The sequence below is a fragment of the Bombina bombina genome, chromosome 1 (genome assembly GCF_027579735.1).
Source record: "Bombina bombina isolate aBomBom1 chromosome 1, aBomBom1.pri, whole genome shotgun sequence".
Lineage (NCBI taxonomy): Eukaryota > Metazoa > Chordata > Amphibia > Anura > Bombinatoridae > Bombina > Bombina bombina.
The window spans coordinates 977,347,241-977,491,419 of NC_069499.1; the positions used below are offsets into that span (position 1 = coordinate 977,347,241).

At 38.6% G+C, this 144,179-nt stretch overlaps 2 long non-coding RNA genes across 2 annotated transcripts; one reads left to right on the top strand and one right to left on the bottom strand.

Moving 5' to 3' along the window:
• Window positions 1–37,534: 37,534 nt before the first annotated feature.
• On the bottom strand, window positions 37,535–118,025 carry LOC128653943 (uncharacterized). Its single transcript, XR_008401411.1, has 3 exons — window positions 118,010–118,025; window positions 72,427–72,567; window positions 37,535–37,580 (listed from the first exon to the last, which is right to left on the bottom strand). It is a non-coding gene; the product is annotated as an uncharacterized LOC128653943 (long non-coding RNA).
• On the top strand, window positions 104,595–118,423 carry LOC128653890 (uncharacterized). Its single transcript, XR_008401404.1, has 4 exons — window positions 104,595–105,003; window positions 105,600–105,783; window positions 109,576–109,726; window positions 110,141–118,423. It is a non-coding gene; the product is annotated as an uncharacterized LOC128653890 (long non-coding RNA).
• The last annotated feature ends 25,756 nt before the right edge of the window (window positions 118,424–144,179 follow it).

The window sequence follows — 144,179 nt, forward strand, 5'->3', positions numbered from 1 at the left end:
TCTCTTTGTGAGGTCACAACGTGCGTACTGGCACTCCCATAAAGCCTAAGGGGGGCCCCCTCTAGGACATCAAGGTCCCCGGCCTGTAGTGAGGGGGACCGGCGAAAACAGTTAGCGATGTGCATGACGATAACGCCTTATCATGCGCATCAATGGGGTTAATAGCATACTCATAATAAGGTTAGGTAACATACATAACAAGGGTAAAGGGACCCACATGTTAAATCCCTTTAAAGTGATGCAGTATATCTGTGAAAAAGTTGACTAGAAAGTATCTAATGGACATATGTAAAAAATGAAAGATATTTTACCATAACATTTCTTCAACTCACCAGAGCAAGTTTTCTGTGAACAGCAGGACCAGCTCAAGCTGCCTGGGTCCGAGAATGCAATGACCCCCCCCCCCCGGGTAGTAACATTACTGACTACTATATAAACCTACTAGCCTGGCCGCTGATCTTACTAAACCCACCTGATTGCAACCAATGCTTATGAACAATAAGTGGGAAGGCATTTTGTTAAGAGATGTACTTGTCCAACCTTGAATGTCACACCTGACTGGTTCTGTATCTTTGTGTATCTATCTATCTATATATTGGGTACTTATAGAGCGTGAACTAATCACCCGTGAGGGTCTCAAGGCACTAAATGATGAGGTTATGCTGCTGGGAGCCTGTGGCTTCCCCCACGGAGACAGAGGACATGAATGTTCTGTGTCTGACAGTGTCTGACTTAGTCACTGAAGTGCTGTTCCTTGTCAAGTGCTGCCTGGGTCCATAGGATCCACTTGGATCCATGGTTGAGCCAGCCCTGATGAACAGTTATATTTTAAGGGGCAGTAGTACACTGTAAAATTGTTTTTCCCTTAATGTATTTTCAATGACTTGTTATACCAGTTGCAGAGTATAGAATGTATGAGAAATTGCATTTTCAGGTTTATTTGTTTATATGAAATTGCTGGTTTTGTGCTTTGAAACCAAAGCCTATTGAAATGGGTTGAGCTTGCAGGTAAAATTCTCATTAGTACACACACTTGCTTCCTTATTTTATATCTTTATGTAAACCAAAGCCCAATACTTAGAGATAATAATGGAAACATACGGTATAATTTCATTAGTTATCTCTTCTACACCCCACTGGGAGTGTAATTTCTTCTGCTGGCCGTGTTTACTTTGCCTGTCAATAGCCTGGACTTAAAGGGACATTAAACCCTTTGAGATGGTAACATAAAATAATAAATTGTATATAAAAAACCTCTGCAATATACTTTCATTATTTATTTTGTCCCCTTTTCCTGTAATCCCATTCTAAAATTGTGAGCTTTTCAGTTCATGTTAGAAATGGAATTGCAGGACACTATTATATTCCACACAGCCATTGGCTGCACATTCTAGTTACCTACTTATAGCTGTCTCTAATTGGCCACAGAAGAGAAGGTAACCTAAGTTACAACATGGCAGCTCCCATTGTTTTATAGACACAAAAAGTTTCCACTTATTGTGTCACTATTTAAACAGCTAATTAAACTTTAAAAAATACATCTTCATATTATTCTCAGACTAATCGTTTCTTTGTATCATTCTATCTAGTATTTGTTTAGTGTTTAATGTCCCTTTAAGACCAGAAACTTTTAGTATAGGTGGGGATACCACAGGCTAAATCATCTATTTCAAATGACGAAATAAGTGTAAAGGAGCTATTTTTACATTTGACTACACCCCAGCAGGTAAAATGGATCATTGGGATCAAATTAATGGAGATAACATTTTTGGGTAAACTGTCCCTTTCAGTTGCACAGTGAAAAAAAAAAAACAGCCAATCAACATCACAATTGCTTTACTGTGATATTGTGGGATTTTACCATAATCTTGCAAGATTTCATAATAACCATGGAAGGAAGGAAATACAGTGACTGTGCTTGCACATTGCCTGTTTAAAGTCCCTTTACAGTTGGGTGTGGCTACTGAATACATTTTGATGTAAAATATTTCCTTTTTTTTTTTTTAATATAGAGATGTTCAAGTGATATTTTCTAGTCAGCTTTTTACAGCTATTCTGGTCACTTTCAAGTGATTCAGCCAAAGACGTATTAACGCCTAAGCAAACAGGGCACGTACCTAGGGTGGCAGTTGGAAGTGGGCGGCACATTTTTACATCACCACCTGATCAGTGAGATAGTCATTTCCTGCTCTGCTCATTGCCTGCCTCACTCCCGCACTATGTCATGCCTAGCGTATGTGCATTGGGGACCCTGAGAAAGGAGGTAAATAGTCTGTCTCCAGTACCAGGATGTAAAAGCTATTGGGTTTTACGGTGAAGGTTCCATAAAGGGCAATACAGACACTGGTCCCTACTGTTGCAGGCACAATAGCTGCCCAGATACTCAGCACTCATTTTTTGCTCGCAGGAAGTTGCCCCACACCTCCCCTAAGCCACAGGATGAGACCCAGGACACCTGCTTGTCCTCTGTCTTCAGACCCCCGGAAATTCTGGCAGAATTGGCCGGGACCTTTTGGAGGTAGGGAAGAAGCACATTTTAATTCAGCTGCACGTGAGGAACCGACCCAACATCACCCATGCTGTGCCCAAAGCAGCTATGGTCACGGCACTCCGGGAGCTGAACACTGGCAATGTACGGGAGGATGGGAGGGTGGAGATACCCAACCTAGAGCTCGTTTCCATTGAGCCATTTAAGTACCAGGTTTCCATTGGAATAGTTTGCGCTTTGCGTGCAGTTGCTCTTTTTCTGTAGTTGTAAGTTAGTGTTGTGTTTACTCTTCCCCCTGATGCCAAATTTCTAAAACATGAATAGGTTACTATGGTAACCCGACCATACACTACACTCGATCGCATATATGGCGCTGCATACAAGTGCGGCACGTATATTTTCCCCGTCGCTCGCTGTTAAAATCAAACACCTAACGCATGCGCAATATCTACCTCTCAACCGCCACCCCCCCACACCACAATAACTAATAAATGTATTAACCCCTAATCCGCTAACCCCATATCGCAAAGTATCTATTAACATTAACATCTAAACCGCCATTCCCCTACATCGCAAAGTACCTATTTAAACTATTAACCCCTAATCCACCATGCCCCCACATTGCAACAATAAAATGTATTAACCTCTAAACCGCCATTCCCCCACATTGCAATCTAGCTATTAAAATTATTAACCCCTAATCCGCCATCCCCCCACAACGCAAATAACTAATCACTAAGCCCCCTAACCTAATACCCCCTAAATTAACCACATTACATAAATTAAAAAAATCTTAAATTACAATTAAAATAACAAATCCTAACATTAATTTTAAAATAAAACCTAAGATTAAATTACAATAATTAAATCTAAAATTACAAAAAATAAAAAAGTCTAAAATTACAGAAAAAAAATAAACCAAATAATCCAAAATAAAAAAATTAAAACAAATCTAATACCCCTATAAAAAAAGCCCTCCCAAAATAAAAACAACCCCTAATCTAAGACTAAACTACCAATAGTCCTTAAAAGGCACTGCCCTAAAGCGATCAGCTCTTTTACCTAAAAATAAAAATTAACCCCTAACAGTAAACCCCCCAACCCACCAAACCCCCACAAAATAAAAAATCCTAACACTAAAAAAAAAAGCTAAGCTACCCATTGCCCCTAAAGGGGCATTTGTATGGGCATTGCCCTTAAAAGGACAATCAGCTCTTTTGTAGCCCATTAAAATAAAGTCTGAATCTAAAACACCCCAAAAAATAAAAATAAAACCTAAGTCTAACCCCCAAATAGGTACTCACCATTCCTGAAGTCCGGCGGAGAAGGTCTTCTTCCAGATGGCGATATCTTCATTCAGCGCAGGGACCTCTTTTATCTTCATCCAGGACCAAGGCGACGTGGAGCAGAGGTGACCGTGGAACAGGACTGGCGACCACTGAGCCATCCAGCATGGAGTATCCTCTTCGTAGGATCACGGCCACACACTGAAGATTGAATGCAAGGTACCCCTTTGTTCAGAATTAGCAGACGTATATGGGTTTGCCATTGCTTTTTGGTAATTAGAAGACCGCTAATTGCAGCTGTGTGCCACACATCTATTATTCCCGGCAGTAAAGGGGTTAATCAGGTAATTTTAGCTTTAGTTTAGAGATTAGACTCCCACCTGACACTTCCCACCCCCTGATCCCTACCTGATCCACTCAAACAGCTCTCTTCCCTCCCCCACCCCACCCCACTGATCACCCCATCTTCTAACTATTGTCTTCATCTTAGGTACTGGCAGCTGTCTGCCAGTACCAATAAAACCCAATTTTGTATGTATTTTTTTAATCTACTTTTAGCGAGATTGCGGCAGGGAGAAGCCCAGGACTGCAGCGCCATACAGGGTATGACACTGGTCCTTAATGGGACACTCATGATTCAGATAGAGCATGCAATTTTAAACAATTTTCCAATTTACTTTCATAAAAAAAAGTGCAATCATTTATATTTACACTTTTTGAGTAACCAGCTCCAACTGAGCATGTGCAAGAATTCACAGAATATACATATATGCATTTGTGATTGGCTGATCGCTGTCACATGGTACAGGGGGAGTGGAAATAGAAATAACTTTGAAATTTGTTAGAAAAAATCTACTACTCATTTGAAGTTCAGAGTAAGCACTATTGCATTGTCTTTTTATCATGCATTTGTTAATTATGCAAATCTACTGTATTTACTGGTCCTTTAAAGGCTTAACGACCATCATCATATGGGGTACGGCACTGGTCGTTATGGGGTTAATACAGGCATACTAATAATTACACTACTTTCCACTCATACACATTTATCAATTACTTTGGGGTGTTTATACACAGCACCATGCTTCCTTCATTCTTTATAAATATAAATATATATATATATATATATATATAAACAGGAATGGACCGCACTGACAGACTGGACTGGGTACACATTCTAAGCCACAGCAAACTCCACAGCCCTGAACACTGACAGACAGCTGCAAAGTTCCCATCAACCCAGGCAGTTAACCCCAGAGCAGCCTGGGTGACAGGCCCGCAGGGAAGCATTATAAAAATTATCAACACAACACACAGAAAACCTGGCACTCGCCAGCAGATTCACAGTAATGTTTAAAAGCAAAACTGGGGGAAGTCAGTTACATTTGGCGCCAAAGGATCAAGCCCAGGATCAAGACAAGGTCTCCCCCTTTCTGGGACCCTAAACCAGCACCCACACAATGCATACTTCCAAACAAACCAACTGGGAACCTCCCAGGGTGACACAGTCTTTTGTAACCTCCCCTATGTAAATACAAAACACAGGAATGGACCGCACTCACAGACTGGACTGGGTACACATCCTAAGCCTGTCTTTTGTATTTACATAGGGGATGTTACAAAAGCCTGTGTCACCCTGGGAGGTTCCCAGTTGGTTTGTTTGGAAGTATCCATTGTGTGAGTGCTGGTTTAGGGGGAGACCTTGTCATGGTCCTGGGCTTGATCCTTTGGCGCCAAACGTAACTGACTTTCCCCAGTGAATCTGCTGGCGAGTGCCAGGTTTTCTGTGTGTTGTGTTGATAATGTTTGTAATGCTTCCCTGTGGGCCTGTCACCCAGGCTGCTCTGGGGTTAACTGCCTGGGTTGCTGGGAACTTTGCAGCTGTCTGTCAGTGTTCAGGGCTGTGGAGTTTGCTGTGCCTTAGGATGTGTACCCATTCCAGTCTGTGAGTGCGGTCCATTCCTGTGTTTTGTATTTACATAGGAGAGGTTACAAAAGCCTGTGTCACCCTGGGAGGTTCCCAGTTGGTTTGCTTGGAAGTATGCATTGGGTGGGTGCTGATTTAGGATTTTGCTTTTTAAACATTACTGTGAATCTGCTGGCGAGTGCCAGGTTTTCTATGTGTATATATGAGAGAGAGAAAGAAAAGAAAAGAAAAGAGAGAAAAGAGAAAGAGAGAGATATTCTGGGCCAGATTGCAAGTGTAGCGCTAAATATTGCAAGTTTTCAGAGGTTGCTGGGAAGCATTGCGCTCACAAGAACACGCTTCCATAGGCTCCTATCGGTGTCTTGTTCTGATGCCGTCAGAGGCGGTATCAGAACTTCAGTGCCAGCAAAGGGGGTAAGTCATGCAGCAATGGCAGCAAATATAAATAACATAATTTAGGTAAGAACTTACCTGATAAATTCATTTATCTCATAGTGGCAAGAGTCCATGAGCTAGTGACGTATGGGATATACTTTCCTACCAGGAGGGGGCAAAGTTTCCCAAACCTCAAATGCCTATAAAAACACCTCCCACCTCACTCATACCTCAGTTTAATGTATAGCCAAATAGTGAGGTGTAAAAAAACGAGAAATAAAAAGCATTAAAAAGAGAAACTGGAAAAATAATGTGCTTTATACAAAAAAAATCATAACCACAAAAAATAGGGTGGGTCTCATGGACTGTTGCCACTATGAAAGAAATGAATTTATCAGTTAAGTTCTTACATAAATTATGTTTTCTTTCATGTAAGTGGCAAGAGTCCATGAGCTAGTGACATATGGAATATAATCCCCAAGATGTGGAAGTCCACGAGTCACTAGAGAGGGAAGGGATAACATAAAAACAGCTATTTCCACTGAGAAATTAAATCCTCAAAAATAATAGTTTTTTTTTTAAAAAATAAAAATTAAAAAAACTCAAATCATAGGCACTAGAATCAAACTGAGACAGATGCCTGAAGAAACCTTTCTATCAAAGGCTGCTTCCAAAGAAGCAAACGCATCAAAATGGTAAAATTAAGTAAATGAGTGCAAAGAAGACTAAGCTACTGCTTTGCAAATTTTATCAACTGAAGCTTCATTCTTGAAAACCTTAGATATGGCGACATATGAGATGTAATACGCTGAAGCAGAGACTGCCCCGCCTTTAAATAAGCCTTGTGAATCTAAAACTTCAACCAAGATGCCAAAGAAATGGCAAAGGCTTTCTGACCTTTTCTGGAGCCAGAAAAAATAACAAATAGACTAGAAGTCTTTCGGAAATCTATAGTAGCCTCAACATAATATTTCAAAGCTCTTACCACATCCAAAGAATGAAAAGACCTTTCAGAAGTATTCTTAGGATTAGGGCACAAGGAAGAAACAATAATCTCCCTATAGATATTGTTAGAATTCACAACTTAAATAAAAAAAAGTAAATCAAAGTCCGCAAAAAACAGCTTATCTTGATGGAAAATCAGATAAGGAGACTAACAATGGAGAGCAGACAATTCAGAATTTTTTTCTAGCAGAAGAGATAGCCAAAAGAAAAAACACTTTCTAAGTAAGTAGATAAAAATCCAAAGAATCCATATGCTGAAAAGAAGAGCCTACAAAATCTTAAAAACCAAATTGAGACTCCAAAAGGAGAAATTGATTTAAAAACAGGCTTGATACGAATCAAAACCTGAACAAAACAGTGAATATCAGGAAGCTTAGCAATCTTTCTATGGAATAAGACAGAAAGAGCAGAGATTTGTCCTTCAAAGTATTTGCAGACAAAACCATTTATCGAAACTATCCTGAAGAAACTGTAAAATTCTAGGAATTCAAAACAAAGCCAAGAATAATCATGAGTGGAACACCATGAAATATAGGTTTTCCAAACCCTATGATAAATCTTCCTTGAAACAGACGTATGAGCCTGTATCATAGAATTAATTACTGAATCAGAGAAACCTCTATGACTTAAGAACTAAGCGTTTAATTTCCATTCCTTCAAATTCAGAGATTTGAAATCCTGATGGAAATATGGGCCTTGTGACAGAAGGTCTGGTCTTATATAAAATGACCAAGGCTGGCAACTGGACATTCGGACAAGGCCCACATACCAAAACCTGAGAGGCCATGCTGGTGCTAACAGAAACACGTAAAATTGTTCCAATATGATCTTGGAGATCACCCTTGGAGGAAGAACCAGAGGCGGAAAAATGTAAGCAGACTGGTAAAACCAAGGAGCTGCTAGAGCATCCATCATTTCTGCCTGAGGATCATCTGAAGTCTCTTGTTCAGACGAGAGGCCAACAGATCTATTTCTAGAAGACCCCACATCTATACAAGTTGAAAAAACACATCTGGAAAAGGAGACCACTCCCCTGGATGTACAGAATGATGGCTGAAATAATCCACTTCCCAAATGTCTACACCTGAGATATGAATCGTAGAGTCTTGACAAGAGTTGGATTCTGCCCAAGAAAATATCAGAGATACTTCTTCCATTACTAAAGGACTGCGGTCCCCCATTGATAATTGACATATGCCACTGTTGTGATATTGTCTGATTGAAAATGAATGTAAAGTTCTCTCTTCAATAAAGGCCAAACCTGAAGAGCTCTAAAAATAGCACAGAGTTCTAAAATAATGATTGGTAACCTCGCCTCTTGAGGATTCCAAACCCCTTTGTGCTGTCAGAGATCCCCAGACAGCTCCCCAACCTGTAAGACTTGCATCTGTTGAGATCACAGTCCAGGAAAGACGAATAAAGGAGATCCCTTGAACAATAAGGTGATGGTTTAAACACCAAAAACAGAGAGAGTTAAGTGTTGGGATTTAAGTATATCAACTGTGATATCTGAGTATAATCCCTGCACCACAGGTGCAATATGCAAAGCTGTAGAGGTCTCATATGAATATGAGCAAAGGAGATTGCGTCCGATGCTGCAACCATGAGACCTAAAACTTCCATGCACATAGCCACTGAAGAGAATGATAGAGACTGAAGGTTTAGACAAGCTAAGACCAACTTCATTCGTCTCTTGTTTGTAAGAGAAAAAATCATGAATACTGAATCTATATGGAAGCCTAAGAAGGTAACCTATGTCTAAAGAATAAAGAAACTCTTCTGTAAATTGATCCTCCAACCATGACTAGATAACATTTAGTTGTTTTGTGTAAGATTCTGCTAAATGAAAAGATTGAGCTAGTACCAAGATATCGTCCATATCCATTATAGAAAGAAGAGTACCGAGATCCTTTGAGAAAATTCTTGGTGCAGTTGCTAGACCAAAAGGAAGAGCGACAAAATGGTAATGTTTGCCTAAAAAGAGAATCTCAGAAAATGATAGTGGTCTGGATTAATCAAAATGTGAAGATAAGCATCCTGTAAGTCTATTGAGGACATAAAATGACCTTACTGAACAAAAAGCAGAATAGTCCTTATAGTCACCATCTTAAAAGTTGAGGACTCTTACAAAACGATTAAAAAATTTTTAGATCCAGGATTGGTCTGAAAAAAATCATCATTCTTTGGGACAATAAATACATTTGAATAGAAACTCAATCCCTGTTCTTGCTGAGGAACTGGTACAAACACCCCTGAAAACTCTAGGTCTAAAACACACGAGAAAAGCCTGAGTCTTCACAGGGTTTGTTGAAACATGAGTAAAAAAGAATCTTCCGGGGGGCGGAGTCGACTGCCGAAGCAGCTAGACATGTTTCTGTGTAGCTCCTGGCTCATAGATCCAGCTTCAAGGGTAAAAGTCCTAAAAAACACTTCTACAGCCTAACTGAAAGACCCAAGAGCTAACATCATTACAGCTACTGCAGGAGACAGAAAGACGGCATTCGAGTTGGGAAGGCTCTCAGTCTATAAGCTTCATACTCAAAACCAACATGGCGACAAAGGACTATATTATAAAAGAGCTCTGTCGCATATTTGACACCTGCCAGATCGCCATTGAAGAGACACTAAGGACAGCATTTGGCTGCCAAAACCTCTTGGAATCTTCTCCAAAGAACTTGTCAACTTCCAGTATGGTGACGGCGATGCCTTGGGGCCCTGGCAATCGCTACTCACCTTAACAATGAGTGGCCAGACATCTGAACTCAGAGTCATGGTCGATCATGTGAAGGCCCTAGATGAGACTAGGGTGGATAATGGCGATGGAGGATATTTTAGATCTGCCATTAAAATGGGATCTTTGAAATGTGCGGTTAAATTGGCGGGCTTTCCTACTGCGAATGAAGAGCCGGACTGCCGCTTTAACTTACAAGCACAAGATCTTCTCTGGGTCACTAAATGCATCAGAGCAACATCTGAGGACTGTTCCTTCAATGCAAAGCTCCCCCACACTGGACAGTTTTCTCTCTAGATCAGGCTACCAAAGTCAAGAGTGATTTGCCCAGTAAGACGTCAAGCTGGCAGGATTTTACAAGACCAATTGTTAACGTTTGTGGACTTTCTTACCTGACCGATAGAAACGGAGTTGGATGACTTTTTTTAAGAGCGTGGACACCGGTAGTATGAACTGTATGGCAGGCTGCATGCTGACACACAAGGCTCATTAACTGCTACCTGTTAGGAAACTTTTTCAGCTGACGTGATGGTCATAATGCTCCCAGAAGACAGTAAGCCGGTTCATAATATATCCTTTACATAGCCTAATATGCTCTAATGAAGGCAATTGAGCCTGAAGTTTGGCCACCCTTTAGATGTTATTACATATACAGACTTATTGTTAAAAGAACAGCTACTTGTTACTGTGAGACTTAAAGTTACTCCTTATAACACCTACAACAATATTAATATTTCACATAGAGTTTAAGATATGGTGTACATAAATGTTTGACTATAAACTAGTATACTTGTACATGAGATGGGTTGATAGATTCCTGTATTCTCTCTTTCTTGTCTGCAGCTATGTTTGATCCTCAAGGTAAACCCCCAAAATGATTAAGGTTTCATGTGTTGCTATCAGAAACAGAGACAGATTAAGTTTACCTGTTCTTTTATTTCAATACTCAAAGCAGGAAATTTATTAGCCGTGTTGGGAGTCTCTGCTGGAGGGGGAAAAGGACTAAGCCTGGTAGATCACTGTTTATCCACCCTTAATATAAATAGTAAATGTATTTACACCTTACAGACGATCTTTCCAATACGGCTGACCCATTTGGGTATACCTTATCTGCTCATAGCTGTAGCTGTTTACCATTCTATCCCCACATAATGAGTAGCCTAGGCTCATTGGAATACTTTTGATGTACATACTTGTTGAAATATACACTATAGACCTATGATAGCCTTAGTAATTATTACCCATAGTACTTATTTATGCCTGCTCCCACGCTCTATCTAATTTTAGACTAGACCTTAATTGCCTGTATAAAATTACGCTTTCTTGAAGGGTCCAAAAGTGGCCCTATGTGGTATGATATTCTCCTATATTCATCAAATATCTACAAGGTTGAAGACACAAGAGTGACCCTAGTTAGTTAAACAAGGTGAAAGCATTATAGAAGTTCAATTTAAACAGAAAAAGGAGGTTTTCATTCATAGTGTGTCCATGACTCTGTTCCCCCACATCTGGCTTACACTGTAAGCATGGGGAAATGCATCCCTCGAAACCATTATTATATTCCTGTTCCCCCTGAAACCCCCCAAACTAAAGTAATGTTTCCATGAGTGCATGATAGACCCCTACCTATTATTTGGGGATCACATATTGCTAGTGGTTTGAATGTTTTGAAAGGGGATATAAAGTTATATATACTATTGAAAAAATAAAAAAATAAGGTATTATATAATGCGGTCATTATCTTCCAGAAGAGCACCGTATTGTGAAACATTTTCATATTAACAACTGTTTCATTGTCATGCAATAACTTTAATTGAATATTATACCTGTCAATATTTTAACTGCTTTGTGACATATGTAGACTATGACACATATGAAGTTGGAAAACTTATTGTTTGTATTCCTTAAAAACCTTAATAAAAATTATTATTTAAAAAAAAAAAAAAAAAAAAGAATCTTCCCATGGAAGGTCTTATTCTAAAAAACCTATTCAATACCCTTGAGAAACAGTATTCTATTAATTTTGGACTGAATCTGTCCAAATGTCTTGAAATAACTTATGGCTAGATTACGAGTTTTTGGCGGCTTGCGGGGCTAACAAGCCTTTTTTTTTCCCAGCGCTCCCTTAAGACAATGCTGGTATTACAGGTTTTTTTAAACCTGGCGTTAGCCGCAAAAAGGTGAGCGTAGAGCAAAATTTAGCTCCACATCTCACCTCAATACCAGCGTTGCTTAAGTCAGCGGTGAGCTGGCTGAACGTGCTCGTGCACGATTTCCCCATAGGAAACAATGGGACTGAGCTGGCTGAAAAAAAACCTAACACCTGCAAAAAAGCAGCGTTCAGCTCCTAACGCAGCCCCATTGATTCCTATGGGGAAAGGAATTTTATGTCTGCACCTAACACCCTAACATGAACCCTGAGTCTAAACACCCCTAATCTTACACTTATTAACCCCTAATCTGCCGCCCCCACTATCCCTGACACCTGCATTATATTATTAACCCCCTAATCTGCCGCTCTGGACACTGCCGCCACCTACATTATCCCTATGAACCCCTAATCTAATGCCCCCAACATCGCTGACACCTACATTATATTTATTAACCCCTAATCTGCCCCCCCCAACGTTGCCGCAACTATATTAAATTTATTAACCCCTAATCTGCCGCCGCCAACGTCGCCGCCACTATTATAAATTTATTAACCCATAAACCTAAGTCTAACCCTAACCCTAACACCAATAGGTCAGCCAATAGGATTGAGCTCGCATTCTATAGGCTGATTGGAACAGCCAATAGAATGCAAGTTCAATCCTATTGGCTGATCCAATCAGCCAATAGGATTTTTCCTACCTTAATTCTGATTGGCTGATAGAATCCTATCAGCCAATCGGAATTCAAGGGACGCCATCTTGGATGACATCATTTAAAGGAACCTTCATTCTTCGTTAGGAAGTCGAAGGAAGAGGATGGCTCCGCATCGGCTGGATTGAAGATGGATCCGCTCTGCTCCGGATGGATGAAGATGCCGCCTGGATGAAGACTTCGGCCGCTTGGAGGACCTCTTCTGCCCGGATCGGATGAAGACTTCTGCCCCTCTGGAGGTCCACTTGTGCCCGGCTGGGTGAAGATGGCTCAAGAAAGGGAGATCTTCAGGGGGGTAGTGTTAGGTTTTTTTAAGGGGGTATTGGGTGGGTTTTAGAGTAGGGTTGGGTGTGTGGTGGTGGGTTTTAATTTTGGGGGGGTATTGTATTTTTTTTACAGGTGAAAGAGCTGATTACTTTGGGCAAATGCGCCGCAAAAGGCCCTTTTAAGGGCTATTTGTAATTTAGTGTAGGGTAGGGAATTTTATTATTTTGGCGGGATTTTTTTAATTTATTAGGGGGATTAGAATAGGTGTAATTGGTTTAAAATTCTTGTAATTCTTTTTTTTTTCTGTAATTTAGTGTTTTTTTTTCATAATTTAGTTTATTTAATTTAATTGTAATTAATTGTAGGTAGTTTAGGTAATTCATTTAATTATAGTGTAGTGTTAGGTGAAGACTTCTGCCCCTCTAGAGGTCCACTTGTGCCCGGCTGGGTGAAGATGGCTCAAGATAGGGAGATCTTCAGGGGGGTAGTGTTAGGTTTTTTAAGGGGGTATTGGGTGGGTTTTAGAGTAGGGTTTGGTGTGTGGGTGGTGGGTTTTAATTTTGGGGGTATTGTATTTTTTTTTACAGGTGAAAGAGCTGATTACTTTGGGGAAATGCCCCGCAAAAGGCCCTTTTAAGGGCTATTTGTAATTTAGTGTAGGGTAGGGAATTTTATTATTTTGGGGGGATTTTTTTATTTATTCGGGGGATTAGAAAAGGTGTAATTAGTTTAAAATTCTTGTAATTCTTTTTTTTCCTTCTGTAATTTAGTGTTTTTTTTCTTCGTAATTTAGTTTATTTAATTTAATTCTAATTAATTGTAGGTAGTTTAGGTAATTAATTTAATTATAGTGTAGTGTTAGGTGTAATTGTAACTTAGGTTAGGATTTATTTTACAGGTATATTTGTCTTTATTTTAACTAGGAAGTTATTAAATAGTTAATAACTATTTAATAACTATTCTACCTAGTTAAAATAAATACAAAGTTGCCTGTAAAATAAATATAAATCCTAAAATAGCTACAATGTAATTATTAGTTATATTGTAGCTAGCTTAGGGTTTATTTTACAGGTAAGTATTTAGTTTTAAATAGGATTAATTTATTTAATTGTAGTAATTTTATTTAGATTATTTTAAATTATATTTAAGTTAGGGGGGGTTAGGGTTAGGTTTAGCCTTAGGTTTAGGGGTTAATACCTTTAATATTGTAGCGGCGACGTTGGGGGTGGCAGATTAGGGGTTAACAAATGTAATTAGGTGTCGGCGATGTTAGGGACGGCAGATTAGGGGTTAATAAAAATTTAACTAGTGTTTGCAAGGCGGGAGTGCGCGGTTTAGGGGTTAATATATTTATTAAAGTGGCGGCGATGTCCAATCGGCAGATTAGGGGGTAATATATTTATTAAAGTGTTTCCGATGTGGGGGGGGGCGCCTCGGTTTAGGGGTTAATAGGTAGTTTATGGGTGTTAGTGTACTTTTAGCACTTTAGTTAAGAGTTTTATGTTCCGGCGTTAGCCCATAAAACTCTTAAATACTGACTTTTAAATGCGGTAGAAGTCTTGCCAGGAGAGGGTCTACCGCTCACTTCTTCCAAGACTCGTAATAACAGCGTTAGGCAAATCCCATTAAAAAGATATGATACACAATTGACGTAAGGGGATTTGCGGTAAGCTCGAGTCGCGGAAGAAAAGTGAGCGGTACACCTGTACCTGTCAGACTCGTAATACCAGTGGGCGTTAAAAAGCAGCATTGGGACCTCTCAACGCTGCTTTTTAAGGCTTACGCAAGACTCGTAATCTAGGCGTTAATCTGCCCCTCACCAGAAGAACTGGACTGAGGGCCGCACCTTCATGCACTGATTTAGGAGCCGTATTTGGTTCCTTATAAGGCTCAGATTTATTCCAATTCAGAGATGGTCTCCAAATAGAGCCAGAGGCCTTAGAGGAATGAGAGGTTTTCAGTTCTCTATACAGACGAAAGGAACGAAAACAATTGAGATCTTTACATTTATCCTTATATCTCTTGTCTAGGGCCAAAAAACTCCCTTACCCCCAGTTGTAGAGGAACCATACAAAATATTTCCCTGAAAATATAGAAATAATAATTTAGATTAGGACACTATCGCCTAGATTTAGAGTTCTGCGGCCAAAGGGGTGCGTTAGCTACGCGTGCTTTTTTCTGGCCGCACCTTTTAAATACCGCTGGTATTTAGAGTTCAAAGAATGGCTGCGTTAGGCTCCAAAAAAGGAGCGTATAGCATATTTATCGCAACTTCAACTCTCGATACCAGCGTTGCTTACGGACGCGGCCAGCTTCAAAAACGTGCTTGTGCACGATTCCCCCATAGAAAACAATGGGGCTCCTGACGCAGCCCCATTGTTTTCTACGGGGAAACACTTCCTACGTCTGCACCTAACACTCTAACATGTACCCCGAGTCTAAACACCCCTAACCTTACACTTATTAACCCCTAATCTGCTGCCCCCTCTATCGCTGACCCCTGCATATTATTTTTAACCCCTAATCTGCCGCTCCATACACCCCCGCCACCTACATTATCCCTATGTACCCCTAATCTGCTGCCCTAACATCGCCGACCCCTATATTATATTTATTAACCCCTAATCTGCCGCCCCCAACGTCGCCTCCACCTAACTACACTTATTAACCCCTAATCTGCCGACCAGACCTGAGCGCTACTATAATAAAGTTATTAACCCCTAATCCGCCTCACTCCCGCCTCAATAACCCTATAATAAATAGTATTAACCCCTAATCTGCCGACAGGAGCTCACCGCTACTCTAATAAATTTATTAACCCCTAAAGCTAAGTCTAACTTTAACCCTAACACCCCCCTAAATTAAATATAATTTAAATCTAACAAAATAAATTAACTCTTATTAAATAAATTATTCCTATTTAAAGCTAAATACTTACCTGTAAAATAAACCCTAATATAGCTACAATATAAATTATAATTATATTATAGCTATTTTAGGATTTATATTTATTTTACAGGTAACTTTGTATTTATTTTAACCAGGTACAATAGCTATTAAATAGTTAAGAACTATTTAATAGCTAAAAAAGTTAAAATAATTACAAAATTACCTGTAAAATAAATCCTAACCTAAGTTACAATTAAACCTAACACTACACGATCAATAAATAAATTAAATAAACTACCTACAATTATCTACAATTAAACCTAACACTACACTATCAATACATTAATTAAATACAATACCTACAAATAACTACAATTAAATAAACTAACTAAAGTACAAAAAAGAAAAAAGAACTAAGTTACAAAAAATAATAAAATATTTACAAACATTAGAAAAATATTACAACAATTTTAAACTAATTACACCTATTCTAAGCCCCCTAATAAAATAACAAAGACCCCCAAAATAAAAAAAATGCCCTACCCTATTCTAAATTTAAAAAGTTCAAAGCTCTTTTACCTTACCAGCCCTGAAAAGGGCCCTTTGCGGGGCATGCCCCAAAGAATTCAGCTCTTTTGCCTGTAAAAAAAACACATACAATACCCCCCCCAACATTACAACCCACCACCCACATACCCCTAATCTAACCCAAACCCCCCTTAAATAAACCTAACACTAAGCCCCTGAAGATCTTCCTACCTTATCTTCACCTCGCCGGGTATCACCGATCGGTCCTGGCTCCAAAATCTTCATCCAACCCAAGCGGGGGCTGGCGATCCATAATCCTGCGGCTGAAGAGGTCCAGAAGAGGCTCCAAAGTCTTCATCCTATCCGGGAAGAAGAGGCGATCCAGACCGGCAACCATCTTGATCCAAGCGGCATCTTCTATCTTCATCCGATGAGGAACGGCTCCATCGTGAAGACCTCCAGCGCGGATCAATCTTCTTCCGACGACGTCCAACTGAAGAATGACGGTTCCTTTAAGGGACGTCATCCAAGATGGCGTCCCTCGAATTCCGATTGGCTGATAGGATTCTATCAGCCAATCGGAATTAAGGTAGGAAAATTCTGATTGGCTGATGGAATCAGCCAATCAGAATCAAGTTCATCTGATTGGCTGATCGGATCAGCCAATCAGATTCAGCTCGCATTCTATTGGCTGATCGGAACAGCCAATAGAATGCGAGCTCAATCTGATTGGCTGATTGGATCAGCCAATCGGATTGAACTTGATTCTGATTGGCTGATTCCATCAGCCAATCAGAATATTCCTACCTTAATTCCGATTGGCTGATAGAATCCTATCAGCCAATCGGAATTCGAGGGACGCCATCTTCTTGGATGACGTCATTTAAAGGAACCTTCATTCTTCAGTTGGACGTCGAACGAAGAGGATGGATCAGCGCCGGAGGTCTTCAAGATCAGCCGCTCGTCATCCGATGGAACAACATAGAAGATGCGGCTTGGATGAAGATGTTTGCCGGTCCGGATGTCCTCTTCTGCCCGGATAGGATGAAGATTTCTTCCCGAAGATGGACTTCTTCATTTGCCGCTTGGATCCAGACTTCAGCCGGAGGATGGACGTCACTCTTCAGCCCCTGCTTGGGCTTGGATGAAGATTTCGGAGGCTCTTCTGGACAGATCGGGACCCGGTGTGGTGAAGACAAGGTAGGGAGATCTTCAGGGGCTTAGTGTTAGGTTTATTTAAGGGGGGTTTGGGTTAGATTAGGGGTATGTGGGTGGTGGGTTGTAATGTTGGGGGGGGTATTGTATGTGGTTTTTTTACAGGCAAAAGAGCTGAATTCTTTGGGGCATGCCCCGCAAAGGGCCCTGTTCAGGGCTGGTAAGGTAAAAGAGCTTTGAACTTTTTTAATTTAGAATAGGGTAGGGCATTTTTTTATTTTGGGGGGCTTTGTTATTTTATTAGGGGGCTTAGAGTAGGTGTAATTAGTTTAAAATTGTTGTAATATTTTTCTAATGTTTGTAAATATTTTTTTATTTTTGTAACTTAGTTCTTTTTTATTTTTTGTACTTTAGTTAGTTTATTTCATTGTATTTATTTGTAGAAATTGTATTTAATTAATTTATTGATAGTGTAGTGTTAGGTTTAATTGTAGATAATTGTAGGTATTTTATTTAATTAATTTATTGATCGTGTAGTGTTAGGTTTAATTGTAACTTAGGTTAGGATTTATTTTACAGGTAATTTTGTAATTATTTTAACTTTTTTAGCTATTAAATAGTTCTTAACTATTTAATAGCTATTGTACCTGGTTAAAATAAATACAAAGTTACCTGTAAAATAAATATAAATCCTAAAATAGCTATAATATAATTATAATTTATATTGTAGCTATATTAGGGTTTATTTTACAGGTAAGTATTTAGCTTTAAATAGGAATAATTTATTTAATAAGAGTTAATTTATTTCGTTAGATTTAAATTATATTTAATTTAGGGGGGTGTTAGTGTTAGGGTTAGACTTAGCTTTAGGGGTTAATCCATTTATTACAGTAGCGGCGAGATTCGGTCGGCAGATTAGGGGTTAATAATTGAAATTAGGTGTCGGCGATGTTAGGGAGGGCAGATTAGGGGTTAATACTATTTATTATAGGGTTATTGAGGCGGGAGTGAGGCGGATTAGGGGTTAATAACTTTATTATAGTAGCGGTGCGGTCCGCTCGGCAGATTAGGGGTTAATAAGTGTAGGCAGGTGGAGGCGACGTTGAGGGGGGCAGATTAGGGGTTAATAAATATAATATAGGGGTCGGCGGTGTTAGGGGCAGCAGATTAGGGGTACATAAGGATAACGTAGGTAGCGGCGCTTTGCGGTCAGCAGATTAGGGGTTAATTATTGTAGGTAGCTGGCGGCGACGTTGTGGGGGGCAGATTAGGGGTTAATAAATATAATATAGGGGTCGGCGGTGTTAGGGGCAGCAGATTAGGGGTACATAAGTATAACGTAGGTGGCGGTCGGCAGATTAGGGGTTAAAACATTTTTATCGAGAGGCGGCGATGTGGGGGGACCTCGGTTTTGGGGTACATAGGTAGTTTATGGGTGTTAGTGTACTTTAGAGCACAGTAGTTAAGAGCTTTATAAACCGGCGTTAGCCCAGAAAGCTCTTAACTACTGACTTTTTTCTGCGGCTGGAGTTTTGTCGTTAGATTTCTAACGCTCACTTCAGCCACGACTCTAAATACCGGCGTTAGAAAGATCCCATTGAAAAGATAGGATACGCAATTGACGTAAGGGGATCTGCGGTATGGAAAAGTCGCGGCTGGAAAGTGAGCGTTAGACCCTTTAATGACTGGCTCCAAATACCAGAGGGCGGTAAAAACCAGCGTTAGGAGCCTCTAACGCTTGTTTTGACGGCTACCGCCCAACTCTAAATCTAGGCCCAAGTCAATATTTCTAGATTTAAGCCATAAAGCTATTCAAGACAGAATAGCTAAAAACATAGATTTGGCATTAAATTTAAATGACATCAAATTTAGCAACATAAATAAAAAGATTGTATGTTGAAATAAAAGAACAACGTTATATACTTCAGGATCTAATAACTGCAGTGCTAAACTGTCCAACTAGAAAATTGAAGCAGCAGCAACCTCAGCCATAGAATTAGCCGGTAAGAATATAACCAGTATGAAAATATGCTTTTTTAAGGAAAGATTCAGGCTTCCTTAAAGGATTCTGAAAAGAAGTACTATCTTCCATTGAAATAATAGTATGTTCCCAAAGCCATAAGTAAAAGATACAACTTCTTTTACCAATAGCACCTGGCAGGGCTACCACTAGAAATTTTGGGGCCCCTGACTTAAAGGGACAGTCTAGTATAAATTAAACTTTCATTATTCAGATAGGACTTTTAATTTTAGTCAACTTTCCAATTTACTTTTATCATCAAATTTGTTTTTTTCTCTTGGTATTCTTAGTTTAAACTAAACATAGGTAGGCTCATATGCTAATTTCAAAGCCTTTAAGGGCTGCCTCTTATCACATGCTTTTTAAATCTCTTTTCAACACAAAGAGACAGAAAGTACACGTGGGCCATATAGATAACACTGTGTTCAGGCACAACGGGTTATTTAAGATTTAGCACAAAACAATGCTAAATTTAAGACTATAGATAATAAACAGTCACAGTCATGTGATCAGGGGGCTGGAAGAAGGTTCCTAGATACAAGGTAATCACAGAGGTAAAAAGTATATTAATATAACTGTGTTGGTTATGCAAAACCTGGGAATGTGTAATAAAGGGATTATCTATCTTTTAAAACAATAACAATTCTATGGTAGACTGTCCCTTTAACCATTGATCAACCCCCCCCCCCTTGACATGTGCAATTTTTGACCAAGTGACTAAAACGTATATGAACTTTATTCTTAAGTGTAGTCAAACTTGGAAATGTTGTAAAGTAGGTAGTAACACACAAACACAGAAACACACAGACACACTCATACACTGAAACACACACACACTCACACATAAGGATTCAAATATAGACACTCTAGCAGACAAGCAAAGAAACACACTCAGACACAGACACCCAAACAGACACTCAGCACTTGTTTACATTGACCTGACAAGTAATGAAGTAGACTATAGTTTTGTCAAAAAAGGAGATTTACAAAACAAAATATGGAGTTCTGATTATCTTTTTGTCAAGGAAGATGCCAAGTAAATGATGACAACAGCATGCAGTGGCTGAAAGGAAGGACCCTGAACTGCCTAAACAATAATTTAAAGGTTAAATGGTGGATTGGTGACTTCCGGAAAGGTCTCATTAGTCTCAAAGTCTGTAGAAAGATGTGAATAATCAGTAGTAAGGTCAAAATGTCCTAAAAAGGAACAGACAATGGACACACACACACACAAACTCAAACTTGCACATACACCCAAGGAAACACAGACAGCGACAGTCTCAGAAAACACACAAAGACACACACACACACACAGAGACACCCACAGAAAACACACAGACATACACACACAGAGAGACAACCACATAAAACAAAGAAACACATACATACACACAAACCCTCACTGAGTCATCCACAGAAAACACACAAAGACATACACTCACTCTCACAGAGACACCCACAGAAAATGCACAGACATACACACCCTCACAGAGACACCCACAGAAAACACACACCCTCACAGAGACACCCACAGAAACCACACACCCTCACAGAGACATCCACAGAAAACACAGACATACATACATACACACACACACACCCTCACAGAGACAACCACAGAAAACACAGACATACACACCCACCCTCACAGAGGCATCCAGAGAAAATACACAAAGACATACATACACACACCGTCAAAGAGACACCCATAGAAAAGCACAAAGACATACACACACACCCTCACAGAGAGACCCACATAAAAAAATACATACACACTCATAGAGACACAAACAAAAGCACAAAGACATAAACACAGACACCCACAGAAACACTCACAGGAGGTAACATTTCTGCACATTGCATCCCCTAAATCAACAGTGTGTGACATGCATGATAAAAAAAATGCAGAAATTAAGAGATCACTTTTTAAAGATTCATATTTGTAAATGTGCAAACAAAAATAATTCAGTGAATTCAAAATTGTACATTAATGATCTGGGTAGATGGCTAGATGAAGAAAAGTACTTTTAAAAGGTTAACACATGTTTGTTTGTTTTTTCCCCAATTTCCCCAACCAAGAGCACCACTTCAAATATAGTGTACAAATGTTCCCATCTGTCAGCTGTACTTATTGATTTTAAAAATACTGTACTCTATATGGTCTTGGTGGAACCATAAGCTGTGGTACTCATACCATTAGATCTGGTTAAATGCAGGATTTAGGCTTGTTTGTATGTATTTCAAAATTAAGTCAGCTGTAGTGTAAACTGAACAGTTTTAAGTTAACCTGTTTCAAACACTGAGCAATCTTAGTCTGAGAGTATAACATTTTATGCAGATGTAAAAAGCTTAGATAAAATGCCTCCTTGCATCTGGAAAGTCCTTGCATAAAGGGGCAGTAAACTGGAATGTAATTAATACATACATACATATATATATATATATATATATATATATATATATATATATATATATATATATATATATATATATTAATAAAAAATGCATATCTGCCAAAAGGGCACCTACCATTTGTGTATTGAGGAGGAAAGATTTCTGCATGGCTTTAAATATATAATTTATACAGCATTGTCAAATAATCATAAATACACTGCTGCTAAAAAAAATGTGTTTTTATGGACCCCTGGCCCCACCATACAACTACTACCACACTGAAGTTGCAATCCGAAATTGAACAAAGAAATAAAAAAACATTTACTAAGTAAGTCCTACCTCCTATGCAATGCTGTCTTACTCAGGCACACACTGTACAAACAAACGGCTAGATTACGAGTTGTGCGTTAAGGTAAAAAAGCAGTGTTAAGAGGTCCTAACGCTGCTTTTTTACGTCCGCTGGTATTCCGAGTCTTGCAGGTTTAGGGGCACCACACATTTCTTTGGCCTTGCCGCAAAACGACTTACGTAAACTTTGTAAAGTCTTTTTACTATGGGACTTCCATAGCGCCGGTATTATGAGTCTGTCCTGGGAGGCCAAAAAGTGAGTGGTACACCCATCCCCGTCAAGAGTCCTAACGCATTTAAAAGTCAGTAGTTAAGAGTTTTATGGTACAACGCCGTAACATAAAACTCATAACTAAAGTGCTAAAAAGTACACTAACACCCATAAACTACCTATTAACCCCTAAACCGAGGCCCTCCCGCATCGTAACCACTAAAATAAAATTGTTAACCACTAAACTGCCACACTCCCGCCTCGCAAACACTAGTTAAATATTATTAACCCCTAATCCGCCATCCCTAACATCGCCGCCACCTACCTACCTAGAATAGTTATTAAATAGTTATTAACTATTTAATAACTACCTAGCTAAAGTAAATACAAAAGTACCTGTAAAATAAAACCAAACCTAAGTTACAATAACACCTAACACTACACTATAATTAAATAAATTAACTAAATTAACAACAATTAAATACATTAAATTAAATTAGCTAAAGGACAAAACCCCCCCACTAAATTACAGAAAACAATAAACAAATTACAAGATATTTAAACTAATTACACCTAATCTAATAGCCCTATCAAAATACAAAAGCCCCCCAAAATAAAAAAAAAACCTAGCCTAAACTAAACTATCAATAGCCCTTAAAAGGGCCTTTTCCGGGGCATTGCCCCAAAGTAATCAGCTCTTTTACCTGTAAAAAAAATACAAACACCCCCCCAACAGTAAAACCCACCACCCACACAACCAGCCCCCCAAATGAAACCCGTAATACCAGCGCTGCAGGTAAGTGAGCGGTTAGAGAACACTGCTCGTTAGCACCGCACAGCCTCTAACGCAAAACTCATAATCTGGACGATAGTGTCAAGTCTGTCTCACTCTGTGCATAGTGGTTTAGTGCACACTCAGAAATCCTCTCAAATGCTAATACTTTACTCCTTGTAATAATATTTCCCATGCTCAATTAGCACTCTGCTGTAGTTCCCACTGGTGGCTGCCAAAATTTAAAAAAAAATTTACAAGGAGGCAAGTTGTTCTTGCCTCATGGGCCCCTGACAGGAGTCACCCCTGTCACCCCCTGATGGCGGCCCTGGCACCTGGAATAGGAAAAACAAACTTCAGGAGCAACCTCAGACGGCTTAAACACAGAATTTAAATGATTATTAGCATAGCTATTAGGAGGACTAGAATCCTTAATACCAAAAGTAAACAATACTTCTTTAATAGAGAACAAATATGTTCAATTGTAAAATAAAAAGATTTGTAAATTTCTGTCTCTGATGCTGGATCCTCTGAGTCAGAGGAACCTTCATCAGTAGAGAATACTTTAGTATACTTTCAGACAGTACAAAATTCATTAAATCTATGACAAGTTTGGAAAGACCTTTTACGATTATTTGAAGACAAAATAGCAGTCATAGCCTACTTATGGCTGCAGAAATAACATTTTACATATCTGCAGGAATATCAGGTACATTAAACTGAGAAAGAATAACAGTAGATGTATTTGTAGTCATAGAAACATTATCAACATGTAATAAACAAGTGCCACATAATTGAGCTGAAGAAATCAAATCAACTTATTTACAATAACACACTTAGCTTTGGTAGAATTGTGTTAAGGGAGATTAGTTCCTATAGTAACATCAGAGGCAGGATCTGTTTGAGATATCTTGCAAAGTGTAACAAAAAATAAAAAATAACATTAAAACAAAATATCCAATATCCTCAAAATAACAGTTTCATAAATGGGAAAAAAATGCTTATTATAAAATTCTATACATAAGAAAAAATCAAAAGCAAACATCATAGCCCTCTAAAAACAAATGAGAGCAGCGAGTAAAAGAGGGAGAGACTTAAAATGACAAATTTTTGGCGCCAAAAATTACGTAAACAAAGATGACACAAATGAAGAAGAAAAAAAACTTTTGGCGCCAAAGCTAACACAATGCAATGAAGCAACTCACATCAGAACAGGCGCGACTTTGCGCCAAAAATGACGCCAAAAAAAGTAGCATTTTGTGTCATCGCTAGCCTAATATGCCCATGAAATTTTTTGAAAAACAGACTCCAAGTTACAACTAACTGGAACCCCAGGTAAGAAAAAATATTAAAATCTCCCATAAACATAATTTCCATGCTGAAACTGTTAGACTGCAAAGGGAAATATACACAGACCTGACTCATGGCAAATATATGCAATATATATTAAAAACTTTATAATATAAAGTGCCAAACATAGCTAAAACTGTCTTAAAAATGATATATACTTACCAGAAGACACCCATCCACATATAGCAGACAGCCAAACCAGTACTGAAACATATCAGTAGTGGTAATGGTAGAGGAGTATAATGTCAATCTGTAAAGGGATGCAGCAGATGAATCCCTGCGACCGATATACAGAGAGCCCTAGAATAGATTTTTCCATAGGCGAAAACATGGAGTCATCAGGCAATACTCCCTTCACATCCCTCAGACAAACACTGTACTTTGAGAGGAACTGGGCTTCAAAATGCTTAGAAGCACCTTTCACTGAAGAAATCAAGCACATCATGCTTCACCACCTTCCAAGGAGGCCAAGTTTGGTGGGAGGTGTATTTATAGGCATTTGAGGTTTGGGAAACTTTGCCCCCTCCTGGTAGGCATGTATATCCCATACGTCACTAGCTCATGGACTCTTTCCATTTACATAAAATAATTATATGTATATGCAGAAATCAGTGGCATATTTAGGTTTTGTGCTGCCCTAGACACTCAAAATTCTGCCCCCCCCCCCCCAAGGTTTTAGGCCTTTTTTCACCTTTAATATTTTTGTTGGGTCAGGGAGTAAAATGTGTTTGGGTTTTTTTCATAACAATTCAAAAGAAAATGGGCTAGCAAAACACTTGCATACAGGTGGGTTGAATTGCTTGCATATCATACCATTTTCTCCCTGAGAGAAGGGAGAGAAAAGAAGGGGAGGGGAGAAAGGGGGGGAAGGAAAGAAGGGAGGGAGAGAGAGAAGAGAAAAGTGGGAAGGGAGAGGAGAAAAGGGGGGAGGGAAAGAAAGGAGTGAAAGAAGGAAGCAAGGGAGGGAGTTGAGAGAAAGAAGGGAGGGAGGGAAAGAAATAAGGGAGGAAGTTGAGGGAGGGAGAGAGTTGAGGAAGGGAGAGAGAAAGGGAAAGAAGGGAAAGAGGAAGGGAGGGAAAGAAGAATACACTTTGAAACAATTACTGACCTTCACATGCAACAATATACAGATTACCATCATTCAAGTATTGAAACTTTTTAAGTGTCCATTTACTATTTACTCTGGGGGTTCATGAATGCAGAGAAAGCTAGCTATTGGTAGCTAACATACATTAGCGCTGAGAGTTTGTGATTAGACATCACAAGCTGATCTAAGCAGTGCACAGACGCATCCAGTCTGTTACTAAGACCTGCAATAAGCACTGCGCTCCCAGACCCACCACAGCTGACAAGGGGAGGCAGCATATCGGTACAAGGTCTTCTCCTCCAGCCTCACCTGTAAGCAAGTTTCTCACCAAGAACACTTTCACAGCAAAAATCCTGGCGGCTCTAAATGAAGCAAAAGTTTAAAGGAGAACTGCCTGTGAAGAGCGACCTTAATCAGCGCACTTGCCTTGTCTTCTCTGTAAAAGTCTGCACTTTATCGCTCACTGTACTGTGTGCTGGCTTTTAGAGAGAGAAAAGGGCAGCTGTGCTGCCCCCGCCAAATCTGCCGCCCTAGGCATCGGCCTTGTTGGCCTAGGCCATAATACGCCCCTGGCTGAAATATAGGCACTAGTTCAGTGATGGGTTTTTTTCTAACAACAGACTCCCACCAACTTTAACCTCAAAATACTGCCTAATGCAGTAAATTTCTTAAAAAATAAAGATGTTTCTATCTTTATTTTTAAATAAACTACACTAGACAGTATTTTGGGGACATTTTGGGCAGATTTATAAAATTAACCAGAGATTTGATCTCTGGGTAATTTTAAAAGCACTAATTGCTACCTCGAGCTTTAGGTAGCAATAACCAGCCACTTGTAATAGCTGATTAATTATCACTAGCCCGCAAACGTGTGTGCAATAACTTAGTGCTCCACTTGTAATCTAGCCCACTCTGTGCAAGGATTTGCACTCTCACCTCTCTTATAACAGCTTCCAGGGTGTCAAGAACAAAATATTCAGCAACAATGTAACAGATAGGCACTCATTGGGCTTTAATCAAATTTCAGTGAGTGACCCACTCAAATTATACGCTTTTTTTCGCAGTTCCAGCAGATTCACAATATGCCATTACTTTAATTATAATTCATGGCATGTGAGATAACGGCGGCAAAAGCCCCCCCCCCCCCCCCCCAACATAATAGTGTTAAAGGGACAGTTCACCCAAAAATATTCTCCCCTTTAAATTGTTCCCAATGATTCATTTTACCTGCTGAAGTGTATTAAATTGTTTACAAGTAGCTCCTTTACCCCTATTTTGTCAGTTGAAATAGCTGATTTAGCCTGTGGTTTCCCAACCTACACTGAAAGTTTTGATACTGGAGTCTCAGCTATTGAATAGTCTAAGTAAACACAGCCAACAGAAGCGATTACACTCACAGTTGTGTGCAGGATAGTAAAGTAATAAAATTATAATTTTCCATTGTTCTCGCTATGTATTAAAGCTTTAGTTTTCCAGACAAATATAAAGATAAGGAAGCAAGTGTGTGTACACAAAGTGATAACATAATGAAATCTTATATTACCTGAAGTTCAACCCATTGTAATAGGCTGTGGTTTAAAAGAACAAAACCAGCTACTTCATATAGACAAATAAACCTGAGAATGCAATTTCTCATACATTTACTACTCTGCAGCTGGTATAACAAGTCATTGAAAGTACATTAAAATGAAAACAATTTTACAGTGTACTGTCCCTTTAAGTTTCAGTTGACAAATGTAAATTGAATTGTCTATATATATATATATATATATATATATATATATATATATATATATATAAAGACAAAAGATGAATGAACCAGTAGAAATATATATATATATATATATATATATATATATATATATATATAGTGATAAAATAAAGATACCTGATTTCCCTGTATGCTCAACCCATTTTAATGGATTTTGGTGGCAAAGTACAAAACTAGCTATTTCATATACAACGATAAACCTAATGATTTTTTTCCCTGCTACTGGTAAAACAAGTCGTTGGAAACCCATTAAAGGGAAACCAATTTTACAGTATAGTCAGTGTGTGGTTCTATGGAGGTGCTGAGGGGGTTCTGGCCCTTTAAACGCTAAGTTTCCAGAAGCTCAATGAAAAGAAGAATGTTTGGGGTAGAATAGATTTGCACAATGAGCTAAGTATGAGAAGGGAGGTATTGATTATTTTTCTCTTTCCAATAAAGTATAGTAGGAAAGTTGTCCAAATATGAATGATAGTTCACCTGGCAATAATAATTTATAATTATCTACGTATTTCTAATAGTATACAGAAATGACCAAATCAGTAATATTCTTATATATCTGTAAAACTAATCTGAAACGTTATTATTCTAACAATGAGACCTTCATCTGCTTGAAAACATTAAGATTACAACAACCAGCAAGAATCAGTCTTTATGTAGAAAATCATGATTAAATAAAATCCACCCTGATTGGAATACTGTTGGTCAGGGATTTCAAAGCAATCATATAAGGAAAAAGAAAAAAAAGAAAAATGATAAAACCGTGTGAAAACTTGGCCGGTCCCAACGCTGCTTTTTAAGGCCCGCTGGTATTACGAGTCTTGAAGGTACAGGTTTACCGCTCACTTTTTTGGCTAGACTTGGAAATACCGCAAATCCACTTATGTAAATTGCGTATCCTATTTTTTCAATGGGACTTGCATAGCGCCGGTATTATGAGTCTGCCAAAAAGTGAGCGGTAGACCCTCTCCTGTCAAGACTGGTACCGCATTTTAAAGTCAGTGGGGCTGCGTTACTGAGTTTTACGCTGCTTTTTTGCAGGTGTTAGACTTTTTTTCAGCCGGCTCTCCCCGTTGATTCCTATGGGGAAATCGTGCATGAGCACGTTACACCAGCTAACCGCTAACGTAAGCAGCACTGGTATTGGAGTGCGGTAAGGAGCAAAATTTTGCTCAACGCTCCCTTCTTGTCTGGGTTGTAAAAACCCGTAATACCAGCGCTGTCTGTAAGTGAGTGGTGAGCATAAATTGTTCGTTAGCACTGCATAGCCTCTAACGCAAAACTCGTAATCTAGGTGTTAGTTTTCTAATGCATTTTAATTGCCTAGAAATTATTCTTCATGGTTTAAAGTAAATTAGGAAGTGAATTAATTTGTTCACATGTGTATACACAAAAAACGCTTTCAGATTGACTCAGATGTCAAAAGATTAATCAATTAAAGATGCCTTCAAAAGATTAATCAATTAAAACTAAAATCAATTAAAAGGGACATGAAACACACTACGCAATATATTTTATTATTTATTTTGCCCCCTTTTCCTGTAATCTAATACTAAAGCTTGTTCGTTTTCCATTTATAACTGGAAGTGCAGACTGCAGATTCAAGCCTAATCCTGTCCCTAATTGGCGCTAGCAGGGATCATGAGATAAGGAACAACAGCTTTTGATAAGAAATGAGAGTGGCTGTGTCTTCTCTACTCAGTAACAAAATAAGATTGGCTATTTCAAACAATGCAAGTGGGGGGTGGAGTTTGGCTATTGAAAAACAAATGCAGAAAACAAGGTATTAATTCACTGAAAAATATAACACTCTTCTAGTATGTTAACTTAAAATCTCATAATTACAAGGTCTTTTAATCATATTTAACATATATTGGTCCTGAGAAAGATGACTGAAAACACTGAAATGCATTTAGCAACTTTACAGTGAAGCTGTTTTAACCCTGAATAAACCATTTGCAACATCTTATTTGCTGTTAGTACTTTCCATTTAGTGCATCATTCTGCGTTATATGGTTTACACTAGGTTGGTTATCCATTTCCTGTGGGGTTTGTCCATGAACTGGAGAGTCATCTGCTGCCTGAGAGTGTTGACAGCGCACAATGTTTACTAAACCCAATAGGCCAGTTATGTCTCCTGAGAAAAGTACACACCAATACCAAGAATGTCTAAATGGGTGTGGCTGCAACACTCATATAGGAGAGTAGTTTATGATTTATTTGATTTGTAATAAAATATATTTTGTATATTGCTGTCTGAAACTTACAACAACTAAAAAAACATAATTTATGCTTACCTGATAAATTCCTTTCTTCTGTAGTGTGATCAGTCCACGGGTCATCATTACTTCTGGGATATTACTCCTCCCCAACAGGAAGTGCAAGAGGATTCACCCAGCAGAGCTGCATATAGCTCCTCCCCTCTACGTCACTCCCAGTCATTCGACCAAGGACCAACGAGAAAGGAAAAGCCAAGGGTGAAGTGGTGACTGGAGTATAAATTAAAAAATATTTACCTGCCTTAAAAACAGGGCGGGCCGTGGACTGATCACACTACAGAAGAAAGGAATTTATCAGGTAAGCATAAATTATGTTTTCTTCTGTTAAAGGGCCACTAAACCCAAAATCTTTCTTTCATGATTCAGATAGAACATACAAATTTAAACAACATTACAATTTACTTCTATTATTTATTTTGCTTCATTTTTTAGATATCCTTATTTGAAGAAAAAGCAATGCACATGGGTGAGCCAATCACACGAGTCTTCTATGTGCAGCAACCAATCAGCAGCTACTGAGCATATCTAGATATGCTTTTCAGCAAAGAATATCAAGAGAATAAAACAAATTAGATAATAGAAGTAAATTAGAAAGATGTTTAAAATTGCATTCTCTTTCTAAATCATGAAAGAAAAAATATGGGTATCATGGCCCTTTAAGTGTGATCAGTCCACGGGTCATCATTACTTCTGGGATACCAATACCAAAGCAAAAGTACACGGATGACGGGAGGGATAGGCAGGCTCTTTATACAGAAGGAACCACTGCCTGAAGAACCTTTCTCCCAAAAATAGCCTCCGATGAAGCAAAAGTGTCAAATTTGTAAAATTTGGAAAAAGTATGAAGCGAAGACCAAGTTGCAGCCTTGCAAATCTGTTCAACAGAGGCCTCATTCTTGAAGGCCCAAGTGGAAGCCACAGCTCTAGTAGAATGAGCTGTAATTCTTTCAGGAGGCTGCTGTCCAGCAGTCTCATAAGCTAAACGAATTATGCTACGAAGCCAAAAAGAAAGAGAGGTAGCGGAAGCTTTTTGACCTCTCCTCTGCCCAGAGTAAATGACAAACAGAGAAGACGTTTGTCGAAATTCCTTAGTTGCCTGTAAGTAAAATTTTAGAGCACGGACTACATCCAGGTTGTGCAGTAGACGTTCCTTCTTTGAAGAAGGATTTGGGCATAAAGAAGGAACAACAATCTCTTGATTGATATTCCTGTTAGTAACTACCTTAGGTAAGAACCCAGGTTTAGTACGCAGGACTACCTTATCCGAATGAAAAATCAAATAAGGAGAATCACAATGTAAGGCTGATAATTCAGAGACTCTTCGAGCTGAGGAAATAGCCATTAAAAATAGAACTTTCCAAGATAAAAACTTTATATCAATGGAATGAAGGGGTTCAAACGGAACGCCCTGTAAAACATTAAGAACAAGGTTTAAACTCCATGGTGGAGCAACAGTTTTAAACACAGGCTTAATCCTGGCCAAAGCCTGACAAAAAGCCTGGACGTCAGGAACTTCTGACAGACGTTTGTGTAACAGAATGGACAGAGCTGAGATCTGTCCCTTTAATGAACTAGCAGATAAACCCTTTTCTAAACCTTCTTGTAGAAAAGACAATATCCTGGGAATCCTAACCTTACTCCAAGAGTAACCTTTGGATTCACACCAATATAGGTATTTACGCCATATCTTATGGTAAATCTTTCTGGTAACAGGTTTCCTAGCCTGTATTAAGGTATCAATAACTGACTCAGAAAACCCACGTCTTGATAAAATCAAGCGTTCAATTTCCAAGCAGTCAGCTTCAGAGAAGTTAGATTTTGATGTTTGAAGGGACCCTGTATCAGAAGGTCCTGTTTCAGAGGTAGAGACCAAGGTGGACAGGATGACATGTCCACCAGGTCTGCATACCAAGTCCTGCGTGGCCACGCAGGTGCTATTAGAATCACTGATGCTCTCTCTTGTTTGATTCTGGCAATCAATCGAGGAAGCAACGGGAAGGGTGGAAACACGTAAGCCATCCTGAAGTCCCAAGGTGCTGTCAGAGCATCTATCAGGACTGCTCCTGGATCCCTGGATCTGGACCCGTAACGAGGAAGCTTGGCGTTCTGTCGAGACGCCATGAGATCTATCTCTGGTTTGCCCCAACGTCGAAGTATTTGGGCAAAGACCTCCGGATGAAGTTCCCACTCCCCCGGATGAAAAGTCTGACGACTTAAGAAATCCGCCTCCCAGTTCTCCACTCCCGGGATGTGGATTGCTGACAGGTGGCAAGAGTGAGACTCTGCCCAGCGAATTATCTTTGATACTTCCATCATAGCTAGGGAGCTTCTTGTCCCTCCCTGATGGTTGATGTAAGCTACAGTCATGATGTTGTCTGACTGAAACCTGATGAACCCCCGAGTTGTCAACTGGGGCCAAGCCAAGAGGGCATTGAGAACTGCTCTCAATTCCAGAATGTTTATTGGCAGGAGACTCTCCTCCTGACTCCATTGTCCCTGAGCCTTCAGAGAATTCCAGACGGCACCCCAACCTAGAAGGCTGGCGTCTGTTGTTACAATTGTCCAGTCTGGTCTGCTGAATGACATCCCCCTGGACAGATGTGGCCGAGAAAGCCACCATAGAAGAGAATTTCTGGTCTCTTGATCCAGATTCAGAGAAGGGGATAAGTCTGAGTAATCCCCATTCCACTGACTTAGCATGCACAGTTGCAGTGGTCTGAGGTGTAAGCGTGCAAAGGGTACTATGTCCATTGCCGCTACCATTAAGCCGATTACCTCCATGCATTGAGCCACTGACGGGTGTTGAATGGAATGAAGGGTGCGGCAAGCACTTTGAAGTCTTGTTAGCCTGTCCTCTGTCAGGTAAATCTTCATTTCTACAGAATCTATAAGAGTCCCCAGGAAGGGAACTCTTGTGAGTGGAACGAGTGAACTTTTCTTTTCGTTCACCTTCCATCCATGTGACCTTAGAAATGCCAGCACTAACTCTGTATGAGACTTGGCAGTTTGAAAGCTTGAAGCTTGTATCAGAATGTCGTCTAGGTATGGAGCTACCGAGATTCCCCGCGGTCTTAGTACCGCCAGAAGAGCACCCAGAACCTTTGTGAAGATTCTTGGAGCTGTAGCCAATCCGAATGGAAGAGCCACAAACTGGTAATGCCTGTCTAGGAAGGCAAACCTTAGGTACCGATAATGATCTTTGTGAATCGGTATGTGAAGGTAAGCATCTTTTAAATCTACAGTGGTCATGTACTGACCCTCTTGGATCATAGGTAAAATTGTCCGAATAGTCTCCATCTTGAACGATGGAACTCTTAGGAATTTGTTTAGGATCTTTAAGTCCAGGATTGGTCTGAAAGTTCCCTCTTTTTTGGGAACCACAAACAGATTTGAGTAAAACCCCTGTCCCTGTTCCGATCGTGGAACTGGATGGATTACTCCCATTAACAAGAGCTCTTGTACGCAGCGTAGAAACGCCTCTTTCTTTGTCTGGATTGTTGACAATCTTGACAGATGAAATCTCTCTCTTGGAGGAGAGTATTTGAAGTCCAGAAGGTATCCCTGAGATATTATCTCTAGCGCCCAGGGATCCTGAACATCTCCTTGCCCAAGCCTGGGCGAAGAGAGAAAGTCTGCCCCCCACTAGATCCGATCCCGGATCGGGGGCCCTCAATTCATGCTGTTTTAGGGGCAGCAGCAGGTTTCCTAGTCTGCTTGCCCTTGTTCCAGGACTGGTTAGGTTTCCAGCCTTGTCTGTAGCGAGCAACAGCTCCTTCCTGTTTTGGTGCAGAGGAAGTTGATGCTGCTCCTGCTTTGAAATTACGAAAGGAACGAAAATTAGACTGTCTAGTCTTGGCTTTGGCTTTGTCCTGAGGCAGGGCATGGCCTTTACCTCCTGTAATGTCAGCGATAATCTCTTTCAACCCGGGGCCCGAATAAGGTCTGCCCTTTGAAAGGTATATTAAGCAATTTAGACTTAGAAGTAACATCAGCTGACCAGGATTTTAGCAACAGCGCCCTGCGTGCCTGAATGGCGAATCCTGAATTCTTCGCCGTAAGTTTAGTAAGATGTACTACGGCCTCCGAAATGAATGAATTAGCTAGTTTAAGGACTCTAAGCCTGTTCGTAATGTCGTCCAGAATAGCTGAACCAATGTTCTCTTCCAGAGACTCAATCCAGAATGCCGCTGCAGCCGTGATCGGCGCAATGCATGCAAGGGGTTGCAATATAAAACCTTGTTGAACAAACATTTTCTTAAGGTAACCCTCTAATTTTTTATCCATTGGATCTGAAAAAGCACAGCTATCCTCCACCGGGATAGTGGTACGCTTAGCTAAGGTAGAAACTGCTCCCTCCACCTTAGGGACCGTTTGCCATAAGTCCCTTGTGGTGGCGTCTATTGGAAACATTTTTCTAAATATCGGAGGGGGTGAGAACGGCACACCGGGTCTATCCCACTCCTTAGTAACAATTTCAGTAAGTCTCTTAGGTATAGGAAAAACCTCAGTACTCGTCGGTACCGCAAAATATTTATCCAACCTACACATTTTCTCTGGTATTGCAACTGTGTTACAATCATTCAGAGCTGCTAACACCTCCCCTAGTAATACACGGAGGTTTTCCAGTTTAAATTTAAAATTTGAAATATCTGAATCCAGTCTGTTTGGATCAGAACCGTCACCCACAGAATGAAGCTCTCCGTCCTCATGTTCTGCCACCTGTGACGCAGTGTCTGACATGGCCCTAATATTATCAGCGCACTCTGTTCTCACCCCAGAGTGATCACGCTTACCTCTTAGCTCTGGTAATTTAGCCAAAACCTCAGTCATAACAGTAGCCATATCCTGTAATGTGATTTGTAATGGCCGCCCAGATGTACTCGGCGCTACAATATCACGCACCTCCCTCTGAGCGGGAGATGTAGGTACTGACACGTGAGGCGAGTTAGTCGGCATAACTCTCCCCTCGTTGTTTGGTGAAATTTGTTCAATTTGTACAGATTGACTTTTATTTAAAGTAGCATCAATACAGTTAGTACATAAATTTCTATTGGGCTCCACTTTGGCATTGCAACAAATGACACAGGTATCATCCTCTGAATCAGACATGTTTAACACACTAGCAAATAAACTTGTAACTTGGAAATACAATTCAATTAGAATAATATTAAAACGTACTGTGCCTTTAAGAAGCACAGAAGATCTATGACAGTTGAAAATTAATAAATTGAAACAGTTATAGCCTCAATCCTTGTAAATAACACAACTTTAGCAAAGGTTTAATCCCATTAGCAAAGATAACAAATTCTGAAAGCAGGAAACAAATTACAGAATAAACGTTTTTTATCTCAGTCAAACTATAATTCTCACAGCTCTGCTGAGAGAAATTACCTCCCTCAAAATAAGTTTTGAAGACCCCTGAGCTCTGTAGAGATGAACCGGATCATGCAGGGAATACAATGAGTTGCTGACTGAAATATTTGATGTGTAGTAAAAGCGCCAAAAAACGGCCCCTCCCCCTCACACACAGCAGTGAGGGAGAACAGAAACTGTCAGAAAACAGATTAAGCAACTGCCAAGTGGAAAAATAGTGCCCAAACATTTATTCACTCAGTACCTCAGTAAATGAAAACGATTTTACATTCCAGCAAAAACGTTAAACATAATCTCTAGTTATTAAACAGCTTTATGTATTTCTTACAGTGTAATTCTAGTGAAGTACCATTCCCCAGAATACTGAAGTGTAAAGTATACATACATGACATTATATCGGTATGGCAGGATTTTCTCATCAATTCCATTGTCAGAAAATAAAAACTGCTACATACCTCTATGCAGATTCATCTGCCCGCTGTCCCCTGATCTGAAGTTTACCTCTCCTCAGATGGCCGAGAAACAGCAATATGATCTTAACTACTCCGGCTAAAATCATAACAAAAACTCTGGTAGATTCTTCTTCAAACTCTGCCAGAGAGATAATAACACACTCCGGTGCTATTTTAAAATAACAAACTTTTGATTGAAGATATAAAACTAAGTATAATCACCATAGTCCTCTCACACATCCTATCTAGTCGTTGGGTGCAAGAGAATGACTGGGAGTGACGTAGAGGGGAGGAGCTATATGCAGCTCTGCTGGGTGAATCCTCTTGCACTTCCTGTTGGGGAGGAGTAATATCCCAGAAGTAATGATGACCCGTGGACTGATCACACTTAACAGAAGAAATATACATATGTTTTATCCGTTTGGGGTAATTCACCTGTGTAAAAAAAACCTTTTAATTCCTTGGTATGTTTGTGCCATCTCCTTATCATTCCTTAGCATTTTTTTTTCACAAGGGATAATGGTGGGCAGACCTCCTTCTTTATTCTGCCTTTTGTAGCCGGAGTGATGATGTCATACTTAACAAAGGAATCCTCAGACCACCAGAGCTTGTTGGCTGATGAGTCTCCCTTAAGCTCAAAAATAATGTTTGATCTCTCTCTTCTTCCATTCACAGTGGCACAAGTACTCTCAGCTGAAGAAAGGAAACCGTTATTTCATATTGAACTAGCAAGAAATAAAAATAAAAACCTCTGGCAATATAAGGCTATGGTGCTTATAACATGATGAATCACCCATAGGAGTGAATACAAACTACTTTGGCATATGTATGGCAGAGAAATAACATCCACTAAGATAACATTACATTAAACTGTTATTTGCCAAGCCAAAAGTATTTATAGTAAGGCTAGTTACTGAGATAGCAAGGAGTTGTACTTTAACAAAAGAAGTATTGAGCAGATTGGAAAATTTTAGACTTATACCTAGTCTATAGAACAAAACGAGCAAAAAACTGCTAAAAAATATGAAAAACTTTTATTTAATTATGTTTAAAAATATTTGGCACACATGTAGTAAAAATATAATACAGACTGTCAGGCTAGTCTGACGTGTTTCGGCTGACAGCCTTAATCATACACTCAATTACTCTATTCTCCTGTGGAGCTTAAATATGCTCCCTCACAATCTTATTGGTAGCTATTGCCAATCAGCCTGTGTTAATCTCTTGGCCTGAATTTAAAGGAACAGTAACCTCTACCTAGTTGTCATCAATATCTGAAAAATGACATTACTTTAAGTATTACTTGCTTCGTACACAAGTTTTGAACATAATGTACTGAATGATACAGCTATAACTAAATTTAAAGATGCACTTATTTCCTTTTATGCTTTTACTCTAAATGAACTGACTGATTTGGATAAGATTATGCGCTTCTCATTTCAGCATCAGTTATTCAAATAACTAATCATGTCTCCTGTCATATATTTCTAAGGGTATGGTAAAAACCTTTTTATATTGAACATTATCTTTTTATGCCATTCCATAATTATTAGTAATCTATATATTTATATATATGGGTTGAAAATCTAAGCTGTATCGTGCACCAATCCAATTTAACATAAGCTAAAAGAATATGTAATTGGATCTTAGTATATCAAGTAAACCACTTCTTAGGGCCTATTGCCAGAAATTGATAATGTCACCATCTATATTCATGCCTTCTGGCCTACGTGTCTTTAACGTGAAGATCCAGAAGGCTTCTTTCTTAAAAAGATCTTGTAATCTATTACCACCTCCAGGTTTCCTTTTCATCAGATCTATTATCATTCAATTAAGTGAACTGGTGTTTCCCTGGTGTTCAAATACAAAATGTTTAGCTGCTCCTGTAGTAGTTCTGCCATTTTCAATGTCATTAAGGTGTTCCCTAATCCTGGATTGTGAATAAAAGATTAAGGTAATGCGCTGGAGTCAAAGATATCAAACACCTTACAAACGAACAGGTCCTTCTATCTGTTAAAAAAAAAAGAAGGTAAATGCATTATGACAGGTAGTAAGGGCACTAGATAGATATTAAGAATTTGTACGTATAAATCTATTAATTGGCAAACTTGCAAAGGTAAAATTAATCAAGATTCATAAATAAAAATGCTTTATTACAAATTCTTGTATTGGTATGTAGTAGTATTACAAATATTGCAGATCATAGTATTAGTATATCAATCTAAAAAAGCTACGGGTGCCACATCTATAATGTCCCTTACATGTGATCCAACTGCTCTTTTTTTAAGTTTTCTGAGAGCACTTGGGGAAATCATGTTTCCTATGGTCATGTTTCTTTTGGGAACAAAACAACATCCTTTGTTTACTACCTTTTTCAAGCGATCATCTGCTTTCAGGATCAGTAGATTCCTCCTAATTATGTCACAAATCTTGTTATACTGATTGTTATAAGTAGTTATAAAGGTTATCTCACTTTCAGATCTGTTTTTATGCATTTCCTTTCTTTGGTTTAAGTAGTTCTTCCCTGGGTATAGCTGTTACTTCTTTGTATGCTCTTATGATAGGTTCCTCCGGATAGCCTTGTATTCTGAGTTTATTTAGTTATGCCCGTCTCTATACCTAGTCTAGTATAGTGAATGTAAATTTCACTGAGGTTATTCATATAGTGGAGAATATGACAGGTATTCTAAGGCAATTAAACCTATCTCACCTGTGAGTACTAGACTCACCTGGAAGTCAAAGTCTCAGTCCCATTTGTAGAAAGCTCCTAAAGAAACCATCTTACAAGGGAATAGGTCTGGCATTCTGTGATGTGACTGGTATAGCGTGGCATTTTTCTGTTCAAACAGAAGAGGCACCAATCCCCATACCTCATATTATCCAGGCACTGCATTGCCATCGGAGTGTCCAAAATAAAATGACATATAGATACATGAAACCAGTGATCAATGATCACAAAAATGAGCATGATTTTGGAATAAACAAAGCAATTGGCATAATTCTTCCAAAGGAAAGGAGATGAGGCTTCTTAGCAACTATGGTGGGTGCAATAGGATACAATGGAATATTCAATATATAAAAACAACTGAATGGCATTGTAATAGATCAACAGCTTTATAAAAATGTGTTTGACTTACAAATTTGTATTAGTGGTCTCAACATCATCATAAATTCACTTAGCAGGAATGTCCAAGGGGGGACTGAGCTGTGAACGAAACTCTGTGATTTATTCAACATTTACATATATAGGTCAATTTATCAAATGCCGGGCGGACATGATTCGCTGTCTGCATTAACATTGCACAAGCATTTCTTGTGAAATGCTTGTGCAATGCTGCCCCCTGCACATTTGCGGCCAATCGGCCGCTAGCAGGGGGTGTCAATCATCTAAAATCATCTAAAAGATGTCAGACAAGTTAAAGTATCAGTCTTACAACTGCTGCTTCTTAACTTAAGTTTCCGGTTAGCTGGAAACTTTGTGCGGAGATAGCAGCATCCGCTGCTTATTAAATCTCCCCCATAGTATATACTACTCACCCTCCCCATGATGGTTGTATCAATAGACTATACAACTCAGACATGCAACCTTCATAGCCTCCTTCATAGACTTCTCTCCATAAAGTTAAGGGTATGAATGGAAAAGGGAAGACCAGCGGTTTAAGTGGTTGAGGGATTACATACAGAAGAAGAAATGAGTTGCTTTTCAGTTTTACATGAGTTCATAAGCAGTATAAACCAGACCAAATATCTGTAGGAAATCTGGTAGACGTAATCTCTGTGCAAGATGGCTCTATAGGTGGGAGATCCTATATGTAAGAAAGACGTAGTAAAATAATACATAGACCCTCTGACTGCAGGGAGCAGCAGAAGTAGAGGATAATCTTTATTACAGTGGCTGACATAGTAAAGTTAAGTGGTGCAGAAGACACTAAACCACAGGAGTAAATCATAAACAAAATGGATTAAACCAGGTGTGTCCATACTTTTGTTTCTTAGAGGGATAGATGACTAATTGTAAGATGGGTCGCATAGCCCATTACAGGATATTCACGTGTGCTAAAGATAACCACAATACACTTCCACATACACAAACTGCTGCTGATCAAATCAGCAGCCCTAGTTGTACAGCTAAATTGTGTGATTAGCGCTGCTGATTAGATCAGCAGCATTTTCCGCTCAGGACTAGCAGCTCTCTGCGGGTCTCGAGTGGGATTTTAACTATGTGATTAACTCATTTGCGGGGGTTAAACACAGAGCATTACAGCTTCTAAAGTGATAAAATGGCATGCTCTAACAGATTAGAGCATGTTATTTTAACACTATAATTGTTCTTTAATTCCCTAGTATATGCTTAAATAGTAAAAATTCCATAAATTAAGATTAGAAATCCCATTGACACACTAATCTGATAAAATAAAGATATTCGGCCTTAGCTGTCAATGTAAAATCTTTATAATGAAATAGATTTATTAATTGTATAATTAAATTTGGTTTCTTAAATCATGTTGAAAGCTCAATTAGTTATGTCATTTATTCTACTTCCTTGGTAGGGAAAATGAAATTCTCTCTGTTCCCTTAAAATAAAAGCCTCTGACTTCATCCAACTTCTGAAAATTAACTTCAAACATAATTCTGCTACATTTCATTAAAGTGTATAAACCGAGGTTCAAGACTTTTTTTTGCAATGCTGACAAACACAGGTCCACATTAATCCCAATATTGACATATAAGCATTTCTTTCAAAACCGTTAAAGGGAGAAGAATTTCAAAATCAAACTTTTATGATATAGATAGAGCATGCAATTTATTTTTAATATCAAATTTACTTTTTTCTCTTGAACACCATTTTTCAAGACCACATACTGAGGTACATTCAGGAGCAAGCATGTGTGTTTAAAACTGTTAGGCTGCAATCATTGTAACAATGTTATTTAAAGTGTGCTCAAGACTCTAAACCTATCTAGTTAAGTTTAAATAAAGGAAACCAAGAGAAAGAGGCCAATTTAAAGGGATACTAAACCCATTTTTTTTCTTTCTTGATTCAGGTAGAGCATGCAATTTTAAGCAACTTTCTAATTTACTCCTACTATAATTTTTTTTTCTTTTCTCTTGCTATCTTTATTTAAAAAGCAGGGATTTAAAGCTTAGGAGCCAGCCCATTTTAGGTTCAGCACCCTGGATAGCGCTTAATTATTGGTGGCTACATTTAGCAAACCAATAAGCAAGCATAACCCAGGTTCCCAACCAAAAATGGACCAGCTCTTAAGCTTTACAATCCTACTCTTGAAATAAAGATAGCAAGAGAACAAGGAAAAAACTTAAATTATGCTTACCTGATAATTTTCTTTTCTTCAGATGGAAAGAGTCCACAGCTGCATTCATTACTTTTGGGAAATAAGAACCTGGCCACCAGGAGGAGGAAAAGACACCCCACCCAAAGGCTTAAATACTCCTCCCACTTCCCTCATGCCCCAGTCATCATGCTGAGGAACAAGGAACAGTAGAAGAAATACCAGGATGAAAAGGTGCCAGAATAATAAAAAATAAAGACACCCCACAGAAAAAATACGGGTGGGGAGCTGTGGACTCTTTCAATCTGAAGAAAAGAAAATTATCAGGTAAGCATAATTTAAGTTTTTCTTCATAAATGGAAAGAGTCCACAGCTCCATTCATTACTTTTGGGAAACCAATACCCAAGCTTTAGAGGACACTGAATGCAAAAAAGGGAGGGTACAATAGGTGGCCCATTCTGAGGGCACCAGGCCTGAAAAAAAAACACAACTCAACCAAACCCCGCTTCATCGGAGCCGGGCAAAAAACTAGAAGGAAAAGGCCCCAAGGACACTAACCCGCAGATAGTCCGAAAGCCTAACTAGAGACCGCAAGCAGACTCACTGAGCCAACACTCCTTCAGGAGAACCGTCGCCCAGCAGTGGGTCCCCACACAACTCTTCCTAGTACAGTACCAAAATCCCCAAAATGGAGAGAACAAGGGTAAGCCAAAGGGATACCAATGGTACAGCAAAATCCATAAAGGAAAACCCCCCTTCAAAGGAAGGCCAAGTCCACAGCGACCCGAATGGATCCCGAGAACAAGGGGAGACGACGCCCAACCCACAAGGAACAACCGGGCATCATCAAGGAGAAGAAACATCTCCTAAACATCGTGCAACAGCATCGAAAAAGACAGCTGAATACAAAGTCCTCAAAACGTCAGAACTTAGAGACTGAGCAAACAGCAAAGTACAAGTAGCAAACCCAGAAAATAAACATCTGAGTCCAGGACACGCTGCCATCTGTAGGAAGACACAGAGAAAACACTATCTGTAAGGAAGAAGCGGCCAAGTAAAATAGCTGATTGTCCAAACTCCAAGACAGAGGACACTCTCCAGGCAATCCAGGCCGCCAAGCCTACTCACATATCACAAAGGGGGAGAGGCACAGAACCTCTAAAAACAAGGTGTACTGTCACCCCCAAGACCTGAGGATGAACAACAGATCTCAGATCCTACACCTAGCCAGCCCAGCCCAAGCAGCAGCAGAACTGAAAGCAAGGGAAACGAAAGGAACCCCAAGACCAACCCCAAAAGGGCGGAAGAATGGACACAGCCACTTCAACCTAAAGACAATCAAGCAGGTGATAGACCCAAGGGATCTAGCAAAGCCACTCGACTTAGTCTCAATGCAGAGCCAGCAGCTCCCCAGATGGAAAGGAACAACTCAAAGAGCACACCAGTCCCCGAACCAGATAAAACATCTGCTCCAACCTCCCGAACACAGGAGAGGCCCCTAAAAAAGGAACCACACCTCCGTAAGGAAGACATCGAGCCCCTTGTAGAGGAGAGCGTCAATAAACACCTGCCCATAAGACAGGAAGTTGTAGGAAGAACCAAGAGAACAAAAGGCCATGCCCCTGACGAACACGGAAGAACCCCTTAAAACACCATTGTGTTAGCACACATACCAGGCGCAAACGTGACAGCTGAGCAACCGCAAACCTTCTGTTTGCTAGGCAGGAAAGCCCACCATCAGGTCACATTAGTTGGCTGTCCCAAGGGATCCTTATCGTCCAGCACAAGTCAAGCTCCAAGGAGCCCCGGCTCTCAGTAAATCTGGCCAAGTTGTAAAACATAACAGCCAGAAGAAGGGCTAAGCCCAAGTACCCCAGAAACTGGAACCCCAAGGCCAGTCCTAGGATCATAAGGTCCGGTAACATCACACAGCAGGATCCACAAAGAGAAAACGCAGAGTAAGACCCTCGACCACCGGAAGATCAGGACAAGAAGCCTGAGCCCCACAAATGTTTAGATTAAACAATCTTCCAGGAACATAAATCCCTCGTCTGCTATAAAAAAAACAGACATCTCAGGGAAAAATCCAGAATAACCCGGATAACAAAAGCAAGAAGCCCTTGCAAGTCCCGACCCAAAGGGAAGAGACCACCCGTTGCAGGAGCCCAACACTCCAAAGAGCCAGGGCCATAAAAAGGACACTAGAGCTAACAGGCGTCCAAGCAACATTAGCATGATTGTTCTTTAAAAGTGCAGTTAATCCCCCTTAAGGGACACAAGGTGCTGCTCATGTTATCAACATCGGAAGGAGGAAAGGTTGAGCAGACCTCGCCGGGGATCGAACTAGCATCCCTCAGTTTGCTACAGTACAGAAGCCACAGGGCATTAGTATGCTGAGCTAGCTGTCCAGCTATCCACAAGCTCCAGACACAAGGGGAACAGTGAGGACATGTCACCCAAACAGAGCAATATCAAGCCTCGACATCAACTCAGATTCAAAGTCAGAGGACAGTAAAACATGGGTTTGGATGCCACCTGGATGGCAATACCTGAACCCTATGAGTGGAAAACCACTAGGACCCCTGCTATCCCAAGAAGGAGATGCAGAGCATTACCAACACCGGGGAAAGGACCCCTAAGCAGAGCCCAAAAAACCTCAATGTCTAATGTCCTGAAAAAGGAACAACCAATTCCTTATGGGAATTCAAGTCCCCTCCACAAGGAGAAACGGACCAATCCAAGAGGTCTCAATGAATAAGAACCACTAAAGGAACAAGTCCAAAAAGGACAATTTCCTAAAGCAACACCAACCGACCAGCGGAAAAGAGGCACTAAACCCTCTAATTTTACCACCACGTGGGAAGGAATACTCTAGGTTCCGAGGGTATCGGAAGCAACAGAGAGTGACGCAGCAAAATTCACTGACCCAGTCACCAGAGAGACGGCTATTTAGGACTGAAACAATCCTGAGAGCCGCACAGATCCGCAAGTCCTCTTAAGAATACTTAGCTGAAACTTGTAAAACAAATAACAAGAAACATAAATAATGCTAAGAGCACTCGGCACCCCAACCTGACCAGCAAGATATAATGTGCGCCACTTGTCTGACTAAGCCGCGAGACAGAAGATCTGAACACAAGCAGGACCAGGTGCAACCAGGGTCATATCAAATATTTAAACTAATTACACCTAATTTAATAGCCCTATCAAAATAAGAAAGCCCCCCCAAAATAAAAAAAAAACCCTAGCCTAAACTAAACTGCCAATAGCCCTTAAAAGGGTCTTTTGTGGGTCATTGCCCCAAAGAAATCAGCTTTTACCTGTAAAAAAAAATACAAACACCCCCCAACAGTAAAACCCACCACCCACACAACCAAACCCCCTAAATAAAATCCTAACTAAAAAAACCTAAGCTCCCCATTGCCCTGAAAAGGGCATTTGTATGGGCATTGCCCTTAAAAGGGCATTTAGCTCTTTTTCCGCCCAAACCCTAAGCTAAAAATAAAACCCACCCAATAAACCCTTAAAAAAACCTAACACTAACCCCGAAGATCCACTTACAGTTTTTGAAGACCCAACATCCATCTTCAACGAAGCCGGGAGAAGTCTTCATCCAAGTGGCAAGAAGTCCTCAACAAAGCCGGGAGAAGTCTTCATCCAAGCGGCAAGAAGTGGTCCTCCAGACGGGCAGAAGTCTTCATCCAGACTGCATCTTCTATCTTCATCCTTCTGGCGTGGAGTGGCTCCATCTTCAAGACATCCGGCGCAGAGCTTCCTCTTCTTTTGATGGTCGCTGAAGAATGAAGGTTCCTTTAAATGACGTCATCCAAGATGGCATCCCTTGAATTCCGATTGGCTGAATTCTATCAGCCAGTCGGAATTAAAGGTGAAAAACGAAGTGAGGGCCAGTAAGGCAAAGGTGAGCGTATATAATGTTACAATTTTATTATACACAATGAAGTATATTGCTAACAGGAAAAACAAAATTTAGAACATATTAAAAATCATGGATCCATAAATATAAATAATAAATAGAAGTGGCATATATAAATACATAAAAAGTAAAAGATAAAAATATATCTACAAATGTTTAAAACCACGACATTGTTGCAAGAAGAATTGCTAATAAATGATACTTCTTGAGGTAAGTGTCCCAGATAAGAATGTTTGCAAACAGTCCAATTTAGAGAATCCCAGTGAATAAGATGGTTTAAGTATGATTTATGTGTCCAGAATAGTGAATACGTTGAAGTGTCCAAAGTATGGTAAAAGTAATACTCCTTAGTTATTTTGTGTTAAAAAAATCAAAAAATGTGATATCCAATAATCCAAAATCTCAAATGGCATTAATACAAAAATACAAAATGTGTACGAAAAAAATAAAAAAATAAATAAATAAAAAGATATAAAAATATATAATAAGATAAGATAAAATGCTCCCAAAAAAAGAGGGAGCTAAATGTGATCAAATGTGTAGAGTGATAAAATAGTGGAAGTATTTTAATAGTGATATCTTTTGTTTTGAAATCCAATTTGTTGTTGTAGTGTATCTAGAAATTCCTGTGAAAAAAAGGGAAAAAAACAATACTGTAGAATATTTGAAAAACACCTTATTAAGGTAATCAGTAATAATCTCACCAGTTAGATGACAACGCGTTTCAGCCTGGGTTGTTCTTGCTGATTGGTGGATAATTTCACCCACCAATAAACAAGTGCTGTCCAGGTCCTGAACCAAAAATTGGCTGGCTCTCCTTAGCTTAGATGCCTTTTTCAAATAAAGATAGCAAGAGAACAAAGAAAAATTGATAATAGGAGTAAATTAGAAAGTTGCTTAAAACTGAATGCTCTATCTGAATCACGAAAGAATAAAATTGGATTCAGTGTCCCTTTAAGCCCTTAAAGGGACAGTATACACTCATTTTCATATAACTGCATGTAATAGACACTACTATAAAGAATAAGATGCACAGATACTGATGTAAAAATCCAGTATAAATCTGTTTAAAAACTTACTTAGAAGCTCACAGTTTAGCTCTGTTGAAAAAGGAAATGGAAAGTCCACTGCAAGTGGGAAAAAAGACACTCCCCCCTCCCCCTTCTTTTGCATATGAAAAGACCATTTACACAAACAGGAGCAAGCTGTAGAAGGTAGCTGACGGTATTCTCATAAAACTTTGGGGCTTGGTTAGGAGTCTGAAAATCAGAGCAATGTTATTTAAAAATAAGCAAAACTATACATTTTTTAAAAAAACAAAAAAACTTTATGGGCTATATAAATAGATCATCTACAAAACATTTATTCAAAGAAAAAATGAGTGTATATTGTCCCTTTAAGGACCACAGCACTTTTCCATTTTCTGTCCGTTTGGGACCAAGGCTATTTTTACATTTCTGTAGTGTTTGTGTTTAGCTGTAATTTTCCTCTTACTTATTTACTGTACCCACACATATTATATATTGTATTTCTCACCATTAAATGGACTTTCTAAGCATACTATTATTTTCATCATATCTTATAATTTACTATAAATTTTTTTATAAAATATGAGGAAAAAATGGAAAAAAAATCACACTTTTTCTAACTTTGACCCCCAAAATCTGTTACACATTTACAACCACCAAAAACACCCATGCTAAATAGTTTCTAAATTTTGTCCTGAGTTTAGAAATACCCAATGTTTACATGTTCTTTGCTTTTTTTGCAAGTTTTAGGGCAATAAATACAAGTAGCACTTTGCTATTTCCAAACCACTTTTTTTCAAAATTAGCGCTAGTTACATTGGGACACTGATATCTTTCAGGAATCCCCGAATATCCCTTGACATGTATATATTTTTTTTAGAAGACATCCCAAAGTATTGATCTAGGCCCATTTTGGTATATTTCATGCCACCATTTTACCGCCAAATGCGATCAAATAAAAAAATCATTCACTTTTTCACAAATTTTTTCACAAACTTTAGGTTTCTCACTGAAATTATTTACAAACAGCTTGTGCAATGATGGCACAAATGGTTGTAAATGCTTCTCTGGGATCCCCTTTGTTCAGAAATAGCAGACATATATGGCTTTGGCGTTGCTTTTTGGTAATTAGAAGGCAGCTAAATGCCACTGCGCACCACACGTGTATTATGCCCAGCAGTGAAGGGGTTAATTAGGGAGCATGTAGGGAGCTTGTAGGGTTAATTTTAGATTTAGATTTAGTGCAGTGTAGTAGACAATCCCAAGTATTGCTCTAGGCCCATTTTGGTATAGTTCATGCCACCATTTCACCACCAAATGCGATCAAATTTAAAAAAAAAAACGTAAATTTTTTCACAATTTTAGGTTTATCACTGAAATTATTTACAAACAGATTGTGCAATTATGGCACAAATGGTTGTAATTGTATTTTGGTATATTTCATGCCACCATTTCACCTTCCAAATGCGATCAAATAAAAAAAATCGTTCACTTTTTCACAAACTTTTTCACAAATTTTCGGGTAGATTTAGAGTTCTGCGTTAGGGTTAAAAAGCAGCATTAAGGGGTCCTAACGCTGCTTTTTAACGCCCGCTGGTATTTAGAGTCAGGCAGGAAAGGGTCTACCGCTCACTTTTTTTCCGCGACTCAAGGCTACGCAAATCCCCTTACGTCAATTGCGTATCCTATCTTTTCTATAGGATTTGCCTAACGCTGGTATTACGAGTCTTGGAAGAAGTCTCTACCGCCAAGACTCCAACCGCAAAAAAAAGTCAGTAGTTAAGAGCTTTATGGGCTAACGCCGGAACATAAAGCTCTTAACTAATGTGCTATAAAGTACACTAACACCCATAAACTACCTATGAACCCCTAAACCGAGGCCCCCCCCCCACATCGCAAACCCTATAATTAAATTTTTTAACCCCTAATCTTCCGACCGGACATCGCCACCACCTACATTATCCCTATGAACCCCTAATCTGGAAAAAAAAGGCTCGTTAGCACCGCGGGTCTTTACCCGACAAAACTCTAAGGGGCCCATTTATCAAAGGGCTTGCTGACCTGATCCGACACTGCGGATCAGGTCCGCAAGACCTCGCTAAATGCGGAGAGCAATACGCTCTCCACATTTAACATTGCACCAGCAGCTCACAAGAGCTGCTGGTGCAACGCCGCCCCCTGCTGACTCGCGGCCAATCGGCCGCCAGCAGGGAGCTGTCAATCAACCCGATCGTATTCGATCGGGGTTGATTTCCGGCGGTTCCTGTCCGCCTGCTCAGAGCAGGCGGACAGGGTTATGAAGCAGCGGTCTTTAGACCGTGCTTCATAACTTGTGTTTCTGGCGAGTCTGAAGACTCGCCAGAAACACGGCCCTTCAAGCTCCATACGGAGCTTGATAAATGGGCCTGTTTATCTAGGCGTTTAGGTTTCTCACTGAAATTATTTGCAAACAGCTTGTGCAATTATGGCACAAATGGTTGTAAATGCTTTACTGGGATCCCAGTTGTTCAGAAACAGCAGACATATATGGCTTTGGCGTTGCTTTTTGGTAATTAGAAGGCCGCTAAATGCCGCTGCGCACCACACGTGAATAATGCCCAGCAGTGAAGGGGATAATTAGGTAGCTTGTAGGGAGCTTGCAGGGTTAATTTTAGCTTTAGTGTAGAGATCAGCCTCCCACCTGACACATCCCACCCCCTGATCCCTCCCAAACAGCTTTCTTCCCTCCCCCACCCCACAATTGTCCCTGCTATTTTATAGCGGCATGAAGCCCAACATTTTTCTTTCATGATTCAGACAGAGAATACAATTTTAAACAACTTTCTAATTTACTTCTATTATCTAATCTGTTTCATTCTCTTGGTATAATTTGTTGAAGGAGCAGCAATGCACTAATGGTTTCTAACTGAACGCATGGGTAAGCCAACCACAATCAATATATATATATATATATATATATATATATATATATGCAGCCACAAATCAACAGCTAGAACCTAGGTTCTCTGCTGCTCCTGAGCTTGCCTAGATAAACTTTGAGCAAAGGATAACAAGAGAAGCAAGCAAATTAAATATAGAAGTAAATTGGAAAGTTGTTTAAAATTGTATTCTGTATCTGAATCATGAAATAAAAATGTTGGGTTTCATGTCTCTTTAAGTACTGGCAGAAAGTCTGCCTGGACTAAAATAAAAGTTTTTTTGTTTTGTTTTTTTTTTAAAAAAACTTATTTTGCTGTGTAGAATCCCCCCTTAGCCCCAACCTTCCTGATCCACCCATACAGCTCTCTAACCCTCCCCCTTTACCTATTTGCCGCTATCTTGGGTACTGGCAGCTGTCTGCCAATACCCAATTTGCCCCCAAAAATGTGTTTTTTTATTTTTAAAATTAAAAAATTATATTTTCTGTAGTGTAGCTGCCCCCCCTCAATACCCTACCCACCCTCCCCCTCCCCGATCCATTCCCAAGAACGTTTGATCCCACCCTCCCTCTCCCTCCTTTCCATTGATTTTAACTATTGCCGGGTAAATGCGGAGCGCACACGCTCCCCCGCCGTAACCACGTCACTAGCCGACCGGGTCCAAGACATCTCAGATGGATGTCGGCATCGAGGGACCGCCCACCCGCCTCCCTACTGCAGCTCCCACCCACCAACGATCGGCCCCATCAATGGACGATGCAGAGAGGGCCACAGAGTGGCTCTCTCTTCACTGGTGGGGTAAAAAGGGTATTGCAGTGATGCCTGAATATCGACGCATCATAGCAATACCTTGGAAGCAGCTGGAAGCAATCAGGATCGCTTCCAGAGCTTCAAACCCCAGAGGACGTGCCAGGAACATCCTTGGTCGTTAAGGGTGTTTTTTTTGTTGGACGTTTCCTGGCACGTCTTTGGACGTTAAGGGGGTTAACCACCAAAAAGGTGTTAGACACATTATTAGCATTATGCATTCAGGTAGGTAGGGTTCTCCTGGCATCCACCACACCCAGTTTCTTCCATCAGGCTACTAGATAGAGAAGTGTGATTCATCACTCTAGAATACGTTTTCCACTGCTTCAGAGTCCAGTAATGACGCGCTTTACACCACTCCAGCCGACGCTTGGCATTGTGCATGTTAAAATGAGGCTTGTGTACAGCTTTTTGGCCAAGGAAACCCATTTCATGAAGCTCCCAATGCACAGTTCTTGTGCTAATGTTTTTTCCAGAGGCAGTTTGGATCTCTTTAGTGAGTGATACAAGAGATGATTCATGCTTCACTACTCGGCAGCTCCATTCTGTAAGTTTGCCTGGTCTACCCATTTGTGGCTGGGCTGTAGATTCTTCTAGGCACTTCCAATTCACAATAATAGCACTTACAATTGACTGGGTCAGATCTAGTAGAGCAGACATTTTGACTTGTGGTAAAGGTGGCATTCTATGATAGAGCCAAGTTTAAAGTCACTGAGCTCTTCCATACAACCCATTGAACTGCTAATGCTTGTCTAGGGAGATTTCATGGCTATGTGCTGGATTTTATGCACCTGTTAGCAAAGGGTGTGGCCATATAGGGCCAGATTATCATGCTAACTCCGCTACAAGTAAATTTTTTGAACGTGCCAGGTAGCGCTAGTATTACAAGTCGAAATTAACCATTTTCGCTTGCGTGCTAACCTTATGCGCACAAAAAGACAAAGTTAGAATACTGTGTCCCTCCCATAGAAGTCAATGGAGCAAGAAAAGTGTAAAAAAACACCCTACTTGCATGCAAAACCGAACGGAATATTCTCAAGTGTGTAACCCGACATAAAAAATATGAATATTTCACATTCCAAAGTTCTTCACATAGCAGAATATGTTCTATTTATTTATAAATACATATTTCTACATATATCTGATGGTATTTTTCTAACCAGTATATCTATATATATATATATATATATATATACACACACACACACAGTATCCCACAAAAGTGAGTACACCCCTCACATTTTTGTAAATATTTTATTATATCTTTTTATGTGACACTGAAGAAATGACACTTTGCTACAATGTAAAGTAGTGAGTGTACAGCCTGTGTAACAGTGTAATTTGCTGTCTCCTCAAAAACAAAAATTTATGCTTACCTGATAAATTTCTTTCTTTTGCGATGTACCGAGTCCACGGATTCATCCTTACTTGTGGGATATTATCCTTCCTGACAGGAAGTAGCAAACAGAGCACCACAGCAGAGCTGTCTATATAGCTCCCCCCTTAACTCCACCCCCCAGTCATTCGACCGAAGGCCAAAGAAGAAAAGGATAAACTATAAGGTGCAGAGGTGACTGAAGTTACATAAAAAAATACTATCTGTCTTGAATAGACAGGGCAGACCGTGGACTCGGTACATCGCAAAAGAAAGAAATTTATCAGGTAAGCATAAATTTTGTTTTCTTTTGCATGATGTACCGAGTCCACGGATTCATCCTTACTTGTGGGATACCAATACCAAAGCTTTAGGACACGGATGAAGGGAGGGACAAGACAGAAACCTAAACGGAAGGCACCACTGCTTGCAAAACCTTTCTCCCAAAAATAGCCTCCGAAGAAGCAAAATTATCAAATTTGTAAAATTTTGAAATGGTATGAAGCGAAGACCAAGTCGCAGCCTTACAAATCTGTTCAACAGAAGCATCATTTTTAAAAGCTCATGTGGAAGCTACCGCTCTAGTAGAATGAGCTGTAATCCTTTCAGGAGGCTGCTGTCCAGCAGTCTCATAAGCCAAACGGATGATGCTTTTCAGCCAAAAGGAAAGAGAAGTCGCCGTAGCCTTTTGACCCCTACGCTTTCCAGAATAGACAACAAACAAAGAAGATGTTTGAAGAAAATCTTTGGTTGCCTACAAGTAAAATTTCAAAGAGCGAACCACGTCCAAGTTGTGCAACAGACGTTCCTTCTTACAAGAAGGATTAGGACACAGAGAAGGAACAACAATTTCCTGATTGATATTCCTGTTAGTAACAACCTTAGGTAGGAACCCAGGCTTGGTACGCAAAACCACCTTATCAGCATGGAACACAAGATAAGGTGAGTCACATTGTAATGCAGATAGTTCAGAAACTCTTTGAGCTGAAGAGATAGCAACTAGGAACAAAACTTTCCAAGATAAAAGCTTAATATCTATGGAATGCATGGGTTCAAACGGAACCCCCTGAAGAACTCTAAGAACTAAATTTAGACTCCATGGCAGAGCAACAGGTTTAAACACAGGCTTAATTCTAGCTAAAGCCTGACAAAAAGCCTGAACGTCTGGAACATCTGCCAGACGCTTGTGCAACAAAATAGACAGAGCAGATATCTGTCCCTTTAGGGAACTAGCTGACAATCCATTCTCCAATCCCTCTTGGAGAAAAGACAAAATCCTAGGAATCCTGATTTTACTCCAGGAGAAGCCTTTGGATTTGCACCAAAAAAGATATTTACGCCATATCTTATGATAGATTTTCCTGGTAACAGGCTTTCGAGCCTGAATCAAGGTATTCATGACTGACTCAGAGAAACCCCGCTTTGATAGAATCAAGCGTTCAATCTCCAAGCAGTCAGTTGCAGAGAAATTAGATTTGGATGCTTGAATGGACCTTGAATCAGAAGGTCCTGTCTCAATGGCAGAGACCATAGTGGAAGAGATGACATGTCCACCAGGTCTGCATACCAAGTCCTGCGTGGCCACGCAGGCGCGATCAAATCACTGATGCTCTCTCCTGTTTGATTCTGGCAATCAGACGTGGAAGGAGAGGGAAAGGTGGAAACACATAAGCCAGGTTGAACGACCAGGGCACTGCTAGAGCATCTATCAGTACAGCCTGAGGATCCCTTGACCTGGAGCCGTAACGAGGAAGTTTGGCGTTCTGACGAGACGCCATCAGATCCAATTCTGGTGTGCCCCATAGCCGAACCAGCTGAGCAAACACCTCCAGATGGAGTTCCCACTCCCCCGGATGAAAAGTCTGACGACTTAGAAAATCTGCCTCCCCAGTTCTCTACACCTGGGATATAGATCGCTGACAGATGGCCTGTTTACCCTTGTTCCAAGCCTGGTTAGGTCTCCAGGTTGGTTTGGATTGAGCAAAGTTCCCCTCTTGTTTTGCAGCAGGGGAAGCGGAAGCGGGACCACCCTTGAAGTTTCGAAAGGAACGAAAATTATTTTGTTTGGTCCTTGTCTTATTCGACTTATCTTGAGGGAGGGCATAACCCTTCCCCCCAGTAATGTCCGAAATTATCTCTTTCAGTGCAGGCTCGAATAGGGTCTTACCTTTGAAAGGGATGGTCAAAGCTTAGATTTAGATGACACATCAGCTGACCAGGACTTAAGCCCATAACGCTGTACGCGCTAAAAAGGCAAAAACCGGAATTCTTAGCCGCTAATTTAGCAAGATGAAAAGCGGTGTCTGTAATAAAAGAATTAGCCAACTTAAGAGCCTTAATTCTGTCCAAAATATCATCTAGTGGGGTCTCCATCTGAAGAGCCTCTTCTAGAGCCTCAAACCAAAAGGCAGATGCAGTGGTTACAGGAACAATGCACGCTATAGGTTGAAGAAGAAAACTTGATGAACAAAAATTTCTTTAGGAGACCCTCTAATTTTTTATCCATAGGATCAATGAAAGCACAACTGTCTTCAATAGGTATAGTTGTACGCTTAGCCAGGGTAGAAATAGCTCCCTCCACCTTAGGGACCATCTGCCATGAGTCCTTTATGGTGTCAGAAATGGGAAACATTTTCTTAAAAACACAGGAGGGGGAGAGAACGGAATACCTGATCTATCCCACTCCCTTAGTAACAATGTCCGAAATCCTCCTTAGGGACCGGAAAAACATCAGTGTAAACAGGAACCTCTAAATATTTGTCCATTTTACACAATTTCTCTGGAACTACAATAGGCTCACAATCATCCAGAGTCGCTAAAACCTCCCTGAGCAATAAGCAGAGGTGTTCTAGCTTAAATTTAAATGCCGTCATATCTGAATCTGTCTCAGGGGAACATCTTTCCTGAATCAGAAATCTCTCCCTCAGACAAGCAAATCCCTTCTCCCTACTTCAGAACATTCTGAGGGAATATCGGATACGGCCCACCTAAAGCGTCAGAAGGCTCAGCATTTGTTCTTAACCCAGAGCTACTGCGCTTCCCTTGCAACCCAGGCAGTTTAGATAAACCCTCTGTGAGGGTAGTATTCATAACTGAAGCCATATCTTACAAGGTGGAAAGAATTAGACGCACTAGAAGTACTTGGCATCGCTTGTGCGGGCCGTTACCGGTTGTGACCATTGGGAGAACTAGATGGCCCAAAACCTGACCTTCCTTCTAAGAATCATCTAATGCCAAAACTTTTATAAGTCAAAATATGCTGTTTGTAATTTATAGACATATCAGTACAAGTGGGACACATTCTAAGAGGGGGTTCACAATGGCTTCTAAACAAATTGAGCAATGAGTTTCCTCAGTGTCAGACATGTTTAACAGACAAGTAATAAAGCAAGCAAGATTGGGAAAACACTTTATTTAATGAAAAAAAACACCATTTACAAAACGGTACTGTGCCTTTAAGAGAACAAAAAGGCATACACAAACTGCAAAACAGGTTTAAATTGCTTAAATTTTTCCAAAATTTTAACAGTGTACCCACTAAGCTTTAGAAGGATTGCACCACAAGTAAAGATAAGCAATAAACCCCCAAATGAAAAAAAACCGTATTGAAATTTGGTTAAAAACCCTATAAGCACTTTGTCACAGCTCTGCTGTGGCCCCTACCTGCCCTTAGGAACGATAATATGGGGTTAAAGCTTCGAATAGGCCCTCAGAAGATTAATAGGACCTCAGGAGAAGTTGCTTGCTGCTTGTCTCTATAACTACAGGCCCCGCCCACCTCACTCGATGTTGCTGGGGCCTACACCAAATCTAACAAACCTAGTTTGAAAAACCATGTGGGTTATAACAACCCCAAAAGCCAAATGACCCCTCAAGCAAACGTCCCATAAACATAAAAACGTTACTCCCAGAACACACAAACGTTTGTCCCAATTTTTCATAAACCAAACTGAGTGCAAAAAACTTAGCCTTTATGCAAGCAAGGTAAAGCCTCTTTCACACTAGGATTACTGCTTCCCCTTCCCCCTAATGGGGATACTGTCAGCCTTTCTGAGTTAACACAGTCTCTGCAGAAAAATGACTGAAACATACTCATTGCTGTATAGCAAGAAATCCGTTCCTCTCACTGAAGTTTTCCTGTACTCCTCAGCTTCTGTACTCCTCCAGGCAGAAATCTTCATCCTATGTCCTGCTGAGAGTAAATAGTACAACACCGGTACCATTTAAAAATAACAAAACTCTTGATTGAAGATTAAAATAAAAACTAACAGTTTAACACCTCTTCTCTTTAAAGGAGAATGACTGGGGGGTGGAGTTAAGGGGGGAGCTATATAGACAACTTGCTGTGGTGCTCCTCTTTGCTACTTCCTGTCAGGAAGGACAATATCCCACAAGTAAGGATGAATCAGTGGACTCGGTACATCATGCAAAAGAAATAACAATACACAGCCCATTAATGTCCTAAAACGTTGGCAACAAACCTGAAATGTCCAGTGGAAATGTCCAAAATTGGGCCCAATTAGCCCATTTTCCCTCCCCGGGTGTCATGTGATCGTTAGTGTTTACAAGGTCTCAGGTGTGAATGGGGAGCAGATGTGTTAAATTTGGTGTTATCGCTCTCCCACTCTCTCTATACTGGTCACTGGAAGTTCAACATGGCACCTCATAGCAAACAACTCTCTGAGATCTGAAAAAAAGAATTGTTGCTCTACATTAAAGATGGTCTAGGCTATAAGAAGATTGCCAAGACCCTGAAACTGAGCTGCAGCACGGTGGGCAAGACCAAACAGCGGTTTCACAAGACAGGTTCCACTCAGAACAGGCCTCGCCTATGGTCGACCAAAGAAGTTAAGGGCACGTGCTCAGCATCATATCCAGATGTTGTCTTTGGGAAATAGATGTATGAGTGCTGCCAGCATTGCTGCAGAGGTTGAAGGGGTGGGGGGTCAGCCTGTCAGTGCTCAGACCATACACCCCACACTGCATCAAATTGGTCTGCATGGCTGTCGTCCCAGAAGGAAGCCTCTTCTAAAGATGATGCACAAGAAAGCTGTAAACAGTTTGCTGAAGAAAAGCAGACTAAGGACATGGATTACTGGAACCATGTCCTGTGGTCCGATGAGACCAAAATAAACTTACAAAGATAACCCAAAGAAAAAGTGTGTCTTGCCTACAGTCAAGCATGGTAGGGGGGAGTGTAATGGTCTGGGCCTGCATGAGTGCTGCCGGCACTGGGGAGCTACAGTTCATTGAGGGAACCATGAATGCCAACATGTACTGTGACATACTGAAGCAGAGAATGATCCCCTCCCTTCAGAGACTGGGCAGCAGGGCAGTATTCCAACATAACAAACCCAAACACACCCTGTAAGACGACCACTGCCTTGTAAAAAGAAGCTGAGGGTAAAGGTGATGGACTGGCCAAGCATGTCTCCAGACCTAAACCCTATTGAGCATCTGTGGGGCATCCTCAAATGGCAGGTGGGGGAGCGCAAAGTCACTAACATCCACCAGCTTCGTTGATGTCGTCATGGCGGAGTGGAAGAGGACTCCATTGGCAACCTGTGAAGCTCTGGTGAACTCCATGCCCAAGAGGGTTAAGGCAGTGCTGGAAAATAATGGTGGCCACACAAATATTGACACTTTGGGCCCAATTTGGGTATTTCCACTTAGGGGTGTACTCACCTTTGTTGCCAACGGTTTAGACATTAATGGCTGTGTGTTGAGTTATTTTGAGGGGACAGCAAATTTACACTGTTATACAGGCTGTACACTCACTACTTCACATTGAAGTAAAGTGTCATTTCTTCAGTGTTGTCACATGAAAAGATATAATAAAACATTTACAAAAATGTGAGGGGTTGTACTCACTTTTGTGGGATACTGTATTTACATATATATATATATATATATATATATATATATATATATATATATATATATATATATATCATTATAGAGATATAGATAGAGAAAGGAGCGTCACTCCGATTGAAATGCAAATATAATACATTTATTATGCCCCAAATAAAGACAGATAATCCCAAGATATAAAAATCATGTATGCACATGAGATCAGTATTCACGGTTTCACCATTCCACTGCAGTAGGTGTTATGTCACTTAGGTCCGGAAAAATAAGATATTCATCTGTTCTGATATAACCTCCAGGGATTCTATAATCATGTGTAGTTTACTATGGAAAGTCCTACGTACTACAGAGTATGTAGTGAGTATAAAACTTGTATATTCCATCGGTATCTACTTTGACTATGGAGTTCCGGATGCCTCCTGGGGACTAAAATAAATAAAAAGTCTGTATAATAAAAGTCTTACAAAGTTTGTTTATCCCTCGGCTTGCTAGTGTAGGAGTTACGTCAGCCTCCTGGGGACAAAAAGTCTCAAATAGATGATTATATATAGGTATAGATATATACAGATATATATAGGAATATCTATTTATAAATACTTAGAAGATATTTTGCTATGTGCAGTACATGTGAAATAACATAATTTATGTAAGAACTTACCTGATAAATTCATTTCTTTCATATTAGCAAGAGTCCATGAGCTAGTGACGTATGGGATATACATTCCTACCAGGAGGGGCAAAGTTTCCCAAACCTTAAAATGCCTATAAATACACCCCTCACCACACCCACAATTCAGTTTAACGAATAGCCAAGAAGTGGGGTGATAAGAAAAAAGTGCGAAAGCATATAAAATAAGGAATTGGAATAATTGTGCTTTATACAAAATCATAACCACCACAAAAAAAGGGCGGGCCTCATGGACTCTTGCTAATATGAAAGAAATGAATTTATCAGGTAAGTTCTTACATAAATTATGTTTTCTTTCATGTAATTAGCAAGAGTCCCATGAGCTAGTGACGTATGGATAATGACTACCCAAGAAGTGGATCTTTCCACACAAGAGTCACTAGAGAGGGAGGGATAAAATAAAGACAGCCAATTCCTGCTGAAAATAATCCACACCCAAAATAAAGTTTAACGAAAAACATAAGCAGAAGATTCAAACTAAAACCGCTGCCTGAAGTATTTTTCTACCAAAAACTGCTTCAGAAGAAGAAAATACATCAAAATGGTAGAATTCAGTAAAAGTATGCAAAGAGGACCAAGTCGCTGCTTTGCAGATTGGTCAACCGAAGCTTCATTCCTAAACGCCCAGGAAGTAGAAACTGACCTAGTAGAATGAGCTGTAATTCTCTGAGGCGGAGTTTTTACCCGACTCAAATAGGCAAGATGAATTAAAGATTTCAACCAAGATGCCAAAGAAATGGCAGAAGCTTTCTGGCCTTTTCTAGAACCAGAAAGATAACAAATAGACTAGAAGTCTTACGAAAAGATTTCGTAGCTTCAACATAATATTTCAAAGCTCTAACAACATCCAAAGAATAGGACATAATGAAGGAACCACAATTTCTCTACTAATGTTGTTGGAATTCACAACTTTAGGTAAAAATTCAAAAGAAGTTCGCAACACCGCCTTATCCTGATGAAAAATCAGAAAAGGAGACTCACAAGAAAGAGCAGATAATTCAGAAACTCTTCTGGCAGAAGAGATGGCCAAAAGGAACAAAAAACTTTCCAAGAAAGTAATTTAATATCCAATGAATGCATAGGTTCAAATGGAGGAGCTTGAAGAGCCCCCAGAACCAAATTCAAACTCCAAGGAGGAGAAATTGACTTAATGACAGGCTTTATCCGAACCAAAGCTTGTACAAAACAATGAATATCAGGAAGAATAGCAATCTTTCTGTGAAAAAGAACAGAAAGAGCAGAGATTTGACCTTTCAAGGAACTTGCGGACAAACCCTTATCTAAACCCTCCTGAAGAAACTGTAACATTCTCGATATTCTAAAAGAATGCCAAGAAAATGATGAGAAGACACCAAGAAATATAAGTCTTCCAGACTCTATAATATATCTCTCTGGATACAGATTTACGAGCCTGTAACATAGTATTAATCACAGAGTCAGAGAAACCTCTTTGACCAGAATCAGCGTTCAATCTCCCATACCTTTAAATTTAAGGATTTCAGATCCTGATGGAAAAAAGGACCTTGAGACAAAAAGGTCTGGTCTTAACGGAAGAGTCACGGTTGGCAAGAGGCCATCCGGACAAGATCCGCATACCAAAACCTGTGAGGCCATGCCGGAGCTACAGCAGAACAAACGAGCATTCCTTCAGAATCTTGGAGGTTACTCTTGGAAGAAGAACTAGAGGCGGAAAGATATAGGGAGGATGATACTTCCAAGGAAGTGATAATGCATCCACTGCCTCCGCCTGAGGATCCCGGGATATGGACAGATACCTGGGAAGTTTCTTGTTTAGATGAGAAGCATCAGATCTATTTCTGGAAGTTCCCACATTTGAACAATCTGAAGAAATACCTCTGGGTGAAGAGACCATTCGCCCGGATGCAACGTTTGACGACTGAGATAATCCGCTTCTCCAATTGTCCATACCTGGGATATGAACCGCAAGAGATTAGACAGGAGCTGGATTCCGCCCAAAACCAAAATTCGAGATACTTCTTTCATAGCCAGAGGACTGTGAGTCCCTCCTTGATGATTGATGTATGCCACAGTTGTGACATTGTCTATCTGAAAACAAATGAACAACTCTCTCTTCAGAAGAGGCCAAGACTGAAGAGCTCTGAAAATTGCACGGAGTTCCAAAATATTGATCGGAAATCTCACCTCCTGAGATTCCCAAACCCCCTTGTGCCGTCAGATACCCCCACACAGCTCCCCCAACCTGTAAGACTTGCCACTCTGTTGAGATTATAGTCCAGGTCGGAAGAACAAAGAAGCCCCTGAACTAACGATGGTGATCTGTCCCACCATGTCAGAGAGTGTTGTAAAATCGGTTTAAAGATATTAATTGAGATATATTTGAGTAATCCCTGCACCATGGTTCAGCATACAGAGCTGAAGACTGGTCGCATGTGAAAACGAGCAAAGGAGATCGCATCTGATGCGGCAGTCCTAAGACCCAACATTTTCCATGCATAAGGATACCAAAGGGAATGATTGTGACTGAAGGTTTTGACAAGCTGATATCAATGTTTAAACTTCTCTTGTCTGACAAGGACAGAGTCACTAGACCACTGAATTTATCTAGAAACCTAAAAAGGTTACCTTGTCTGAGGAATCAATGAACTGATTGGTAAATGATCCTCCAACCATGAACTTGAAGAGAAACAACACAAGTCGATTGTATGAGATTCTTCGAAACTGAGAAGACTGAGCAAATACCAAGATATCGTCCAAATAAGGAAATACCAAAACCCTATTCTCTGATTACAGAAAGAAGGGCACCGAGAACCTTTGAAAAAAATTCTTGAACTGAGGCTAAGCCAAACGGTTTAGAGCCACAAAACTGGTAATGCTTGTCTAAAAAGAGAATCTCAGACACTAAAGTGATCTGGATGAATCGGAATATGCAGATAACACATCCTGTAAATCTATTGTAGACATATAATGCCCTTGCTAAAACAAAAGGCAGGACAGTCCTACAGTAACCATCTTGAATGTTGGTATCCTAACATAACGATTCAATAATGATAAGATCCGGAACTGGTCTGAAGGAAAAGACCTTCTTTGGTACAATGAAGAGATAAAATAAACCCCAGCCCCTGTTCAGAACTGGAACTGGCATAAAATACTCCAGCCAACTCTAGATCTGAACACATTTCAGAAATGCTGAGCCTTTGCTGTGTTAACTGGAACACGGGAAAGAAAAGAATCTCTTAGCAGGAGGCCTTAACTTGAAGCCCAATTCCTGTACCTTTCTGAAACAATGTTTCTGAAACCAGAGATTAAGAACGGAATTGATCCAAATTTCTTTGAAGAAAACGTAATCTGCCCCATACCAGCTGAGCTGGAATAAGGGCCCGCACCTTCATAGGTACTTAGGAGCTGGCTATAGGTTTCTATAAGGCTTGGATATATTCCAAACTGGAAAATAGTTTCCAAACTGATACCGCTCCTGAGGATGAAGGAATCAGGCTTTTGTTCCTTGTGAGGAAAGGAACGAAAATGATTATTTACCCTGGAAAGAAAGGGAAAGCAAAGTTGACTTAGAAGACATGTCCAGCATTCCAAGTTTAATCCATAAAGCTATTCTAGCTAAAATAGCTAGAGACACATACCTGACATCAACTCTAATGATTATCAAAAGATGGTATCACCAATAAAATTATTAGCATGTTTATAGAATAAAAATAATGCTATAAAATTATGATCTGTTACTTGTTGCGCTAAAGTTTCTAACCAAAAAGTTGAAGCTGCAGCAACATCCGCTAAAAATATAGCAGGTCTAAGAAGATTACCTGAACATAAGTAAGCTTTTCTTAGAAAGGATTCAATTTTCCTATCTAAAGGATCCTTGAATGAAGTACTATCTGCCGTAGGAATAGTAGTACATTAGCAGGAGTAGAGACAGCCCCATATCCTTAGGGATTTTTGTCCCAAAAAACTCTAATCTGTCAGATGGCACAGGATATAATTTGCTTAAACGTCTAGAAGGAGTAAATGAATTACCCAAATTATTCCATTCCCTGGAAATTACTTCAGAAATAGCATCAGGGAGATAAAACACTTCTGGAATAACTACAGGAGATTTAAAAACCTTATTTAAACGTTTACATTTAGTATCAAGAGGACCAGAATCCTCTATTTCTAATGCAAAATAACACTTCTTTAAGTAAAGAACGAATAAATTCCATCTTGAACAAATACAAAGATTTATCAGCATCAACCTCTGAGGACAGAAGAACCATTATCAGTATCAGAATGATGATGTTCATTTAAAAATTCATCTGAAAAAAGAGAAGTTTTAAAAGACTTTTATGTATACTAGAAGGAGAAATAACAGACATAGCCTTCTTAATGGATTTAAAAATAAAATCTCTTATGTTATCAGGAACACTCTGAAAATTAGATGTTGACGGAACAGCAACAGGTAATGTAACAGTACTAAAGGAAATTTTATCTGCATTAATAAGTTTGACATGACATGCAATACAAATAACAGCTGGAGAAACAGATACCAAAGTTTATAGCAGATACACTTAGCTTGGTAGCTCCAGCATTGCGCAGTGATTTTCCTGAAGTATCTTCTGACTCAGTTGCAACGTGGAACATCTTGCAATATGTAAAAGAAAAAAACAACTATAAAGCAAAATTGATCAAATTCCTTAAATGACAGTTTCAGGAATGGGAAAAAATGCCAAAGAACAAGCTTCTAGCAACCAGAAGCAATAAAAATGAGACTAAAATAATGTGGAGACAAAAGTGACGCCCATATTTTTTCGCAGCCAAATAAGACGCCCACATTATTTGGCGCCTAAATGCTTTTTGGCGCCAAAAATGACGCCACATCCGGAACGCCAACATTTTTGGCGCAAAATAACGTCAAAGAATGACGCAACTTCCGGCGACACGTATGCCCCCGGAAACGGAAATAGAATTTTTGCGCCAAAAAAGTCCGCGCCAAGAATGACGCATAAAATGAAGCATTTTCAGCCCCCGCGAGCCTAAACAGCCCACAGGGGAAAAAGTCAAATTTTAAGGTAAAAAATGTTAAATTAAAATGCATTATCCCAAATATGAAACTGACTGTCTGAAAAATAAGGAAAAGTTTGAACATTCTGAGTCAGGCAAATAAATGTTTGAATACATATATTTAGAACTTTATAAACAAAGTGCCCAAACCATAGCTAGGAGTGTCACAGACAATAAGACATACTTACCCCAGGGACACTCATCTACATATAGCAGATAGCCAAACCAGTACTCTGAAACGAGAATCAGCAGAGGTAATGGTATATATAAGAGTATATCGTCGATCTGAAAAGGGAGGTAAGAGATGAATCTCTACGACCGATAACAGAGAACCTATGAAATAGACCCCTTAGAAGGAGATCACTGCATTCAAATAGGCAATACTCTCCTCACATCCCTCTGACATTCACTGCACGCTGAGAGGAAAACCGGGCTCCAACTTGCTGCGGAGCGGCATATCAACGTAGAATCTAGCACAAACTTACTTCACCACCTCCATCGGAGGCAAAGTTTGTAAAACTGAATTGTGGGTGTGGTGAGGGGTGTATTTATAGGCATTTTAAGGTTTGGGAAACTTTGCCCCTCCTGGTAGGAATGTATATCCCATACGTCACTAGCTCATGGACTCTTGCTAATTACATGAAAGAAATATATAGTAAATACATAGAAAAACACTTTCATAAATATGAATATTGCATACATATGCTTTAACATGTTTTCATCTACTTGACTGTCAAAAAATCCTCCCAATGGATTAGTCTCAGGAAAAATAAAAGGACAACAATGGAACAACAGCGTCATCCTTGAAAAAGCCGGCGGCAGTCCAGTGAAACGTACGTTGGAGATGATGGCCATGAGGACGCCTATGTCACAAGAAGGGTTGGGCACCTCGCGCTTAATTTTTCCGGTTGGTTGCTACTTTTTTATACAGGTGTGTTCAATATTAAAGGGACAGTATACTGTAAAATAGTTTTTCCCTTAATGTGTTTTACAATTGCTTTTTTTGCCAACTGCAGAGTAAAAATGTATGAAAATAGCTTTTTTAAGGTTTATTTGTGTATATTAATGCTCTGATTTTTGTGTTTTGAAGCCACAACTTAATAAAATGGGTTGAGCCTTGTAGGTAAAATCTGATCTTATTACTGTATCACATTGTGTACATATACATTCTTCTTTAATTATATCTGTCCATAAAACAATCACCAGTACTTGGAGAGAACAATGGAAAATCAACATTATATTACCTTATCTCTGCTATATCCCACTAGGAGTGTAATCTCTTCTGCTGGATGTGTTTACAAAGCTTATCTATAGCTTGAACCACAAACTTTCAGAATAGGTGGGGATACCACATGCTAAATCAACTATTTCAAATGTCAATATAAGGGTAAAGGAGCTACTTGTAAACAATTTAATACACTCCAGCAGGTAAAGTGGATCATTGGGAACAAATTAAAGGGGGAGAAAATTTTTGAGTAAACTGTCCCTTTAAGTCTGTAATAACTCGGGTAATTTTAACTGTGAATAAATACTTTTACTTTATTGGGAGTATCTCCGGCCCATTTTATACATCTTTAAGACTTTCATGGGATTTTTACACTAAGAGCTAAGTCATAGCAAAAAATCTAAGAAAGACAATATAGGTACATTAAAATGCGGGGAGGGTAGCATGATTAACAGTGACAGGGAGAAGGCTGAGATACTAAACCAGTTTTTTTCTTCAGTATACACAAGAGAGGAACCATTGGATGATACTTTGGAACAAAATAGAACATGTCAGGCCCATACAATTAATTGGGGTTATGTATAGAGGATATCAGGAACAAATTGGATAATATTAAGGTAAATAAAACTCCAGGCCCACATGGAATACACCCAAGGGTGTTGAGGGAACTTAGCACTTTTATAGACAAACCTCTACTCTTAATTTTTCAAGACTCATTATCCTCAGGCATGGTACCCAAGGATTGGCATAAAGCTGATGTGGTGCCACACTTCAAAAAGGGAAGAAGTGGATGATCCAGGAGAGCTATAGACCAGTTGGGTCTGACATCAATAGTGGGGAAGATATTTTGAAGGGATTATAAGGGATTATATTGATGAGCATATCGTGTAAACAAGATTATGAGTTCTAATCAGCATGGTTTTATGAGAAATAGATCATGTCAAACTAATCTAATTAGATTTCTATGAGGAAAGCAAGTAAAAATATAGATAAAGGGGAATCAGTTGATGTGATATACTTAGATTTTGCAAAGGCGTTTGATACAGTGCCACATGAGAGATTAATGGCACAAAATTAAGGGACTGGGAATAGCTGAAAATGTTAGTTTGCGGATAAATAACTGGATAAAAGATAGGGAGCAACGAGTAGTAGTAAATGGATCATCTCAGATTGGACAAAGGTAATCAGTGGAGTACCCCAGGGATCAGTGCTAGGCCCTACTTCTTTTTAATATTTTTATAAATGACTTGGAGCTAGTATTAAATAGCGACATCTCTATTTTTGCAGATGATACTAAGTTAAGTAAGGTCATTAGGTCAGAGCAGGATGAACTTTCGTTACAAAGGGACCTGCAAAAAATTAGAAGTATGGGCAGGTAAATGGAAAATGAGATTTAATATGGGAAAATGCAAGGTTCTACATTTTGGAAGTAAAAATAAGCAGGCAACATATTATTTAAATGGGACAAGACTTAGCCAAACACAGGAGGAAAGGGATTTAGGAGTAGTAATAGATAACAAGCTAAAGATGGGTGCACAATGCAGGGCAGCAGCTTCAGAGGCTAATAAGATACTAGCATGTATTAAAAGAGGCATTGACTCAAGGGAGGAAAGCATAATTCTGTCACTATGTAAAGCCCGGGTAAGACCTCACCTTGAGTATGGAGTGCAGTTCTGGGGACCGATCGCAAAAAAAGATATTGCAGAACTAGAAAAAGTTCAGAAAAGGGCCACAAAGCTAATAAGGGGGATTGGAGATTTTAACCTATGAGGAGAGGCTAGCCAAACTGGGTCTGTTTTCTTTAGAAAAAAGGCGCTTAAGAGGTGACATGATTACTTTATATAAATATATTCAAGGCCCATATACAGAGATTGCAGAAGCGCTGTTTATTCCAAGAAAATTGTTTGTGACCAGAGGTCACAATTTATGGTTGGAGGAAAGGAGATTTAATCTCCGGCAACGAAAACGTTTTTTAAGTGTAAGAGCAATAAAATTTTGGAACTCATTACCAAAGGAGGTAGTGAATGCCAATACCCTAGATACATTTAAAAATTATTTGGATACATTTCTGTCTATAAACAAAATTCTAGATATGTGCATGGCGAAAAAATTTGGTTCGGTTCGATTCGGATTTTTTCGAATTTCGGTTCGAATCGATTCGAATTCGGTAAAATTCGAATCAATTCGGTTCGGATTCGTTTCGGATTCATTCGGATTAGAATAAATTCGGCTGGATTCAGTTCGATTCGGGTAATTCGGAATTTCGGTAAGTGTTAGGTGGGATTAGACTAGTATTAGGTACTGTATATTAGGTGTAACCCATAGCAGAGTGATATAACCTAATATACTGTACAATACTAGTGTAATCCATGGCCATCCGAATCTACCAAATAAATCCGAATAAATCCGAACTAATTCGGATTTATTCCGTAGATTCTGCACTATTTTAATTCGGAAATTCGGATCGATCCGAATCCCGAATTTTACGAATTTGGCCGAATTTCCGAATCGATCCGAAACGAATCGCACATGTCTACAAAATTCATGGATATGATTGCTAGTATTAAATGGATCACCTTTTAGTGGGATTATTTAATCTTAACTGGAGCTTTTTGTATATATTTTAGATTTGTATAGGTTGAACTCGATGGACTTCGGTCTTTTTTCAACCTCATGTACTATGTTACTATGTTACTATAGTTCTGGTTTGTGTGAGTTCAATTCCATTCACCTGCTTGTTTACATTTCCATACAGGACTTCACTATTATTTATTATTTCTTTTTAAGGACATCCACACAGAAGACCCCTGAACATTATATTTGTGCACTTTAACACATTTTTTTTTTGTTTATTTTATTGTGTGTTATCCCAAGATTCTCACTGTTTGATCAATCAGTGTTATTATGAGTGTAACTGTACTTTTAAATGTATTTTTGATGTGTTTTGTGACAGTTAAATAGAGCTCTGAGGTTGTGCCATCACTACATGCGTTCATTCAATTGCACTCAATCAATTACGTTTACTTTCAACTTGTAATACGAACACTATATTTGACATGCGCAAACATCTGCAATAAAACTGATATCGCTTGTGCGGAACTGTTAGTGTGCCACTTGTAATCTGGCCCATAGTGTATTTAGCTCTTTTTTTAAATTAATTTATTTATTTAATTTCTAAATTTTTACTGAAAATTTGCTTAAAAGGGATGTAAGCTTAGGAGCCAGCCCCTTTCTGGAGCGCTATATGGCAGCAGTTTTGCAAGAATGTTATCCATTTCCAAGAGCACTAGAGGGCAGCACTGTTTCCTGTCATGTAGTGCTCCAGATGCCTACCTAGGTATCTCTTCATCACAGAATATCATAAGAAACAAAGCAAATTTGACAAAAGAAGTACATTGGAAACCTTTTTAATGGTGTGTTCTGTCTGAGGGCCTGATGTACAAATGGAGAAAAATCATGCAAAATCTTTGGGATTTTTTTTAGACCATGTATTGTAATGTAGGAGTCTCTGTTTCACATAAAGAACACTACATAGCAACATATACATTTCTCAAGATAAATATTGTATTTCTACATTTTTTTAAGGGCTTCACAGTACCGACGACTTAAATCATCTCACCTGAGCGGTGAGATTTTGAATATCAGGCCCTGTTTCATATAATATTTTTTTGGGGTTTCATATCCCTTTAATAAGTTTCCATTTCCTTGTTTATTTTTCTTGAACTCTTTAATGTCCTTCCTGTGTTTTAGACATTTTCTTGGCTTGGAGGTGAATACAAACATTTGAAAACTCTAATTAGTATGTTATTGAGTTGATAATTTAATTTCAGTAGTACTTTAACTCCTAAAGGAACATGGAAGTAAAAAATTAAGCTTTCATGGTTCAGATAAAGCATGCAGCTTTAAGAGAATTTTTAGCTGACTTCGTTTATCAAAACTGACTTTGTTCTTTTGTTATCCTTTATTGAAAAGCATACCTAGGCAGGCTCATGAGCAGAACTGTCCTACTGAGAGCTAATCAGTAGATACACCCATATGCCACTTGCCATTGGCTCAGCAGATGTGGTCAGCTGTGTCTTATTGGTGCCTTACTGCTTTGGAGCTGACTTTAGCTTTGCAGAGGTTAAATACATTTAGCTAGATTACGAGTTTTCAGCGCTATAGAGAAATTAACGACCGCCACAAAAGCTGTGTTATTTCACCTCCCTATAGCGCTGCTATTACAGGTTTTGAAAAAAGCAGGCTTGTGCAGGCGATATGGTGGCGTTGAGCTCCATACCGCATCGAAATACAAGCGCTGCTTTGACGTGCTATTGCACGATTTCCCCATAGACATCAATGGGGAGAGCCGGCAAAAAAGAAGCCTAACACCTTTGATTACAGAAACAAAAGCTCCGTAACGCAGCCCCATTGATGTCTATGGGGAAAGAAAAAGTTATGTTTAAACCTAACACCCTAACATAAAAACCACGTCTTAACACCCCTAATCTGCTGCCCCAGACATCGCTGCAACCTACATAATGTTATTGACCCCTAATCTGCCGCCCTTAACATCGCCGCCACCTAAATAAAACTATTAACCACCAAATCTGCCGCTCCTGATATCGCCGCCACCTACATACAGTTATTAACCCCTAATGTGCTGCCCCTAACATTGCCGCCACCTAAATAAAAATATTAACCCCTAATCTGCCGCCCTTAACATCGCCGCCACCTACATTACAGTTATTAACCCCTAATCGGCCGCCCCCAATGTTGCCGCCACTATATTAAAGTTATTAACCCCTAAACCTCAGGCCTCCAACATCACTAACACTAAATAAATATATTAACCCCTAAACCTAACGTAACCCTAACCTTAAGCATAACCCTAACGTAACCCTAAGCCTAAGTCTAACCCTAACACCCCCTAACTTAAATATAATTAAAATAAATCTAAATAAACCTTACACTTATAACCTAAATAATTCCTATTTAAAACTAAATACAAACTTACCTGTAAAATAAAACCTAAGCTAGATTCAATATAACTAACAGTTATATTGTAGTTATCTTAGGTTTTATTTTATTTCACAGCTAAGTTTGTATTTATTTTAACTAGGTAGACTAGTTAGTAAATAGTTAGTAACTATTTAATAACTACACCTAGCTAAAATAAATACAAAGTGACCTGAAAAAATTAAACCTAACCTGCCTTACACTAAAAACTAACATTACAATAAAATACAATTAATTAAATTATTTAAATACAATTTTCTAAATTACAAAAAAAATAAACACTAAATTACAAAAAATAAAAAACGAAATTATCAAAAATAAAAACGAATTACTCCTAATCTATTAGCCCTATCAAAATAAAAAAGCCCTCCCAAAATAAAAAAACCCTAGCCTACAATAAACTGCCAATGGCCCTTAAAAGGGCCTTTTGTGGGGCATTGCCCCAAGGAAATCAGTTCTTTTACCTGTAAAAAAAAATTGCAAACACCCCTCAACAGTAAAACCCACCACCCAGCCAACCAACCCCCAAATAAAAGCCTATCTAAATAAACCTAAGCTAACCATTGCCCTGAAAAGGGCATTTGGATGGGCATTGCCCTTAAAAGGGCATTTAGCTCTTTTACATTGCCCAAACCCTAAGCTAAAAAAAAAAAAACACTCAAAAAAACCTAACACTAACCCCCGACGATCCACTTAAAGTTATCGAAGTTCGGACATCCATCCTCATCCAGCCGGCAAACTCATCATCCAGGCGGCAAGAAGTCTTCATCCGGGCGGCCTCTTTCATCTTCATCCAGCTGGTGAAGTCTTCATCCAGACGGCATCTTCTATCTTCATCCATCCAGCACGGAGCGGGTCCATCTTAAAGACATCTGGCGCGGAGCATCCTCTTCTTACGATCGTTGCTGGAAAATGAAGTTTCCCTTTAAGCGACGTCATCCAAGATGGCGTCCCTTACATTCCTATTGGCTGAAAGATTTCTATCAGCCAATAGGAATTAAAGGGAAAAAAAATCTTATTGGCTGTTGCAATCAGCCAATAGGATTGAGCTTTCATCCTATTGGCTGATCCAATCAGCCAATAGGATTTTTTCCCCTTTAATTCCTATTGGCTGATAGAAATCTTTCAGCCAATAGGAATGTGAGGGATGCCATCTTGGATGACGTCACTTAAAGGGAAACTTCATTTGGATGTCTTGAAGATGGACCCGCTCCGTGCCGGATGGATGAAGATAGAAGATGCTGTCTGGATGAAGACTTCTTGCCATCTGGATAATGACTTTGCTGGCTGGATGAGGATGGATGTCTGGACTTCGATAACTGTAAGTGGATCGTCGGGGTTAGTGTTAGATTTTTTTAAGGTTTTTTTGGATGTTTTTTTTTAGCTTTGGATTTGGGCAATGTAAAAGAGCTAAATGCCCTTTTAAGGGCAATGCCCATCCAAATGTCCATTTCAGGGCAATGGTTAGCTTAGGTTTATTTAGATATGTTTTTATATTGGGGGGTTGGTTGGTTGGGTGGTGGGTTTTACTGTTGGGGGTGTTGAGCTGATTTCTTTGGGGAAATGCCCCACAAATGGCCATTTTAAGGGCCATTGGCAGTTTAGTGTAGGCTATGGGGTTTTTTTTATTTTGGGGGGCTTTTTTATTTTGATAGGGCTATTAGATTAGAAGTAATTCGTTTTTATTTTTGATTATTTCGTTTTTTATTTTTTGTAATTTAGTGGGAGGTTTTATTGTAATTTAGCAAATTGTATTTTAATAATTTTATTTTATTTTATTGTAATGTTAGTTTTTAGTGTAAGGCAGGTTAGGTTTTATTTTACAGGTAACTTTGTATTTATTTTAGCTAGGTAGTTATTAAATAGTTAATAACTATTTACTAACTAGTCTACCTAGTTAAAATAAATACAAACTTACCTGTGAAATAAAAATAAAACCTAAGATAGATACAATATAACTATTAGTAATATTGTAGCTAGCTTAGGTTTTATTTTACAGGTAAGTATATATTTAGTTTTAAATAGGAATTATTTAGGTAATAATTGTAAGGTTTATTTAGATTTATTTTAATTATATTTAAGTTAGGGGGTGTTAGGGTTAGGCTTAGGGTTGGGTTAGGGTTAGGGGTTAATATATTTATGTAGAGTTAGTGATGTGGGAGGTCAGAGGTTTAGGGGTTAATAATTTATTTAAGTATATCTCGTTGTGGGGGACTTGCGGTTTAGTGGTTAATAGGTTTATTATAGCGGCGGTGTGGGCAGATGGTAGATTAGGGGTTAATAATCTTTAAATAGTGTTTGCGATGCGGGAGGGCGGCGGTTTAGGGGTTAATAGGTTTATTATAGTGGCGACGATGTCGGGGATCGGCGGAATAGGGGTTAATAATTTTATTTAGTGGCGGCGATGTCCGGATCGGCAGATTAGGGGTTAATAATTTTATTATAGTGTTTGTGATGCGGGAGGGCCTCGGTTTAGGGGTTAATATGTAGTTTATGGGTGTTAGTGTACTTTTTAACACTTTAGTTATGAGTTTTATGCTACAGCTTTGTAACGTAAAACTCATAACTACTGACTTTAGATGACGGTATGGATCTTGTCAGTATAGGGTGTACCGCTCACTTTTTGGCCTCCCAGGACATCTCGTAATACCGTCGCTATGGAAGTCCCATTGAAAAAGGACTTTTTTAAAAGTGCGGTACTGACGGCCAAAAAGGTGTGCGGTACACCTATACCTACAAGACTTGTAATAAAAAAGCAGTGTTATGAAGCATAACGATGCTTTTTCACTCATAACGCAAAACTCGTAATCTAGCTGATTATGCATTATATACAAGCAATAGTGCAATAATACAAAGCTCTAACACATAAGAGCATTTTCCTTCTGCACTGTTATGCCCCTTTAATAGTTATGGTAAAGAAGAAAATGTTACCAAGGGTAAATAAACAGAACAATAACATTCAGATAAATTATAGTTTGTAAGGTTTAAAATTAGTATGCGCAAATAAATGGCTGGTGAAATTAGTCACACCTATGTTTAAATGATTTAAAAAACAAAAGAACATTGAGTGTTTTGTTATCTATATTAATGCTACCTCCTTTGTTCTATAGTTACAGATCCCCTAGACATGCAGCGCCTTCCCTATGGGTATAAGCTTTTTCTCCCAAAGCTATGGAGGCGTAAGGTGACAGTGAGGAATGATCTTCTGCTCATCCAGAGAGCTGTTTGTTAGCATACTGTCTAATTAATGAAAACATGAGGCCAATGAATAACACGACAACGCCAGGGCACAAAACAATTACAGCTCAAAAGGGACAAACCCCCTTGCCAGCCAAATAAATGAAGTATTATTGTTCCAACAGCGATATAATCAGCAGGGTTTATAGTTGAGATGCTGTAAAACGGCTTTTAAACAGAAGAGACAGGACATTCAAAAGACTTTCATTGTATGAGGAGTTAATACAGCCATTAACTATTTCCCTTCATAGTGGAACCACTTTAATTTGCTTGTAAAGCAGCAATTGATAAATACGGCAAATACAAATTCCAAACAGTGGCTTTATATAAAGATGCTGAGTATCCACTTAATGCTTTTTATGGGATAACTTGATTGATGCTGCCCTGTCATAAATCTAGCGTTCTGGTTCGCTGGAAAGATCTACAGAACTAGTGATAAAATGTAAACTTACCAGAGGTTGTAATTGTTCTACAAACATTTATCATCCTGTATCTGTGGATGACGGTTATGTAATGGTGTTATATGAAGTGGCAGCTGCACTACAGTGCGTGTGCTGTGATCTGTTCTCCTTCCCGTAACAACAGTTTTGTCTCTGAATAAGAAAAAGAGAGAGCCAGATACTATTATCAACAGTTTGACAAAAGAAAGAGACTAAAATATGATTCATTTAAATATGTCTCAAGTTCTCAATATTGTAATCAATAATTAATGATGGTGTTTAACAGCTACAGACTATAACAAACGTTGGATAAAAAACGCAAAATAGATTTTAAACTCTTAAAAATTTTATTTAAAATTTCCCAATATAATAAATAAATGGTAATATTGTTTTGTAGCATTATAGGACCATCCTGCTCAACTGTTGCCCTAATCTTTCACATATTTGTAACCGTTTCATTATTCGTTGCTGTTCTGTCCCTTTTCAACATTCTCCAACTTTCCTCTAATTCCTTAATTTCTTCTTTGCTCTTTCATAACCTCCACAATTTACTCATCTCTTCCTTATTCTAATTTCTTCTCTTTTTCATTCTCTCCTCACTACACTGTCTGTCTTCTATTTGTTTTGTGCCCTCCCCTTATGTATCACAAATTGTGTCTGTACACTCCTTTATCCGTGGCTGGACTGTTATTCGACGGACATTTGTCCGACTGACATTTGTGCGATGGATAATAATCCATTGGATAACAGTCTAGACACAGCCAAATGTGTCCGAGTCTACCTACTAATTCTGTCCGCGAACCGTTAAAAGCATGTCATGGGGGGTGTGACCCATGGTTATGTTCCCAGAGGTGGTTGCGGCGCCCGAGGCACTGATTAAAACAGAACTCTCTGGAGCATATCTGCCGTCAGCCGAATGTACGTCCAATGGGAATACAGTCTCTCAGATATATGTCTGACCGACAAATGTGCTTGGGCATTATGTCCGTTGTCATTCTGTCAGAGTATCTCTGTTGTCCCTTATATTTCTGTATTTTATTCTCTGGTCTTTTATTATAATTATTTGCAGAAAAGATTTGTTTGAGACAATGCAGAGAAAAGGGCCACACCCACTCTCTGTCTATAGATGACCACTTCCACCGGGATGAAGATAGAAGACCACCACCATCAGGATTAAGATAGAAGATCCCCTGTCGGAATGAAGATAGAAGACCACTGCTGTCGAGCTGAGATAGAACACCACCACTGTCGAGCTGAAGATAGAAGACCACCGCAGCTGCCCTACCAGATGCCCTTCTAAGGGCAATGCCCAACTAAATGGGCAATTTTTAGATTAGGTTTTTTAGATAGCCTTTTTTTGTGGGGTTACTTGTATTGTAGAATGGGATAGTATTTGTTTTGGTGAAAAGGAGCCAAGTCACTTTAGGTCAATGCCCTACAAAAAGTCCTTCTAAGTGCTATTGCTATAGTTTATTTTAGTGTTAGTATAGGGTTTTTTTATTTTGGGGTGTTTTTTTTTTTCAAGTTGGGCTTTAGTTTAGAATAGGCATTTTTTTGTGGTAACTTAGGGGGTGTTAGGTTAGGGGTGTTAGCTGGTTAGGGGGTTTAGAGGTTAGTGGGTACTTTGAGATGGGGGTTGGGCGGTTTAGGGTTTAATGGTGTAGCGGGTACTTTGCAATGTAGGGTGTGGTGGTTTAGGGGTTAATAATGTAATGAGTACTTTGTGATGTAGGGGTGTGGTGGTTTAGGGGTTAAAAGTGTAGCAGGTACTTTGCGATGTGGAGTGTGGTGGTTTAGGGATTAATAGTTAGAGGAGTACTTTGGGATGGGGGGGTGTGGCGATTTAAAGGTTAATAGTGTAGGGGGTGCAGTGGTTTAGGGGTTAACAGTGTAATGGGGTACTTTGTGGTGGGCTATGTGGCAGTTTAGGGGTTATTAAAATAGATGGCTTATGACAATTTGGGTTAGTGTGCAAGTATGGGTGTATTTTCCGCTTTTCTCACTCCAATGAGGAGTACGTTAACCCGGTAGTGATATTATAACTTCAGCTCTTTGCACACGTCGGGTTATCACACAAGCAAAAACTTTTTACTTTCAAGTTGTAATACCCGTGCTACCCGACACTGACAAAGAGCAAAAATAGAGCATAGTTAGGGGGCGACCAGGAGCGATAAATAGCGGTCCACTCGTAATCTAGTCCTATGTTTGTTACTGATTATAAGAATGTTAAATCACTGCTATGTGTGTTACTTGAAGTAACAGGGTTTCAATAACTTATCTTTGTCTGTTAATGGAAAATAGAGGATTAAATTGTTTATCTTGTGTTTGTGTATTACTGGAATTTTGGGGATTCAGCACTGTGCTTGTGTATTACTGGAAGTCCATAAGTAATACGTAACTAATAAAATAAGCAACTAAAATTAGCATTTTCAAGAATTCAGTTTATCAACTTGTCATTTGTGTGACGTGGCTTTGTAAGTGTGAGATAATTTTACATCTTTATTTAAAACTATTGACATCTAAGTGATGGCTTTAACCTAATGCCCCATTGTTTCCATTTTTATTTTCCCTTTTCTTTATCTCTTCTATCCTTTCTGTGTTGTGTACATTTTCTTTTTTTGGCAGATCATATAATACATGTTATTAAGCTAAAATTAAATGTCATTAATATTTGAAATTACAGCGAACAGGTTAATCCAAGGCCTGCATAGAATGCTACACCATAACGTCTTTATTACATTTATCCTATTTTCAAATAAGACTACCAGTCTCAAATAAACACATAGCGCACTACGAAATGTGGAACTTTTTTAGCGGGTGCACCACCCGGCTGATTTTACTGACCATTTGACTAAAATATTAGGCAATATTAAGCTAATATTAGCCAATATTGAAAATGTTCAACTTGTATTGCACTAATAATCATTAAATACATTTATGTTAAATTATGCAATTAATTTGTGCTTTGGACAGCTAAAGATTATATAGAAAATATTACAATGCCCCCACCCGGCTACTTAAAAATGCCACCCAGCCGGCAAAATTTTCTATGGAGATCAGGTCTCAAGTTGCACTAAATATTCGATTGCAGTTTCAGCTTTTGCTTGAGCGCAAACTATAACTTTTAACCCCTTAAGGACTGGGCACTTCAGACAAAAACTTCCCCAAAAGACCCCAGAGCATTTTTAGCATTTTTGCCATCACTACATTTAAACAGAAATAGAGCCTTTTTTTTTTTACCTATCAAAACTATATAATTTTTTTTAGTAGACAACTTAAAGTATTGATCTAGGCCCATTTTGGTATATTTCATGCCACCATTTCACCGCCAAATGCGATCAAATTTAAAAAAAACGTTAACTTTTTCACAATTTTAGGTTTCTCACTGAAATGATTTACAAACAGCTTGTGCAATCATGACACAAATGGTTGTAAATGCTTCTCTGGGATCCCCTTTGTTCAGAAATAGCAGACATATATGGCTTTGGCATTGCTTTTAGGTAATTAGAAGGCCGCTAAATGCCGCTGCGCACAACACTTTTATTATGCCCAGCAGTGAAGGAGTTAATTTGGTAGCTTGTAGGGTTAATTTTAGCTTTAGTGTAGAGATCAGCCTCCACCTGACACATCCCAACCCCTGATCCCTCCCTGACCCTCTCAAACAGCTCTCTTCCCTCCCCCTCCCCCAAAGGTCACCCCCATCTTAAGTACTGGCAGAAAGTCTGCCAGTATAAAAATAAAAGGGTTGTTTGTTTTTTTACATTATATATTTTCTGCAGGGTAGTATCCCCCCTTACCCCCCAACTTCCCTGATCCCCTCCAAACAACTCTATAACCCTCCCCCCTCTATTTACATCCATCTTAGGTATTGGCAGCTGTCAGTTTGCTGCAAAATAGGTAATTTAATATATATATATAAATATATAAATATATATATATAAAACACCCATTTTTCTTTAGTGTAGCTGCTGCCCCTCAATACCCAAACTCCCCTCCAAGATCCCTTTTCCTCAAATTCTCCCACATATGATCCCCCTCATTGCCCCTCCTCCCTCCTTCCCCCTCAATGACGTAGCATTAATTATTATTTTTTTCCCTGTAGCGTGGTGTAGCGGTCCCGCCCTCCTCCAGCAATGGGTCGACCACCAGCCTCCCTCCTTATGCTCCCACCCACCAACGATCGGTCCTCTCTGCTTCCGTAACTCTGCAACTCTATTTCTGCTGTGCCCCCTTCGTGGGACAGGGTATGGCACTGGTCGTTAAGGGGTTAACTTGTAATATGAGTGCAAGATACTGCATTCGGGATCTCCATTGAAAGTACAGGTTACGCTAGATCAAAGCCGGCCTCGCTAACCCTTCTCTGGTAAACGTGGTTTACCACAGACTTTTTATCTGGCCCTTTATTACAGCAATGTTTGTAAGAATTTTATATATATTGGGCTAGCTAGATTACAAGTGGAGAGCTAATTTATTGCGCACCAATAAACGGTCAATTTCGCCCATTTACGGCTGCACAATAAATAACCAGCCAATACAAGTGGCTGGTTAAAGCTACCATGAGCTTGAGGTAGCAATTAGCGCTCCAAAAATTACCCAGGGTTCAGACCTCTGGTAAATTTTAAAAATTTCCCCCAATTGCCTCCAAACTTAAGTGTGAGGTTCCTTAATAAAATAAAAAATTATGGAGCATCTTTAAAAAAATTTAAATTAACTGTACAAAGCAGTTTTTAGGGGTTAAAGTGTGCGGATGTGGGGTGTTAGAAAAAAACGGCACTGAAAAGTGCATTTACCTTGTGGTCTATGGGGACTGTGTTATCACTCAAAATATATATATATATATGTATATGCTTATATACAGGGCTCAAAAGTCCTAAGCTACTAGCCAGGACAAAATGTTACTCGCCACTTCTAATCCCACCCACATCACACCCACTACTTCACCCACTCTTTGTATATGTTTAGCCATTGTGAAACATTTTGTAATATTGTTTTTATTTTATACCATAACAAACTAAATAATGCCACATACAGTAATAAATTAACAAAACTAAGTTCATAGCAGTTAGAAACATCAACTAGAGGTTCTGGGGAAGACAACAGCTAGACAGAAAAAGGAAGTTGTTGAACATAGAGAGCTGAAATTTATGGAAGGTCATAGCAGACCTGGAGATATTTAAAATATATATATATAATTGTCATCTCTGCCTTCTCTCTCTTAACTATCTATCTCCACTCCCTCCTCTCTTCAATCTCTCTTTTTACCCTCTCCCTTCTCTCTCAGGACATGGGGCCTATCTATCAAGCTCCGAAAGGAGCTTGAGGGCCCGTGTTTCTGCTGATCTAAAGACCACTGCTCCATAACCCTGTCCGCCTGCTCTGATGAGGCGGACAGACATCGCCGGAATTCACCGCGAGTCTGCAGGGGGCAGCGTTGCACCAACAGCTCACAAGAGCTGCTCGTGCAATGCTGAATACGGAGAGCGTATTGCTCTCCGCATTCAGCGATGTCTGTCGGACCTGGTCCGCACTGTCGGATCAGGTCCGACAGACATTTGATAAATAGGCCTCCATGTCTTCTCTTTACACTCCCTTTCCCCTCTCTCACTTTTTTTCTTCATTCTCTTAACTCTACCTTCTTCTCCACTTTCACTTTTCCTCTGCAATCTCTCTCTCTCTCTCTGCCCCGTTTACCCTCTCAGAGGTAACAGTCTAAGTACTAATGGGGTACCTACAGCCCTAATAGTTTTAGCACATAGTCTAAAATGTGTATTTGTCAGTGCTGCAATAGAAATGTACATTCTGCAAATACAATGTGCCAACTTTGCTACTTACAACATGCCACTAGACTTCAGACTCAACATTAACTAACTAGCTTTCACTCGCCACCATTAAATTTACACTAGCCAATGGCTAGTGAAAATTGTGAGCCCTGTTATATACATATATATTTATGTGTTAATATGTGTATTTATACATAATAACATATAAATATACATGTACTATATATAAGCGTATACATATGCTTATATACATATATACCTGTATTTATGTGTTAATATGTATATATATATATATATATATATATATATTAACACCTAACTATATATATATATATATTCATATACATATATATTTAAATTTTGCTGCCCATTGCTGCGCAACTTATTCCCTCACCTGCGCTAGGGTGTCTGCCGTGCCTCACGGCATGATAACGAGGCTCCCATTGAGTGCAAAGCTTCTCTGTAATTGTGTGCGTTGGTATTACTGAGTGGAGCGCATATATCGCGTAAGCACAATTTTTAGCTCCACTAGTAATCTGCCCCAAAGTCTATACTCCTGAGTCTACCTCAATATGTCATCTTACAAAGTTCTAAGTTTCAACAAAAAAAGACCAGAGTTCATTTGGTAATATGAGTAAATTGCATATTCTTCTACATCCCTTTAAATGACAGGGGATTGGCATGTTGCAGTACTATTCGAAATTGCTCTGTCCACAATATTTACTTTTAACCTACATAGCTATTTTTTTATTTTTGCAAGCCAGCTTTTCATTGGCAATCTATTTACCTGAACATTTGGAAGAGTTGTAAGTCCTCTGACATTAACTGGGCCCACAATAAAAGCAAGCAAAGGAGTATAGTGAACAGTTTTAAATATCAAACCCAGTATAAATTCTCCTTTTTCCCTTGCTCATCTCCTGCAGGGATGCCCCAGGGTGCCTGAACATGCAGAGTGCTTCCCTGAGAGAGACTGCTCACATCTGGGTTTCTCCTAATTTAATTGGCTGAACATAAATGAGATTGGGGGGGGGGGGTTGTAAGTATAGATGACCAAATCTTTCTAACAAAACACCATTTCCATAAGCCGATCAAAGAATTAAAAAGGAGTCACTGAACAGAATTCACTAAAGCGCTAGGATACGGCTTACTAATTGCTCTAATAAAGCCTTAATACCTCTCCTGTGAAGGTTCCTCTTTGCTCTATCTTCGTCTCACTGCTGCCAATCACATTCAATACCTTCAACCCTTATGTAGATTGTAAGCTCTTCAGAACAGAACCTTGTATTTACACTGTAGTTTCTCATGGTGTACTCCTACTTATACACACCGAGTGCTACAGAAGTTAGCAGTGCTTTACAAATAAATGTTATTATTACTATTATTATACTGTATGTGATGCATCGTTTGGAATTGTATATAATGAACCCGTCAGTTGCTAGGTAATCAATAAAACAGTATTTATAAAATAGGTGGTTGTATAAGATGGTACATGGCAGTTATGTATTGACGTTTTCCTGTATTCTCTTATTTTAAATAAATGGGATTTAGTAAACCTGATTTTCTTTAACTACAAAGGATGAGAAAGTTGTTTGTTTCACCAAATACAGTACTCACTTCTAAGGTTACTGATTGCTGCAGATCAGCACACAATGTATTAAGATCTCATAAAGACACACAAATACTTGCTACAATACTTACAAACTCCAAAACTTCTCAAGCGCTGTTCTTGTCCTTTTGGAACTCTCTACACTGCTCCATAAGAGGCCTTGACTCACTGCTGCAACTACAATCCATGAGACAAGCTACCCAACCCTCAAATTGTAGACTGTAAGCTCTTAGCAGCAGGGCCCCCCTCCTTCTGTATTAGTTTTCTTTAGTCTGTTTTTTTGTATCTTATCTTGAATACCCCTATCTATGTACCCAGCGTTACAGAATTTTGTGGTGCTATACAAAAATCATAATAGTAATAATAATAATGTATATTTTCTGGGCTAAAAAACAACATTGTTGTGTTAAAGGCTTTCACTGTTACAGATCACCTACATGGATGCTTAAAGGGACAGTCTAGTCAAAATGAAACTTTCATTATTCAGATAGGACTTTCCAATTTACTTTTATCATCAAATTTGCTTTTTTCTCTTGGTATTCTTAGTTGAAACTAAACCTAGACAGACTCATATGCTAATTTCTAAGCCCTTGAGGGCTGCCTCTTATCACATGCTTTTTAAATTGCTTTTCAACACAAAGAGACTGATAGTTCATGTGGGCCATATAGATAACACTGTGTTCAGGCACAGTCATGAGATCAGGGGGCTGGAAGAAGATTCTTAGATACAAGGTAAACACAGAGGTAAAACGTGTATTAATATAACTGTGTTGGTTATGCAAAACTGGGGAATGGGTAATACAGGGATTATCTATCTTTTAAAACAATAACAATTCTATTGTAGACTGTCCCTTTAAGTCACTTCACTTTTTCCCTCATAGACAGAAAGGGGTGTGGCTCCTACTCACACACCATCATGTGATCACTGCCCTCCCCCTTTCTCTCTCTATAATGGAGGTTAAATTTAAACTTTCACAATTCAGATAGAAAATGCAAGCTTACGAAACTTTCCAATTTATTTCATGTATCTAATTAGCATAGTTTTAAAGGTATCCTTTGTTGAAAAGCATACCTAGGTAGGCTCAGGAGCAGCAACACGCTAGTGGGAGCTAGCAGCTGATTGGTGGCTGCACATATATGCATGCCTCTTGTCATTGGCTCATCAGTTAGCTCTCAGTAGAGCATCACTGCTCCCTCAACAAAGGATAACAAGATAATGAAGCAAGTTGGATAACAGAAGTCAAATGGAAAGTTGTTTAAAAATTGTATGTACTATCTGAATCATGAACAAAATTGTGTTTCATGTCCCATTAAGAGCACAGGGAATATGTTGATTGGTGCACATCACTGTGAATGAACTTGATTGACAAGCAAGTGCATGCATAATGTGGGCACATCAATCAGAAGCTGCGTTTGATCATAAGTATGCACATGCACACAAACAAATATAGGCTTCACTCTTCTTTTTAAAATGCATTCAGGAACTTTCCTGGGAAATAAACATATAGGGGGTGATTTATCAAGCTGAGGGGGACAAGGGCACACATACGCTCCCCTGTCTGCCGCAGCTCGCCCTCTGGCGTGCTGATTTCCTCCCGGCGAATTCAGCATTACACACGAGCGCTATTTTGCTCTTGCGTGCAATCCCGCCCCCAGCCCACGTACAGCCTATCAAGTGCGGGCAGGAGCTGTCAATCTCTCCGGTCGAACTAGACCACAGAGATTGTTTTTCGCCACTTTAGAAGTGGCGGAAGGTTTGGAAAGCAATGGTCTGATGACCACTGCTTGTTAAATACGGCGTGCAGGTTCTCTTGTGAGAACCTGCAGAGGGGCTCAAAGGCTGGCGAAAGCCTTTGATAAATCAACCCCATATTGTATACCTTTAATGCACACCGATGAGTGCCTGAATATGGTTCTACAAATTATTGTATATAATTATTATTGATTGTTTAATAATAAATGTATATAAAACACACCATACCCGAATTATCAGTCATTCTTGCTTTACCTGCTGTTCGGTATTGGTTCATCTCTGTTCCTCCAACATGAAAAAGTAAAAAAAAAAAAATTATACTTACATGAGAAATTAATTTATGTCATTATGTTGAGAGTCGATGAGATCATAAGTAGGAAGAGGCTTAAATCTCCCACTCTGCTAGAAACCTTCAGTAATACATATGGCCAAGTAGAGGAGAAAAACTAGAAAAACAGGAAAAAGCAAAGGGAGGCAAATAAAGTGTTAATACATGCGTTGCTGCCAAATGTAAAGAATAAAAAGACGGGGTCCTTGAACTCTCATCATCATAAAAAAATGAATTTATCAGGTAAACATACATTTTGTTTTCTTTTATAAGATGGTGAGAGTCCACAAGATCATTTGGGATCTTGGACCTAAGCAGTGCTGACCACCAGACCACTATGAAATGGTGAGGGACAATACAGATAAGTCAGGTTTGCTACTGATCAGGAATAGTAACCTGCAGTATTTTCCTGCCAAAAGTACCCTTTAAAGAAGCATATACATCAAACTGGCAGCATTTTGCAAAAATTATATGAAAAAAAAACAATCAGTTGTCTTACAAATATGGTCCAGAGAGAACTTATTGTGGAAGGCCCAAGTCGTAGAAACTGCTATAGAGGAATGAGTAGTAATACAGGGGGAGACTTCCCTGCAACCAAGAATGCCTTTAGGGATTAAGGCCTTTATCCAAGCAAAGTAATCTGCAGTAACGTTGTGACAAGAGAAATTAACAAACAAGGCAGAAGGCAGTGTGAAAGACTTATTTGATTCAAAATAGGATTTGAGAGCCCTGGTAAAATCAATGTTGTGAAAATGTCACTCCTTAGAGTTCTTAGGAGCCAGGCACAAGGAAAGCACCACAATTTCCTGGTTAATAATATCCAGAGATAAATGGTTCTTAGCACTGACTTTCCTTATTGAAAAATACCATTCTAGATGAGGATATTGCTAACAGGAAGATGAACTCCAAAGAAAAAAAGCTGAAGGTACACCCAGTGTACGGGTTCAAATGGAAAAGCTTGTAAAACCCTCAATACCAGATTAAGGGGACGATTAACCCGATCGTATACGGTCGGGAGGATTGATGTCCGCAGCCTCAGAGGCAGCGAACGGGGTAAGGAGCAGCGGTCTTAAGCCCGCTGCTTAACTGCGGAAACAGGGTGATTAGGGGCCATTCGGCGCTTGTTAAATAGGCCCCTAAGACTTTAAATAGGAGTAACTGGACAGACAGGCCTAATTCAAATCAGAGCGTGCATGAAAGACTGTACATTCGGAAACTTAGCTAACTTTCTGTGATATCGAGACTGCATCCAGTTGAAAGGCCCACACCAAGACAATGCAAGCACTGTGCCAAGGATCTTACAAGAAGTAGCACAGTGTAGACCAGGGGAATTGCTGATAAATACACATTTCAGCTGAGAGACTTGTGACATCTACACACTGGGAGAAGATTTTCACTATCTGGTTTAGTTCATGCCATCCCACAAGGTACTCTCTGAAGTGAAAGATGAGTCTCCGATCGGTTAGAGAACCCCTATCAAACAGCATTAAGGTCAGCCCTCAATTCACCTCACTCCATCTTGAAGGGACTAAAGCACTGATACTCAACTCAACATCAGTTTATTGCTATTCCACCTCAACATTGCCTATGATCTAACCCTTGCTAGATCAGATGTGTTTTTTTCTGGCCAATCCTCACAGGGGCTGTCCTGGTGGAATTATCGCAAAAAAAGGGGCAGTCCCTGCGAGTGGTTAGATAGCTCCTATTGAAAGTAATGGAGTTTGCTGGAAAGGGACACTTCACTCCGTAGAACGAAGTTAGCAGTGAGCAGGGGGTGCATTTTAAAAACAAATCCTGCAACCAATATACATCACATTACACTGCTTTATGCATATAGCATCTTAAAATGGCATATATTTTTGTATGCATGTGTTTTCTATTTTGAGTGTTTTAAGAAAAGGTTACCACCTTTTAAAGTTGCGAGTATATGGGTTTAGAGAGACAATTTCATATACTCCCATGGAACGCCCATGTTCAGACCATTTTACGAAAAAAACAACAATTACACTTACAGTACATTTTGTACTTATAAGTACGAATTTATGTGTGGTTTTTATGCATCCAGTGAACTTAAATTACGATTTACTGCAAATTTCATACTATTTATTCATGTGTAATTTATATCCAAATTTAACTTTGCTGATAAAATGTGATTTTTGGTGAAGAAATTTGTTACGATTTTTGATACACCTTAACAATAACATTTTTTCCTGCTTATTGTTGTGTGAATGGTGATTTTTAAAATACAAATTTTATTGTGCACTTTTGTAATGTATTCATCTCCTCCCAATATGAAAATGCAGAATAGGCTCCTTAATTCCACCAGGGAAATAGTAGGACTAGCGAGCAGTCTTTAATAATCTCCCAGCCCAGAGATATTTATATCATTGGGCTCTCTGTCCCAACCAGCCTCCAGCTCTGCATGTGCTATCAGTGACACTGCCTATCATCATAACAGCAATGTTAGAGCACACAGCACAGGAACAGCGCAGGAACAGCACAGGAACAACACAGGCCGATGAATAGGGAGCAAGACATTATGCAGGTGGGGCTACACCCATTCATGGTCCCTTTTATCAATACCTGTACCCCTGATACATTTCTGTTTTTTGAATGACAAACTTAGTTATCTCTTGTTCAATGACTCCAACAGAAAAAAAGTTGTTTTATTCAGCAAAGGAGAATTCATTAAAAAATCTACAACTACTCAATGTAATGTAATGCATTTTGAAATATACCCCTTTAGATGTAACAGAGAAAAAGTTAAAGGGACAGTCAACACCAGATTTTTTTGTTGTTTTAAAAGATAGATAATCCCTTAATTATCCATTCCCCAGTTTTGCATAACCAACACAGTTATAATAATACACGTTTTACCTCTGTAATTACCTTGTATCTAAGCCTTTGCAGACTGCCCCCTTATTTCAGTTCTTTTGACAGACTTGCATTTTAGCCAATCAGTGCTCACTCCTCAGTAAATTCATGTGCATGAGCTCAATGTAATCTATATGAAACACATGAACTAATGCCCCCTAGTGGTGAAAAACTGTCAAAATGCATTTAGATTAGAGGCGGCCTTCAAGGTCTAAGAAATTAGCTTATGAACCTCCTAGGTTTAGCTTTTAACTAAGAATACCAAGAGAACAAAACAAAATTGGTGATAAAAGTAAATTGGAAAGTTGTTTAAAATTACATGCCCTATTTGAATCATGAAAGTTTTATTTGGACTTGACTGTCCCTTTAAGCACCATGACATCTTAATTTGTGTTAATTTACTCAATCACAATGAAACAGCTTTTGCCATTTGTAGTTCCTCAGGAAAGGTAGGAAGCTTTTTTTTTTTTGCTCTGCTACATACCTGATAAACTTTCAAATGAATATTGCACTCCTGTAGTATTTGTTTTTATAAAGCTGTGACATCTTTAGAATAAATAAGATGCAGAACAAAAGGTGCAGCTAATAAAAAAGGTATGCAACATGGGGCCCACCTACAGTCATTTGCAGTGCGCGACTAGCTCACCGAGGTAGGAATGGCGCTAGTCAGAGCTTGAGTGCCATTCCACTTTTCCACTGTGGTGCATACAATTAGGGTTGTTGCCCAACCGGAATTTTACCAGCATTGCTGGTATTTTTAACATTCAGGCCAATGTAGATAATAAAGAATAAATGTAGAAATAAATGCCCTGTTAGGGTGGAGCTGCTTCTGAGTGTGTGCGAGTATAAATAATAGTTCCAAATCAGTTTTAGCTTTTGAGTTATGCAGCATCGTTATCTATGCAAATTTATGCCAATTGTCATAGCTGCTATTTTTGCCCAAAAAAGGCAGCAACCCTACATACAATTGATCCCTTAACATTAACTATTTAGCTGCTGTGCAAGTGCCTCAACCGGATCCAATAAATTATCTTTTCCCTTCCCAACCTCCTTTCAAGTCTGCATGTGTGGTGTATACTGCATGGACGATAGCAGGTACTGAAACCAACTATTCTTAGCCACACTATGGGCCAGATTACGAGTGGAGTGTTATGTAATGCTCCCGTTCGAACGTTAACTGCGCTAGAAGTAAGCTTTTTGCTGGGTTGCGCTCGTATTATGAGTTGAAAGTAAACTATTTTCTCTGTTGCACTAAGATGAGCGCAAAAAGAGAAACTTAGAATATTGCATGTGCGTTCATGTATTCCCCCATAGAAGTCAACGGAGCCAAAAAAAGTTGCACGCAAACCAGATCGTATATACTCATGTGCGATAACACGTCATGAAAATATGAATATTTCACATTCCAATATTCTTCCCATAGAAGAATATGTTCTATCTATTCATAAATAAATATGTCTACATATCTGATGGTATTTTAGTATGATATATATCTATACCTATATATAGATGATTATATATAGGTATAGATATATAGAGATATATATAGGAACATCTCTTTATAAATATATAGAACATATTCTGCTTTGTGCAGAATATTGGAATGGCATATTTACAGTAAATACACAGTATAACACTTTTTATTAAATATCAATATTGCATAAATATGATTTTACATGTTTTCATCTACTTAACTGCCCTTTGCCTGCCTTTTTTCCCTTATACCTGACATCTCATATCTTTGAGCCCTTAAAACTTTTGTTTGCATTTTTTTTATTTTTTATTTGATGGTGTTATTATGAGTGTAACTGTACTTTGTAATGAATTTTTGATGTGTTTTGTTATACTTTTTTGTTTCAGGAAACAGTTTACCAGAGCCCAGAGGTCGCGGTAATCATTCTAGCGTAAATTGCAATTGCGCTCAAGTGAGCACATTTACTTTTAACTTGTAATACTAGTCGTAAACCTGACAAGCACAAACAACCGTGATAAACCCCTTATTGCTCGTATGTAACTATTAGTGCTCGTCGTAATCTGGCCCTATAAGGTTTGAAATATAGTTTAGTTGGAAAAATAGTAATTTGAACAAGGTTCCCTTCATTTTACAAATACTTAAAGAAGTTAAAGGGAAATTTCAGTCACAATTTAAATGCACATATATGAATTATAACTTTGAATAGACACATATTTGCAATATACATATATTGGCAAAAATGATTCTAGTAAAAGTTATCACTGTTTTAATGTTAGCATTTTTTCTCTCTGCACGTGCATTTGAAGCATAGCTAGATATTCTCAGTGCACCAGCATTTTAAATACTGCAGCTGCTCAGAGAACCAGTGTCATGTCAGCAATTAACAAATTGAGTGATTACCAGATGGTAATAGCACTTTAGGCACTCTGATGGTGCATGGTGCACACTTAAACACAATTTTGAAACAGCTCTAGCTTTTATTAGAAGCAGTTTTGCTAATATATGTATATTAATTAAAAAAATACTTTTATTCAAAACTGAAATGCATTCATGTGGATTTCAGTTTTGGCTGGAATGTCCCTTTAAAACTCTTAATTGCAGTGGATCTGAAAATTAACAACCACTACAAACAGTATAATCTGAAGAAATACTAATCTATGGATTGTTTGTTTGTTTTTTTATAGAAAAACATAGCCCCCCCCCCCCAAATGGTCCTTTATAGTATTTGTCAGAAAGATGAAGTATAAGGTATTACCCTAAAAAAGAAAATGAGGCACATTTGTTTAGTAGTCCAAAAGATGATAAATGCCCAAATCAAAATATAACTATTTGTGTGGGCAGGTGCACCATAAATATTATAGATTTCTGGGACTGCATGAATATGATCATTTTTAGTAAATATGTAATAGGGTAATATTTTTTTACTACAACTTTCAAATGTATTATTTCCAATATTAGTTCAAGCATTATAACTTCACAGACAACTAAATAATGTAATATTGAAACAGATATTTTTTTCAGGGCCAATCGGCAGTCTGACTGAAGAAAAGTAAAATAACATTATATTAACACAGTTAAGTTATAAAGATTGGTGGAGCCAACGCTAGTTTTTCGCATGAATAAATTGCTCTTAGAGGAATATATAAATCACACACGTAGCATGACTACTATTGTCAGCATTCTGGGTTTGAGTCCCAATAAATACTTTTTTAAATCTATTTATCTGTCTTCAAAATTATTTATGAACACACATATTGATTTAATTGTTCTAAAACTTGCAAAATCTTCACAGGTCAGGTAATGTACATAAAACTTTTAAGAACTAGTCAAAAACTAGGGTCTCGATCACATATGTTGCATATTTTTCAGCCCAACTGCTGAAACCCCCGTTGCCCATAAGTTCACCTCGCACATTGGGTGAATCACATAACACACGCCATATGATAAACTGGCGTAAGTCTGAAAGACTGGCGAGGTTCAGAAATGTGAGCAACTACACATTTCTGGCGTCGCTAGCAACTAACGCCAGTATATTGCATGCGTAAAATAAAAATAAAGAGTAGGATTTTTTCTATTTTGGTGGGTTGTGATGTTAGGAGGTCATTTCTTTATTTTTTATGCAAAAGAGCTGTTAACTTTAAGGCAATGCTCTACAAAAGGCCCCTTTAAGAGCTATTGGTAGTTTATATCTAGATTAGTTTTTTTTTTATTTTGGGGTGGGATTTTTTTATTTTGGATAATTTACAGCTAGATTACGAGTCTTGCGTTAGGGTTAAAAAGCAGCGTTGAGAGGTCCCAACGCTGCTTTTTAACGCCCGCTGGTATTACGAGTCTTGCAGGTACAGGTGTACTGCTCACTTTTTTGGCCAGACTCGGAAATACCGCAAATCCACTTACGTCAATTGCATATCCTCTTTTTTCAATGGGACTTGCATAGTGCCGGTATTACGAGTCTAACCAAAAGTGAGCGGTAGACCCTCTCCTGTCAAGCCTGGTACCGCATTTTTAAAGTCAGTAGTCACAATGCTGTAGCATAAAACTCATAACTAAAGTGCTAAAAAGTACACTAACACCCATAAACTACCTATTAACCCCTAAACCGAGGCCCTCCCGCATTGCAAACGCTAAAATAAAATTTTTAACCCCTAATCTGCAGAACCGGACATCGCCGCCACTATAATAAACATATTAACCCCTAAACCCGCCGCACTCCCGCATCGCAAAAACTTTTAAAATATTATTAACCCCTAATCTGCCATCCCTACCGTCGCCGCCACTATATTAAATGTATTAACCCCTAAACCTAAGTCTAACCCTAACCCCCCCTAACCTAAATATAATTACAATAAATCTAAATAAAATTACTACAATTCACTAAATTATTCCTATTTAAAACTAAATACTTACCTATAAAATAAACCCTAAGCTAGCTACAATATAACTAAGTAGTTACATTGTAGCTATCTTAGGATTTATTTTTATTTTACAGGCAACTTTGTATTTATTTTAACTAGGTACAATAGTTAAATAGCTCTTAACTACCTAGTTAAAATAAAGACAAATTTACCTGTAAAATAAAACCTAACCTAAGTTACAATTACACCTAACACTACACTATAATTAAATTACGGCTAGATTTAGAGTTTTGTCGGTAATGACCCGCGTAGCTAACGCTGGCTTTTTTCTGGCCGCACCTTTAAAATAACTCTGGTATTGAGAGTCCACAGAAAGGCTGCGTTAGGCTCCAAATAAGGAGCGTAGAGCATATTTAACGCAACTGCAACTCTCGATACCAGAGTTGCTTACGGACGCGGCCAGCCTCAAAAACGTGCTCGTGCACGATTCCCCCATAGGAAACAATGGGGCTGTTTGAGCTGAAAAAAAACCTAACACCTGCAAAAAAGCCGCGTTCAGCTCCTAACGCAGCCCCATTGTTTGCTATGGGGAAACACTTCCTACGTCTGCACCTAACACTCTAACATGTACCCCGAGTCTAAACACCCCTAACCTTACACTTATTAACCCCTAATCTGCCGCCCCCGCTATCGCTGACCCCTGCATATTATTATTAACCCCTAATCTGCCGCTCCGTAAACCGCCGCTACTTACATTATCCCTATGTACCCCTAATCTGCTGCCCCTAACACTGCCGACCCCTATATTATATTTATTAACCCCTAATCTGCCCCCCACAACGTCGCCTCCACCTGCCTACACTTATTAACCCCTAATCTGCCGAGCGGACCGCACCGCTATTATAATAAAGTTATTAACCCCTAATCCGCCTCACTAACCCTATAATAAATAGTATTAACCCCTAATCTGCCCTCCCTAACATCGCCGACACCTAACTTCAAACATTAACCCCTAATCTGCCGACTGGAGCTCACCGCTATTCTAATAAATGTATTAACCCCTAAAGCTAAGTCTAACCCTAACACTAACACCCCCCTAAATTAAATATAATTTAAATCTAACAAAATTAATTAACTCTTATTAAATAAATAAATTATTCCTATTTAAAGCTAAATACTTACTTGTAAAATAAATCCTAATATAGCTACAATATAAATTATATTTATATTATAGCTATTTTAGGATTTATATTTATTTTACAGGTAACTTTGTATTTATTTTAACCAGGTACAATAGCTATTAAATAGTTAATAACTATTTAATAGCTAAAATAGTTAAAATAATTACAAATTACCTGTAAAATAAATCCTAACCTAAGTTACAATTAAACCTAACACTAGACTATCAATAAATTAATTAAATAAAATACCTACAATTACCTACAATTAAACCTAACACTACACTATCAATAAATTATTTAAATACAATATCTACAAATAAATACAATGAAATAAACTAACTAAAGTACAAAAAATAAAAAAGAACTAAGTTACAAAAAATAAAAAAAATATTTACAAACATTAGAAAAATATTACAACAATTTTAAACTAATTACACCTACTCTAAGCCCCCTAATAAAATAACAAATCCCCCCAAAATAAAAAAATGCCCTACCCTATTCTAAATTACAAAAGTTAAAAGCTCTTTTACCTTACCAGCCCTGAACAGGGCCCTTTGCGGGGCATGCCCCAAAGAATTCAGCTCTTTTGCCTGTAAAAAAAAAAACATTACAATACCCCACCCCCAACATTACAACCCAACACACACATACCCCTAATTTAACCCAAACCCCCCTTAAATAAACCTAACACTAAGCCCCTGAAGATCTTCCTACCTTATCTTCACCCTGCCAGGTTCACCGATCCGTCCTCGGAAGTCTTGATCCAAGCCTCGGAAGTGTTGATCCAAGCCCAAGCGGGGGGCTGAAGAGCGACGTCCATCCTCGGGCTGAAGTCTGGATCCAAGCGGCGACTGAAGAAATCCATCCTCGGGCTGAAGTCGGAAGTCCATCATCTGGATGAAGTCTTCTATCAAGCTTCATCTTCAATCTTCTTTCTTCTGGAGCGGAGCGGAACCATCTTCTTCCAAGCCGACGCGGAACATCCTCTTCAACCGACGACTAGACGACGAATGACGGTTCCTTTAAATGACGTCATCCAAGATGGCGTCCCTCGAATTCCGATTGGCTGATAGGATTCTATCAGCCAATCGGAATTAAGGTAGGAATATTCTGATTGGCTGATGGAATCAGCCAATCAAAATCAAGTTCAATCCGATTGGCTGATCCAATCAGCCAATCGGATTGAACTTGATTCTGATTGGCTGATTCCATCAGCCAAACAGAATATTCCTACCTTAATTCCGATTGGCTGATAGAATCCTATCAGCCAATCGGAATTCGAGGGACGCCATCTTGGATGACGTCCCTTAAAGGAACCGTCATTCGTCGGAAGTCGTCATCGGAAGAAGATGGGTCCGCGGTGGAGGTCTTCAAGATGGAGCCGGTCCTCATCGGATGAAAATAGAAGATGCCGCTTGGAAGAAGATGGTTGCCGGTCCGGATCTACTCTTCTTCCCGGATAGGATGAAGACTTTGGACCCTCTTCTGGACTTCTTCAGCCGTCGGATGATGGATGTCTAGCCCCCTCTTGGGTTGGATGAAGATATCGGAGCCAGGACGGATCGGTGTGATACCCGGTGAGGTGAAGACAAGGTAGGAAGATCTTCAGGAGGCTTAGTGTTAGGTTTATTTAAGGGGGGTTTGGGTTAGATTAGGGGTATGTGGGTGGTGGGTTGTAATGTTGGGGGGGGATATTGTATGGGTTTTTTTTACAGGCAAAAGAGCTGAATTCTTTGGGGCATGCCCCGCAAAGGGCCCTGTTCAGGGCTGGTAAGGTAAAAGAGCTTTGAACTTTTGTAATTTAGAATAGGGTAGGGCATTTTTTTATTTTGGGGGGCTTTGTTATTTTATTAGGGGGCTTAGAGTAGGTGTAATTAGTTTAAAATTGTTGTAATATTTTTCTAATGTTTGTAAATATTTTTTTATTTTTTGTAACTTAGTTCTTTTTTATTTTTTGTACTTTAGTTAGTTTATTTCATTGTATTTATTTGTAGATATTGTATTTAAATAATTTATTGATAGTGTAGTGTTAGGTTTAATTGTAGGTAATTGTAGGTATTTTATTTAATTAATTTATTGATAGTCTAGTGTTAGGTTTAATTGTAACTTAGGTTAGGATTTATTTTACAGGTAATTTGTAATTATTTTAACTATTTTAGCTATTAAATAGTTCTTAACTATTTAATAGCTATTGTATCTGGTTAAAATAAATACAAAGTTACCTGTAAAATAAATATAAATCCTAAAATAGCTATAATATAAATATAATTTATATTGTAGCTATATTAGGATTTATTTTACAGGTAAGTATTTAGCTTTAAATAGGAATAATTTATTTAATAAGAGTTAATTAATTTAGTTAGATTTAAATTATATTTAACTTAGGGGGGTGTTAGTGTTAGGGTTAGACTTAGCTTTAGGGGTTAATACATTTATTAGAATAGCGGTGAGCTCCAGTCGGCAGATTAGGGGTTAATGTTTGAAGTTAGGTGTCGGCGATGTTAGGGAGGGCAGATAAGGGGTTAATACTATGTATTATAGGGTTAGTGAGGCGGATTAGGGGTTAATAACTTTATTATAGTAGCGGTGCGGTCCGCTCGGCAGATTAGTGGTTAATAAGTGTAGGCAGGTGGAGGGGACGTTGAGGGGGCAGATTAGGGGTTAATAAATATAATATAGGGGTCGGCGGTGTTAGGGGCAGCAGATTAGGGGTACATAGCTATAATGTAGGTGGCGGCGGCGTGCGGACGGCAGATTAGGGGTTAATTATTGTAGGTAGCTGGCGGCGACATTGTGGGGGGGCAGGTTAGGGGTTAATAAATATAATATAGGGGTCGGCGGTGTTAGGGGCAGCAGATTAGGGGTACATAAGTATAACGTAGGTGGCGGTCGGCAGATTAGGGGTTAAAAAAATTTAATCGAGTGGCAGCGATGTGGGGGGACCTCGGTTTAGGGGTACATAGGTAGTTTATGGGTGTTAGTGTACTTTAGAGCACAGTAGTTAAGAGCTTTATGAACCGGCGTTAGCCCAGAAAGCTCTTAACTACTGACTTTTTTCTGCGGCTGGAGTTTTGTCGTTAGATTTCTAACGCTCACTTCAGACACGACTCTAAATACCGGAGTTAGAAAGATCCCATTGAAAAGATAGGATACACAATTGACGTAAGGGGATCTGCGGTATGGAAAAGTCGCGGCTGAAAAGTGAGCGTTAGACCCTTTCCTGACTGACTCCAAATACCGGCGGTAGCCTAAAACCAGCGTTAGGAGCCTCTAACGCTGGTTTTCACGGCTACCGCCAAACTCCAAATCTAGGCCTTAATTACCTAAACTAAATACAATTAATTACAATTTAAAAAAATTATCTAAAGTAGGAAAAAAACAAACACTAAATTACAGAAAATAGTAAAATAATTACAAGAATTTTAAACTAATTACACCTAATCTAATCCCCCTAACAAAATAAAAAAGCCCCCCAAAATATAAAAGCCCTACCCTACACTAAATTACAAATAGCCCTTAAAAGGGCCTTTTGTGGGGCATTGCCCCAAAGTAATCAGCTCTTTTACCTGGAAAAAAATACAACCCCCCCCAACATTAAAACCCACCACCCACACAACCAACCCTACTCTAAAACCCACCCAATCCCCCCTTAAAAAACCTAACACTAACCCTTTAAAGATCACCCTACCGTGAGACGTCTTCATCCAAGCCGGGCAGAAGGGCTCCTCCAGACGGGCAGAAGTCTTCATCCAGACGGCATCTTCAATCTTCATCCATCCGGCGCGGAGCGGGTCCATCTTCAAGACATCCGACGCGGAGCATCCTCTTCTTTCTTCGTCTGACGACTGAATGAAGGTTCCTTTAAATGACGTCATCCAAGATGGCGCCCCTTCAATTCCTATTGGCTGATAGAATTCTATCAGCCAATCGAAATTAAGGTACAAAAAATCCTATGGTGACAGTAAAAGGGGGCTGATAACCCTTTCTGTGCCAAATAAGTGACTTGCGCAGGGTTGGATAACCTTGGTTCGTCACAGTGATCTTCAAGGGGTTAGTGTTTTTTTAAGGGGGGATTGGGTGGGTTTTAGAGTAGGGTTGGTTGTGTGGGTGGTGGGTTTTAATGTTGGGGGGGGGAATTGTATTTTTTTTTGCAGCTAAAAGAGCTGATTACTTTGGGGCAATGCCCCGCGAAAGGCCCTTTTAAGGGCTATTTGTAATTTAGTGTAGGGTAGGGCTTTTATATTTTGGGGGACTTTTTTATTTTGTTAGGGGGATTAGAGTAGGTGTAATTAGTTTAAAAATCTTGTAATTATTTTATTATTTTCTGTAATTTAGTGGGGGGGGTTTGTACTTTAGATAATTTTTTTAAATTGTAATTAATTGTATTTAGTTTAGGTAATTAATTTAATTATAGTGTAGTGTTAGGTGTTAGTGTAACTTAGGTTAGGTTTTATTTTACAGGTAAATTTGTCTTTATTTTAACTAGGTAGTTATTAAATAGTTAATAACTATTTAATAACTATTGTACCTAGTTAAAATAAATACAAAGTTGCCTGTAAAATAAAAAGAAATCCTAAAATAGCTACAATTTAACTATTAGTTATATTGTAGCTATCTTAGGGTTTATTTTATAGGTAAGTATTTAGTTTTAAATAGGAATAATTTAGTGAATTGTAGTAATTTTATTTAGATTTATTGTAATTATATTTAAGTTAGGGGGGTTAGGGTTAGACTTAGGTTTAGGGGTTAATATGTTTATTATAGTAGTGGCGACGTTGGGGGCGGCAGATTAGGGGTTAATAAATGTAGTAAGGTTGCGGCGACATTGGGGGCGGAAGATTAGGGGTTCATAAGTATAATGTAGGTGGCAGTGGTGTCCGGAGCGGCAGAATAGGGGTTAATAATATAATGCAGGTGTCGGCAATGTCATGGGCGACAGATTATGGGTTAATAAGTGTAAGATTAGGGGTGTTTAGACTCGGGGTTCATGTTAGGGCTTAGGTGTAGACATAAAAAGTATTTTCCCATAGGAATCAATGGGGATGCGTTAGAAGCTGAACGTTGCTTTTTTGCAGGTGTCCTAACGCAAAACTTGTAATCTAGGTGTTAGTTTGTTATTTTTTGTAAGGGTAGTTTTTTATTTTCTGTAATGTTAGGGTTTTTTGTAATGTAATTTTTTTTAGGTAGTTAGTATATTTTTAATTTTATTTATGTGTATTTTTTTTTTTATATATATATACTTTTTATTAAGATTTTCATCACACATATCATACATTGGAGATTCAAATGTCTCAAGAATCATATTACAATCAAGTATCGGATCGGCATCGGAAAACAGAAATACATATCAAACAATAATCTATATAGTGACTGTAAAATATTATAGTCCAGCATTAAATACCATGACTGTTCTAATTTAGCATATTTTCAGTAACCGGGATGAATGTAGCAACACTTTTGCCACAATATTTTACTTTACCTATTGGGATGCCAGGACATAAAAAAGAAGAGCGAAAGGAGAAGAAGAAAGAAAAAAAAAAACCTTAAAAAAACAAAACCTTGCTTATTACAATAAATACGTATATAGCATTCCTCATGCTCTCTCTCCTCCACCCATCTCCCTACAGCCCCTGCCCCTTGTTGATACACCTGAACACTTTAGACTATCCACTGTAGGGGTAAAACCTCTGCTGTAATTAATTCCATAAAGGGTATAGCATTTATAAGCGGTGTTATAAATTGTTTTTGGCTTGGCATCGGCCAAGAGCAGATATATTTCTTCCATTTTTTTAAAAAATTTCTGTAGGATTTTATAGATCTCAATTTCAAATCTTGCCGTTCTATTACCATTTGTAATTTAATAACGTTTACCAGCTCCTGCATACTCGGGGCTACTTTATTTTTCCATTTAGTGAATATTAAATTCCGTGCAGCTAAGATTATTGTATTCAGGAAGATCCTGTCACCCACACTCCCCTTTTTACTCAGAAAGAATATTTGTAATGGATCTAATATCACCCTTACATTCTGATATTTATTTATCCAGTATTGTACTCTTAACCAAAATTGCTGAATTTTGGGGCATCCCCATAAACAATGTAATAAATTAGCTTTCCGTTCCCTGCATCTGCTGCATGCACTTTGTTGTGCCGTAGCCCATTTACCTACTCTCTCTGGTGTCAGATGATATTGGTTTATTAATTTGAGTTGAGATTCTCTCCAGTTCACCCTATCTGTCGCTTCCTCTGCCAATTTAATACTTTCAACGATCTCTTCTACTTTTATTGTAGTGAAATATTTGTAGAGTTTATCTTTCAGGGTATTTATGTGAGATTGTCCCAGTATCAGCATTATTTGTTGGTACCAGTATGAGATCGACCTTATTCCTGCCTTGTAAATCTTAAAACCTGAGTCTATTTGTGCTTGTTGCCAATCAGTGCCAAAAAGGGTATTTTGTGTAACAATATAGTGTCGGGTTTGCAGATATGCCCAAAAATTTTTTGCGGGCAATTGAAATTCTGCAGCTAAGTTCGCATATGATTCTATCTCACCGCTCTGTCCCCTTCTTAACTGTGCAAAATCAATAATCCCTTTGGCTTTCCATTCAAGAAATACCTCATTTTGTATTCCTGGTATAAAATCCACACAACCCACTATGGGTAATTGTCTTGAGACCGGAAACTTCAGACTCAATATATTACAGTACTTTTGCCATGCCCTTACTATATTTGCTATGGTACTAAGGTGTCCAATCTGCCTTGGTAGTTTGTTGTATGGGCAGTGCAATATGGCCTTTAAATTGTATGGTTTGATCAGCTCTGATTCTAACTCGTAGTGTGTAACATAGTCCGAGTTTGTGAGCCAGTCTAAACCAAATTTCAATATTGTGATAATATTGTAGTATTTGATACTAGGAAGTGCGAATCCTCCAAAATTCTTTTTTACGCATAGTTTTTCCAATGACAGGCGAGGTTTCTTTTTCCCCCAGATAAAACGCGCACATAACTTATTATATCTATCTATATCTCTTTGTGGTATAAAGATTGGTATATTTTGTAGGAGAAATAGTACCTTCGGGAAAAAAATTGTTTTTAGCAGCATTACCCTTGCTGAAAGTGATAGATAATACAGATTCCATTTCTCAAGATTTGCTTGCAAGTTATCAAGAACCACTTTATAATTTAACTGATACCATTCGTCTGGGTTCTTCCCCATTTTAATCCCTAAATAATTAATGTGATTAACCTCTTTAAAAACATTATTTACACTTAATCTAGTTTTGATCACCCACAGTAATTCTGACTTAGAGGGGTTAATTTTATATCCCGTGAAAGTACTAAATCTACCTATGATATCCATCACTAACGGGATATTTTTATCAGATTCTTGTATGAACAATAGAATGTCATCTGCGTATAAGGATATTAACGTCTTCTGCTCCCCTATAGTTAATGCTTGTATGTCCATCCTAATCTTTACTGCGAGGGGTTCAAGTGCTAAATCAAATAATAGAGGGGAAAGTGGGCACCCCTGACGTGTGCCTTTCTCTAGTGTAATATGTTCTGAAAGCTCCCCGTTTACTAATAATTGTGATTTTGGTTTATTGTAGATCAGTTTAATCAGCTCGACAAGGTTTCCGGAAAACCTGAAGTTCTCTAATGTTGACACCAGATGATTCCATATAATGGAATTGAACGCCTTTTCTGCATCTATTGTAACAATTGCTAAGTCTTTCTTAGGTAGTTTCCCTTCCACCCTGCCGAGCTGATAAAAGTGATCCAAGATTGTCTGAACCCTACGCATGTTACGAACTGCATTTCGTCCCGGGATGAACCCCGCCTGGTCTGGGTGAATCAGTTCTGCTATTATTTTTTTGAGCCCTGCTGAAATAATTGACATTAATATTTTATAATCTTGATTCAATAAAGATATGGGGCGGTAAGATGCTAAATTTTCTGGGTCTTTCCCTTTCTTGTGAATGAATGTAATTATCGAATCTGTAAAGTATCTCGAATTCATCTCCCTATTCTGATAATAATCATTATATAGTTTTGTTAATAAGGCTGGTATTATATCTACTGTTATTTTATAAAATTCGGCGGGCAGCCCATCTGGTCCTGCTGCTTTCCCTGTTTTGGAGTTTTTAATTATTTGGACAACTTCTGCCTCCTCAATTGGCTGGTTTATTTGTAGAAGTGCTTCCCGTTCTATCTGTGGTAGCTTCACCCTTTGCCAAAACCTTTCCTTTTCCTCGTTATTTATCTTTTGCTTACTATAAAGTTTTCTATAGTAATCTAGAAAGGCCTCCCTGATATCAACAGATGTTGTGAGGCATTTGTCTCCAACCCTGATTGCTCCTACTAAATTTCTTTTCTTGCGGAATTTGGTTATCTTTGCTAAATGTTTTGCGTTTAGGCCCTGATAGCCCTGGTATATTACCCTTGCCTTTAGATCTTCCCTAGCCCATTTTTCTTTGAGGAAACTCTCCCTTTCTTCTTTTGTTTTTACATATCTACGCCAGTTAAGATCATTTGGGTTGCTTCTATACCTCCCGAAAGCATTTCTCAATTGAATTGCCAGTTGAATTTCCCTTGCTTTCAACTTACGGACCATCTTTACCATGTATGCTTTCATCTCCCCTCTCATTACCGCTTTCCCTGCTTCCCATAAAATTTCCGTATTGTTTATCTGTTTATTATGTGTATAATATTCCTGCCATTTCTGATTCACCCAGTTTGCGAATTGCGGATTATTACATAGATACCCCGGAAAATGAAATGTGTTTGTCTTTCATTGGGACCTGTCCTGGCAGCTATTGTCAACGTAATTATAGCATGATCTGACAGTATTATATCAGAGATGTCTGTCTCTATTTGATATCTGAGGAGCTGTTCGTCTATCAAAAACATGTCTATGCGTGAAAAGTTTCGGTGTGTTTTGGATTCGCATGTAAATGTCCGATCATCTGGGTGTTGCAAACGCCAAATATCTTTTACTTTCAATGCAGTTAAAAAATTCCTCAAACATTTTGCTTCCCTGAAATTGGCCTGTTTACACCTTAGCTTATGTCTATCAATTTCTGGATGTAATGTTATGTTCATATCTCCAGCTATAATTAGGTTCTGGCCTAAAAATGGTGATAGTTTGTGTTTCATTTGTTGCCAGAAATCTATTTCAAGCCCATTAGGTCCATATATGTTGCAGATAGTCCAGACTGTATTTTCTACCTTTAATTGTATTATTATGTATCTCCCTGTAGTGTCTAGTCCTTGTTTTAGAATATTATAATCCAGATTTTTATTTAGAAGAATAGCCACCCCCCTCTTACGCTTGCTACATGGTGTAGCAATAATCTCCACTATCCAGTTTGTTTTTAATTTGTCTATCTCTACTTTTTTTAGATGGAGTTCTTGTAAACATATAATATCCGGATTACCTTTTTTGACCATTCTAAGTACATTTCTACGTTTAACAGGGGAGGTGATGCCCCCCACGTTCCAAGATATTATTTTTAACGAAGCCATCATTCTAGCTATTTACACAGGGGGGATGAGCAGGAGAGAGAGACATGAGAAAAAGAGAAGAGAGAGAAAAAAAAAAAATATGTAAAAAGATGCTCTGCCCCCCCCACCAAGGCTTCCCCACCCACATTCTTTGTCACAATTGTCATACCCACATAATCTCTTTGTCTGCTACCCTCTGAAGAGAAAATCAAATTCACTAGTAATTTACCTTTCATACTACAATATTATTTTCTTTGCAGAATGTCTTAGCTTCGTCCACCGAATTTAAAGCTACGGTGCCATCCATACTGAGTACTGTAATTTTTGCGGGATATCTCATTGTTGCTCTTAAGCCTGCTTTGATTAATCCCGTACAATATGGTGCCATAGCTTTCCGTTTGGTGGAGGTTTCTAGAGAAAAGTCCTGAAATAAATACACCTGCTTCTGTTCTATCATAAGTGGTTGGTCAATCCTATACTGCCGCATAATATTTATCTTATCTTGAAAATTTAAGTATTTGATTAGAACCATACGTGGACGTGAGTTACCCTCTTGTGGTACTCTATACTGTCCAATTCTGTGTGCCCTTTCCACTTGTAGTTTTTCCTCCTGCATCTGCATTCCTATCAGCTTCGGTAGGGATATTGACCCAAATTTTAACAGGTCCTCAAATTCCCTGGTCTCTGGTAGACCCACTATTCTTACGTTACTACGTCTAGACCTGTCTTCAAGATCTTCTACCTTTAGCTGTAGAGATTTAATCTGGTCTGCCTGTGAACTTATGTCTGTTTCTTGTGTATATACTTTGTCCTCTAGGTCGGAAACCCTATTTTCTACCTCAGTCATTCTGGATGAAAATTGTTTTACATCTTGTGCTAGATCCACTATCTCTCTCTTTATAATCTCGAACTGTGGTAATATCAGATCAGCTAATTGATTTATGGTTAACTGAGTCTCTGTATTCTTGCTCGTGTTTTCTATGTCTGTTTCTGTAATGCTTTCATGCAAAGATTTTAATTTTTTGTCTTTTTTTATCGGCATATTCGGTGATCTATTTTTCATACTTATCATATATTTATCCATATACCAGCTACCAGACAGCTCCAACAAGGGAAGGAGAACAACGTCAGAAAAAGAACCACCATACAGATTTCCACATTAACCCTTCAGCAGCTACCTATCTCTTGTCCCTATTATGGATATTACTCCCTAAAATTGTGTCCCTGTCTATCTACCTTTATCCTGAGTGTGCTGCTTACATCAAATAGGGAAGTTACTTCGGCCCCTTCTTCCTGCTTATGTTCCCCTCTTAGTCATACTACTTTAACCTTTTATAAGTGTTGTGCATACATATTATACTTTAAATCAAATCAAAACATTCTTAAAATCAACGAGTTCAGAATTTAACCACTTATACCCTCAATGAGGAGATTTTCACATCTCTGTATATAGACCCAAAACCTACGCCGGGTTTACTTTACTCTCCTCACTGTGCTGCTTCTACTACCTCCACAGTATTATCCTTTTGTAGTTTTCCACAGCTATCTATACAGCTCTATACTACATCAATACAGTATAGTATATTAAGACATTCCTAAAGATCTTATATTATTGTTACACACCATACATTCCCTATATAAAATATTTACATAACCGTTCCCCAGTGCAGTACACCCCCCCACAATGTGTGAATAGTGTCTCTCTTTTTTTATAGAGGATTTTTATAAAGACTGTCCAGATTTCCCTCTGCTTATGTATACAACAGCTGCTCTTTCACTCTTGTGGGTCCTATAGTTCTTTATATCCCACGTTCCTCTTTTTCCCCCTGCTGAGTATGACAGGATTCAGCAAGGTACTTGGGAGAACCCACACAATCCACCTCGATTTGTGTATAGTGTTACACTTTAATTTTTATTCTGTTGCTTGTGAGTAGCTGATAACCAGACCTGTGTATCTTATGACTTTTTTAGGCAGGTGCCGAAATATAGTTCAGTCTGCAATGTTCCTTTCTCTATGGCGCTGTCCCCTTATACGAGCCAATATATCCCTATAAGCAGGGGGTGTCCAGATATCTTCGTCTCAGTCTGCTCCTGAATCTGTCCTACTCCTGTTTTCTGTTTAGAACCCAGGCAATTATATATATACAGTCTCCTTCATATTTGTGGGCCCATCTATTTCTATTATCTTCTGCCTGTTCTAGAAACCAAACAAACAGCCCCAGCACAATGTTTGCCTTTCAACTCCAACGTTTTGAATCTCTGATGTGATAGGATTTATTTCTTTACACCTTATCTTTCAGACACTTACTCCAAGCATCCAGTCTCTGCTTGATTTTTACCACTGACACACGCTACACAGCAGTTATATTACAATATTACACTCAATGTTACTTGCGGTTTTTTTATATCTCGGATTTTTCCCTTCTGCCGTGTTTTCAGCTCTTTGGCGGTTTCCTTATACTCCAAGCCACTTCACCGTTTGTTATCTTAGACCCACTTCAGTCACGATACCTCATGTCCGTCGTGCGCCTATTCCGGGTACTTGTGTTAATACGGAATTATGAAGATTTGCGGCTACCTCCTTGGAGTCACGCCATGCTGCATACCGCTCCGTTATCTGTACTGGCTCCTTTTCCGGCACCTTACTGTGGCGTGTGTCTGGGCCAGTGCCGTCCGGCCACTGTATGGCAATCTGTGAACTTCCGTCTACTCTGCTTGCCCAACTGCAAGCCGTTCCCTACGCAGAGCTGCTATACCCCGCAAACAGGAATCTGTAGATAAGGCAGAACTTTTCTGGCTTTTTTCTTTCCCTTGGCTCCATGAGCCGTTCGGCGTCTTGCTGCATCTCTTGCCACGCCTACCGGAAGTCCCCAGATTATCAGACTGTGTGACACTATTTATGTGTATTTTAATTGGGGTTAAGTTGGGGGTTTAGTTATTAGTTTAATAATTTGCGATGTGGGGGGGATGGCGGTTTAGGGGTTAACAATTTAATTAGATACTTTGCAATGTGGTGGGATGGCGGTTTAGGGGTTAAAGGGACAGTCTACACCAATTTTTTTCTTATTTAAAAAGATAGATAATCCTTTAATTACCCATTCCCCATTTTTGCATAACCAACACAGTTATATTAATATGCTTTTTACCTCTGTGATTACCTTGTATCTAAGCCTCTGCAGACAGCCTCCTTATCTAAGTGCTTTGACAGACATGCAGTGTAGTCAATCAGTGAAGACTCCTAAATAACTTCACGGGAGTAAGCACAATGTTATCTATATGACACACATGAACTAACACTGTCTAACTGTGAAAAACTTTCAAAATGCTCTGAGCTAAGAGGCGGTTTTCAACGGTTTAGAAATCAGTTTGAGCCTAGCTAGGTTTAGCTTTTCAAAAATACCACTAAGGGAACAAAGCAAATATGATGATAAAAGTAAATTGGAAAGTTGTTTAAAATTGCATGCCCTATCTGAATCATGAAGGTTTAGTTTTGACTTTACTGTCCCTTTAATGGTTTAATTAGATACTTTGCGTTGCGGGGGGATGGCGGTTTAGAGGTTAATAACTTTAATTAGTGTTTTTTTAGGTTTAACTTTTTGATATGTGCGGATGAAATGTATGTGATTGCGCATACGTCAGGTGTTTGTTAAGGCTTTCAGGGAGATACGCTGCTTTTTTAATTTGCACAAGGGTTGCTGCACCTGCCTATGTGTGGCGAGCTGAAAATGGAGTAAAATATATCCATTCTGCGCTCTTAAGTCTATGCGCTGCCTTTGTGATACCGTCTGGCGACGGCAGTTCTATGTTGGTTTATTGGAGTAAAATCTGTGCACGCTGTGTAAAATCTACGTGTGTAACTTGTCTGCTGCGCCAATTAGAGAAAAATTTGGCAACGCTGGTTTTTGCCAAGTATGTGATCGAGGCCTAGGGAGTCAGCTCAAGGGCAACAGAGCATTACTGGGAGTTAGCTAAACACATCTGGTGAGCCAATGACAGAACACAAATGTGTGTAGCCACCAATCACCAGCAAGCCCCAGTAGTCCACTGTTGCTCCTGAGCCTACCTTGGTATGCTGTTCAGCAAATGATTCAGATAGTGAAATAAATTTGATCATTCAAGTACGTTGACAAATCTCTTAAAAATTCCCTCTTTATCTGAATTATGACAGTTTAATTTAGACTTTCATGTCCCTTTAAATAGAGATGCATAATCCTAAACAGGTGGGAAGAAAATGCTTAAGTAACTCCTGCCTATGGGGGTCTGAGACGGAGGCTTCCGATAGCAGACTGCCAGCTACATTGTTTGCACTCATATGCAAACATGAAGCATTAAATATCAGAACACATCACTCTCGGTTTACTAAACACTAAATACAATAATTACTTTATTATGCATAAGATAAACTTAGCTGTTCTGTTGCTATACTGAAAAAAACAGATGACGAACATGCAAATATGATTTATTTTTAAACATACACAGCATCTTGCACATGGAAGAATAATGCAGAACACAATAACTATGTGTCCCAGCACACTAACACAGTGTTAATGCAACTGTGTACAAGCAATATACTTTGTAAGCAAGAAATGTACCATAATAAACTCACTCATATAGAAACATAACATATGACCCCTACACACCCAAGTAAATATCAAGCATTAGCCATCTCGTTTCACTCTGCTGGGCTGACCATACATAGCAGAAGACCAGGCAGGCAAGCAATAGGGCAGGCTGAGAGGCAGCAAAAGGCAATGTCTCTTTATTTGGCTTGGCTAAAAATAGAGTGAAAATAAGGAGAGAAAAAGGCCAAGTCTGGAGCTTGCAGGACTAGTAGTCAATGGGTTGAAAGAAGCAATGCTCCACCAGCCCTCCCAGTCGTGGTGCTTTGCAGCTGGCAGGTTATTTTTGCCATGGTTTACTAAATATGGTCAGAGAGGGAATGGCATGAGAAGAGGCCACTTGCTGTCCGGAGCATGTTTCAGATGCTTAGCTGGGTATATAAGCACTTGAAAGGTGGATTCCCTTTTTGATCACAGAGTTTTTGGAATTCTTTTCTTTTTTTTTTTTTTTTGCTTGGTTTCTTTTGCTCCTAGTAAAGTTGGACACACTCTCCGCACAGTTTACTATGTAATTTCACTCTTACCTCTATCAAAATGAATCTCTGGTGTAGAGGATCAAAGAACACACCGTGGATACAGCTATATTTTGGAAACTGGGAATTACTACTTGTAAAAAGTGAGTATCTTTTTATTTGAATCAATGAACCTAGACAAGAAGTGCAAAAAGGCAAAGTAACTTTAGCAGCTAACAGTGATTTATTATGCAGGTTATTACAGGTGGGAAAGGTATCATATATTATCTGATTACACGTGCACAGTGGAGTGGAAATACAGATCAGTGTGTAACTACTGGGCCAAATTGTTCCTAATGAAAACTGACCACAGTGTATTTTTACCAGTGTTTCTTAAGGCACAAATGAGTTAACACTGCAATCTATGAATATGCACAGCCCCCATCTGTACTTGTGCTCTGGACACCCATTCCTCAGAAATGTTGTGCACAGAGCTGTGTTGCTTGTGAATGCAGCCTCTATTTCAGGCACCTCTCAATGTGCCACTTCCCATCTTGCTTGAGATCCTTATCCTTAGACTCTCTATCCCATCCATCGTAACACTTCATCCCCTGGGAGGATGCAGAAAGAATTGGGCTGTGTTGAGGTGACTGCTAGAAAGCTGGGGGGGGGGATGGGGGGGGGGAGAAGCACATGAAGGGGAGGGGGGGGGGGAGCTGATATTTTTTCTCTCTCAAAGTGTGGACTAATACCATTACAGGGCCTGTTCTCTTTTTCCTTTCCTGCATTAGAGATTGGCTCTGGGAGAGGGGAAGGCGGTTGCAGCATAATATTACCTTGTGATTCTATGACCCTCCTCTCTGCATCCCTAACTCTCAAAAGCTGATTCAGCTATCAGCTTGTGCTCTGGTGACTCCACTGCTGCAACAGACTCTTCTAACAGGGTATGTCTCTCTCTCTCTTCCCCATCCCCATTCTTTTGCTCTATCTCATTCTCTTTCCCATTTGCCTGCACCAACTTATCTTGCTTTTAATACTAAGGCAGGACCTGCTCTATTAAAACTTGCTTGGTGACTTTAAATGAGAAGCTCCTGAGTAGATGCATGTGTGTGGTTTGCATCTGAGGTTGTATCAGAATGCTGCTTTTGATGCTTTTTGTGCAGGAAGAAATTACTCAATGCAGAATTGTGCAGAGCCAGCAATTGGACTGTGTGCATCAGGGCTGGAAGCCTATAACTTTGACATTTGGCCGCGTTAACCACTTCAGTGCTGTTGAAGGCCTGCACTACAAAGCACACCAATCACCTTCATCACAGCGTAGTTAGTTAATACATGGTATGTTTATCTTCATTGTAACAGGGACTATTGCAAGGGGCTTAATTATCAAAACATACTATTGCAGAGATAACACGCTACCTCATATTACTGGACACTGCACGCCTAGCCTGACATTTGGTTAATATTACATTACTTTGCCATTTACAGATCTGAGTATTATATGTCATTAATCAATAAAAAGTCTGCGTTATCGTAATATATTTATATAACATTAAAAGATAAATATAAAGAAAATAATAAACTGCAATCATAAAATATTTTAGCCTTTGTGAGCATTTAGATACTGTCCAGCACTGTTTATTACAATCATAATAATACGTAGTGTAAGTCTCTGAATCACTTTCTGCATATGACTTTATCAAACAAGCTACAGCAATTAGCACCAAGACTGATGATAAATACAAAGTAAATTTGACCAATTTATCATTTTTTAAATATTCATACACACTGTTATACGGAGCTAAATACACAGTCCTCATTTGCGTAACCTTGGGCCTGTCTCTATAGTTGAATTTGTTAAAAAACCTTGTAAGTATTATAGCAGTCCCATATATAAGCACTACATGTAAGTCTCCATAGATGTAAGTTATTATTTTATATATTTTTATATCTTTCAAAAAGAAACTTGTTACACTATTTCATCTACACTGTAAAAGTAAACAGATAAGTTTATGGAATTTTGTTGGGATACTGGTGTATTTAACAAAAATGCACATTTTTATCATTTGTATTAGCTGTGTAAACTGCATTTCTTCAGTATGTTAAGGGGTCCAGTGTGAAAGGCGCAGGACTGCATTTAATGGCACAAAATATATATATTTAAAATAATAATTATGTTAGGTGTCTAAGAAAACTTAAAAATATTACCTATTTCTATTGTGTTCCCTGCATTATTGTGGTTATTGGATCATAATAAATCTCATCATTTTCTTGCATTTATGAATATTCTCATTCTTAATATACTGCAGTGATTTACATTATACAGAACGGATGGAGTGCAGTATACAAATTATATTAACCAATTGACTGCCAAAGAGCGCTAGATTGCATTACCAAGCAATGTGTTGCTGCTCTCTTTCTCTGGAAGCCAGTTGGTCACAGCTTAAAAGAGTATTATAAATAATTTTGTTGAACACCGCGCAGAGGGCAAACAAGGGCAGTTCATAAGGGCGTGACCTATAGTTGACTTTCAGCAAGTTTTAAGACTAAAGACATTCTGTGCCCCCAGAGTTCTATTATAAATGAAAAGTTAGAACTACATATTTGTTAAGAAATATTTTGTAAACTAATTGTTCTGACTACATCAAATGAATGCTGAGTGTTTTTATCCTTGGGATACTTATGGTGAGATGCCTAAATTTTTCTCTGTTATCATCCTACCCTTGTAGTGACAGCCCAGCCTCTGTGCACCTCATTTGTAAAATGCCACAGTAGTATCAGGATTCCCTATTCTACAACATGCAGACGGACCACCTCCTACCCTGCCTAAGGCAGTCAGACACTCAGCAAATTGTCCAGCTCACGTGATAAAGAATGTGTGTGGTTTGCCTGAATCAGTTCATTTGGTCTAAATTTGTATAGAAAATAATCTTTTACATTTAGATGTATTAGCTTTCCACAATGTTTTGTCCCTCAATAATAATTTTAAACAGCAAAAGCTGCATTTGTGAAAGGCCCACTAAGTGTCAAAGCATTAAAGGGACATGAAGCATGCAATTTTAAACAATTTTCTAATTTACTTCTATTAGCTAATTTGTTTTATTTTCTTGATATTCTTTGCTGAAAAGCATATCTAGATAGGCTCAGTAGCTACTGATTGGTTCCTGCACATAGAAGCCTCGTGTGATTGGCTCACCCATGTGTATTGCTTTTTCTTCAACTAAGGATATCTTAAAAATGAAGCAAAATAAATAATAGAAGTAAATTGTAATGTTGTTTAAATTTGTATTCTCTATCTGAATCATGAAGAATTTTTTTGGGTTTAGTGTCCCTTTAAACTATGGAGGAGGCATATGTTAAATAAATAAATAAAATTAATTAATTAATTACATTTTAAAAAGACTTCTACATTGCAGGTACAAAAACGTGAAACATTTATAATGTTATATGTGTGTAAGAGAAAATGTATTTAATTTTCTTAATGGTGGCTACATATAAAGTTATAAATCCCAGCATAAAACTAAAATAAATAGTTAAAGCTCCATCAGATTAATGTCTGACTGTTCCTTATGTGTGTATTCATATCATTTTCTGTTATAGCGGTATACAAAGATAAACATACTTATGTAGTCAGTGAGGATTTTTTTTTTTTTTTTTTAATCTCGCTTAATTCCCCAAGATTGATAGTTCATCAACGTCATCGACAAATTTAGATAACAATATTGGGCTAATTAATGGAAATGCCTCTTTTCAAAAAGTTTGTTCAATAAAAGCCTTCTTAAATAAATAGAGTAAACATTGTAATTTTTCAGGGGAATAAAATATAAACATATTGCAGGCTATGTAAATAATTTGGGGCAATGATACTAGAAGTATCCATTGAAAAAAATCAACTTCATTCAGTGGGATTACATTATGTCTAGCTATGTAATTTCCTCAAATGTGTCTTATCTTCTACAGCTAAGGTCCAATGGGTGTGGGCTAAGTCATTATTCAGCATTCCATGAAATCTACGCGCTATGGTACATATTAATTAGGATTAATGTTTGGAAAAAGTATATGAAAATACATCAGCATATTTTTTTCCCTGTAATTGAATTCCTGAAGAAATTACCTATTCCTTATTAACATTACTAAGAAAAAAAATTGCTACCCATAAAAAGGACTGAAAATATTAATTTAAAAAAGGGGGAATTCCTTAGAAGAACAATTTACTACAGTGATTTCACTTAAGGGGTTTGTTAAAGGCTTTGACAAAAAACAGCAAAATTCATTAGCACTAAAAGAGCCATTGCACATTTGCCTGCAAATTGTTATTGATCCTGGTGGCTGTGACTGGTGTGTGCAATATGTATGGGAGGAGGCTCGCAGGGAGACAGTGAAATGAAGCAGGTAAGTTGACCAGCTGAGCATCCCATTACAGCAATGCTGAGTGTGCAGGAAACAGCACGGTGACCTCTTGCTTTGCCAGATGCCTAAATCCAGCTCATAATAGTGTTCTATTCAGTCTGATCATCATTTTCAGTAGTGGTACCCACTCCACATTGTTAGCAGAGCTTTAAAGCTCAGAGTAGCTGCAAAGGAATGAGTGAACAGAGATAGAAAGAGATGGGGGAGAAACAAAGAGAGAGAGATTGCTGCTAAGTACTGAGACATACTGACACACACACACATAGTCCGGCAAGCATGGCCTGTACCTGCCTCTCTTCCTGGCTGCCCTCATTTATCCTTTATTTCAGATCCCTGTGCATGTAATAATACTCTTGCTGTTTGGAGGGATACTGGACACATTTAAACATGAAAACAATGAGAGTAGAGGGCACAGTCTTTGTCTGTAATGTGCCGAGATGCCCCTCGCCTGCTGCAGACCTTCATCTCGGGACTTAAGAGGTAAGAAATCTTTCTAATTCTTTGTCTGCTGATCGCACTGTCTTTGTTCGTTTCCCACGCTGTGATAAACTCACCTCCCTGTCACCTGTGACACTCACATAGGTTAAGTAGCAGTGTTCAAATTGGTTTCAGGGGCCGCTACCCACTGCAGTCTTGTCTGGCTTACGTGTCCCAACCTCTTCAACAAAACCATCCTTCTAACTTATTTCCACATGGCTTTTCAAGAGCATCAGATACAATGCATTCAAATGTAGGATGTGAACTATATATCACCCATGTGGTTTTTTTTTAATGGTAAATCTACTTGTATTTGCTGCTTTTAGTTTATTCATTCATTTTAAGTTTTCAAAGTTTTATTTGATAAAATGTTTTTTGTTTCTATTCATTTATATGACAACGCTGATGAATTATTAGAGGAGCTGTAAGCATGATCATATTCACAAGCAAGCTACAGTGAAGGTCACAGTACAGATATTTCACTTTCAGGATGTTTCATACACAGTACCCAAACCATATGTTTGCATACAGTTACAGTACTGTGTTTACAAGTTACTGAAACGTTTGAGTTGATTATAAAGCCGCTAAATAAAGAATTTACTCCAAAATCCTGTACAGGGAAGGAGAAAAAAAAAAAGATGTACTGTCCTCTGTTAAGTTTGCAGTAGACAATCATGCTAATTTATAAGTATTTTGGTGTAGAAGTTAAGACACTGATCTTTGATGTAAGTCTTGATTGCAGTGTGTTGCTAGCTCTTGCAACTATTATTGCAAATGTAATACTTATTACATTGTAGTAAATTATAGTGATGGATGACCTCTGCATTATGAAGTTTTATGTTTTCCAAAGGGTCTTTTATAGTATCAGCAAACAAATATCTAAAATTGTTTGAAAATATGGTCTAGCAATTGGCAAAAAAACTACATACACATTTGTTAGAATTATATTTTATATACATAAAGTCACTATTTTATATAAACATTTATTATACCCAGCACACTGTATGAGTGCATGCATGTGCCTGTATGCAACGCTCTATATGTAATCTATAGAAAGAAAAATAATGTACACCATAAGTATTTGTGTTATAATAATAAAGGAGAGAGAGAGAATAAATAGAAAGATAGGGAGAATAAATAGAAAGAGAGAATAAATAGAAAGATAGATAGATGTAAAATGAAGACATATGCAGTAAATAGTATAACATGGTTTGCTGTGCTAGATTATGAGTGGAGAGTGCTTTGTGATGGATCATATGTTTATTTGAATTGTACTTTTATCCCCTGGGATTCCAGATGTCTCAATTACTCACTTTTCTTTTCACCTGAACCCAGACCAGGAAGACACATCCTCTGTTTGGGACACATACTTCTTTATACGTCCATATGAAACTGCTACTACTATGGAATGTAAAGAAGTATGTATCTCAGGTGGGGAATTGCTGCAGTGAGATGAGAGGGAGAGCACTGGCGTGGTTTGATCAAAGACAGATAATCCCTCACGTGCTCATTTTACCATACAGCTTTAGCATGCAATGAAGATACCCAACATATCATTGAGGTAGCTGTACCAGACATATAGAGTGACAATACATTTTGTTTTATTGCAGTAAATGATTTCAATTTGGTGCTGACTGTTTACTTGAAGTTCTAACTTCTATCACTGACAGCAACCTAAATCTATAGTACTGGAGAATTCAGATATTGAAATGAAGATGCAGAGATGCTGTGTACGTAGTCAGTTGACCGACCCTCTTTCTAACAGTATCTAATCCCTTCATCTTCAGTACAATATATAAATGCTTCATTGATACTGCAGTTGAACAAATGAAAGAAATCTAAGCTCTCAGTACGGCTACTAGTAAATTGTAGGCCGCAACTTGCTCCAGGCAACTTGTTTATTGGTCACTGTGAAAGTATTGGCAAAATCATTTTACTTCATTGCAGTGTTCTAATCCACATAAGGGTGTGTTAGTTTGTTCAGAGCATTAAATAGCATTACAATGAATATTGTATTAGTAATAGCCATGAATTCTACAACATGAAACCCAAAATATTAATTTCATGATTCAGATAGAGAATACAGTTTTACACAACTTTGCAATTTACTTCTATTATCAAATTTGCTTCATTCTTTATGAAGAAAAAGCAATGTACATGGGTGAACCAATAACACAAGGTATCTATGTGCAGCCACCAATCAGCAGCTCCGAGCCTATTTAGATATGCTTTTAAACAAAGGATATCAAGAGAATGAAGCAAATTAGATAATATAAGTAAATTGGAAAGCTGTTTAAAATTGCATGGTATTTCCAAGTAGTGAAATAAAAAAATGGGTTTCATGTCCCTTTAAGTGACAGTGAAAGATCTTTCTGATTTGTTGGCAAATCCAGCAGCAAAAGGGTCAAGTAAAAAAAACAAACATGCAGTTAAAAAAGAAAGAACACAAAAAAAAAAGAAAAACCCTGAGCTAGCAGACTGAGAGAAGAGTCAATTGATGATCTTGTACTCGTGTGTGTATTGTTGTACCACTTTGACTATGTCAGCAGGTGGACTGGCTCATCAGAACATTAAATATTCAAAAAGCTGACTGCGGCAGGCCCAGTGAGAGGTACCACAAGCAGAAAGATAACTGCCCACGTTTGCTTTCCTAAATTCTAAAGGTCTTTAATTACTGTTAGTTTAGTTTGTTACTTTGTTCTTTTTCACAATCAGATCTGCTACACAGATTCACATAGTTCAATATCAGAAAACCCTGTAAATGAAGTCTGGGCATATAAGAGTTTTGTCCCATTGCATGTTGAAAATAGAAATGAGCTCATTCAAACCTATGTGTGGGGATACTTGTGTATACTGATGCAGCCTGCAGTGCATGCGCTTACACTAACTTACGTAAACGGATCCACTGAATGTATCCTTTTTCTTTATTAAACTAAAACAAACTATTTTGTCTTTATTTTAATATAGACCAAATACATTTTAGAAATTAGGAGACAGCTAGTTGGGACAGTTTTTGTATTTTTGTTTTATATTCATGAGCAGAAATATAGTGCAGTCTTTTAAAAGGAAGTATAGAGGTAATGTCAATCTTCTATCAGCAGGAAATCCATTGTAATAGGGGGATATTATGAGATCCTTATAAATTAAGTGGTAGAGGCAAGTGATTTCTATAAAGGAAACGCCTATGAATTATGTGTTCTTAGGTGCCTAAATCTGTACTAGTCTGTCCATATGTCTGTATATTAGGCAGAAGGTTAAGCAAATTAACTGATGCTTGTGTATTAAAGGCTGATATCTGTTTATTAGAAGGTTAAAGGCGCATGTTCTGATGCCTAAGGAAGAGGTTAGAAGCAACTTTCCTAATCTCTTTGCTTATGGCAGACTGAGAGCGGTGCATCTGCTCCTGTTGAGATATGTAGTAATGTGAGTCCATTAAGGGAATATGAAAACGTTGTGTCCTTATGTGTTATGTATTAGGAGAAAATATAAGTCATACATATGTGTTTGGGGGGGTGTAATATGATAACATGCATGTTCTGGTACCTGGATGAGATATATATATTCATGCATAATGTAACTGTTATATTGGCGCTTAAAGGGACCGTCTAAAGCAAAAATAACATGTCTAACCTTTACTAACCTATGCTTACTTTGTTTTTAACCCCCTACATGGGAGCTACAGCTCCTAAACAGGACATGACCCCAGAAATTGGAGGCTATGAGCACCTGTCATTTGGCTTGCTGCCAAGATCTGCTTGGGAGCTGCAATGCTTTCAACATATAATGCACCCCCACCCCTGCAGAAACCCTATAGTTACATTTATGCTTTTCCCAATATGATTGCCCACTTTATATATTTTCAGGTGTATCCTACTTTCACAGCTGTTAATTATTCTGAGAGCTGGTAGCATGGTGTATACTACTATAGATATGCAGACATAGAAAGAACCCAGGATGTCTTCATATTATAATATAGAGGGGCAAAATGGTATTATTGTGTGCAAATGTTGAATTGTACAAAGGAATGTATATAATTAACTAATTAAGTGCATTGTATTAGTACATCTCCCAAATGAATTAATTCACAAGAAAATGTTTTCTGCATTATGGCTCATATTACATTAGTCCCTGTTTAGAGCAACAACATTATGAATTCTCTGGTTTGCTGCTGCAGTGAAAGCCCAAACAAATTGCCAATTTGAGAATTATGTTTTGGCGCTGTAGAATGTCTCTTAGGAAATTATAGGTCCCTAGTACTAAAATGGTTGAATTAGGATCATTTGCACTTGGCACTTTGCTTGGGCCAGGCATTGATACAAAGCTATCACATCTCACACTAGACAAGATTTTCCCTGGAAGTAAAAGTATCAGCAGGGCTGCTGGTGACGTCAGCAATGTGCTAATGCTGACTGTTGCATTTTAAGGACAAAGCACCCTATAGAAAAGGGATCTATGAGTATTACAGGAAGCCTATGACATTTGCATTTAACATTGCATGGCAGGCTGTGGTGTGCTTACACATCTAGATAGACAATTAGATTAGCTGCATTTGTGTCTCATATATTATTTTATGTTCACAATATAAAGGGAAATAAAAATCATTGTAATTATAAACATTGTATTGTTAAAATATTATAGCGCTGCGGAATATGTTGGCGCTCTACAAATAACCGATAATAATAATAATAAAAAAAATATAATTTCAGTAAAATAATAATAATCATTGCACCATATAAATATTAACACAACATTCCTATATGTATTAAATAGTTGTATTCCATAATGAATCACACATCACCCAAGATACCTATTGTAGCTTTACCACAGCCTGAGCCTAAGCTTTATAAATAGTCTTTATTCCAAAGAAAGCTGTTGTTTCACAATATTGATATTGATTTACAAAGGGTTAAATCATTTTAAATGCAGCTAGAATATACATTCAAAGGATATTAACCACTTATTGGTTTTATATAAAATGTATCTTTCCTCATGCTCTCTAGATACACCAAAAAACAACAGCTAAACCAAGGGGAAAAAAAAACAACTACCTGGTATGCGCTCAGTGCTTCCCCACAAAAAATATTTGGGCACTAATTAAATGATCTTAGTATTTTGAATATTCTATTATACTGGTTAGTGACAAAATTGAAGTATATATATATATATATATATATCTCAATTCTGAAAAATTAAAGGGTCTAATGGACAGAAACGCATTTAAAGGAGGGGGTTTTAAAAGGTATTACTTTTTTTTTTAAAGGCTACTGATCAGGCCTTAAAGGGGCATTGTACACTATATTTTTCTTTGCATAAATGTTTTTTAGACGATCCATTTATACAGCCCATCTGGGAGTGTTTTTGTAAACATGTATAGTTTTGTTTATTTTTAAATAATATTGTGCTGATTTCCAAACTCCTAACCAAGCCCCACAGTTTTATATGTATACTGATGTCTATAGACTCCTGATTGTGTAATGGGCCTTTTCATATGCAGGGGAGGGGGAGTGTCTGCCTTTTTCTGCTTTCCCAGCCCCTTTCAGTGGGTGTCCCAGCCTAACATCATCAACCATGCTAAACTGTGAGCTTCTAAGTAAGTTTTTATACTGGATTTTTATATCAGTATCTGTGCATATTCTTCTTTATAGTAGTGTCTATTACATGCAGTTATACAAAAATTGGTGTATACTGTCCCTTTAACATCCAGTTTCATAAAAATCTAAATAAATATACAGATTAACCTTAAAAGGACATGAAACCCACATTTTTTTATTTTATGATTCAGATAGAGCATGCGATTTTAACTAACTTTCTGATTTGCTTCAATTATAAAATTGTCTTCATTCTCTTGGCTTCTTTTGTTCCAAAGCAGGGAGGAAAGCTCAGGAGTGTGCATGTGTCTGGATCACTATATGGCAGCAGTTTTGCAAGAATGTTAGCCATATGCAAGATCACTAGATGGCAGCACTATTTCCTGCCATGTAGTGCTCCAGACACCTACCTAGGTATTTGTTGAACAAAAAAAATACCATGGGAACAATACAAATTTGATAATAGAAGTAAACTGGAAAGTTTTTTAAAAATTGTATTCTCTGTCTGAATCACAAAATACATTTTTGGGGTTTCATATCCCTTTAATGTATGTTCATTTTATAAATCTGAGAGCTCTTGTCTTTTCTTTAAACCGCCAATATAGTATTAAAGTGACATACTCTAATGAGTATGCCATTTTAACACTAGAGACACTGTAATGTTATGTATTTATCACTAAAGACACTGTAAAGCTATGCATTTATCACTATAGACACTGTAATGTTATGCATTTATCACTAAAGACACTGTAATGCTATGCATTTATCACTAGAGACACTGTAATGCTATGCATTTAACAGTAGAGACACTGTAATGTTATGCATTTAACACTAGAGACACTGTAATGCTATGCATTTAACACTAGAGACACTGTAATGTTATGTATTTATCACTAAAGACACTGTAAAGCTATGCATTTATCACTAGAGACACTGTAATGCTATGCATTTAACACTAGAGACACTGTAATGTTATGTATTTATCACTAAAGACACTGTAAAGCTATGCATTTATCACTAGAGACACTGTAATGCTATGCATTTAACACTAGATACACTGTAATGTTATGCATTTATCACTAAAGACACTGTAATGCTATGCATTTATCACTAGAGACACTGTAATGCTATGCATTTAACACTAGAGACACTGTAATGTTATGCATTTAACACTAGAGACACTGTAATGCTATGCATTTAACACTAGAGACACTGTAATGCTATGCATTTATCACTAGAGACACTGTAATGCTATGCATTTAACACTAGAGACACTGTAATGTTATGCATTTATCACTAAATACACTGTAATGCTATGCATTTATCACTAGAGACACTGTAATGCTATGCATTTAACACTAGAGACACTGTAATGCTATGCATTTAACAGTAGAGACACTGTAATGTTATGCATTTAACACTAGAGACACTGTAATGCTATGCATTTAACACTAGAGACACTGTAATGTTATGTATTTATCACTAAAGACACTGTAAAGCTATGCATTTATCACTAGAGACACTGTAATGCTATGCATTTAACACTAGAGACACTGTAATGTTATGTATTTATCACTAAAGACACTGTAAAGATATGCATTTATCACTAGAGACACTGTAATGCTATGCATTTAACACTAGATACACTGTAATGTTATGCATTTATCACTAAAGACACTGTAATGCTATGCATTTATTACTAGAGACACTGTAATGCTATGCATTTAACACTAGAGACACTGTAATGTTTGCATTTAACACTAGAGACACTGTAATGCTATGCATTTAACACTAGAGACACTGTAATGCTATGCATTTATCACTAGAGACACTGTAATGCTATGCATTTAACACTAGAGACACTGTAATGTTATGCATTTATCACTAAAGACACTGTAATGCTATGCATGTATCACTAGAGACACTGTAATGCTATGCATTTAACACTAGAGACACTGTAATGCTATGCATTTAACACTAGAGACACTGTAATGCTATGCATTTAACACTAGAGACACTGTAATGTTATGCATCTATCACTAGAGACACTGTAATGCTATGCATTTAACACTAGAGACACTGTAATGTTATGTATTTAACACTAGAGACACTATAATGTTATGTATTTTACACTAGATACACTGTAATGTTATGCATTTATCACTAAAGACACTATAAAGCTATGCATTTACCACTAGAGACACTGTAATGCTATGCATTTAACACTAGAGACACTGTAATGTTATGCATTTATTACTAGAGACACTGTAATGCTATGCATTTAACACTAGAGACACTGTAATGTTATGTATTTAACACTAGAGACACTGTAATGCTATGCATTTAACACTAGAGACACTGTAATGCTATGTATTTAACACTAGAGACACTGTAATGCTATGTATTTAACACTAGAGACACTGTAATGTTATGCATTTAACACTAGAGATACTGTAATGTTATGTATTTATCACTAGAGACACTGTAATGCTATGTATTTAACACTAGAGACACTGTAATGTTATGTATTTAACACTAGAGACACTGTAATGCTATATATTTAACAATAGCGACACCATTTTATAACAATTTTTACCTTATATATATGTTTCTTGGTGTGCTGCTGAGTGTACTTTTTTATGTACCAGATACATACAGGCAGTGGAACTCACACAACCAGTACTAATCTATGACTTACCACCAGTATAAATGCCTGTCTTGTCAGGTTTCCAGCACTATGGCCTAAATATGTAGTGCATGATTTAAGTGGGAGCAGGAGTTGCACCAGCTGAGAAGGAAATATATATATAAAAAAAAAAATGACTAAAGCAAAATAAACATGACATTTAAAAAACACCAATCCTAAAATAATACTCTAAATTTAGAAATCTGACTGTAAGCACAATGCAAGTGGCACCTCTTACACCTGAGAGCTATCACTTATCTTGTGCTGACATAATAAATACCAGACATTGTAGCAAAATGCGGCAACCCTGCAGTCCTGTATCATCAATGTTGTAGATTCTTACTGAACAACTTTGCCATAAGCAGTTTAAAATTATTTCACATTGTCATCATGCATTGAGAGTAATGCCTCAAGAATTGGCCTGTTGAAAAGCATATATATATAAATATATATATATATATATATATATATATATATATATATATATATATATATATATGTGTGTGTGTGTTATTTTTTTGCAAAATCAATTAAATTGATACACAAATTCAATAGGAATCAAAGATAGAAGCTATGATGAATAAGCACTTACTGTTAATAGCGTAAGAGTTTGTAACAAGGTCTTTACTACACTTTAAAATAGAAGAAAAAACTAATATTTGTTGACAAAGAGCCTGCATCCTTGACAAGAACTGTGAAACGCAGGACTACAGACTATCTGTTATTTTGGGGCTGTTTGCACGGCTTTTAAATGCATTAAAGACTACACTGATGTATATATTTATGTTTAATTATAATGTAAACATAAAAGTCCAGTTAATACTTGTTTATATAACCTCCATCCATGCTGGCAATATTATTTTCTCTTTAATGACATCAGCAGCAAAGCACTGCATTACCTTTTTTAATCAATACATATATATTTAACTCAAAACGTAATGCCTGGCTGTCTATAAAAATGCTGAACCACCTACAGATAAAAATGCAACTGTATACAAACACAAAACATTTTAATGGGGTTTTTCTGCAATGGAAATAAAATATGGAGAGGGCAGCCACCTAAGCATTATATACAATTAAAGGGACACGAAACCTAAATCAGATATAGCATACAAATTTAAATAATTTTTCAGTTTACTTAAAATTTACTTCATTCTCCTTGTAGCCTTCCTTGAAGGAAGAGTAATGCACTATGGGAGCTATCGGAGCACATTGGGTGGCTCATTGACAATAGGCAAATATGTCCACCAATCAGCAGATAGCTCCTAGTAGTACAAGGATGCTCCTGAGCCTACCTAGATATGCTTTTCAACATAGGATACCTAGAGAAATTAGCAAATTAGATGATTGAAGTAAATTAGAAAGTTGTTTAAAATTGCATGCTTTATTTAAATCATGAAAGTTTCATTTTAACATTATTGTCTCTTTAATAAGAGTTATCTGAAATTACAGTAGTGCTATTCAAATACAATAAGGAGTATTTCTGCATTTGTTTTTATTTATTTTATTACATTTATAATGTCTTGTTAAGAAAAAAAAAAGTGTAATAATGTCTATTCCAAATGAAAAGCTAAAGTTATTTCTGAATTCCCGAAGTAATAAGATTCTAATATTTATCTGGGAAGTTGTATGTATCCACTACAGTTTCAGTAAAGTTTCAGGTTACTGTCAAAGAAAAGGGTAAATGCAAAATATGTTTAAAGGGACACTGAACCGACATTTTTTCTTTCATGATTCAGATAGAGCATGCAATTTTAAGCAACTTTCTAATTTACTCCTATTATCAAATTTTCTTGATTCTCTTGGTATCTTTATTTGAAAAGCAAGAATGTAAGTTTAGATGCCGGCCCATTTTTGGTGAACAATCTGGGTTGTTCCTGCTGATTGGTGGATACAGTTACCCACCAATAAACAAGTGCTGTCCAGGGTCTGAACCAAACATGGTCTGGCTCCTTAGCTTAGATGCCTCCTTTTTCAAATAAAGATAGCAAGAGAAAGAAGAAAAATTGATATTAGGAATAAATTAGAAAGTTGCTTAAAATTGCATGCTCTGTCTGAATCACAAATGAAAAAAAGTGGGTTCAGTGTTCCTTTAAACCGGAAAATTGACAAGAAACATTTAAAAAATAAAAGTTGAGAAGGTTATAGGGAAGAAATGCAACCTAAACATTTTTTTTATTTATTTGCAGTATCTTTACTTTCCAGTAGATATAAAAACAGCACAAGCACACTGTGCCTGTATCTCTTTAGTAAATTCGCTCTGTATCATTAAGACCTGCAGCTGCAGTTACTTAAGATTCATGTTCTATATTATTGTTACATTTTTATTCCACTTTTATTAGTTCTGGTGCTGTGTTCCGTGTATTTCTCTGCACATTGTTCCCAACTCATGATGAGAATCATTATCGAAATGATAAGTGAAGTAAAAGGCTAGGAGCCCGATTATTAATTAGTCAGAGCCGATGCTGGGAATGTTATTCATTTAAAGACTGAAGCAAAGAACTGTTCATGTGTTAAAAAAAGATCTATGTTTTTAGGTCAGTTTTAAACTTTATGGGGTAGATTTATCAAGTGCCGGGTGGACATGATTCACTGTAGTGGATCATGTCCAACCGACATCACTAAATGCAGACAGCATACTCTGTCAGCATTTAACATTGCACAAGCATTTCTTGTGAAATGCTTCTGCAATCCCGCCCCCTGCACATTCGCGGCCAATAGTCCGCTAGCAGGGAGTGTCAATCATCCCGATCGGATCGGGATGACTGCAGTTCGCCACCTAAAAGGTGGTGGACAAATTAAGGAGCAGCGGTCTTATGACAGCTGCTTCTTAACTTACATTTCCAGCGAGCCTGAAACTTTGAGCGTAGAAAGAAGCACCTACCCCATTGTGTCTCCCTTTGGGGATGGCAGTTTCTGTATAAAACATCCTGAGCAAGGCCGACATTCCTCCAACATCGCACCAAGTGCTGAAACAAACACCAGCTTGTAGTTCCGGGCACCAGGGTTGTGGTAGACAGTGGTAATGTTAGCTTAACCCTTTTATGACAACCTGAGACTCAACTTTTTTTTAATCTTCGAGTGTGTATGTATATATATATATATATATATATATATATATATATATACAGAATATATATACACACAGAATATATATACACACACATATACACACAGAATATATATACACACACATACATACACACACACCACACAAAACATGGAGGTGCACTGCTCTCTCAAACCAGAGTTTGTATACATCCTATGGGCACTCATATACTACTGGCTTTACATCCAGTAACTGGGCAGTTAACCCTGACAAGCTTGGGCACAAAACCCAATATGGATATCACATAACGATATCAAACACAGTACACAAAGTAACCAGCAATCGCTTAGATGCACCTAGCTTGGCTAAAAGAAAAAATGTAGAGTTAGTTATAGCATATGGCAAAAATACTAATTAATTAAGCCAAATTTATTTTTGACTTCTTGGAGATATATATATATATATATATATATTTATACACACACAAACACACACAGTATATATGTATATATATATATATATATATACACACACAGTATATAAAAATACAGTGTATATATATATATATATATATATATATATATACTGCCCTAAATTATTTTATAATGCACATATTTTTACATTTGTATATTTTTTTTTGCTACATATGCATTGCTTTAAGGTAGTGTTTGTAAACTAACACGATTAATGATGGAAAACAATGCTGTTTTTTTATAGGAAATTACACCAAAAAAGTTAACGCCGTCTTTTAACTCAATAATCTAAAGCTTTTTGAATATACTTATAATATTATAGTTTTAAAGTTTTATTGTTCTTTGTTGCTTTTAAAAAATTGGTCTTTTAGAATATATTTCTTTTTGAAAAACAGATGGCAAAAAACTTTGTAATAACGCTTGTGATGAGTGTCCTTGTCTATCAATACAGCTGTGGGAGTGATATCTGTTCCTAGACAAGTTGTTTACAAACATGCACTTCATGTTAATTTCAAATCAATGTAAGCATCTTTAAATTAACCCTTTTTAAAAAGTGTAAGCACACTTTAATGATAGCTTGGTCTGTAGTCTTTCCCATTTATTGTATGCGTCTAGGCCTAGATTCAATAAAACCTGTTTATGAAAATAAAATCTCATGGAAAACAATTCACTGCACTACTTCAGCTCAAAAAACATAATTTATGCTTACCTGATAAATTCCTTTCTTCTGTAGTGTGATCAGTCCACGGGTCATCATTACTTCTGGGATATTAACTGCTCCCCTACAGGAAGTGCAAGAGGATTCACCCAGCAGAGCTGCATATAGCTCCTCCCCTCTACGTCACTCCCAGTCATTCGACCAAGGACCAACGAGAAAGGAAAAGCCAAGGGTGAAGTGGTGACTGGAGTATAAATTAAAAAATATTTACCTGCCTTAAAAACAGGGCGGGCCGTGGACTGATCACACTACAGAAGAAAGGAATTTATCAGGTAAGCATAAATTATGTTTTCTTCTGTTAAGTGTGATCAGTCCACGGGTCATCATTACTTCTGGGATACCAATACCAAAGCAAAAGTACACGGATGACGGGAGGGATAGGCAGACTCTTTATACAGAAGGAACCACTGCCTGAAGAACCTTTCTCCCAAAAATAGCCTCCGATGAAGCAAAGGTGTCAAATTTGTAAAATTTGGAAAAAGTATGAAGCGAAGACCAAGTTGCAGCCTTGCAAATCTGTTCAACAGAGGCCTCATTCTTGAAGGCCCAAGTGGAAGCCACAGCTCTAGTAGAATGAGCTGTAATTCTTTCAGGGGGCTGCTGTCCAGCAGTCTCATAAGCTAAACGAATTATGCTACGAAGCCAAAAAGAAAGAGAGGTAGCGGAAGCTTTTTGACCTCTCCTCTGCCCAGAGTAAATGACAAACAGAGAAGACGTTTGTCGGAATTCCTTAGTTGCCTGCAAGTAAAATTTTAGAGCCCGGACTACATCCAGGTTGTGCAGTAGACGTTCCTTCTTTGAAGAAGGATTTGGGCATAAAGAAGGAACAACAATCTCTTGATTGATATTCCTGTTAGTAACTACCTTAGGTAAGAACCCAGGTTTAGTACGCAGGACTACCTTATCCGAATGAAAAATCAAATAAGGAGAATCACAATGTAAGGCTGATAATTCAGAGACTCTTCGAGCCGAGGAAATAGCCATTAAAAATAGAACTTTCCAAGATAACAACTTTATATCAATGGAATGAAGGGGTTCAAACGGAACGCCCTGTAAAACATTAAGAACAAGGTTTAAACTCCATGGTGGAGCAACAGATTTAAACACAGGCTTAATCCTGGCCAAAGCCTGACAAAAAGCCTGGACGTCAGGAACTTCTGACAGACGTTTGTGTAACAGAATGGACAGAGCTGAGATCTGTCCCTTTAATGAACTAGCAGATAAACCCTTTTCTAAACCTTCTTGTAGAAAAGACAATATCCTAGGAATCCTAACCTTACTCCAAGAGTAACCTTTGGATTCACACCAATGTAGGTATTTACGCCATATCTTATGGTAAATCTTTCTGGTAACAGGTTTCCTAGTCTGTATTAAGGTACTAATAACTGACTCAGAAAACCCACGTCTTGATAAAATTAAGCGTTCAATTTCCAAGCAGTCAGCTTCAGAGAAGTTAGATTTTGATGTTTGAAGGGACCCTGTATCAGAAGGTCCTGTTTCAGAGGTAGAGACCAAGGCGGACAGGATGACATGTCCACCAGGTCTGCATACCAAGTCCTGCGTGGCCACGCAGGTGCTATTAGAATCACTGATGCTCTCTCTTGTTTGATTCTGGCTATCAATCGAGGAAGCAACGGGAAGGGTGGAAACACGTAAGCCATCCTGAAGTCCCAAGGTGCTGTCAGAGCATCTATCAGGACTGCTCCTGGATCCCTGGATCTGGACCCGTAACGAGGAAGCTTGGCGTTCTGTCGAGACGCCATGAGATCTATCTCTGGTTTGCCCCAACGTCGAAGTATTTGGGCAAAGACCTCCGGATGAAGTTCCCACTCCCCCGGATGAAAAGTCTGACGACTTAAGAAATCCGCCTCCCAGTTCTCCACTCCCGGGATGTGGATTGCTGACAGGTGGCAAGAGTGAGACTCTGCCCAGCGAATTATCTTTGATACTTCCATCATAGCTAGGGAGCTTCTTGTCCCTCCCTGATGGTTGATGTAAGCTACAGTCGTGATGTTGTCCGACTGAAACCTGATGAACCCCCGAGTTGTCAACTGGGGCCAAGCCAGGAGGGCATTGAGAACTGCTCTCAATTCCAGAATGTTTATTGGCAGGAGACTCTCCTCCTGACTCCATAGTCCCTGAGCCTTCAGGGAATTCCAGACGGCACCCCAACCTAGAAGGCTGGCGTCTGTTGTTACAATTGTCCAGTCTGGTCTGCTGAATGGCATCCCCCTGGACAGGTGTGGCCGAGAAAGCCACCATAGAAGAGAATTTCTGGTCTCTTGATCCAGATTCAGAGAAGGGGATAAGTCTGAGTAATCCCCATTCCACTGACCTAGCATGCACAGTTGCAGTGGTCTGAGGTGTAAGCGTGCAAAGGGTACTATGTCCATTGCCGCTACCATTAAGCCGATTACCTCCATACATTGAGCCACTGACGGGTGTTGAATGGAATGAAGAGTGCGGCAAGCACTTTGAAGTCTTGATAGCCTGTCCTCTGTCAGGTAAATCTTCATTTCTACAGAATCTATTAGAGTCCCCAGGAAGGGAACTCTTGTGAGTGGAACGAGTGAACTTTTCTTTTCGTTCACCTTCCATCCATGTGACCTTAGAAATGCCAGCACTAACTCTGTATGAGATTTGGCAGTTTGAAAGCTTGAAGCTTGTATCAGAATGTCGTCTAGGTATGGAGCTACCGAGATTCCCCGCGGTCTTAGTACCGCCAGAAGAGCACCCAGAACCTTTGTGAAGATTCTTGGCGCTGTAGCCAATCCGAATGGAAGAGCCACAAACTGGTAATGCCTGTCTAGGAAGGCAAACCTTAGGTACCGGTAATGATCTTTGTGAATCGGTATGTGCAGGTAAGCATCTTTTAAATCTACAGTGGTCATGTACTGACCCTCTTGGATCATAGGTAAAATTGTCGGAATAGTCTCCATCTTGAACGATGGAACTCTTAGGAATTTGTTTAGGATCTTTAAGTCCAGGATTGGTCTGAAAGTTCCCTCTTTTTTGGGAACCACAAACAGATTTGAGTAAAACCCCTGTCCCTGTTCCGATCGTGGAACTGGATGGATTACTCCCATTAACAAGAGCTCTTGTACGCAGCGTAGAAAAGCCTCTTTCTTTGTCTGGATTGTTGACAATCTTGACAGATGAAATCTCTCTCTTGGAGGAGAGTATTTGAAGTCCAGAAGGTATCCCTGAGATATTATCTCTAGCGCCCAGGGATCCTGAACATCTCTTGCCCAAGCCTGGGCGAAGAGAGAAAGTCTGCCCCCCACTAGATCCGATCCCGGATCGGGGGCCCTCAATTCATGCTGTTTTGGGGGCAGCAGCAGGTTTCCTAGTCTGCTTGCCCTTGTTCCAGGACTGGTTAGGTTTCCAGCCTTGTCTGTAGCGAGCAACAGCTCCTTCCTGTTTTGGTGCAGAGGAAGTTGATGCTGCTCCTGCTTTGAAATTACGAAAGGAACGAAAACTAGACTGTCTAGTCTTGGCTTTGGCTTTGTCCTGAGGCAGGGCATGGCCTTTACCTCCTGTAATGTCAGCGATAATCTCTTTCAACCCGGGCCCGAATAAGGTCTGCCCTTTGAAAGGTATATTAAGCATTTTAGACTTAGAAGTAACATCAGCTGACCAGGATTTTAGCCACAGCGCCCTGCGTGCCTGAATGGCGAATCCTGAATTCTTCGCCGTAAGTTTAGTAAGATGTACTACGGCCTCCGAAATGAATGAATTAGCTAGTTTAAGGACTCTAAGCCTGTCCGTAATGTCGTCCAGAGTAGCTGAACCAATGTTCTCTTCCAGAGACTCAATCCAGAATGCCGCTGCAGCCGTGATCGGCGCAATGCATGCAAGGGGTTGCAATATAAAACCTTGTTGAACAAACATTTTCTTAAGGTAACCCTCTAACTTTTTATCCATTGGATCTGAAAAAGCACAGCTATCCTCCACCGGGATAGTGGTACGCTTAGCTAAAGTAGAAACTGCTCCCTCCACCTTAGGGACCGTTTGCCATAAGTCCCTTGTGGTGGCGTCTATTGGAAACATTTTTCTAAATATCGGAGGGGGTGAGAACGGCACACCGGGTCTATCCCACTCCTTAGTAACAATTTCAGTAAGTCTCTTAGGTATAGGAAAAACCTCAGTACTCGTCGGTACCGCAAAATATTTATCCAACCTACACATTTTCTCTGGTATTGCAACTGTGTTACAATCATTCAGAGCCGCTAACACCTCCCCTAGTAATACACGGAGGTTTTCCAGTTTAAATTTAAAATTTTAAATATCTGAATCCAGTCTGTTTGGATCAGAACCGTCACCCACAGAATGAAGTTCTCCGTCCTCATGTTCTGCCACCTGTGACGCAGTGTCTGACATGGCCCTAATATTATCAGCGCACTCTGTTCTCACCCCAGAGTGATCACGCTTACCTTTTAGTTCTGGTAATTTAGCCAAAACTTCAGTCATAACAGTAGCCATATCCTGTAATGTGATTTGTAATGGCCGCCCAGCTGTACTCGGCGCTACAATATCACGCACCTCCCTCTGAGCGGGAGATGTAGGTACTGACACGTGAGGCGAGTTAGTCGGCATAACTCTCCCCTCGTTGTTTGGTGAAATTTGTTCAATTTGTACAGATTGATTTTTATTTAAAGTAGCATCAATACAGTTAGTACATAAATTTCTATTGGGCTCCACTTTGGCATTGCAACAAATGACACAGGTATCATCTTCTGAATCAGACATGTTTAACACACTAGCAAATAAACTTGCAACTTGGAAATACAATTCAAATAGAATAATATTAAAACGTACTGTGCCTTTAAGAAGCACAGAAGATCTATGACAGTTAAAAATTAATAAATTGAAACAGTTATAGCCTAAATCCTTGTAAACAACACAACTTTAGCAAAGGTTTAATCCCATTAGCAAAGATAACAATTTCTGAAAGCAGGAAACAAATTACAGAATAAAAGTTTTTATTTCAGTCAAACTATAATTCTCACAGCTCTGCTGAGAGAAATTACCTCCCTCAAAATAAGTTTTGAAGACCCCTGAGCTCTGTAGAGATGAACCAGATCATGCAGGGAATACAATGAGTTGCTGACTGAAATATTTGATGCATAGTAAAAGCGCCCCTCCCCCACACACACAGCAGTGAGGGAGAACAGAAACTGACAGAAAAAACAGATTTAAGCAACTGCCAAGTGGAAAAATGGTGCCCAAACATTTATTCACTCAGTACCTCAGCAAATGAAAACGATTTTACATTCCAGCAAAAACGTTAAACATAATCTCTAGTTATTAAACAGCTTTATGTATTTCTTACAGTGTAATTCTAGTGAAATACCATTCCCCAGAATACTGAAGTGTAAAGTATACATACATGACATTATATCGGTATGGCAGGATTTTCTCATCAATTCCATTGTCAGAAAATAAAAACTGCTACATACCTCTATGCAGATTCATCTGCCCGCTGTCCCCTGATCTGAAGTTTACCTCACTCCTCAGATGGCCGAGAACAGCAATATGATCTTAACTACTCCGGCTAAAATCATAGCAAAACTCTGGTAGATTCTTCCTCAAACTCTGCCAGAGAGGTAATAACACACTCTGGTGCTATTTTAAAATAACAAACTTTTGATTGAAGATATAAAACTAAGTATAATCACCATAGTCCTCTCACACGACCTATCTAGTTGCTGGGTGCAAGAGAATGACTGGGAGTGACGTAGAGGGGAGGAGCTATATGCAGCTCTGCTGGGTGAATCCTCTTGCACTTCCTGTAGGGGAGCAGTTAATATCCCAGAAGTAATGATGACCCGTGGACTGATCACACTTAACAGAAGAAAACAGAATTTATGTTTACCTGATAAATTACTTTCTCCAACGGTGTGTCCGGTCCACGGCGTCATCCTTACTTGTGGGATATTCTCTTCCCCAACAGGAAATGGCAAAGAGCCCAGCAAAGCTGGTCACATGATCCCTCCTAGGCTCCGCCTACCCCAGTCATTCGACCAACGTTAAGGAGGAATATTTGCATAGGAGAAACCATATGATACCGTGGTGACTGTAGTTAAAGAAAATAAATTATCAGACCTGATTAAAAAACCAGGGCGGGCCGTGGACCGGACACACCGTTGGAGAAAGTAATTTATCAGGTAAACATAAATTCTGTTTTCTCCAACATCGGTGTGTCCGGTCCACGGCGTCATCCTTACTTGTGGGAACCAATACCAAAGCTTTAGGACACGGATGATGGGAGGGAGCAAATCAGGTCACCTAGATGGAAGGCACCACGGCTTGCAAAACCTTTCTCCCAAAAATAGCCTCAGAAGAAGCAAAAGTATCAAACTTGTAAAATTTGGTAAAAGTGTGCAGTGAAGACCAAGTCGCTGCCCTACATATCTGATCAACAGAAGCCTCGTTCTTGAAGGCCCATGTGGAAGCCACAGCCCTAGTGGAATGAGCTGTGATTCTTTCGGGAGGCTGCCGTCCGGCAGTCTCGTAAGCCAATCTGATGATGCTTTTAATCCAAAAAGAGAGAGAGGTAGAAGTTGCTTTTTGACCTCTCCTTTTACCGGAATAAACAACAAACAAGGAAGATGTTTGTCTAAAATCCTTTGTAGCATCTAAATAGAATTTTAGAGCGCGAACAACATCCAAATTGTGCAACAAACGTTCCTTCTTCGAAACTGGTTTCGGACACAGAGAAGGTACGATAATCTCCTGGTTAATGTTTTTGTTAGAAACAACTTTTGGAAGAAAACCAGGTTTAGTACGTAAAACCACCTTATCTGCACGGAACACCAGATAAGGAGGAGAACACTGCAGAGCAGATAATTCTGAAACTCTTCTAGCAGAAGAAATTGCAACCAAAAACAAAACTTTCCAAGATAATAACTTAATATCAACGGAATGTAAGGGTTCAAACGGAACCCCCTGAAGAACTGAAAGAACTAAGTTGAGACTCCAAGGAGGAGTCAAAGGTTTGTAAACAGGCTTGATTCTAACCAGAGCCTGAACAAAGGCTTGAACATCTGGCACAGCTGCCAGCTTTTTGTGAAGTAACACAGACAAGGCAGAAATCTGTCCCTTCAGGGAACTTGCAGATAATCCTTTTTCCAATCCTTCTTGAAGGAAGGATAGAATCTTAGGAATCTTAACCTTGTCCCAAGGGAATCCTTTAGATTCACACCAACAGATATATTTTTTCCAAATTTTGTGGTAAATCTTTCTAGTTACAGGCTTTCTGGCCTGAACAAGAGTATCGATAACAGAATCTGAGAACCCTCGCTTCGATAAGATCAAGCGTTCAATCTCCAGGCAGTCAGCTGGAGTGAGACCAGGTTCGGATGTTCGAACGGACCTTGAACAAGAAGGTCTCGTCTCAAAGGTAGCTTCCATGGTGGAGCCGATGACATATTCACCAGATCTGCATACCAAGTCCTGCGTGGCCACGCAGGAGCTATCAAGATCACCGACGCCCTTTCCTGATTGATCCTGGCTACCAGCCTGGGGATGAGAGGAAACGGCGGGAATACATAAGCTAGTTTGAAGGTCCAAGGTGCTACTAGTGCATCCACTAGAGCCGCCTTGGGATCCCTGGATCTGGACCCGTAGCAAGGAACTTTGAAGTTCTGACGAGAGGCCATCAGATCCATGTCTGGAATGCCCCACAGTTGAGTGACTTGGGCAAAGATTTCCGGATGGAGTTCCCACTCCCCCGGATGCAATGTCTGACGACTCAGAAAATCCGCTTCCCAATTTTCCACTCCTGGGATGTGGATAGCAGACAGGTGGCAGGAGTGAGACTCCGCCCATAGAATGATTTTGGTCACTTCTTCCATCGCCAGGGAACTCCTTGGTCCCCCCTGATGGTTGATGTACGCAACAGTTGTCATGTTGTCTGATTGAAACCGTATGAACTTGGCCCTCGCTAGCTGAGGCCAAGCCTTGAGAGCATTGAATATCGCTCTCAGTTCCAGAATATTTATCGGTAGAAGAGATTCTTCCCGAGACCAAAGACCCTGAGCTTTCAGGGATCCCCAGACCGCGCCCCAGCCCATCAGACTGGCGTCGGTCGTGACAATGACCCACTCTGGTCTGCGGAAGGTCATCCCTTGTGACAGGTTGTCCAGGGACAGCCACCAACGGAGTGAGTCTCTGGTCCTCTGATTTACTTGTATCCTCGGAGACAAGTTCGTATAGTCCCCATTCCACTGACTGAGCATGCACAGTTGTAATGGTCTTAGATGAATGCGCGCAAAAGGAACTATGTCCATTGCCGCTACCATCAAGCCTATCACTTCCATGCACTGCGCTATGGAAGGAAGAGGAACGGAATGAAGTATCCGACAAGAGTCTAGAAGTTTTGTTTTTCTGGCCTCTGTCAGAAAAATCCTCATTTCTAAAGAGTCTATTATTGTTCCCAAGAAGGGAACCCTTGTTGACGGAGATAGAGAACTCTTTTCCACGTTCACTTTCCATCCGTGAGATCTGAGAAAGGCCAGGACGATGTCCGTGTGAGCCTTTGCTTGAGGAAGGGACGACGCTTGAATCAGAATGTCGTCCAAGTAAGGTACTACAGCAATGCCCCTTGGTCTTAGCACAGCTAGAAGGGACCCTAGTACCTTTGTGAAAATCCTTGGAGCAGTGGCTAATCCGAAAGGAAGTGCCACGAACTGGTAATGCTTGTCCAGGAATGCGAACCTTAGGAACCGATGATGTTCCTTGTGGATAGGAATATGTAGATACGCATCCTTTAAATCCACCGTGGTCATGAATTGACCTTCCTGGATGGAAGGAAGAATTGTTCGAATGGTTTCCATTTTGAACGATGGAACCTTGAGAAACTTGTTTAAGATCTTGAGATCTAAGATTGGTCTGAACGTTCCCTCTTTTTTGGGAACTATGAACAGATTGGAGTAGAACCCCATCCCTTGTTCTCCTAATGGAACAGGATGAATCACTCCCATTTTTAACAGGTCTTCTACACAACGTAAGAATGCCTGTCTTTTTATGTGGTCTGAAGACAACTGAGACCTGTGGAACCTCCCCCTTGGGGGAAGCCCCTTGAATTCCAGAAGATAACCTTGGGAGACTATTTCTAGCGCCCAAGGATCCAGAACATCTCTTGCCCAAGCCTGAGCGAAGAGAGAGAGTCTGCCCCCCACCAGATCCGGTCCCGGATCGGGGGCCAACATTTCATGCTGTCTTGGTAGCAGTGGCAGGTTTTTTGGCCTGCTTTCCCTTGTTCCAGCCTTGCATTGGTCTCCAAGCTGGCTTGGCTTGAGAAGTATTACCCTCTTGCTTAGAGGACGTAGCACTTTGGGCTGGTCCGTTTCTACGAAAGGGACGAAAATTAGGTTTATTTTTGGCCTTGAAAGGCCGATCCTGAGGAAGGGCGTGGCCCTTACCCCCAGTGATATCAGAGATAATCTCTTTCAAGTCAGGGCCAAACAGCGTTTTCCCCTTGAAAGGAATGTTAAGTAGCTTGTTCTTGGAAGACGCATCAGCTGACCAAGATTTCAACCAAAGCGCTCTGCGCGCCACAATAGCAAACCCAGAATTCTTAGCCGCTAACCTAGCCAATTGCAAAGTGGCGTCTAGGGTGAAAGAATTAGCCAATTTGAGAGCATTGATTCTGTCCATAATCTCCTCATAAGGAGGAGAATCACTATCGACCGCCTTTACCAGCTCATCGAACCAGAAACACGCGGCTGTAGCGACAGGGACAATGCATGAAATTGGTTGTAGAAGGTAACCCTGCTGAACAAACATCTTTTTAAGTAAACCTTCTAATTTTTTATCCATAGGATCTTTGAAAGCACAACTATCTTCTATGGGTATAGTGGTGCGTTTGTTTAAAGTGGAAACCGCTCCCTCGACCTTGGGGACTGTCTGCCATAAGTCCTTTCTGGGGTCGACCATGGGAAACAATTTTTTAAATATGGGGGGAGGGACGAAAGGAATACCGGGCCTTTCCCATTCTTTATTTACAATGTCCGCCACCCGCTTGGGTATAGGAAAAGCTTCTGGGAGCCCCGGGACCTCTAGGAACTTGTCCATTTTACATAGTTTCTCTGGGATGACCAACTTGTCACAATCATCCAGAGTGGATAATACCTCCTTAAGCAGAATGCGGAGATGTTCCAACTTAAATTTAAACGTAATCACATCAGGTTCAGCTTGTTGAGAAATGTTCCCTGAATCAGTAATTTCTCCCTCAGACAAAACCTCCCTGGCCCCATCAGACTGGTTTAGGGGCCCTTCAGAACCATTATTATCAGCGTCGTCATGCTCTTCAGTATCTAAAACAGAGCAGTCGCGCTTACGCTGATAAGTGTGCATTTTGGCTAAAATGTTTTTGACAGAATTATCCATTACAGCCGTTAATTGTTGCATAGTAAGGAGTATTGGCGCGCTAGATGTACTAGGGGCCTCCTGAGTGGGCAAGACTCGTGTAGACGAAGGAGGGAATGATGCAGTACCATGCTTACTCCCCTCACTTGAGGAATCATCTTGGGCATCATTGTCATTGTCACATAAATCACATTTAATTAAATGAGAAGGAACTCTGGCTTCCCCACATTCAGAACACAGTCTATCTGGTAGTTCAGACATGTTAAACAGGCATAAACTTGATAACAAAGTACAAAAAACGTTTTAAAATAAAACCGTTACTGTCACTTTAAATTTTAAACTGAACACACTTTATTACTGCAATTGCGAAAAAATATGAAGGAATTGTTCAAAATTCACCAAAATTTCACCACAGTGTCTTAAAGCCTTAAAAGTATTGCACATAAAATTTGGAAGCTTTAACCCTTAAAATAACGGAACCGGAGCCGTTTTTAACTTTAACCCCTTTACAGTCCCTGGTATCTGCTTTGCTGAGACCCAACCAAGCCCAAAGGGGAATACGATACCAAATGACGCCTTCAGAAAGTCTTTTCTATGTATCAGAGCTCCTCACACATGCGACTGCATGTCATGCCTCTCAAAAACAAGTGCGCAACACCGGCGCGAAAATGAGGCTCTGCCTATGATTTGGGAAAGCCCCTAAAGAATAAGGTGTCTAAAACAGTGCCTGCCGATATAATCTTATCAAAATACCCAGATTAAATGATTCCTCAAGGCTAAATATGTGTTAATAATGAATCGATTTAGCCCAGAAAAAGTCTACAGTCTTAATAAGCCCTTGTGAAGCCCTTATTTACTATCTTAATAAACATGGCTTACCGGATCCCATAGGGAAAATGACAGCTTCCAGCATTACATCGTCTTGTTAGAATGTGTCATACCTCAAGCAGCAAGAGACTGCTCACTGTTCCCCCAACTGAAGTTAATTCCTCTCAACAGTCCTGTGTGGAACAGCCATGGATTTTAGTAACGGTTGCTAAAATCATTTTCCTCATACAAACAGAAATCTTCATCTCTTTTCTGTTTCTGAGTAAATAGTACATACCAGCACTATTTTAAAATAACAAACTCTTGATTGAATAATAAAAACTACAGTTAAACACTAAAAAACTCTAAGCCATCTCCGTGGAGATGTTGCCTGTACAACGGCAAAGAGAATGACTGGGGTAGGCGGAGCCTAAGAGGGATCATGTGACCAGCTTTGCTGGGCTCTTTGCCATTTCCTGTTGGGGAAGAGAATATCCCACAAGTAAGGATGACGCCGTGGACCGGACACACCTATGTTGGAGAAAAGGGGATATTCCTTTTAATTGTCTGCAATTTAAGTTTACACATCTTTTACTAATTTAAAATTCTGTATAATTGTCTTTCATGCGCATTACAACATATTTTCCATATCCCTTTAATGAAAAAAAAAAATGAAAGGTGTTTAATGTATGTCTTTACTACTGTGGTGTGTAACGGTTTTATTTTATTGTCTTGTCTAATAACTTGTTGTGCTCAGCTGCAGATTATGTTGACACATTATCAATACATCGTAATATACATAGAGATACAAATAACTTATTGGTCTCACAGTGGTTTTTAGAGTAAAACGCAGCACATTTCATTACGCGCTGAAGACCCATATTAAAACATTGCCTCTTTTGGCAATTCCAGTCTTCAGCGCGCCTCTTCTAAATATAGCAATCAGTGTTAGTCATTCAATTATAACAGTATGTTCATTAGGAGCAATAAAGCGTTACAGTATTTTACAGTATGCACAAGCACCAGTAGGGACATTAGAGGGGACAGCACATCTAAAAGTGTCAAACCAGTGCCTGCTTATCTTAAAGTGTTAGAACGCAATGTGTCTTTGGAGCACTCACAGCTATTAGGCTTGATTACATTACAGGAAGGAATATTTCAGACTGAACAGCCAATATAAGTTAGCAAGCAATAGAGTTGTATCATTTTTTTAATGTTGGAAGTGGCGATTGGCTGGAAAGAATCTAAGATTTAATTATTACTTTCTTATTGGCTGGGGTAACAGAAGATGTGGAGACAGTGGGGAAAGCTTTAATGAATTGCTCTGTTTTAGAATAAATTGAAAGTGTGTTATTTGAAGATCATCCAATCAAAAAAAAAAAAAAAGGAAATGTGCTGACTCAGCTTTGGAAATCTGCACGTCTGATTGCAGGAGAAGAAAGCTCAGCACTGCAGTGCAGTCTGTGACTGGGTAACCAGCAGGTGGGGTACACTAGGCTACACTGTGCTATGTAAAGTTCAGGATTTGTGGCCCGTGACATATTTTAAGGGCTCAAAGGCCCAGGCATGCTTTTGCAACAGAAGAATAAAATAGCAAGGTGTGAGCAGAGTTCTTGCAAAATAAAAACATGCACAAGATAACTGTTTTACACTAAAGTTTGTAACGGTCACTCCAGCTATGTGCATTTCTACTAATGTCAATGTTACCAGCTAGGTGGTATTGTAAAGTAGCCGGGTGGGGGCAGTGTAATAGTTTCTAATACTATAGCATTTGCTGCTATCCAAAGCACAAATTAATTGCATAATTTAACGTAACATTATTTCATTTTAGTTTGTGCAATATGTTAGTTCATTTTAGCTTGACATTGGCTGGGTGGTCAGTAAAATCAGCCGGGTGGTGCATCCACTACAAAAGTCCCTAGAGAGAACACTGAATGTAATAATAATTATTATTTGTTTTTATTATTATTTGTAAAAGCACATCAAGATAAACGTAATGATTGATGTACCTCTTTTTATTTTTTTATTAAAGGAACCTGACACCTCACAAATATTTTACTATAACTAAAATGTTAGGAGAGACTCTGTTTGGAAAGAAAAAAAAACAGATCTAAAACGTGTTGGTAGAGCCAATTTATCATCCTCATGATTGCGTGTGTGGTTGCTGGATCAGTTGAGATAGAATTTTGAGAGAGAGAGAGAGCTCTTTAGAAAGTGGGCACTGTGCAGGGTTAATTGCCAAACAAGGCTGGCTGCTAAATGAAGTCAAGCAGTTTTAAAGGTGTCTTCTGTATGTTTAAAGAGAAAATGTAAATACATAGCAAGGGCTTTATGTAAGTAATAATTTATAGAGAAAAGTTTGTTACCAGGTCATCGATAAATGTAGCCTGTTTAAAGTTTTCAAATAGTAGGTATTTACTTATGTTTCCATTAACAGGTACTTCCAGGCAGTCACTTCTTTTTTTTGGCTTGCCTTTTCCCATTGTCAATTAATGGACCAGTCAGCAGAGTAGATTTGCATAATCAACAAATGCAAGATAACAAGACAATGCACTAGCACTTAGTCTGAACTTCAAATGAGTAGTAGATATTTTTTTCTGACAATTTTAAAAGTTATATCTTTTTCCAATCCCCCTGTACCATGTGACAGCCATCAGCCATTCACAAATGCATACACGTACCATGTGACAGCCATCAGCCATTCACAAATGCATACACACTTATTCTTGCACATGCTCAGTAGGAGCTGGTGACTCAACGCTTAAATATAAAAATAATGTGCACATTTTGTTAATGGAAGTAAATTGGAAAGTTGTTTAAAATGGCATGCTCTATCTGAATAATGAAAGTTTAATTTTGATTGAGTGTCCCTTTAAATCTTATATTTATGTATTAGTAATTTATTGTGTAACACTGCACCAAAGGTGTGCACACTACAAATTGAAATAAGGTGGTCAATGCTACAGGCCAAAAGAAAAAAAAATTGAACAGAACACACAACTAAAAAAAATAAAATACTAGTGAAATTTAAACATGTTAATAAAACTGAAATTAGTATAGCTTTAATATTCCTCTAAAATGTGTTCTGTATATAGTATTATGGTATTTTAACAGACAGTCATTCACTTTAAATCGTGATGTCTACATCCAGTCGGGCACTGAGGGATTTAAGTATCTTGATGAAAGAGCGAGTCATCTGCATGCACATTTCACATGCTGTAGAGCACAGTTTCAGGGGTGTCAGTGAATCACAAGCACTGTATTATGATGATGATCTAATAAAATCAAGATAGTACAGGCAAAAGAAGGGAATCCCTTATGGAGATGGAAACTGCGCAGCCAGTGTATGGTATAGGCTTGATCTTCTTAACTGGGAATACGGTACTTGTCCTGACTGCGACCTTCATACAGCCTGTGTCAGCACATTGCAAGGTTTCTGTGCTGTACTGCTAAGAATCAAGCTGCTCCAATCTCACTGGTGACTGCTCAACACATATGATAAAAGATGCAAACCTAGTACAGCGTTCCCAATCACTGGTAATGAGATTTGGAATATTACAATTTTATCCTATTCACTATTTAACAATTGTCCAAAGGATGTAATGTTCCCTTTGCCTAGTGTTTTGCGATCACTGGCATTCTCTATGAAAACACATTATTGCTGGAGACATCCAGTCCCAATTACTCATGAGGCTGATGAATACAGCAGTAACATGGATGTGGTTTGTTATCTAAAGAACAACTGTGATAGGTCAATGCATCAAGCATAGGAATGCATCTCTAACACATAATGCAATATACAACCACGGTAATCAGGAAAAGATATATTACAAATACAGAGCATTCATCTTCTGGCTATGACATCTAAATAAAAATAAACTTACTGGTATTCTTAGAAAAATACTAGGCTCTTGTATGATTTCAATGTTATAATCATTCAAAAAGCTAAATTAAAACATGTTTTAACACAATATGAAAGGTACCCTGCAAGTAATTAAAAGGAATGCATTTAAATTATATTTATTGTTTAAAACCATTTAAAACAATTTAACCCATTGTTTGAAAGCATATTAGTCCAAAAGAAAAGTTGCATCATTGAATGTGAAAACTTTCACTGCACCAGTGTTAAATGATATTCTATGGCTGAAGTTTACTGGACTGCGGTAGCGGTGGGGGCAAGACAAGGTTTTGTCAGCACTTTAATAAAAGGGTCCCATGTTAATTCTTAACAATATCCATATGTAATGAGCACAGAGTATAATTTGTAATATCCATTTTCTTCTTTAACGCAAATAAGCAGCAGGAGAGTGACATAACCCAATTAGTTGAACAAAGACAGCTAATTTACAAAAACGACTTGATGGTTTATTTTTTGTTTGGACAATGTAAATCAAAATGTCGAATTTAACATATGTGAATGAGCACCCTCACCATTAAGTTAGTGTAAGGAGGGCCTGACTGTGCGCATATCAGTGCTGCATCCAGTGATCTGGGGAAATAGATCTTACTCCAAGAGTTTATCTACATCACCATTTGCTCCAATTATAACTAATTGGACACATATTGCATTTTCATGGTATCTCATTTTCTATTGATTGTAATGGGGAAGCTGGTGTTTTGCCATCTAAAACAGTATTTAGAAGCCGTGGCTGTTTAAAAACGCTGAGCATACTACACTGCATTAGATTATGTAGTCAGCAGATGTTTAAAAACCTTTTTAATTGTTGCTCTGCTTAAAAAAAAACCTGTATTATTGGATAAACCTTGTCCACATTTTACAGATGAGAGGAAGAGGTGACTGTCTTAAATATATAAATAAAGAGATGCAGTGGGTGGTGTGTATTTATAATGGAGGTGTAAAAAAATAATTATATATATATCCATCTCTTGCATCTGATATATGTATAAGTAATAACGTTATCAGTGTATCAGTTGTGCTACTATTCAAGTGTGCGTATATTTGTACATTTTAATTATATATATGATTCCTTAAATTAAAGGGACATTAAACGCCGCTTTTGGTTAAAAACTGTGCTTGTCCAATGCTCCCTAGAGAGGCCAAAATGCATGTTCTGTAACCTGGGTTTTCAAAATGCATCAAATAGCATAAACCAGCAATTTGATCTGCAATAGCTTTAATATCCTTGGTAAATGCTATTGTTGTTATAATAATACTAATAATTATAATAAAGAAGCCAGAATGGGTTACTTAGCATTGTAACACAGCTTGGCATCCAAGTGGTTCATATTTTTGTACAAACAATATATATATAAAAAAAACACACACATTAAACTGTTAAAAGGAGCTAACCACCAAAAACAGTGCTGAACCGGAAGCAGCCTGGTAAATGTAGCTAACATTAGTGGAGCCAAACTAAATACTCTCACTAATAAAATTGAATGTTTAAAGGGATATTTGACAGCAGATCATTTCTGTATCATATTATAGAATTTCTAAAACTAATTTTACAAATGTTGATGGATAAATGGCTGAAACATTCTAGGGCAATGTTTCGGCAAAAATTTTTTTGTAGATACTATAAAGATGAATGATCTAGAAACCAGGAGAGACACCGTTTTCTATCATCTTCATAATCCCAACATAGCTAGTGATATCTACAGACCAGTTCAGTGTTGGTTTTAAAGGGATATGCAAATATCAAATTAAACTTTAACAATTTCAATATAATGTATGGTTTAAAAAATATTTCCAATTTAATTCAAGATACAATTTACTGGTCTCCCTTGGTATTCTTTGCTGACATTTAGTCGCTATACACGACAATGTACTGAGGTGAGCTTGCACATGTTCTGAGCACTAAATTGGAACAATGTTTGTAATAATGTTGCTGCTATAGAGTTTTTCAAAAACAAATACAAAATAAAAGAGGGAGCTTTGAAAATAAATGTAAATTGGATTTTTGTTATGTCTAAATAAATGAAAGTTTAATTTTGACTTCTATGACCCTTTAAAGGGATAGAAAGGCCACCATTAGAATGTACATGGGTGCATTCCAATTGTAAATAGAAGCATATTTGCATTATACATCCATTAGTAAAATTACTTCTAGTAAAAGTTATCACTGTTTCAGTGGCATACGCACATATGCTGTGAGGGCCTGCGCACCAGTATTAAAGCTCAGCTGGCAGTGGTTTGTCTTGTGTCTGTGATGACTTATTTTTTTATCATATAAGTCACTGCTAACATAGGTGTAGTGTTTCAATAATGGTGCATGGGTCCTAACAGCATATGTGCATATGCCGCAGGAAAAACAGTAATAACTTTTACTAGATACAGTTTCACTAATAGAAATATATTGCAAAAATACTTCTATTTAAAATTGAAATGTACCCATGCATTAAAGTTACAGTTTAAATTAATGTTTATCTACTCTTTATTTAAACTTAAAGGGACATGAAACCCAAATGTTTTCATTCATGATTTAGAAAGAGCGTGCAATTTTAAACAACTTTCTAATTTACTTCTATAATCTAATTTGTTTTATTCTCTTCATATTCTTTGCTGAAAAACATATCTAGATAGGCTCAGTAGCTGCTGATTGGTTGCTGCACATAGAAGCCTCATGTGATTGGCTCACCCATGTGCATTGCTTTTTCTTCAACTAAGGATATCTAAAAAATGAAGCACAATAAATAATAGAAGTAAATTGGATTGTTGTTTAAATTTCTATTCTCTATCTGAATCATGAAACGAAACATTTTGGGTTTAGTGTCCCTTTAAAATGAACTAACCAATAAAAGATGTACAAGGTAAGATATCTTGACTTTTGCAGAACACAAACACTGACAATAACAGTGACTTTTTCAAATTTGTTATTCTTTTACAGTGTTAAGCAAATGACCTCTGAACAGGATTTACTGTGTAACTAGTAGAGTCAGAGGTACAGTAACAATAGCGTAGCAGAGAATATATCAAGGAAATAACATACTACAAGAAAGACAAAACAGGTTCCTTTTGTCGAGCGGTGATGAAGCATTTTTGTTAAACTACTGCATAAAGGATTTCAATGATCACTTGAAGGCTAAGATCACTGAGTTGATATACACATTATTGTAGGAGCCCATGGGTTACCTTTTTCTCTTTTACTGGCAGTTTATTAATAGGTTATAGGGCTCGTTATACCATTCACTCTTCAGCTGACGTACAAACTTTCCTTTGTATTTTTGTCTCTTTTGTTGTTGTTGTTATATATTTTATTTTGAATTTAAACTTTTATATATGCTGTAAATATTTCTAAAGAAGCCCTGGAAATCTAAAATGTAGTTTATTTTTATTAATTAAGTGTGTTTGTTTGTTTTAGGGAGCTTTCAATCTTTGGAAAATATGTCTGCATATTGTATAACTACTTAAAAGGGGCATGAAACCCTTTTTTTGATGATTTAGATAGTTTTACAATTTAAAACAAAATTCAAAGTACTACTCAGCTTTACGTTGTTCTCTTGGTATCCTTAGTGGAAAAGCAACTAGTTAGGCTTATGAGTGTGCACGTGCAGTACATATGGCAACATTTTTGCAAGAATGGTTTTAAGTTATATTCTTTAGAATGTTAGTTGGAAACAGTGTTTGTACAACATATAACATTGTTAAAAGCACTGTTGCAAAACTGCTGCCATATTCTGCTCTAGACGTGCACACTCCTGAGCCTTCATGGTTTTTTTTTTAAATGGATGCTCTGTCTGAATGATAAAAGAAAAAAATGGGTTTGATGTCCCTGTGAAGTACTAATCCAAAAAGCTTCAATGAAATAGAGTTTATTGGATCATCCTATTTTATGATAAATTATGAAATATTATTAATTTAAAGGGACATGAAACCCATTTTTCTTTTTCATGATTTAGAAAGGGCATGCAATTTTAAACAACTTTCCAGTTTACTACTTTTATCTAATTTGCTTCATTCTCTTGATATCCTTTGTTGAAAAGCATACCTAGATAGGCTCAGTAGCTGCTGATTGGTGGCTGCACATAGATGCCTCGTGTGATTGGCTCAACCATGTGCACTGTTATTTATTCAACAAAGGATATCTAAATAATTAAGCAAATTAGATAATATAATTAAATTTGAATCTTGTTTAAAATTGTATTTTCTATCGGAATCACGAAAGAAAATGTTTGAGTTTCATGTCCCTTTAACTTTAATAGCACATAAAGGTTTATTAAAGTTCTGAAAAAAGTTGCTCAATTCAGTTGTCAGATGCATACAATGATCTTTCATGGGCCTTAAAGGGAGATAAAACATTTTGTAATTACAATACTTGTGTGTATTATTGCAATAAATTAACACACAGTGTGAAAGCTTTCAAAATAGATTAACATCTTAGATGCTGCAAATGTTTTCAATGGCTAAACTCCCCACCACTTGCCTCATTAGGAGGAGCCACTCTGGACTTGTCACTGGAGTAGATCAGGCTAGCCACTGTCAATTTGTTAGCACAAATGGTGTTGTTTTACAGTATCTTATATACTCCCCTGCTGAGGCCAATTAGGAACAGATATGTGTGTGTACTTCCAGTTCTCAGAACTGTAAAACCCATAGGTTTTTTATTTAACATTTTCCAAGTGTTTCATGTCCCTTTAACATACATGTGTGCTTTTCTGTGTTTTGCTTATTACTATTGGTATGCCAGACAGTTCTAAACTAATGTGAAGCTGCCAAGACTGAAGAATTTTCTGCTGCTCCATTCAAGGCTGAATGCTTTGCTAAAGCTGGTAAAATGGAACCAAATCAACAGTTCTATGGATTTGGTCCCCTTCAACCAGCTGCAGCTGTGCATTGATCACACACATACAGCTGGAGAACTTACTCTGGGACAACGTCCGAAGACAAACAGCCACTAGACTGCTGTCGATAATGAAATGATGACGACTGACGTCTTAAGATCCATCACCCATCTCTGCGCTAATCTGGGAGGCTGTGCTTGATCCATTAAGTGCTTGCTGGTCAATGCTGTGTAAGTGAGACTCTAGAAGATTAATAATCTCAATATTCCTACAGTATTGATTCTAGAAGGTAGATGAGTGGGGAGAGGAAAGTCTGGATGCGGGGGGGCGGGGAATATACCAGTGAGAAAAACATTTAAAGAGCACTAGTTTCTGTGCTTGTTTGGATTGTGTATTATAAAGACTTACAAATGCAGATGTCTGTGCTTCAAAAATATTAATAAAAAAGACAAATAAAGAATAAAACCATAATTTGAACACTATATTTTTTGGTTTGTTTCATTTATTAGCTTTTTTTTTTTTTATAGTATAAACAGATTTAATAATAAAGGTACTTATGTATATTACTGTGTAAAATAAACATTTAGTATAACTGAGCAATTTATTAATATCATTGTCAATAATTAAAATTGCACCATCATTGCACTGAACTAAAAGAAAAAAAGAAATAAAGAATCATTTTGAGCACAAAGGTACCTTAAGTATTCTCCGTGTAAATCACCAATCCCATATGTCCTTTAAGGATTTCAGCTCAGAGTCTTTTATTGACTTCGATCAGGTTAAAGTTCAACAGATATCTCTTCATCTTGCTAGGAAAGATAAAAGAGGCTGATGTAATTCCAGGAACCCTCTCACTACCAGAGATGCTATGTAATGCAAGCATCTAATAGAGACAGTATATTGCTAAGCATGAAATACTATTCGTATGTTGTGTTGTTTAATCACTAGGTCTTACATTGACATTTATTTATGCAGTGCTTCTTTACAGGCTGCGGCATCCCTTGAAGGGTTAACCCCTTGGTTACCAGAGAGGGCTTCAACACCCTGTACAGCAATGCACTGCAGTTCTCTGTAGCAGTCGAGGGGCTAAGGGTTACAAAGTCAGAAAAACAAATGAAACTATGCATCTGGCACACTCTGTGTTTCTCCTTCTCTATGACCTTCTCTACTCTAAGACAGGTCCCAATAGCAACTAATGAGCATTGACATTATGCTAATGTCTTAAAGGCAATCAGTGGCTCTCTCATGTAATAAAGATTGCTGGTAAACTTACCCAGCTGTCATCTTTCTTTAACTTTATTGCAAATCCATAGAACAAACACACACTACAAATGGACCCATTGACTATAAAGAAGGATGTTCACTTTGGTAAATTATCTGTGCCAGAAGATGGTAATTGAAGCTCTTCAGAGTGGGATTTATATTGTTTTGTTTACATCAACTAATAATATTAATGGGACTCCAATTAGTGGGCAACCTAAATAATAACATAAATACTTTTGTCACCAGGCATGCTCACCAGAAATAAAATAAAACCCAAAAGAAAAAAGGAAAGAAAAAATAAAAATATTGTTGTTGCACTGAAACACATATGTTGCTCAAGCTTATTCAAGCGCTTTAGCCAGCAATACCTTAGTTACTAAAACCTTCAGTAAAAGTCTAATCATTTTATCATTGTTAATCCAAGTAGATTTTCCATTTTAGTACAAAGTACAATCTTATTAGCATCTATTTAGCTACATATTCAATACTCTGACTGACCTAACAAAAGTGAAATGAGGCATAACAAGGTGTGACAACAAGGCGTGACAGCTAGTTTTCTCAGTTGTTTAGGGGGTTAGGTTCCTTAGTTCTGAGGTTTTCAAGAGGCAAGGCTCCTAAGTTCTGAGTTGTTCAGAAGGGTTAAGCTCTTACGTTCTGAGTTGTTCAGGAGGCTAGGCTCCTAAGTTCTGAGTTTTTCAAGGGGCAAGGCTCCTAAGTTCTAAGTTGTTCAGAAGGGTTAGGCTCCTAAGTTCTGAGTTG